The sequence below is a fragment of the Scyliorhinus torazame genome, chromosome 27 (assembly GCF_047496885.1).
Source record: "Scyliorhinus torazame isolate Kashiwa2021f chromosome 27, sScyTor2.1, whole genome shotgun sequence".
Classification (NCBI taxonomy): domain Eukaryota; kingdom Metazoa; phylum Chordata; class Chondrichthyes; order Carcharhiniformes; family Scyliorhinidae; genus Scyliorhinus; species Scyliorhinus torazame.
Window position 1 is genome coordinate 19,799,450 of NC_092733.1, and position 143,853 is coordinate 19,943,302.

The following is a 143,853-nucleotide window of genomic DNA, read 5'->3' on the forward strand; positions in this document are numbered from 1 at the left end:
CAATCAATATTTACCCCCTTTTGGCGGCATGCGGCGCAGTGGTTAGCACTGGGACTGTGGCGCTGAGGACCCAGGGTCAAATCCCAGCCCTGGGTCACTGTCCGTGTGGAGTTTGCACATTCTCCCCGTGTCTGCGTGGGTTTCACCCCCACAACCCAAATGATGTGCAGGGTAGGTGGATGGGCCACGCTAAATTGCCTCTTAATTGGAAAAAATGAATTGGGTACTCTAAATTTTTTTTTTTTTTTAAATAAAATATTTAGCCCCCTTTAGCTATCGCCAAGATTCTGGGTGATTAGAGCTACCGGTAAATAGTTCCTGTGCTCCCAGTGTTCGGGATGTTGATCATTGTGGACTCAAGCTCTCGCTTTGAGATTGAGGGGTGCATCATAGACAAGCTTAGGGGAAGCCAAAAGCCTCTTCACTGACCAGCTTCTTTTTGTATTTTAGACTCTGACAAGGAGTATAGCTCAGGCAGATTTCCCTTTCTAAATAGGAAGAAGGAAAATAGACAGAAAAAAAATTCTCGATTAATGCATAGTTCCCGACCATGTACGGTCAAAAAGAAGCCATTTGGAACGTGGGAGGAAACCGGAGCACCCGGAGGAAACCCACGCAGAAGCGGGGAGAAAGTGCAAACTCCACACAGTCACCCTAGGTCGGGATCGAACCCGCGTCCCGGGCGCTGTGAGACAGCAGTGCTAAACACTATGCCACCCCTCTCACCACTCTCTGGGTAAAAAAGGGGTCTCCGGAAAGTCCTTTTGGATTTATTAATATTTATTGCCTCTTTCCTCCTGTATGGTATACTACCTCGAACCCTTCTGCAATCTTAAGTCTTCTCTATCAGACAATTCTTCTCTTTGAGAGAGAAGTGACCCATTGAACACTGAGCGGGATCTTCCCGTCATTCTCACCAGCGGGCTCTTCCAGCCCCGCTGACGGCGGCCCCCAGCTGCGGGATCCCCGGCGGCAGAGGGTGTGAACACAGGGAAACCCTGTTAACAGCGGCGGATCCAGAAGATCCCACCGCCGACCAATGGTGTGCTGACTCCACTGCCCCAAATCACACCTGAGGTGGTGCATTGTTCTGTGATAGACGAGGTGTGTAATAGCCATAGACTCTCCAGCTAGAGGCTTTATTCAATGTTTCCTGTTGGTAATAACCTCTCCTTTTTAATATTAACCTCCTCCAGTGACTCTACGACCGGGATTCCCCCTTCTGGGGACTAAGTCCCCACGCCGGCGGGAAGACCAAAACCAACCACTCCGGCGTCAACAGCCCCTGAAAGTAAGGAATTCTCCGAACTTTCAGGGGCTAGGTGGACGCCGGTGGGGGTGGCGCCGCTCCAGACGGTGCCGAAGGGATGTGTGAGTTCGTGCATGCGCGGAACGGCCGGCGTGATCTCACGCATGCACGGACCGGTCGCCGTATTTCCACGCATGTGCTGGGGTTCCCTTCTCCACGCCCACCCTGAGCAATATGGCAGAGCCCGACAGGGGCCCAGCGGGGGGGGGGGGGGGAAAGTGCCCCCACGGAACAAGCCTGCCCGCAGATCGGTGGGCCCCGATCGCGGGCCAGGCCACCATGGGGGCCCCCGGGGTCGGATCCCCCCCCGAGGACCGCCCCTGCATACTCACCTATCAGATCCCGCCGTGCATGAGGTGAGTAATTCATGCCGGCCGGATTGGCCAAAACTGGACGGCCACTCGGCCCATCGGGGCCCGGAGAATCGCCGGGGGTGGGGCCACTGTTAGCGGCCCCCGACCGGTATGGCAGGAATTCCGCCGCTGCCCGAAAAACGGCGCTGGAGAATAGGGCAGCCGGCGCTGGGGCAGCGGGGCGGGATTTGCGCCTCCCCACGGGGATTCCCCAACCCGGCGGGGGGGTCGGAGAATCCTGGCCTTCATCTTTTGTATAAGATGGAAATCAAAACTGTGCATTGTGCTCTATATTACTGGTCTAACATACTAGCTGTATTACTTATCTGAAAGAGTTAATCACTTTTTGGCTTATCAATCATGCGTTGGAGATAAGCCGCCTCTCGGATTAAACACATTGGGTGTTTACCAAGGCGTGCTCTGTGAGTATAGGCTGCAGAATTCTATGGAGAGGATTGGAGGATTTATAAACCTGCACGGGAGTGGGGTTTTGTGTGCATTGAACTCGGGGTTGGGCACTTGTCGGTTCTGAGTGGGTCTGCGTGCCTCTGTGGCTCTGGTGTGGAGGTGGTGCAGGTTGCACGACCCTCACTGGTGGGGTGGTGATCAGGAGGTGAATGAGATCCCCCCCCCCCCCCCTCCCTCCCCCACCTCCCCCCAAAAGATGACGATTCACTGAGCGGCGCGTTGGGGGAGAATTGCAGAGGATATCGCGTGCGACCTCTGGGCGGTTCCGAAAAGGCTTCACCCCTGTGATCTGTGGCCCGTCACCCTCCGCAGCAATGAGCCAGAGCGGTTCCTGTGGCAAGATGCTGCAGGAGAGCCCACCGATGAATAATGTCAATGCTCTTAACAGAGTAAGGTCTGATGTTGGGACTGGCTGCAAGGAGGAAATACTTGAGGAACTGTCGAGTGCCACTGACAGCGAATTGGTAAGTGTTTTAATCTGTATCGCTCCTTTCTCAGTTAAGACCATAAGGCCATAAAACACAGGAGCAGAATTAGACCACTCGGCCCATCGAGTTTTCTCCGCCATTCAATCATGGCTGATATTTTCTCATCCCCATTCTACTGCCTTCTCCCCGTAACCCTTGATCCCCTTATTAATCAAGAACCTATCTATCTCTGTCTTAAAGACACTCAGTGATTTGACCTCCACAGCCTTCTGCGGCAAAGAGTTCCACAGATTCACCACCCTCTAGCTGAAGAAATTCCTCCTCGTCCCAGTTTTAAAGGATCGACCCTTCAGTCTGAGGCTGTGCCCTCGGGTTCTAGTTTTTTCTACTAGTGGAAACATCCTCTCCACGTCCACTCCATCCAGGCCTCGCAGTATCCTGTAAGTTTCAATAAGATCCCTTCTGAACCCCAACGAGTACAGACCCAGAGTCCTCAACCGCTTCTCATACGACAAGCTCTTCATTCCAGGGATCATTCTTGTGAACCTCCTCTAGTCCCTTTCCAAGGCCAGCACATCCTTCCTTAGATACGGGGCCCAAAACTGCTCATGATGCTCCAAATGGGGTCTGAAGTACATCCCTGGTCTTATATTCTAGCCCTCTCGACATGAATGCTAACATTCCTAACTGTTCAATCTGCATAACTCGTAATAGCAGGTCAGACGGCCCATCGGGCCTGCTTCAGTAAGAGGCTGATCTTTTGCGTCAACTCCACTTTCCTTCTCTTACCCCATGTGCCTAAAAAATCGATGAATCTTAAGTCTTGGATGTAGTCAGAGAGCATCTACAGACCTCAGGGGCAGATAATTCAAAAGATTCACATCCTTGGAGTGAGAAAACATCTCCTTGTCTCAGTCCTAAATGGTCGGCCCCTAATCCTGAAACTCTGACCCCTTAAATGCCTGCCTCCCCAGCCTTGGGCAACAGCCTCCCAGCATCTATCCTGCCGAAACCCTTACGCGTTTTTTATTACCTCACAATAAGATCGCCTCGTGTTTTTTCTAAACTGCGGGGAATATAGGCCTCTTCTACTCGATCTCTCCTGACAGGAAAATTCCCTAATTCTCAATCTAGTCAACTTTTATTTCATTGCCTCTACAGTAAGTATATCTTGCCTCTGGTAACCAGACCAAATCTGCACAAAGTGCCCCTGCGGTGGTCACCCTGCGTAACAGTTCAATCCACTGTAGTTTCCGGCTGGGAATTTTTTTCCCCCCCTCACACGAGTTTCAATAATTAATATTTTAAAATTCGGCGTCCGCTCCGCTGATTGTGTGCGGTCGAGGAAAGCCGCCCGCGAAGGTTCTTAAAATAAATCTGAATTTTTCTCCCATTTTCTCCTGAAGGTGCAGTAGTGCAGCGTACCCACCTCCTCCCGTTTCCGGTACCTCACCCCACTGTCCTTCAGCCATGGAGTACCCAGCATGCACACTCCCTCACCCCTTTCCTTCCCCAAAATCCCTGCCAGCGGGTCTCTCAATCTTTTCAAAATTCCTTATGGAAACACCAAGTGACTGGCAAACATCGGGATGCAGTCGCTAGTGAGACTCGAGCCCCGGATTTCATAGCGGCCTAATTATATCTGTTTTATATCTGCATTTGTTTTAATCAGGATTAATAACTAAATAACTAAATGCAATTGCTTCATATGGCTGGAAGCTCTTAATGAAGGGACATTTCATTCTTAATATAATAGTCAGTTGGTTGAGGTATCAGGAAAGTGGGGGGGGTGCGGATAATTTGGTTGTCTAAATATCACGAGCAGATCATAAAATGGATGCAAGGACATCAACCCATTTAACATAATTTTATCCATAGAATTCCTGCTGAGGCCATTCAGCCCATCGAGTCGGCACCAACCCTCTGAAAGAGCGCCATACCTAAGCCCACTCCCCCGCACTATCCCCATAGCCCCAGCTAACCTGCACAACTTTGGACACTAAGGGGCAAGTTCTAGCATGGCCAATCCACTTAACTTGGACTGTGGGGTGGGAGGAAACCGGAACACCCAGAGGAAACCCACGCAGACACGGGAGAAAGTGCAAACTCGACAGAGGCAGTCACCCAAGGCCAGAATTGAACCCGGGTCCCTGGCGCCATGAGGCAGCAGTGCTAACCCATTGTACCACTGTGCCGCCATCTCGCTTAAATCTTCCAGACTTGCAACTCACCTCCAGAATCCTGTCTGAACATTTACTACTCTTTGACTAAGAAAGGTCTTCGTAATATCTCTTCAACTACTGGTCAAAGCTCTGGTTTTGGACCTAGCACAACGTCAAATGAAGGGCTATCTGACCCAGGTTCAGGTAGGTGTATACTGGTCCAGACTGCCAACCCTGGTTTCTTGTTCATTTTTTATGAGTGTTGTGGTGTAGCTCCTATAAGGACGTCCTCCGTATCCTCCTCACAGCTCACCCTCCCACCCAAATTTGTATCATCTGCAAATATGGAGCTAACACATTTTGCTCCATCATCCAAATCATTAATATATAATGTGAACAGTTGGGGGCCTAGCACAGATCCCTGTGGTCCCCCACTAGTCACTGCCTGCCAATCAGAAAAAGACCCATTTATTCCACCTGTTATGGGCCAGGGTTTAGAGAACCCCAAAGTGTATCATGGAGGTCACCTGACCCACTTTTAATAGATTGTGGTATGAGGAGCACACGGCCCACTCTACAGGTGTGGTACAGCAGAAATGGAAAAGTATTTTTTAAAGCAAAACAATGTTTATTCTATGAACTCAAGTTAACCTTTTTAAAAGATACAGTGAACATCTTCGCAACCATCAATTCAAATACAACCCCCAAAGACTACAACACTATGTAAACCTTTAAGCTTTCTTTTTTAACATCCATACGACTTAAAAACAAAACCTTTATCAGAAGCACATCAGGTTAAAGTCACTACTGAAAACATTTATAATTCTTAATTCACCAAATGATCAAGAGATAGTCTTTTGATGGCAGAGAGAACAGCAGTACACCTGCTCGGTCTGGCTTCAGCTCCAACACTGAAAACAAAACTAAAACACACCCTGCAGCAAACAGCCTAAAACGAAAGTGAAAAGCTGACAGACAGCCCAGCTCCACCCACACTCTGACATCACTGCAGTAGTAAACACCCATTTCTTAAAGGTACTCTCACTACAGATATTTATATACACACCCATTTAAAAACACCCATTTCTTAAAGGTATTCTCACATGACACACCTTTTTGCTCCCTGTCTGCTAACCAGCTTTCTCTCCATCTCAAGACACTACCAATAATCTCAATGCACTTTAACTTTACATATTAATCTGCTATGTGTGATCTTGTCAAAAGCCTTCTGAAAGTCCACAGACTAACGACCCTCTGAGAGAAGCAATTCCCCTTCAGCTCCGACTTAACAGAGAGACCCCTCATTTGTAAACTCTGCCCCCTCTAGTCCTAAATTCCCAGGAAGGGATTATATCTTATTTTTCATAGAATTTACAGTGCAGAAGGAGGCCATTTGGCCCATTGAGTCTGCACCGGCTCTTGGAAAGAGCACCCTACCCAAGGTCCACACCTCCACCCTATCCCCATAACCCAGTAACCCCACCCAACACTAAGTGCAATTTTGGACACTATGGGCAATTTATCATGGCCAATCCACCTCACCCGCACATCTTTGGACTGTGGGAGGAAACTGGAGCACCCGGAGGAAACCCACGCACACACGGGGAGAACGTGCAGACTCCGTACAGACAGTGACCCAAGCCGGGAATCGAACCTGGGACCCTGTGGGTTAGCCCTGGAGCCTCACGGCGCCGAGGTCCCAGGTTCGATCCCGGCTCTGGGTCACGGTCCGTGTGGAGTTTGCACATTCTCCCTGTGTTTGCGTGGGTTTCGCCCCCACAACCCAAAGATGTGCAGGGTAGGTGGATTGGCCACGCTAAATTGCCCCTTAATTGGAAAAAATGAATTGGGTACTCTAAATTTTACATTTAAAAAAAGATTGGGGATTTTGTCATTTTCTTTCAACATCTCTCTTCACCAGATCAAAAATGTTGGCCAGGATTTTCCTCCTCCGTTTCTCCAGGGGTGGAGAATCCCGCGGGAACCCCAAAACGACTTTTATGCCGGCGGGGTTTCCCCACTCGATAGTCGCCCCCTTCCCCCAACCAATGACATAACGGTTATCCAACACTGAAGGTCAAGATTCCAATTTGAACACATTTAAATGTCATAATCAGGCCCTAGTGCCTAATTTTCCCCCCTCCCCCCAAGTTAAATTGTCCACCCACACTGGCGTGAGGGTGTGGTAATACCAGGTATTGCAGTACCTGAGAGGTGAATGACCATTGGCTAGACCGAGGGGTCTACCATTGGATAATGTACATAGCCCCGCCCTGAGAGGCGGGGTATAAGAACCGATGCCGTCCCAGCAGCCTTCACTTTCTGTATCATCGCTGCTGGGTACAGTTCTAGCTGATTAAAGCCGATTAGATATGACTCCCCTTCGTCTCGAGAGTTATTGATTGTGCATCAGAGGGGACGCGGAGGTGAATCACGATAGGACCGCCTTGACGAGCACCTGCTGAGCAGAATCCATCGGAGGTGCACAGGTGATTGCAGCCACCAAAAGGGAGAGGGTCACGCCTGGGCAGGGCACAGGTTCCTGCCCCAAATCTGATGCTTTAACCGCCCCCAGCACCTGCCGTGCCTTCAGCTGCCTACCGCCCACCCCCTAGAAGACCCTCTCTACACGTCTGCACCCCTCCCCGCCTCACCTCTTCATTTGACCAAGTTTTTGGCCACCTTTTCTAATCACTCATTTCTTGGTTCAACTTGGGTTGAAAGGTCGCCACCTCCAGCAGGCCCGAGCCCAGGACCCACCCAAGACAACCACCAATCCCACCTCTAAGACCAGACACAGAAAATCCCTCAGTCCCAGTCAGATCCCTCCCCTCCCCCCATAAACCTGAAAAAAAGCTTTCCAGAGACACACAAGTCCCCCCCCCCCCCCCCCCCCCCCCCCACCACCAAACAAATAAGTTAGGCTCACTGAACCTTGCCCAAACGGGTCCAACAAGCCGCAACCTCTCCACCCACGCCACTCCCGTGCAGCTGAAACGTTACAGCGCGCAAAGGTAACCCCCCCACCCAGGATGCAAGCTCCAAGAACGGAGAACAAAAAGCGACACCCCCCAACATTTCAACTGCGGAAAAGTTACCAAAGCCCGTCACCCTTGCAATACGTGAAGTCCCCCCAGGGGGCCATATATTCCCCATATTGTTACCCTGACCACTACCCCTCCAACAACAGTAGCCCCCTCAATCCCAAACATACACCAGGTACAAACTACAAAACATCTCAAACCAACCCCTCCCACCCCTCTCATTAAAGTCCCAATCGAACCCATTCAATCAAACCCAAGTCCATGTTCCTTTACAAACACCTCCGCCTCCAACCTATTGAAGAAATGATCTTTCGACCGAAAGGTCACTCTCAGCTTCGTCAGGCACACCACTCCAATCCTGACTCCACACCTGAAAAGCGCTGACTTTGCCTTGTTAAAAGCTGCACGCCGCTTCTCCAACCCCGCTCCGGCACCTTGGTGTCTCCTGATGATGCTTCCTTCCCACCTTGAGTCCCGATTCACTTTGGCCCGTTGCAGAACCCGCTCCTACTCCTGGAAGCTGTGGAATCCAATAATCACCGCCCGTGGCGGCTCATTCGCCCGAGGTGTCCGCTGGAGTACTCGGTGGGCCTGATCCAATTCTGGAGGGGACAATCACCAATCCCCCCTCCCCCACAAAGCTTGACGAACATCTGAGAAAAGTACTGTCGGCTTCGGGCCCTCCACCCCCTCCGGTAACCCCACGGTTCTGAGGTTCTGTCTCCTCGACCTGTTCTCCAAGCCATTCATCTTTGCCCTCAAAGACTTGTTCCTCTCCTCCACCAGCAACATCTCAGCTTCCAACGAGGTGATTCGATCCTCATGCCGCGACAATGCCGCCTCCACACCCTTCTGCGCCTCTCCACGCTCCTTCACTGCCTTCAAAGTTTTTCTTCCAGCTTCTCCCGAACAGGGCCAAGTGTGTCCTCAATTGACCGCTCAAGGGTTTCCATCATCACCCTGCCCTGCTCCTCAAAATGCTTCGCAAACTGTTTTTCAAACTCCTGCGCCATTTCCTCAGTCGGCGTTTCCACGGTGATATGGGCGGCCCCACCCAAGGCCGGGTCCACCACCTTCCCTCCTGCTGGACTTCGCGAGCTCCATGGCTCCATCGAAGGATGGATCTTCTTACCACCAACCTTCTTCATAGAGTTCAACATATTTTCACTGACAAATTCCTTCTCCTGTACGATGGGCCAGTTTTGATGACCAAAATCCTTGGGAACCGGATTAAAAAGCCCAAAAAACAAAGACCATGGTGGAAGCCACCTTATGTGTGACCTTCTCCTTTCTGGCACCACCGGAAGTCACATTTTCTATGTCAATGTGGTTTTTTTTTAACCTAAAAGATGAGTGGAAGAATAAATGATAAAGCTAAATAAGCAACCTTTTTGTAGATAGGTGGAGACTTGGGCAGAGAAATGGCAAATGGAGTTTAATCTGGACAAATGTGAGGTCATGCATTTTGTTAGGTCTAACATTTGGGGAAATGTACAGTAGATGGTAAAACTCTTCGGAATATAGAAGGTCAGAGAGATCTGGGTGCGCAGATCTTTGAAAGTGGCAACACGAGTGGACAAGGTCGTCAAAAAATCATACGGAATGCTTGCCTTCATTGGACGGGGCATCGAGTATAAAAACTGACAAGTCATGCTGCAGTTATATAGAACCTCGGTAAGGCCGCACTTGGAATATTGCGCACAATTCTGGTCGCCACACTACCAGAAGGATGTGGAGGCTTTGGAGAGGCTGCAGAGGAGGTTTACCAGGAAGTTGCCGGGTCCGGAGGGTGTTAGCTACGCGGAGAGGCTGAATAGACTCGGACTGTTTTCATTAGAACGACGGAGGTTGAGGGGGTGACCTGATAGAGGTCGACAAGATTATGAGGAGCATGGATAGAGTGGATGGGCAGGCACTCTTTCCCAGGGTGGAGGGGATTAACCATCGGGGGTTTAAGGTCCATGGGGGAAAGTTTAGAGGAGATGTGTGAAGCAGGTTTTTTACACAGAGGGTGGTGAGTGCCTGGAACGCGTTGCCAGGGGAGGTTGTGGAAGCAGATACATTAACGGCGTTCAAAAGGCATCTTGACAAATACATGGATAGGGTGGGTATCGAGGGATACGGCACAAGGAAGTGCTGAGGGTTTCGTCCAAGGTTGGTATCATGACCGGAACAGGCTTGGAGGGCCGAATGGCCTGTTCCTGTGCTCTATTGTTCTTTGAAATGGCAGCTAAGAGATAGATTTGTCATCAGTTTTTGAAAGGAGAGATCCGGTGAAGAGATGGAGTGGGAGAATGTTTCAAAGAACAAAATGTAAGCACGAAAGAACCAGCCACAGATAGGGAGATCAGAGATCATAAGAAATTAAGAGTAAGAGCGGCAAGTGGCGCAGTGGTTAGCACTGGGACTGCGGCACTGAGGACCCGTGTTTGAATCCCGGCCCTGGGTCACTGTCCGTGTGGAGTTTGCACATTCTCCCTGTGTCTGCGTGGGTTTCGCCCCCACAACCCAAAGATGTGCAGGTTAGGTGGATTGGCCACGCTAAATTGCCCCTTAATTGGAAAAAAGAATAATTGGGTACACTAAGTTTAAAAAAAAAGAAATGAAGAGTAGGCCATTCAGCCCATTGATTCCATCCCGCCATTTGATAAGCGGCTTTAATGCCCCTTTCTTGCCTGCCCCCCACAACCCCTGACTCCCTTGTCGATCAAAATCCTGACAAACGCAGCCTTGAATACAGTCAATGGCCCAGCCAGCACTGCTCTCTGGGGAGAGATTTCGGCTGGAATGGTCAGCTTCAGGAGAAAGGAAGTTTCTTTTAATAATCCGATTACTTATTCCCCCACAAGCACTCTGTAGTATCCCAAATGAGACTCACGGAACTCCCGTTAGGTGTCAGGAAGGAATGCCAAAGGAGACTGCATCCAAACTCAAACCCTGCACCAGAGGCAGCGAGAGTGCTTATTTGGAACCGTAATATACACGCTGGTGAGTTGACCTATTTTGTGCGTGATGAATCCTTGGAGGAAGCACTTTTTTGCTGAGGCCCTGCCGAAACAAGGCATTGATGGGACTTACTTGCAATGTAAGGAGGGGCCGAATGGCGTACTGCTATTCAATTTACAGAATCCCAGGTCTGTCTGGTAAATACTCAGCCTCTGTTATCTTCTCCCACCCCCACAGGGAACTGATAACGCGGAAAATGAAGGGTTCTTCAACATGGTGAGCCACGCTCAGAGAAACCGGATGGACGACCAGCGATGCAACCTTGGACGGAATGAGACACCTTCCAAGAAATCAATCATTGACACAAACAGTAAGTGCACTGCATGCGCCCTACTGGCTCAGCAGCAATGATATTTACTAGAGTTTTGGCATGAAGGGTTGGCACCTGAGGACACTTGTAGTGGTGGGATCGTACAAACATACCAATTAGGAGCAGGAATAGGCCACTCGGCCCTTCGAGCCCTGCTCGCACATTCAATAAGACCACGGTTGATCTGATTGTAACCTCCACCCCCACGTTCCCGCCTGTCCCCGATAACCTTCCGCTCCCTTGTTAATCAAGAATCTATCTTGCTCTGCCTTGAAGTAGTCAAGGACTCTGCTTCCACCGTCTTTTGAGTAAGAGAATTCCAGCCACTCAAGATCCTCCGAGAAAAAAACCATTATCATCTCTGTCCTGAACGGGCAACCCCTTATTTTCAAGCAGTGGCCCCTGGTTCTACATTCTTCCCACAAGAGGAAACATCCTTTCCACATCAAAACACTTGACCTTTGCCCACTTCAAGGACTGTAAATGTACCCAATTCAGATCCAGCGGCCTAGCTCCACCGTCACAGTATGTGAATAGCTCTGATCCATGTTAGCTGAAGCAATCATAGAACACCTACAGTGTAGAAAGAGGCCATTCGGCCTATCGAGCCTGCACCAAAGATCACCCTACCAGGCCCTATCCCTGTAACCTCACCCTAAGAGGCAATTTTAGCTTGTCCAATCCACCTAATCTTTGGACTGTGGGAGGAAACCGGAGCACCCGGAGGAAACCCACGCACACATGGGGAGAACGTGCAGACTCCGCACAGTCAGCCGAGGTGGGAATCGAACCCGGGTCCCAAGCGCTGTGAGGCGGCAACGCTAACCACAGCGCCACCGTGTAGAGGGAGCTGTGTTCTATGTGCGCCTGTGTGTGCTGCCTGTCTGATATGATCTCTAAGCATCTGAGGCGAAATATAGAAGTGCTTCTTCCTCTTACAGTTCATCAGCTCATGCATTTGTGTTCAATTCCTTTCTTTTTAAACAGACTTTTTATTAAGGCATTTATGGTTTTCTAACAACAAAAGATACAAATGCAAATGTAAACATAATTCAGTGCGTAAACCTAATTTCCCCTGCCCCCCTTACTCCCTAACCCCCCCCCCCACACACCTTATTGAATCTGCTGACAGTTTAGTTTTCCCTGAAGAAATCGATAAACGGCTGCCACCTCCGGATGAACACTAACGTTGATCCTCTCAGAGCGAACTTCATTTCCTCAAGTCTGAGAAACCCGGCCATGTCGCTAACCCATACCCCTGATTTCGGGGGCTTCGAGCCCCTCCACGCTAATAAGATCCGTCTCCGGGCTACCAAGGAGGCAAAGGCCAAAACGTCGGCCTCTCTCGCCCCCTGGACTCCCGGATCTTCCGACACTCCAAAAATCGCCACATCTAGACTAGGCGCCACCCTTATTTTTAGTACCGTTGGCATGACATCCGCAAACCCCTGCCAGTATCCACTGAGCTTCGGGCATGCCCAGCACATGTGGGCATGATTAGCTGGCCCCCTTGCACACCTCACACATCTGTCCTCCACCCCAAAAAACCTACTCATCCGGTCCACCGTCATGTGTGCCCGGTGAGCCATGGCTGAGCCTGGCACATGATGAGGACGAGTTGACTCTGCTCAGGGCATCCGCCCACAGACCCGCCTCTAGCTCCTTACCCAGCTCATCTTCCCATTTACGCTTTAGCTCACCTTTCTGACTTTCCTCCAACTCCATAAGTTCTTTATAGATTTCCGATACCTTACCCTCCCCCACTCCCAATCTAGAGACTACCTTGTCCTGTATCCCCTGTGACGGTAGAAGCGGGAAGGTCGAAACCTGCCTTCGGACAAAGTCCCTCACCTGCAGATTGTGGTAATACCAGGTATTGCAGTACCTGAGAGGTGGATTACCATTGGCTAGACCTAGGAGTCTACCATTGGCTAACGTACATAGCTCCGCCCTGAGAGGCGGGGTATAAGAACCAATGCCATCCCAGCAGCCTTCACTTTCTGTATCAAAGCTGCTGGGTACAGTTCTAGCTGATTAAAGCCTATTAGTTATGACTTACCTTGATTGTGCATCAATTTAATCAGCTATTACTTCTGAAAGGATGGATCTCCGTATCAAGCCGGAGTGCCTTCAGCTCAGCCCCCACGCAGACAGCTCCGCTGCTATTTTCAAGCATTGGCTGGCGTGTTTTAAGGGCTACCTCGACACGGCCGCCGACACCCCCACGGAAAGGCAGAAAATGCACCTTCTACGCTCGCGGGTCAGCCCTGCGGTCTACCCTCTGATCGAAGAGGCGGCGAACTATGCTGCAGCTATGGAGCTGCTAGAAGGACATTACATCCGTCCTCTGAACCAGGTCACATGCTGGCAACTAGAAGGCAGAGCCCAGAAGAAACACTGGAAGACTTCTATCAGGCACTACTGGTGCTGGGCCGAAACTGTAGCTGCCCACCAGTTACGGGGAACGAGCACACGGAACTTTTAATTCGGGACGCTTTCGTGGCAGGTATGACTTCCCCCGACATCCGCCGAAGGCTCCTTGAAATGGACACACTGGGCCTCACTGAGGCACGGGCCCTGGCAGGGTCCATGGATGTTGCATACAAAAACGGCCCGCTATCACCGCCAGCCAACGCTGCTTCTTCTGCGGCCAGGCGAATCATCCCCGCGCACGCTACCCGGCTCGCACCGCCACCTGCTAAGGGTGCGGCAAGAAAGGCCACTATGTCGCGGTCTGCCAGGCCCGCGCCATGGCCGCGGTCTCCAGCGACTATCGGCAGCCTTTCATTCAGGTCCCGGCCGTCCAAGGCCCACCGCCGCCCTTCTATACCCAGGCAACGTGCGACCCACGGCCGCGGCCATTTTGCCCCCCGGCCGCCATGCTTGATGGGTGGCCGATGCCATTTTGTCCCTCGCCGCCGCCATCTTCGGCATCCCCGGACTCCATGTGAGACCCACGGCTGACGCCATCTTGGATGGGGACTCAAGCCCCCATCACAGCCGACTACACGCTGCCCGACCAGAACTCCCCCTTGCTGCAGCTGGCCTCCGTTACCCTGGACCAGAGTCGGCCCCGGACGCTAGCGAAAGCCACTACAACAATCGCCATCAACGGCCACGTGACGTCGTGCTTGATCGACTCTGGGAGCACGGAAAGCTTTGTTCACCCCGACACGGTAAGGCGCTGTTCTCTTGACACCCATCCCGTAAACCAACGGATCTCCCTGGTCTCCGGGTCACACGCAGTGGAGATACAGGGGTTCTGCCTGGCGAACCTCACTGTCCAAGGCAGGGAATTCCACAATTTCCGCCTGTACGTCCCGCCGCACCTCTGAGCAGCCACCCTCCTTGGGCTGGACTTCCAGTGCCACCTGCAAAGCCTGACCTTTAAATTTGGCGGCCCTATACCCCCCTTACTGTCTGCGGCCTCGCGACCCTTAAGGCCGACCCGCCTTCCCTGTTTGCAAACCTCACCCCGGATTGCAAACCCGTCGCCACCAGGAGCAGGCGGTACAGCGCCCAGGACCGGACCTTCATCAGGTCAGAGGTCCAAAGGCTGCTGAAGGAAGGGGTCATCGAAGCGAGCAACAGGCCCTGGAGGGCTCAAGTAGTGGTGGTAAAGACCGGGGAGAAACATAGGATGGTCATCGACTATAGCCAGACCATCAACGTGTTTACACAACTGGACGCGTACCCTCTCCCCCGTATAGCCAACCTGGTAAACAGGATTGCGCAATACAAGGTTTTCTCCACAGTGGATCTCAAGTCTGCCTACCACCAGCTACCCCTCCGTAATGGTGACCGCCAGTACACTGCCTTCGAAGCGGATGGGCGGCTCTATCACTTTTTAAGGGTTCCCTTCGGTGTCATGAACGGGGTCTCGATCTTCCAACGTGAGATGGACCGAATGGTTGACTGGTACGGCTTACGCGCAACATTCCCGTATCTGGATAACGTCACCATCTGCGGCCATGACCAGCAGGACCATGACACCAACCTCCGCAAATTTCTCCAGACCGTGAAAATCCTTAATCTGACCTACAATAAGGATAAATGAGTGTTTAGCACCGACCGTCTAGCCTACGTAGGTTACGTAGTGCGAAATGGAGTCATAGGCCCCGACCCTGAACGCATGCGCCCCCTCATGGAGTTCCCCCTCCCTCACTGCCCCAAGGCCCTAAAGCGCTGCCTCGGCTTCTTTAGCTACTATGCACAATTGGTCCCTAATTACGCCGACAAGGCTCGACCCCTGATCCAGTCCACAACCTTCCCCCTGTCAACGGAGGCCCGCCAGGCATTCTGCCGCATCAAAGCGGACATCGCAGAAGCCACGATGCGCGCCATCGACGAGTCCCTCCCCTTCCAGGTCGAGAGCGACGCGTCCGACCTAGCTCTGGCGGCCACCCTCAACCAAGCGGGCAGGCCCGTGGCTTTCTTCTCCCGCACTCTCCATGCTTCTGAAATTCGCCACTCCTCGGTCGAAAAAGAGGCCTAGGTCATAGTAGAAGCTGTGCGACACTGGAGGCATTACCTGGCCGGCAGGAGATTCACTCTCCTCACGGACCGACGGTCGGTGGCCGTCATGTTCGATAACGTACAGCGGGGCAAGATTAAGAACGACAAGATCTTGTGGTGGAGGATAGAACTCTCCACCTACAATTATGAGATCTTGTACCGTCCCGGGAAGCTGAACGAGCCTCCTGATGCCCTGTCCCGCGGCACTTGTGCCACCGCGCAAGTGGACCGCCTCCGAGCCCTCCACGAGGACCTCTGCCACCCGGGGGTCACTCGTTTCTTTCATTTCATTAAGACCCGCAAACTGCCCTACTCCATCGAGGAGGACAGGACAGTCACCAGGGACTGCCAAATCTGCGCGGAGTGCAAACCGCACTTCTACCGGCCAGAGAGAGCGCATCTGATAAAGGCTTCCCGTCCCTTTGAACCCCCCAGCATGGATTTCAAAGGACCCCTCCCCTCCACCGACCGCAACACGTATTTCCTGAACGTGATTGACGAATACTCCCGGTTCCCATTCGCCATCCCCTGCCCGGACATGACCACGACCACCGTCATCAAGGCCCTCCAGGGTATTTTTACACTGTTCGGTTTCCCCGCATGCATACACAGTGATAGGGGGCCCTCCTTTATGAGCGACGAACTGCGTCAATTCCTGCTCAACAAAGGCATCGCCTCGAGCAGGACGACCAGTTACAACCCCCGGGGAAACGGGCAGGTAGAAATGGAGAACGGAACGGTCTGGAAGACCGTCCTGCTGGCCCTTCGGTCCAGGAATCTCCCAGTCTCCCGATGGCAAGAAGTCCTCCCAGTGGTCCTTTACTCCATCCGGTCACTGCTCTGTACTACCACAAGCCAGACACCTCACGAACGTCTCCTTGTTTTCCCCAGGAAGTCCTCCTCCGGGACCTCGCTCCCAACCTGGCTAGCAACACCCGGACCCGTCCTGCTGCGGAAACATGTGAGGGCGCACAAGTTGGACCCGTTGGTCGAGAGGGTCCACCTGCTGCATGCCAACCCCCAGTACGCCTACGTAGCATTCCCCGATGGCCGCCAAGACACTGTCTCCCTTCGGGACCTGGCACCCGCCGGAGCCCCACGCGCACCTGCACCATTGCCCCCACCCCCACCCTCCCCGCAGCACCTGACCAGAGGGTCAGTACTGCCGCCGCCCCTACCCAGCGCCGAACAGGCACCGATGCCCCCTACAGGCGCCCCTGCCCACTTTTCACCCCAACTGCGCCGCCTAGGGGTGATGAAGCTGCCTGGGAGGAAGACACCACGTTCCCGGAGCCGCAACCGCCGGGGCCCCCACCAGGATCATCGCCGAAGCCCAGACGCTCCAGAAGGACGACCAGGCCACCCGACCATCTGATTGCTGCACCATAAACACTTTTTCTGTTACCCTCGACATCACGGTACCGCCATACCTGGTCCTACCATGCAAAAGGCGACAGTAACGCTGGCCATCACCCCGCTGGGTTCTTTTTAACAGGGGGTGAATGTGGTAATACCAGGTATTGCAGTACCTGAGAGGTGGATGACCATTGGGTAGACCTAGGAGTCTACCATTGGCTAACGTACATAGCTCCGCCCTGAGAGGCAGGGTATAAGAACCAATGCCGTCCCAGCAGCCTTCACCTTCTGTATCGAAGCTGCTGGGTACAGGTCTAGCAGATTAAAGCCTATTAGTTATGACTCGCCTTGTCTCGAGAGTAATTGATTGTGCATCACAGATAGCGAAACCCATTCCCACCCGGCAATCCAAACTCCTCTTCCTCCAAACAGGGAAAGCTCCCATCAATAAACAGATCCCCCAGCCTCTCAACCCCTAAACTCTGCCACCTCCGATACCCCCCCCCCCCATCCATCCTCCCTGGGACAAACCGGTGATTACCACAGATTGGAGCCCACACCGACACTCCCTCCACCCCCATATGCTTCCGCCACTGCCCCCACACTCTCAGGGCCGCCACTACCACCGGGCTTGTGGAGTACCGGGCCGGTGAGGACTTGTGCCCTTACATGATGCTGCCTCCACCTGCTCTCATACTGACCCCTCGCCGACTACCCACTTCCTGATCATGGCTATATTTGCCGCCCAGTAGTAGTTCCTAAAGCTCGGCAGTGCCAACCCCCCCCCCCCCCCCCCCCACCCGCCCTCCGCCCCACCCCCTCGGCTCCGCTCCAGCCCGCCCACACAAATCCACGGATCACCGCATTCACCTGTTTATAAAAGGCCTTTGGTATAAAAATAGGGAGGCACTGGAAAACAAACAAAAATCTCGGAGGGACCGTCATCTTTACGGTCTGTACCCTGCCCGCCAGTGACAACAGGAGCATGTCCCACCTCCGGAAGTCCCCCTTCATTTGCTCAACTAACCGGGCCAGATTTAATTGATGTAGCTGCTCCCATCCCCGTGCCACCTGTATTCCCAAGTAGCGAAAACTCCCTCCCACCACTTTAAACGGAAACTCCCCCAGTCTCCTCTCCTGCCCCCTTGCCTGGATCACAAAAACCTCGCTCTTACCCATGTTCAATTTGTACCCTGCGAACCGGCCAAATTCCCCTAAGATCCGCATAATCTCCCCCATCCCCCCTAACGGGTCAGAAATATGCAGGAGTCGTCTGCATATAACGAGACCCTGTGTTCCACCCCCCCCCCCCCCCCACCCCAACCCCCACCTCCCCCGGACTAGCCCCTTCCAGTCCTTTGACACTCTCAGCGCCATCGCCAATGGCTCTATGGCCAAGGCAAACAACAATGGGGAGAGGGGACATCCCTGCCTTGTCCCCCGGTGTAGTCTAAAGTAGTCCGAACTCACCCGGTTCGTCCGCACACTCGCCACCGGTGCCTGGTACAGCAACCGAACCCAGTCAATGAAGCCCCGCCCAAACCGAAACCGTCCCAGGAACTCCCACAGATAATTCCACTCCACCCGGTCAAAGGCCTTCACCACCTCCACCTCCCACCCCTCAGGGGGCATCATGGTCACATTTAGGAGCCCTCGAACATTGGCCGTTAGCTGCCTGCCTTTGACAAACCCCGCCTGGTCCAATTCTTTTCTGTTAACACCCAGTTACAACTTAAGTACTCGGGTTGAAATAAACGTTAACTCTTTTGGAGTTTGTGATGTTCCTTCTATAGTTCTCCAAGATGGCTAAAAGTCGTAGAGTTTACAAAGAACATCAAGCTGTGTATTTAAAACAAAGCTAGTTTATTTTACACTACTTTAAATGGTTCGCACACTCTACTGAGTAATAGCTAATAAAACAAAAGCATTAAATCTTTACTACAGTAATCTATAATGTCTTTCTAATAACTAACACTCTGTGCGGGATTCTCCGACCCCCCTCCGGGTTGGAGAATCGCCGGGGGATTGCCGCCGAATTATCCGGCACCGGAAATTCGGCGGCAGCGGGAATCACGCCGCGCCGGTCGGCTGGCCCCCCCCCCCCCCCCCGGTGATTCTCCGGCCCGCGATGGGCCGAAATCTCGCTGCTGTCATGCCAGTCCCGCCGGCATGAATCAAACCACCTACCTTCCCGGCAGGACTGGCGGCGTGGGCGCGGGCGATCTGGCCCCGGGGGGTTGCCCCCACGGTGGCCTGGCCCACGTTCGGGGCCCACCGATCCGCGGGCAGGCCTGTGCCGTAGGGGGCACTCTTTTCCTTCCGCCTCGGCCACAGTCTCCGCGATGGCCGATGCGGAAGTGACCCCCCCCCCCCTACGCATGCGTGGGGGCTGCTGACGCTCCCGCACATGCGCGGACTTCCGCCGCCCGGCGCAGTCCCTGCGGCCCCGGCTGGCGTGGCGCCAAAGGCCTTTCCCGCCGGCCGGCGGCGCGCAAACCACTCCGGCGCGGGCCTAGCCCCTCAAGGTGAAGGCTTGGCCCCTAAAGGTGCGGAGAAATCCGCACCTTTGGGGCGGCCCGCGCCGGAGTTCCCGGCCTCTATCTCAACCTCTCACTATCCTTCTCCTTAATCTTCTCCCAGAATGCTTAGAGACACAGCCTTTTAGAAGACAACTCAGTGATGCCATCTGGTGTTGAGATACATGAACATCATCTTGTTAACCCTTTACACTCCTTAGATTATGCATATCGTTACAGAGTTAACAGAACAAGCATTGGCTACACTGCAACAGTGCAAATTGCGCAAATTGTGTTAAGGGAAGACACTTTGATGGCCTGATTGTCCAATGTTTTCTTCCTCATCTGTCATTTAAACAATGTAGTCTAATGACACCAAGCCCGTGAGTACAGTCTTCACCCCACATGACTGACAATTAATCTCATTCAATTGCTGGTCTGTACGGCTCACTTTGCACTGCTATCAGGGGAGATTTTTTTCTTCATTCTTGGGATGTGGGTGGCTGGGCCAGCATTTATTGGCCATCCCGAATTGCCCTTGAACTGAGTTACCTGCTGGGCCATTTAAGAGTCAACCACATTGCGGTGGGTCTGGAGTCACGTGTAGGCCAGACCGGGCAAGGGCGGTGGATTTCCTCCCCTAAAAGGCAATGTCATTCGATTTTTAATCGCAGATTTTTATTGAATTCAGATTCCACCCTTCATCTCTGGACCACTAGCTGATTAGACAACAGCACTGCATCTTCACCTCCTCTGTAAGAGCTGCTTGAGTTCCTCTTAAAATGTGTTGTTTCTTGTTCCTGGTATGCCTATCGATGCGTCCTGCACTTAAACGAGTTTCTCCACTTTTACCTGGCAGAGACTAACTGCGAGCGCCCCATCAATGAGCTCCTGGAATTGCTTGCTGACAAACAGGGCCAGCGTCTGGATGATCAACGTGTAACCTGTGACAACTTACCCGGTCTCCAGCTAGCCGAGTGCTGCTTACAGTCCGCTGATGAAGGCAAGAATGAGTTCCCCAATTTCACTTCCAGATATTTCAGTATCCTGTGCTCCAGTCAGCTGTCACAGAATAGTCATAGAATTTACAGTGCAGAAGGAGACCCTTCGGCCCATCGAGTCTACACCGGCCCTTGAAAAAGCATACTACCTAAGCACCACACCACCCTGTCCCCATAACGGTAGCACTATGGTAACACAGTGGTCAGCACTGTTGCTTCACAGCTCCAGGGTCCCAGGTTCGCGTCCCGCTTGGGTCACTGTCTGTGCGGAGTCTGCACATTCTCCCCGTGTGTGCGTGGGTTTTCTCCGGGTGCTACGGTTTCCTCCCACAGTCCAGAGATGTGCAGGTTAGGTGGATTGGCCATGATAAATTGCCCTCAGTGTCCGAAATTGCCCTTAGTGTTGGGTGGGGTTACTGGGTTAAGGGGATAGGGTGGAGGTGTGGGCTTGTGTAGGGTGCTCTTTCAAAGAGCCGGTGCAGACTCGATGGGCCGAATGGCCTTCTGCACTGTAAATTCTATGATTCTATGATTCTATGGCTTCACAGCGCCAGGTTCCCACTTCGATTCCCGGCTTGGGTCACTGTCTGTGCGGAGTCTGCACGTTCTCCCCGTGTCTGCGTGGGTTTCCTCCGGGTGCTCCGGTTTCCTCCCACAAGTCCCGAAAGACGTGCTTGTTAGGTGAATTGGACAATCTGAATTCTCCCTCTGTGTACCCGAACAGGCGCCGGAATGTGGCGACTAGGGGCTTTTCATTGCCCTTAGCAGACACGGGGAGAACGTGCAGACTCTGCACAGACAGTGACCCAAGCCGGGAATCGAACCTGGGACCCTGGCGCTGTGAAGCAACAGTGCTGACCACTGTGTTACCGTGCCGACCAAGCTACCAGCTGTAGCTCAGGAGGAGTTCACGGGTGAATTTGGCAACTGATTCCAGTCACAAAAAGGAGCTGAGTAATTTCAAACAAGATTTTTAAAACAGCCAGCTCGCGTCCTCGAGCCTGATAGGTCGGATGACCGAGAGTAGGTTCGCCCATCGGGTCTGTTACTGGCTCTTTGAAAGGACTATCCAATTAGTCAAACGCTTTCCCCTATTGGTGCCTGCATCTGATAAACACTCATCTGATTATGAATTGGAAATGGACATGTTTAACGAGAAGCTAGATCGAGATATGAGGGAGATAGGGTTCGAAGAACATGTTGATGGGATGAGATGACGTGGGGCGGGAGGAAGTCCATGCAAAGCACAAGCATGGACTCAATCGGGCCACACAACCTATTTCTGTGTTGTAAGTTCCATGGCTGGGATTTCACGCAAGACCAGGTCCCAGCCATTCCCTCCCCTTCAATGTAAGTACAAGGTGCAAACCCACCACCACTCTGCTGGCCTGCCATCATTGAATGGCTGTCGGGCCGTTAATTGGCTTGAGGTGGGTCTTCTGCCCAAATCCAGGGAGGTAGTTCCATCCCCAAGAGCTGCCTGGCGATCGGATGGCTGGCAGCTCTCTTGACTCGGTGCTGTCACCAGGAGCGGTGGCCGCTGCTGGGACTGCAGCCAGTCCCCAATGGCAATTGTGGATGGGGATGGATGGTTGGCAGGGCACTGCCAAGCAGGGCGATAGGATAGGTTGGGGGTGGGAGGGGAGGCAGGAGTGGGGGGGGGGGGGGGGGACCTTGGAGAGGCTTCTCCGATTGGCTCAGGGATCCCATAATGGAGATACACTCGCCCCACACTTGCCCGCCTGAGCACTGACAGCTGTCGAGCTTAACGTTTGGGCCCCAGCCTCCACCGACCCAGGCTTATAATCCGGCAGTGACAGGTAGAGACCCTTGTGGCCAATCGATTCCCATTTAAGGGCAATTAGTCCACAAACAGGTAAGCATCTCGATGCCTTCCCCAGCATGGCTATAACTGTGACGGGGCAAGCGGGTTGGTGTTGGGAAACGTGCCCATAGAATTGTGCTCAATTTTATGCCCTGCTCTGTCTGCCAATACCCAGATGTGAAATTCAGTCCCATCTGTATAATGTTCAATAACATTATAGTGCTGACTGTGCTGTTGGTGCGTGTCCCCATCCAGTGTTTCTTTTACTGACTTATATATTTTTTTAGAAACCCCATGGGGTTGTAAAGCATCGTCAATATATAAAAATTACCCACAATGTAATCACAGAGGCACAAAATGGACTCAAACCGCAGAAGATGTAAACAAAAGGGACAGAAAATTTGACCAAAGTGTTGGGTTTCAAGGAGGGTCTAAGGAAAGAGACGTGAAAGGGTGTAGGGTCTTCGAGAAGGTATTCCAGAGCAGAGGGTCCAGGAGGCTGAAGGCAAGATCTTCAAAATGAAATGACACATTTATACGCCCATTGCTAACTGTGAATGGGATGAGGTAGGATACGAGAGGCATAACCTCTGGCAGTGCCACTGCGGCACCACTACGTTGGCACTGCATGGTGCCTGGGTGACCCTGCAAGGCTGGCAAGAGCATTGCCAGGGTGCAAGGGTGGCAGTGCCAGGGTGCCTGCATGCTCGGTTGGAACTGTCAGGGATTGGGGGGGTGGGGGGGGGGCCTTATCAGGTGGAGGTGGGGTGAGGGGGTGTTCCCGGGGGCCTCCCCGAGGTTGGAGGGGGGGCGTCAAAAATGGACAGCAGGGCTGAAAATGGGAGATGAAGATTGGGGCAGCCAGATAGAATGGTGCCCCGACCTGCGAGGAACCTTCCCTGTTGGGCAACAAGAAACAACAAAGTGCGGCCTCAGCAGAGAGAAAAATCCGGAGGCCAAATTACATGGGAAAGTGCCGCTTTATAGCGAGGTGTCTCTCACCGCTGCAGGCGCCAAGAAACACCTCGCTCAACATGCCCAAAACCAGACACAGATTTCTTTCCAGTATAATCGAGCCCCAGGTTTATGATGCGTTCACGGTGTTGGGAGCACAGCTTTGTAAAAATCAGCACTGTATTTAGCAAACCTTCTTAGCAGGAAGAATTTCCCTAACGCAAAGCCGGATAGGAGAGGCAAGATGTGTTTGGGGGCCAACAAGGTGACGGTGGATGTTATCACGGGAGCGTTAATGTCATGGAGGGCTGAATGTTGTTTGGTTTGCCTCGGCAAGCAGAGGATCAAATGGGCAGCAGAGGCCAGTCGGAATGATTTTCTGGGATCGCCTTGAAAATGAAATGGAATGAAAATCGCTTATTGCCACAAGTCGGCTTCAAATGAAGTTACGGTGAAAAGCCCCTAGTCGCCAACAGCGCTGAATGTGGTTGAAGCTGATAGACCCTGGGTCATTATAAACGGTGTAACCTTTTCAGTCTCGACCGATAATTGCACCGCAGACTCCGCAACTTCCCCATTGAGCCCAATAAGTGAGCTCACCCAACACTGAGTGGAACGGAAGTGGCCATAAGGTTGGGAGTATGGAGTGAGGAAAACGATTCATTAATTTCTTCCACAAACCATGTAGTGAGTCTACAATCACAAACTCCACTTAACTCATTCAATCAGATTACGGAAAGCTGCTTTCCGCCTTCCTAATTTAAATCAAACAGAATTGTAAAATGTTAATCTAGATGCGGCAATCTGAATGATATAGTCAAGATAGACGTTTATATGCTGCCTTTCGATGCCTCAGGGCACCTCAAAGCTCTTCACAACCAGTGAAGCATTTTTGAAGTTGTTATCATAGAATCCCTACAGTGCTGAAGGAGGCCATTCGGCCTATCGAGTCTGCACCGACCCTTCGAAAGACCACCCTACCTAGGCCCAATCCCTATAACCCCACCCAACCTTTGGACACTTGGGGGCAATTTAGCATGGCCAATGCACCTCACCTGCACACCTTTGGACCGTGAGAGGAAACCGGTGCACCCGGAGGAAACCCACGCGGTCACGGGGAGAACGTGCAGAGATGCCACCCGAGGTCAGAATCGAACCCGGGTCCCTGGCGCTGTGAAGCAGCATAGCCAACCACTGTGCCACCGTGCTGCCCGATGTCGTGTAGGAAACACAAGAGCCACTTTAGGCACAGCAAGCTCCGACAAACAACAATGTAATCCTGACCACGCAATTCTTCTTGTGACAAATATTGACCAGCACACAGAGGAGCACTCATTGGCTCTTGTACCGAATAGTGCCACGGAATCGAGAGGGTAGATGGGACTTTTCTTTAATGCCTCATCCAAAATTTGGCACCTAAGGCAGTGCAGCACTCCCCCAACTACTGCATTGGTCTAGAATGTGTTTTGTTATGCTCTTGACGTAGCATAGGCTGTTTCCTTGATGTATACTCTGACAAAGGAAGGTTCAGACTTGGAGATAGCTTTAACACGTTTATTAAACTAGTAACAATTCTCCTACTTGGATTAGATGCTACTGTTAATCCTGCTAAAGCTACTCAGACTGACGAACCAGTCTGCTACAATCCACGTGGTGGGTGTGATGTTCAATCAACCCTGTATCTGTACTCACTGAGTGTCTCCACTAGAAAGAGACTGAGCATGTGTGATGTGTCCTTTTATATGGGTTGGTGTAATGCCCTCCTGTGGTAGTGTCACCTCTGTGTGTATCGTGACTGACCTATTGGTTGACTGCCTGTGTGTCATGTCTCTGGTGTTGCCTCGAATGTCTAGCTAGGTGTAGTGTATGTACATTAACCCTTTGTGTACTTACAGTGATGTTTATCACCACAGGATGGTCTGAGAACTCTGGGACTCAGAGGGGAGTACTAGCCGCTGTGTCACAATGGACACATCACTATCTTTAGCATCTGATCTCATGCTTATCTTATTCATCTCCAAAGCCGTCATTCCTCCTGTTAATCAGTCATTGACCAAAATACTTTTCAAAGTGCATCATTAGCAGGAACACAGATAAAATAATGCTGCAGTTATGAACAACGCTGTGTATTTTTTTGAAAGATCGTGGTGCCTTACCTACGGGATGTATTAACTTTGTCCCGGTTAACCTATTGTGACTTTAGAATCAGTCATTCAATCCTGTGTTGTTTCAGAGATTGAGGCCGAATAAACAAGTCGGGGTCGGACTCCAGTTTGGGCCTGACGAAGATTCCGTTGACCTGACAAATCGAGTATGTGTGAGAAACTACCAGAGGGAAATGGACCGTGATAACTGAATCATTTCCTTTAATTATTAATTTTTGTTTGAGGCAAACATTTCCTTGCTCTCTGTTGTGGTTTTCTGACCCAACTAAACCAAGGCCGACATTTGGCTGCGTTAGTCTGGTCTCTCCTCTTGTTAAAGTGCTCCATCCCAATGTGTTCAAACCTCTTTGAGAATTGTTTCAGGTACGCTTCGACCCATTGTGTGGTAATAGCGCCGGTCATCATATATTAATCGTCTTTGTAGCAGAATGTCTCGTTCTGGCCACGTCTTCATTGAGAATGCTACAAAGTAGTAATAAAGATATCTAAATGTTATGTGTTTGGCTCATTACTGATCTTCATTTGCCTGTCGTCTGTTTAGCCTCTCTTCGCTTCCATTCAACCAGGGGTTGGTTTAGCAGGGGCTGGTTTAGCACAGGGCTACATCGCTGACTTTGAAAGCAGACGAAGGCAGGCCAGCAGCACGGTTCAAATCCCATACCAGCCTCCCCGAACAGGGGCCGGAATGTGGCGACTAGGGGCTTTTCACAGTAACTTCATTTGAAGCCTACTCGTGAAAATGAAAATGAAATGAAAATCGCTTATTGTCACAAGTAGATTTCAAATGAAGTTACTGTGAAAGGCCCCTAGTTGCCACATTCCGGCGCCTGTTCGGGGAGGCTGGTACGGGAATTGAACCGTGCTGCTGGCCTGCCTTGGTCTGCTTTAAAAGCCAGCGATTTAGCCCAGTGTGCTAATCCAGCCCCTAAGCCCAGACAATAAGCGATTTCTTCTTCTTCTTCCATTCCTCTCTCAGCCCCGAGTGAAGTTTAATATAGAGTACACTCCATGTCAAGACAACGGCAATAGTGTGTAGTTACTCTCCATTAGAAATCACTGAGATTGAGGTCAATATTGACACATTCACTTTGTTATGGGCGAGGCTTTTCAGAACCCCAAAATGTATCATGGAGTTCAACCAACCTCTCCCTTTAATGTATTTGTTGCTTTTCCGAGCACACGGCTTTTTCCCTAGGTGTGGGATTGCAATTATGGACTCGTGGGTTTTTAAACACAAAACATCGTTTATTCCATGAACTCAACTTAACATCTTAAATAAACATTGCCTCTCTTAACACCCCTTACTTCAAAGATAACTCAGAAAATATTGCCACAGTAAATAATTCCTTAAAATGTTCCTTCAAACTTCCAAGAGACTTAACACCTTTAAACAGTATCACATCAGGTTAAAGGATATATATATTTTCTGTAGAATGGCAGAGACTGCCGCAAACTGGCTTTCTACTTTTAAACTGCTCTCAGCAAAACCAGCCAGGCACCTTTTAGCTGCTCTCAGCAAAACCAAACTGCAAAACTTGCAGCTCTCTGGAAACACACAGACATTGCTTTTAAACTGAAACTAAAAACCTGCAAAATGGCTGACCTAAAGCCCAGCCCCACCCACTCTCTGACATCACTGTTTTCTTAAAGGTACATTGCTTACACATCCATTTCTTAAAGGCACTCTTGCATGACACCTCCCCCAAGAAAAAAAAATAAACCATCAGCTTCAAGATGGTTTCATTTTTCACTTTTGCACCATCCACTAAGAAATGTACACAGTAAATATACCTTTTTGTTTAAAAAAAAAAACCAACGCATGCAAACAGGTATAATAATATAGTCCATTTTTCTTTGCTCTTCTTCCTCCAACCGAAATCCGAGATTGACAGTCTCTTTGAACAAAGTCTCTGCACGATCCATCCATTCCTCTACTCCTCGGCATTTCTCTTTAGAATCAGATACTTTAGTTCAATCTGACCACAGAGTCCCTTGCAATTCTCCAATACAGGAGCATTGGTGATCACAGCTTTCAGGCAGTCAAATGCCTGTTGAACGTCCGCTGTCCCTTGAAACTTTTGACGTTTCTTTAGCAGGTCCATCAGTGGAGTAACCACGCCACAAAACCTTTGCACAACTGTTCGATCAAATTCATTCATGCTAGGAGATCGCATTATTTCCCTTCGTCTTGTGGATAACGGAAACTCCGCAAGGAAAGTGTTTCGGGCTTCTCCAAATTCATTTTCGGCTAGGTTTATCACCAAACCCGCCTCCTGAAGTCCATACGATGTTTTAAATGTTCTTTCCATGTCTGGAAGTTGGAAATAAAAGCAGATTGTCCCACTTTCTCCATGCAATCCTTCAAACGTGGGATAGGATAAGAGTCCGTTCTTGTAACTGCATTCACCTTTCTATAGTCCACACACAACCGTTGGGTACCATCTGGTTTAGGTACCATCACTATGGGTGAGCTCCATTGGCTGCAACCCACTTCACTTATGCCTTTCTTCAGCATACTCTCAATCTCTCTGTTAACCTGTGCCAATTATAAAGGGTTAAGTCTATATGGATGTTGTTTGATTGGAACAGCATTTCCCACATCTACATCATGTATAGCCATTTTAGTACTTCCCAATTTATCTGTACAAACTTGCCCATGTGATATCAATAACTCGTTCAGGTCAGTTTGTTTTTCCTCTGGAATTCATCCCAATTTTTAAGAACATCCTCATTTTCCAATTTAATTTGAGGTATGTCAAATTCACAGTCATCTGGATTTGGTTCGTCACTTTGAGTTAGAATCATTAAAACCTCCTTTTTCTCTCCTTCCCTTTCAAAGTACCTTTTAAGCATATTCACATTACACACTCGGTGAGTCTTCCTTCTATCTGGTGTTTTTACCACATAATTCACCTCACTTAATTTCCTTTCAATCTGATACAGTCCACAAAACCTAGCTTTTAAAGGCTCCCCTACCACTGGTAACAACACTAAAACTTTATCCCCACTGGCAAAACTACGAACTTTGGATTTCTTGCCCGCTACCCGTTTCATCACATTTTGTGCAACTTTCAAATGTTGTCTAGCCAATTCACCTGCCCTATTTAATCATTCCCTAAGATTTGACACGTAATCCAATAGTGTAATTTCCGATTTCTCACCCACCAATTTTTCCTTAATCAATTTAAGTGGTCCTCTTACCTCATGACCAAAAATTAGTTCAAAACGACTAAATTTGGTTGACTCATTAGGTGCATCCCTAATTGCAAACAATACGAATGGGATTCCTTTATCCCAATCCTCTGGATAATCTTGACAATACGCCCTCAACATTGTCTTTAATGTCTGATGCCACCTTTCTAATGCTCCCTGCGATTCTGGATGGTACGCAGTTGATTTAAATTGTTTTATTCCTACACTATCCATAACTTCTTTGAATAACTTTGAAGTAAAATTTGTTCCTTGATCCGATTGAATTTCTTTTTTTTTAAATCATTTTTATTAAAGGTTTTCATAAAATATCAATAACAAAATGAGAAAGAAAAAATAACCCAACAGGGTTAAGTACAAAACACAATCTAAAAAAGCAACCCCCCAAACCCCTCCCCCCCCCGTGCCTAAATAATAAATTAACATTAACACCCCGACTTAAGACAACAGGTGTATACACCCCCTCAGACCCTTCCAGTGTAAATAACATAAACAAAAATAAAGTAAACCTCCCACCCCCCGAGCTGCTGCTGCCATTGACCAATCTCTATCGTTCTGCCAGGAAGTCTAAGAACGGTTGCCACCGCCTAAAGAACCCTCGTACCGACCCTCTCAAGGCGAATTTCACCCTCTCCAATTTAATGAACTCTGCCATGTCGCTGATCCAGGATTCCATGCTTGGGGGCCTCGTATCTTTCCACTGAAGGAGAATCCTTCGCCGGGCTACCAGGGATGCAAAGGCCAGAATTCCGGCCTCTTTCGCCTCCTGCACTCCCGGCTCCTCTGCCACTCCAAATATTGCGAGCCCCCAGCCCGGTTTAACCCTGGATCCTACCACCCTCGACACTGTCCTCGCTACGCCCTTCCAAAATTCCTCCAGCGCTGGGCATGCCCAGAACATATGGGTGTGATTTGCTGGACTCCCTGAGCACCTAACACACCTGTCCTCACCCCCAAAGAACCTGCTCATCCTTGTCCCGGTCATGTGTGCTCTGTGCAGCACCTTAAACTGTATGAGGCTGAGCCTCGCGCACGAAGAGGAAGAATTCACCCTCCCTAGGGCATCTGCCCACGTCCCCTCTTCGATCTCCTCTCCCAACTCCTCCTCCCACTTACCTTTCAACTCCACCACCGAGGCCTCCTCCTCCTCCTCCACCAGGGCCTCCTCCTCCTCTTCCACCGAGGCCTCCTCCTCCTCCTCCACCGAGGCCTCCTCCTCCTCCTATCCGATTGAATTTCTGTGGGTAGTCCATAGTAAAGAATTTAAGTAACACCTCCACAATCCTTTTAGCTGTAATATTACGTACTGCAATGGCCTCTGGAAACCGAGTAGACACATCCATTACAGTCAAAAGATAATGATTCCCACTTTTTGTTTTAGGAAGCGGTCCTACACAATTGATTAGGACCCTTGCAAAAGGTTCCTCAAATGCTGGAATGGGTATTAAGGGCGCTGGTTTTATCACTGCTTGACATGTGTGACATGATTGACAAAATTTAACTACATCTTTATGTAGTCCAGGCCAATAAAAATGTTTCTGGATTTTAGCTCGCGTTTTCCTTATTCCCAAATGACCTCACACTGTTACCTCATGTGCAACTCGCAACATCCCCTTTCTATACCCTACTGGCAATACTACTTGATGAACTTCTGCCCACTTTTCATCCGCCTGCATAGGTACAGGTCTCCATTTTCTCATCAAGACATCATTTTTACGGTAATAACACTCTGGTATACTCTCAGATTCTTCTTCCGTGTATGCTTTCTGATATATCCGTTTTATTTCAACATCTTTCTGTTGTAACTCTGCCAATTTTCCTGAACTAAAAATATCTGCCTCATCTTCCTCCTGTTCTTGTTCTTTTTCAACCATCTGATCAAAAATCGTTTCTGATAATTGCACTTCAACTTCATCTTCACTCTTTGATTTCTCCTCTTGTCTTAACCTGTGACTTTGCGACCTTGTTACTACACAATCCGGAAAAATCCCAGGATATTCATCCTTCAACACTTCAGTTGTCTGATTTTGCACTGGCTTATCAACCACAGTAGGCATCACTCCCACCTGCGATCCAGCTATATCATTACCCAAGATAAACTGTATTCCTGGACAGGATAGTTTCTCTATTACTCCTACTACCACTTCACCACTCTTCACTGGACTTTCCAACCTTACCTTATATAATGGAACGCTACTCCTCTCACCCTGAATTCCACATATCACCACCTTTTCTGGCAACATTCTTCCCAAACTACATAATTCCTCATCTCTTATCATTAAAGATTGACTAGCCCCTGTATCTCTTAGAATTGTGACTTCTTTACCTGCTCCTCCTGATACACATGAGTAAACTTTACCCACAATCTCTACAAGTAAATTCTTTAATGACATCTGGCACCTTCTTAACAATTACTTCTTGAACAGGCTGTACAATCGTTTGCACCTCCTTCGCTTCCCTTGGGCTTTCCTTTACCACTCTAACAAACCCCACTGTCTTATCCTGTTTTACCACATCAGCTTTCCCAGTGCTTTTCTTCAACCACCAACACTGTGACTTTACATGGCCTAGTTTAGTACAGTGAAAACATCTGAAACTTTTCATTTCTTTTCCACCCTCCTGGATTTCTTTTTTAATCTGAGGTACACTCTCTTTATTGTCTCCCATCAGATCACCTTTACTTTTACCACTTGAGTATTTCTCATGCCCCAGTTTCTATCCCTCACCGGCTGAAACTGATGTTGAAACCAATCTTTGATTTATGAACTAATTCATAATCATCTGCCATTTCTGCTGCTAACTGTGCAGTTTTAACTCTCTGTTCCTCCACATGTGTTCTCACTACATCAGGAGTTGAATTTTTAAACTCCTCCAAAAGTATAATTTCTCTGAGAGCTTCATACGGTTGGTCTATTTTCAAAGCCCTTATCCACCTATCAAAATTACTCTGTTTGAGCCTTTCAAACTCCGTGTATGTTTGACCAAATTCTTTCCTTAAATTTCTAAACCTTTGTCTGTAAGCTTCAGGCACTAGCTCATATGCACTTAAGATGGATTTCTTCACCTCCTCATACATTCCAGATACCTCCGGTAGTGATGCAAACACTTCACTAGCTCTACCTACCAGCTTTGTTTGAATCAGTAACACCCACATGTCCTGTGGCCATTTCATTTGTTTAGCTACCTTCTCAAATGAAATGAAAAAGGCTTCCACTTCCTTCTCGTCAAACCTTGGCAATGCTTGGACATTTTTAAATAGATTCCCACCAAGCCTTCGACTATGACGCTCTTTCTCACTATCCTCATCACTATCATCCAACTGTACGTTTCCCTTTACATCTGCCAATTTTAACTGATTGTCATATTTCATGGCCATTTTCTGAAGTTCAAAATCCCTCTCTTTATCTTTTTGTTCTGCTCGGGCTATTCTTTCTTTTCTCCTTTCTTCTCTCTCCTTTTCTCTTTCCTCTCTCTCTTTTTCTCTTTTTTTCCCCTCTCTCTCTCTTTCTCTTTCCTCTCTCTCACTCTCGTATTCCAGCCACTTGAATTCTTTCTGATGTTCCATTTGTTTAATTTGCAACTGAATTTTTGCCATTTCCAATGAGTCAAACTCTATCTCAGGCAACATAAAATGCTTAACCCACGCCATAATTACCTCATCTTTTCGCATTTTATCAGGTAAGGTTAACTGCAATGTTTTTGCCAAATCTAACAGTCAGCGTTTCGTTTCTGCCCGTAAAGTACTACGTGTGACATTCTCCACCCCCAAAAACTTCTGAGCCTCTGAAAGAGCTATTGTTCACAACACTCTCCCCACTTAAACTAAAATACCACACCGGAAAAGCAACAATCCTTCACTGTCTTTAAGTTCACAAAAGCTAATCCAATAGATAGACTTTTATCCCGAACGAGCCCCCAATTGTAATGGGCGAGGCTTTTCAGAACCCCAAAATGTATCATGGAGTTCAACCAACCTCTCCCTTTAATGGATTTGTTGCTTTTCCGAGCACACGGCTTTTTCTCTAGGTGTGGGATTACAATTATGGACACGTGGGTTTTTAAACACAAAACACTGTTTATTCCATGAACTCAACTTAACATCTTAAATAAACATTGGCTCTCTTAACACCCCTTACTTCAAAGATAACTCAGAAAATATTGCAACAGTAAATAATTCCTTAAAATGTTCCTTCAAACTCCCAAGAAACCTAACACCTTTAAACAGTATCACATCAGGTTAAAGGATATATATATTTTCTGTAGAATGGCAGAGACTGCCGCAAACTGGCTTTCTACTTTTAAACTGCTCTCAGCAAAACCAGCCAGGCACTTTTTAGCTGCTCTCAGCAAAACCAAACTGCAAAACTTGCAGCTCTCTGGAAACACACAGACACTGCCTTTAAATTGAAACTAAAAACCTGCAAAATGTCTGACCTAAAGCCCAGCCCCACCCACTCTCTGACATCACTGTTTTGTTAAAGGTACATTGCTTACACTTCCATTTCTTTTTTTTTTTTATGAATGTTTTATTGAAAATTTTTTCCCAAACAACAATTTTTCCCCTCTTACAAAGCAAACGCAACAATAACAATACAGAAATTTTAAACAATACACAAGTAACAAAACCCCTTTATCTTTGACCTAAACTAAACCCCCCCCCCCTCCCCCCCCCCCCCTCCCCCTGGGTTGCTGCTGCTGGTCATCTGTCTTCCCTCTAACGTTCCCCTAGGTAGTCGAGAAATGGCTGCCACCGCCTGGTGAACCCTTGAGCCGATCCTCTCAGGGCAAACTTTATCTGCTCCAGTTTAATGAACCCCGCCATATCTTTTACCCAGGCCTCCAGTCCGGGGGGTTTCGCCTCCTTCCACATGAGTAGGATCCTGCGCCGGGCTACTAGGGACGCAAAGGCCACAACGTCGGCCTCTTTCGCCTCCTGCACTCCCGGCTCTTCCGCAACTCCAAATAGAGCTAACCCCCAGCCTGGTTTGACCCGGGCCTTCACCACCCGCGAAATCACTCCCGTCACTCCCTTCCAATACCCTTCCAGTGCCGGGCATGCCCAAAACATATGTGCGTGGTTTGCCGGGCTCCCGCCACACCTCCCACATTTGTCCTCCACTCCAAAGAACCTGCTCAATCTTGCTACACATCCATTTCTTAAAGGCGCTCTTGCATGACAACTTATTCATGAGGCAACCGGTGCCATTTTGACAAAATCATTTGACCATAGAATGGCAAATGGCAGAATGCCCTACAATAGTTTTGGTGTATTCATTTATAATTTCTTCTTTGTTCTCGATAAATGAGCATTTTTGGCAACACCAGCATTTATCTCTGTAGTGACCTCTATGTGCATGTACACAAGGGGTTAATGTGTAATCAGTAGCACCACATGATCACTAGAGGGCCGGACCAACAGGGATATAAAAGGCAACCACATTGGGTCTCCCTCTCTCTCTGCTATCGCACTGTGATCAGGGCGATAGCAGACTAGTTCAGATTGCTAGTGGAGTTACGTATAGCTACCGTAGTTAGATCTTGTTAACCTTATCACTAGTATCAAAGTTAAAGTAAAGAACTCTTGCAATTATTGTTATAGTTACTCAATAAACCTTTTGTTACTACTGGACGAGTTTGAGTCTTCCTCATCGAGATTCAGAAGACCTCATCACTAACTAAGGTTTGAGTAGCGCATGTTACCTACCACACAGGTAACAAAACAATCTCCATCTCTAATTGCCCTTGAGAAAGTGGAGGTGAGCAATCTTCTTGACCTGCTGCAGTCCACGTGAGAGGTATACCCATAGTGCTTTTCACATCAGCGGGTTAATACAAGAGAGAATTGCAGAAAAGAGAGACATGGGGCACGATTCTCCCAACTTAGTTAATTTGTGGCGGGTCTTTGAGGGAGTTCCCCACCGCTATTCAATGACACTTAGTCACGTTTTTGGGACTGGGGAGTTCCCCACCGGTTAAACCCACACTGAGAACTTTCTTTAGCACTGGAGAGCTGAACTCAGACATTGGGCCGCCATTTTGAAAGGGTTTCCTGATCCACACACCCCAAGTGAGGACAACTCGCCTGGGGGGGGTCCCCCCTCTTCAGGCCCCCACAGGCCCTCTTACAGCAACCCCTCCCTTCTCGGACCCTCACCCAACCTCCCGGAGGCCCCTACTTACTTGCTCAGCACCCCTACCCATCAAACCACCTCCTCCACCCTCATTTCATGGGCATGGCCATCCTCGGGCCCTGACCCTTAACACTGCCACCCAGTGGATCCCACGCAAGTAGCCGGAAGTAGGTTTACAACAACTTACTTCCACGACCGTCATTTGGTCCTGCCAATTTGGGGTGGGGTGCTGACTCCGATGTCTCGCGGGGCTTCGGAGAATCCCAGGAGGCGCGTAGCCTGTCGGGAGGCTCGCTGCAAGCCTCTCCCGGCATTCATCGGCCGAGTTGTGCTCAAGTGAGAGCACGATGCGGCCCGAGAATCCCGCCCATGCTCATCAGGGCAGGCGCTTGCCAACCACTCAGTGCTCTCTTCCCATGCGGTAAGAATTGTTGTTAGTTTTGAGAAATTGTTATTCTTGCGAATCGACTCTGATAAGTTGCAGACAAAAAAGCTTCAACAGAATGTCTCTATGTTTCAGCAATACTTAGGTTCAGCACTAACAAGAGACTACAACTCTTGTGGCGTTCTATCCCATTTCAGAGGGCAGTTCAGAGTCAACCACATAGGTTGGATCTGGAGTCTCATGTAGGCCAGACCAGGGAAGGATGGCAGATTTCTTTTCCCCCATTTGCCTGGATGAGTGCAGCTCCAACAACACTCAAGAAGCTCCACAACATCCAGCTCAAAGTCCGCTTGATTGCCCCCCCCCCTTCCACAAACATTCAGACCCTCCACCACCGATGAACAATGGCAGCAAGATGCACTGCAGCAACTCACCAAGGTCCCTTAGACAACACCTTCCAAACCCCAAAGAGCCACTACCACCTAGAAGGACAGGAACAGCAGATACCTGGGAACACCACCACCTAGAGGTTCCTCCTGCAAGTCACTCTGACTTGGAAATATATCGCCGTTTCTTCACTGTCGCTGGGGCAACATGCTGGAACTCCCTCCCTAATAGTGGGTGTACCTACACCTCAAGGACTGCAGCGATTCAAGAAGGTAACTCACCAAAAAGGCAACTAGGGATGGGCAATGAATGCTGGCCTAACCAGCGAAGCCCACATCCCGTAAAGGAATTAGAAAGAGATTGAATTTGCGAAACAGTTGGGTTTTCAGGGCAAGATTTCTTGGTACCTTTTTAAAAAAAATTCTCCTCCTTTTTCACATTTTCTCCCACATTTACATCCATCAACAATAAACAATAATCAGCAAGATATGTCAGTCCCCATAATAACAACGATCCCATCCGCCCACCAACCCCCAAACCTCAACCCACATGTTTACATAAACAAATGACACAAAGGAATCAGGGATTACCCGTAGTCACCCTTAATCTTACACCCCCCCCCACCCCCCACCCCCCCCCCCCCCACACCACCACCACCACCACCACCCCAGGTCTCCAGCTCCTCCCGTCCACTGCCTCTTGTAAAACTCCTCCTCCCAACCTCGGTTCCTTCCCCCCAACTTTCCACCCCGGCTAGACCACTCGGACCCTGTTCTGCCAGGCTCCGATGGCCGCAGCCCCTCCCCCCACTCACTCCCATTCACTGGCCGTCTTAAACCGGCCAGCGTGGAGGCCCCCGCCCGGGTCCCTTTCCCCCTTGCCCGGCCCGAGGAAAGCCCAAAGATCCCCTTTTAGCACACAAACCCCGCATATCCCCCTACACCCCAAAGAGCCCTTGTTTTGAGTGAAAGTCCCGTCCCTTCCCTTGTCCAAATATATACAACATTGGCTCCTTTAGTCTCTACACCCGCGCACAGTGATACAAAAAAGAAGAAAATACAGTCATGAGGTTACATCGGCACATGACCATTCCTCAATTTGTCAGTTCTGCCACAGTCCTTCTGCCTTCGCAAACTCCTCCGCTGCTTCCGCCGTTCCAAAATAAAAGTCCCTGAGCTTGTAAGTCACCCTCAGCTTCGCTGGATATACAATGCCGCACCGCACCTTGCTAATGTACAGTGCCCTCTTCACCCGGTTGAAGGCAGCCCGCCTCCTTGCCAGCTCCACCGTAAAGTCCTGGTATACACGTATACCAGCTCCAGCCCACTGCACCACCCGCTTCTGCTTGGCCCAGCTCAGGACCTTCTCCTTCACACTGTACCTACGGAAGCACAGAGTCACTGCCCTTGGCGGCTCACTTGCCTTTGGTACAGGCCTCCACGACCGATGAGCCTGATCCAGTTCATATCGGGAGGGATCCTCCCCCTCCCCCAATAGTTTTGCCAGCATCGCGGCAAAATACTCAGTCGGCTTCGGTCCTTCAACTCCTTCGGGCAGCCCCACAATCCTCAAATTCTGTCACCTGGATCTGTTTTCCAAGTCTTCCATTTTTCCTCACAGATCCTTGTTAGTGTCCATCACCTTCCGCATCTCCTTCCCCATCGAGGCAAGTTGATCACCGTGCTGCAATAACGTCTCCTCCACTTCCTTCAGCGCCTCCCCTTGCTCTCACATCTCCGCCACTGCGCTCGCCACCTCCGTCCTCACCGGGGAAACCGCCTCCTCCACCAGCACACTCAAAACCTCCCTCATCTCCTTCCTCACCATCTCCATGCATTTCGCAATCTGCGCCAACTGCTTTTCAAATTCCGCAGCCATCACCTTAGTTATTTCTTCAGCCGTAAGCAGTGCGGCCTTCCCTGGTGCTCCAGCCTCCATTTTCCTTGGTGACCCCGCGGAACCTTTCCACTCCCCGACGGACCTTCAGCTGTTTTTTTTTCCGGGCGTTTTTTTGCTCACCCTCGGACATTTTTCTTTGTTTTCTTTTCCTCCTGTGTCTTCACTGTTCCTCCTCCGTGCCTTCTCCCTGCTTCTGCCGCCTCCGTGGACCCTGGGACCGGGCTTAAAGCCCCGAAAATGCCGTTCCCGAACGGGAGCCCTCCATTGTGCGTCCGCCTCCCGCCCGCCGTCACCGGAAGTCGATTTCTTGGTACCTGTGTGCACCAGGTATGCCAACTGTTACACCAGAGTTGACATGTCTGGTTTTCCAGTTTCTGAGTGGGCAGTTTTTTTTGTTGCAAAAATATACTTTATTCATAAAATATCTGAAAGAACATTAGAAACATTTCAAAATGCTCATCACACAAATGGCAATAACATTCAGGTTCTCTGCATACATCATGTTGCACTCTGAGGTGCTTCAATCCAGTCAAAGAAACATTACAGCCATATTAAAATGGCCGTCACAAATGGTGTAAAGGTATTTAAGTTGTCTACCTAGAGGTGATTCAACACAATTGTGATATATTTAATATTCACCCCATATATTCAATGTGAGTCGTACGGCCCGAGGGGGTTCTATACAATTCCCCTTCCCTCAGTTCACTATGGCTGAAAGGTCTTAGACAGCGACCTTCCCCCATTGCGTCTCTGTGGCGGCTGCCCCAAGCTTTAGTGCCTCCCTCAGCACGTAGTCCTGGGTTTTGGAATGTGCCAGTCTGCAACACTCGGTCAGGGACACCTCTTTGCACTGGAAGATCAACAGGTTTCGGGCAAACCAAAAAGTGTCTTTCACCGAGTTGATGATCCTCCATCAACAGCCGATGTTTGTCTCGGTCCCCCCCCCCAGGGAACAGCCCGTAGGGCACAGAGTCCTGCGTCACGGAGCTGCTCGGGATGAACCTCAACAAAAAACACCTCATCTCTCCCCAGACCATCTTTGCAAAGGGACGTTCCACAAAGAGGTGGACAACGGTCTCTTCCCCACCACAGTCACCTCGAGGACAACGTGCGAATGGGGTGAGACTCAGGGTGTGTATGAAGGATTTGACAGGGAGGGCCTTTCTCACCATCAGCCAAGCTGGGTCTGGGTGAGTGTTTGAAAGATCTGGCGATGAGGCATTCTGCCAAATGGCCTTGACAGTCTGCTCAGGGAACTATCCAACAGGATTCATCTTCTTTTTCCGAAGCGTCTCTGGACGTTACGTGCAGTCCACTGCCTGATGGACTTGTGGTCAATGATGTTTCTCTGCATAGGTTTTTCACGATGTACAGGCGGTAAGGCATGGTCCAACTACTTGGAACACTCCGCAGTAGTGTGGCCAGACCCATCCTTCGCAATACTGGGGACAGATAGAACCTCAGTACATCGTGACCCTTGGTGTGTGTTTACCGAGGATCTATGCACAACTTGATGGTGCCACACATGATGTGGTCATCAGGATGAGGGCGGTGTTGGACACATTTTCCTCCTTTTATCTAGAGATTGTACATCGCATCCTTTCGAACGTGATCCATTTGTGACCCCCAGATGAAGTGGAAAATGGCTGGAGCAATCGCCACAGTGCCATGAGAGGAATGGGCCAAACCTGCGCCACGTACAGCAACACTGAGAGTGCCTCGCACCTGATGACCGGGTTCTTACCCGCAATGAAGAGGGAGTGTCGCTCCCACATACCCAGTTTTTGGTTCATTATACCTACTCGCTCCTTTCACTTTTCACGCATGTCCTGGTCCCTCCGAACCTTACCCCCAACATCTTCAGGCCGTCTGACCTGACGGTGAAGGGGACATGAGATTGGTCAGCCCAGTTCCTAAGGAACATAGCCTCTTCCTTGCCACGATTTACCTTGGCATCTGGGGCCTGTTCGAACTAGTCACAGATGTTGATCAGTCTGTGCACTGATAGCGGATCCAAGCAGAAGACAATGATGTCGTCCATGTACAGAGAGGCTTTGATTGACTCCGCTGCCTGGGATCTTCCTCCTCTTATTCCCAAATCCTCCCTGATGGACTCTGCAAAGGGTCCTATACAACACACAAACAGGACGGGAGACAGAGAGGGCAGCTCTGCCCAACTCCAGATTTAACTGGAAAGCTTTCCGATTCCCATGCGTTGATTGAAACTGAGTTACTGATGTTTGTGTAGAGCGGTTGGATCCAATTGCAGATTCACCCCCAAAACCACAGTTTAGAAAGCACATCCATCATGTAGGTGTGCAATATTCTGTCAAAGGCCTTCTCCTGGTCCAGGCTGATGAGGCAGGTATCCATATCCCTGTCCTGCAAATAAGCAATCGTGTTCCTGAGGAGCACGTGACTATCAGAGATCTTCCTGCCAGGTACAGCGCAGGTCTGGTCAGGGTGGATCACCCACTCAGGAGGAGACCTGACCCGACCTTGGACAAAATTTTCTAATCCACATTCATCACGGAAATTGGTCGGCAATTTCTAATTTCCTCCTTTCCCCCTTCCACTCGTAGATGAAGGTAATGATGCCTTTCCTCATGGATTCTACCATGCTCCCAGCCAGAAGCATACTCTTGTATACCTCCAGCAGGCCTGGGGCGATCCAGTCCCACAGAGCCGAATACAACTCAGCCAGTAAACCGTCGCTTCTGGGAGTTTTGCTGTTTAGCACAGGGCTAAATCGCTGGCTTTGAAAGCAGACCAAAGCAGGCCAGCAGCACGGTTCGATTCCCGTAACAGCCTCCCCGAACAGGATCCGGAATGTGGCGACTAGGGGCTTTTCGCAGTAACTTCATTTGAAGCCTACTTGTGACAATAAGAGATTTTCATTTCATTTCATTTTACTCTTCTCGAAGGACTTGAGGGCCTCAGTCAACTCATCCAGTTATCAGTATATCCGGGCTCTCCTGTTTGCCATCCTCTAAGACCTCCGAGCTTCACGTCATACAGTCCGGCATAAAAGGATTTGCTGATCCTCAGAATGTCAGACTGCGATGATTTTACTGAACCATCTTCTTCCTTCAGGCTGTAGCCACCTGGGTTGGCCACTTCCCGACTTAAAATGGAGAACCGCAAAGACTACAGGGAAATTCAGCCAACACAGGCAAAAACTAGCAAGTGCAGAAATCCTGTGTATTAGAACTTGCAGAAACCCAGACAGCACTGAAACCAGCAGCTATTTGGATACTAATGAGCGATCCCCAGGAACAATCAAAACATTTAAGGTGAATAAGGCCAAGCCAGACTCCTCGGCGCCAGCAGGAGCCAAGACAAAGAAAGGCCACCGGACACTCAGGGGCCGCCCAGTATTGGAGAAATCGATCCAAGTGATCGGAACGTATCCAATCACTTGGAACCAGGTACGGGGTCCGCCCACAGGGGCGGGAAGCCCCTGGGGCTATAAAATAGAGTCCCCAAGTTCAATTCGTCCTTCTTGGCAGGGTCACTCAGCAACTCGAATCAACCCTTGAGAGTGAATTGCCTAAGCTGCCGCATCAACCAAGTAAGTCTCAAGTCAACGCACGCTACGAGAGAGGCGCTCCTAGCTACCAGTCCATACCAGCTTTTGTATCCTGCAGACTTAGATAGAACGAAAGGCCATTTGTTCCCCTGACCTGGTGGGCCAATTCCGAAGCTAAGTATAGGTCTTTTAGTGATAGAGAATAGTCTAGAAAGTAGAGTTTATGCATGAGTAGTGTTTGACTGTGTATAATAAATGTGTTTTGATTTGAATCTTACTAATTGGTGTGTTGAGTTATTGATCATTACTTGAACTTGAACCTCGTGACGGTATCATAAAGATACCTGGCGAGTCTAGAGCAAAGGTTATAGAAACAGAGCAAACTCAGTAAAGACCCAACGGGCAACGAATTAAGAGCCAACCAAAGTTAGCAACAAGGCTGCTGATCACAGAGCTCTGTGTGTGCACCTTTTGGAAGAAGAAACGGGACCAAGTCTCATCCTGTTCCTGGGAGCATACTCTGGACTGGAAGATGATCTTCGAAGCCTCCATGGCGAAGAGCGAGGGTTACTGGCCCTCCTTGAGATCCTCCTTGACATCAACTCCCATCGAGGGGCAGCACGGTAGCATGGTGGTTAGCACAATTGCTTTACAGCTCCAGGGTCCCAGGTTCGATTCCGGCTTGGGTCACTGTCTGTGCGGAGTTTGCACGTTCTCCCCGTGTGTGCGTGGGTTTCCTCCGGGTTCTCCGGTTTCCTCCCACAGTCCATAGATGTGCGGGTTAGGTGGATTGGCCATGCTAAATTGCCCATAGTGTCCAAAATTGCCCGTAGGGTGGGGTTACTGGGTTATGGGGATTAGGTGGGGTTACTGGGTTATGGGGATAGGGTGGAGGTTTGGACCTTCGGTAGGGTGCTCTTTCCAAGAGCCGGTGCAGACTCGATGGGCCGAATGGCCTCCTTCTGCACTGTAAATTCTATGTCTATGTCTGCAGCAGGAGCAGATTCTGCGTGCCTTTCCGGAGTCCGGAAACTTACCCCCATCTCGCTCAAGCCTTCTGAACACGTTTGAGGATGGAAAACCTCCTTTTGTTCTCTGCTTTGCCTCCCACCAGTGTGTCAGAGACTCAAAAAGGGGTTTCACGGTTCTCCAACCTTTGTTTCGCATTCAGCTTCCATACCACAGACCACCCTCTGGGCCTCCTGTAGGTGACCGTCAGCCAGGAGGAGGGAGTGGTCAGAGAAGAACATCGGCTTGACATCGGTGGATCTGATCGGGAAACAAACAAAAAATCTAAACTTGAGCAGGCAGGCCCATCTGGCTTGACCAGGTGTATCTTTGCTGAGCTCCATCAGCAGGGTCGCTGAAGATGTCTTGCAGCTTGGCATCTTTTACTGTTTCCATCAGGAGTCTGGATGAGGCATCCAATCGGGGCATACACGTTAATGAACCGGAGCGGAGCATTCTTGTACAGTACGTCTGCCACGAGGAGGCACCTGTCCACCCACCGCCTTCTTAACTTTGGAGATGGTGAAGTTACCCTCCTCGCAGTAGAATACCCAGACAGGAGGAATGTGAGTAATTTGCTCTAACACTACGGGCACTAATGGAAGCAATCTTTATCTGCATTTTAACAGGTTTTATCGCTTCCCCAGACCCGTTGTCTTTGACAGTTCCAGTCCTTTGATCAGCTCCTGCATGCACAGGGAGCCCGTAAATTGTCTCACTTTTCACGGGCTGAGGAACATCAAAACACACTGACTGACATTATACCATATCATTGTTAATCAATCAAGTCTGTCAATCATTGAATCTAAACCAACTACGTTTCAGTATTATAGCTCAATTAATCCAAATCCAATCAAGAACTCTTGATTTCTACTGGACAAAGTTGTCGAATTGACACCCAATAATGCACGGTTATTGGAGCATTCGAACTGTCTCTGCCCCTTCGAATGTGGGTGGCATGGTGGCACAGCAGTTAGCACTGTTGCTTCACAGCGCCAGGGTCCCGGGTTCAATTCCAACCTCGGGTCACTGTCTGTGCGCGGAGTCTGCACGTTCTCCCTGTGTCTGCATGGGTTTCCCCGGAGTGCTCCGGTTTCCTCCCATAATTCCAAAGATGTGTGGGTCAGATGGATTGGCCACGTTTAATCGCCCCCTTGGCGTCCAGGGATGTGCAAGGTTTCATAGATTATCATAGAATTTACAGTGCAGAAGGAGGCCTTTCGGCCCATCGAGTCTGCACCGGCTCTTGGAAAGAGCACCCTACCCAAGGTCAACATGCATGTAGAAATGCAAGATGCATGTAGAAATGGTACAGCAGTTATCATGGGGGATTTTAATCTACATGTTGATTGGTTTAACCAGGTCGGTCAAGGCAGCCTTGAGGAGGAGTTTATAGAATGTATCCGCGATAGTTTCCTCGAACAGTATGTAATGGAACCTACGAGGGAACAAGCGGTCCTAGATCTGGTCCTGTGTAATGAGACAGGATTGATTCAGGATCTCATAGTTAGGGATCCTCTTGGAAGGAGCAATCACAATATGGTGGAATTTAAAATACAGATGGAGGGTGAGAAGGTAAAATCAAGCACTAGTGTTTTGTGCTTAAACAAAGGAGATTACAATGGGATGAGAGAAGAACTAGCTAAGGTAGACTGGGAGCAAAGACTTTATGGTGAAACAGTTGAGGAACAGTGGAGAACCTTCCGAGTGATTTTTCACAGTGCCCAGCAAAGGTTTATACCAACAAAAAGGAAGGACGGTAAAAAGAGGGAAAATCGACCGTGGATATCTAAGGAAATAAGGGAGAGTATCAAATTGAAGGAAAAAAACATACAAAGTAGCAAAGATCAGTGGGAGACTAGAGGACTGGGAAATCTTTAGGGGGCAACAGAAAGCTACTAAAAAAGCTATAAAGAAGAGTAAGATAGATTATGAGAGTAAACTTGCTCAGAATATAAAAACAGATAGTAAAAGTTTCTACAAATACATAAAACAAAAAAGAGTGGCTAAGGTAAATATTGGTCCTTTAGAGGATGAGAAGGGAGATTTAATAATGGGAGATGAGGAAATGGCTGAGGAACTGAACAGGTTTTTTGGGTCGGTCTTCACAGTGGAAGCCACAAATAACATGCCAGTGATTGATGGAAATGAGGCTATGACAGGTGAGGACCTTGAGAGGATTGATATCACCAAGGAGGTAGTGATGGGCAAGCTAATGGGGCTAAAGGTAGACAAGTCTCCTGGCCCTGATGGAATCCCAGAGTGCTAAAAGAGATGGCTAGGGAAATTGCAAATGCACTAGTGATAATTTACCAAAATTCACTAGACTCTGGGGTGGTCCCGGCGGATTGGAAATTAGCAAACGTGACACCACTGTTTAAAAAAGGAGGTAGGCAGAAAGTGGGTAATTATAGGCCAGTGAGCTTAACTTCGGTAGTAGGGAAGATGCTGGAATCTATCATCAAGGAAGAAATAGCGAGGCATCTGGATGGAAATTGTCCCATTGGACAGACGCAGCATGGGTTCATAAAGGGCAGCTCATGCCTAACTAATTTAGTGGAATTTTTTGAGGACATTAACAGTGCTGTAGATAACGGGGAGCCAATGGTTGTGTATATCTGGATTTCCAGAAAGCCTTTGACAAGGTGCCACACAAAAGGTTGTTGCATGAGATAAAGATGCATGGCATTAAGGGGAAAGTAGGAGCATGGATAGAGGATTGGTTAATTAATAGAAAGCAAAGAGTGGGGATTAATGGGTGTTTCTCTGGTTGGCAATCAGTAGCTAGTGGTGTCCCTCAGGGATCAGTGTTGGGCCCACAACTGTTCACAATTTACATAGATGATTTGGAGTTGGGGACCAAAGGCAATGTGTCCAAGTTTGCAGACGACACTAAGATAAGTGGTAAAGCAAAAAGTGCAGAGGATACTGGAAGTCTGCAGAGGGATTTGGACAGGCTAGGGTCTGGCAGATGGAATACAATGTTGACAAATGTGAGGTTATCCATTTTGGTAAGAATAACGGCAAAAGGGATTATTATTTAAATGATAAAAAATTAAAACATGCTGCTGTGCAGAGAGATCTAGGTGTGCTAGTGCATGAGTCGCAGAAAGTTGGTTTTCAGGTGCAACAGGTGATTAAGAAGGCAAATGGAATTTTGTCCTTCATTGCCAGAGGGATTGAGTTTAAGACTAGGGAGGTTATGCTGCAGTTGTATAAGGTGTTAGTGAGGCCACACCTGGAGTATTGTGTTCAGTTTTGGTCTCCTTACTTGAGAAAGGACGTACTGGCACTGGAGGGTGTGCAGAGGAGATTCACTAGGTTAATCCCAGAGCTGAAGGGGTTGGATTACGAGGAGAGGTTGAGTAGACTGGGACTGTACTCGTTGGAATTTAGAAGGATGAGGGGGGATCTTATAGAAACATATAAGATTATGAAGGGAATAGATAGGATAGATGCGGGCAGGTTGTTTCCACTGGCGGGTGAAAGCAGAACTAGGGGGCATAGCCTCAAAATAAGGGGAAGTAGATTTAGGACTGAGTTTAGGAGGAACTTCTTCACCCAAAGGGTTGTGAATCTATGGAATTCCTTGCCCAGTGAAGCAGTAGAGGCTCCTTCATTAAATGTTTTAAAGATAAAGACAGATAGTTTTTTGAAGAATAAAGGGATTAAGGGTTATGGTGTTCGGGCCGGAAAGTGGAGCTGAGTCCACAAAAGATCAGCCATGATCTCATTGAATGGCGGAGCAGGCTCGAGGGGCCAGATGGCCTACTCCTGCTCCTAGTTCTTATGTTCTTATGTTCTAACACCTCCACCCTATCCCCACAACTCAGCAACCCCAGCCAACACTAAGGGCAATTTTGGACACTAAGGGCAATTTATCACGGCCAATCCACCTAACCTGCACATCTTTGGACTGTGGGAGGAAACCGGAGCACCCGGAGGAAACCCGCTCAGCCACGGGGAGGACGTGCAGACTCTGCACAGACAGTGACCCAAGCCGGAATCGAACCTGGGACCCTGGAGCTGTGAAGCAATTGTGCTATCCACAATGCTACCGTGCTGCCCCAAGGCTTGGGTTACGGGGTTACAGGGAAGAGGGCGGGCTGGACAGGGAGTGGACCCACGTAGGGCGCTCTCTCTCGGGGGGTCGGCACAGACCCAAAGGGCCGAATGGCCTCCTTCTGCCCGGTGGATCCATACTGGGTGCCAATCAGGCCACTTTGCCCAACAGAGAGAGCCAGAGGGGGGGCGGGTTCCAGGGACAGAACACCACCCAATCATAAGAGGCTTTGGGGTTGTCCAATCACCTTCCGCTGTTGGGTGCCAATCAACGTCGCGTCGTCCAATAGGAGCAATGGTGGGGAGAGGACGCGGTCGATTGACTCGGCGGAACGTCAATCATATTGCGGCCTAATCATCGGCGAGGAGGTGGCACATGATGCGATGACGTTGTCAGACCGGCCGCCAATCAGCGCGGCGCGGGGGCGGGACTAGTCCCAGTCACTCGCCTGGCCACAGTGTGGACGCCGAATAAAATGAGCGGCTCGTCGCAGAAAGCCGATGTTACCTTCGTGAGTAGACCGTCAACAGCCGGCTATCGAGCTCCCTCACCCGCCATTGGCCAAGTCTTGGGGTTGGGTTGGGAGGGGAGGCAGAAAGACTCCGTGGGTAGGCCCCAGCTGAAGCCTCGGGCTCGATTTATAGTCAGCCTGGCTGCAGGCTCTGGGGGCAAGTGGCAGCTTCTTGGATTTACCCCCCCCCCCCCCCCCCACATTTCCTTTTAAAAAAAAATCTTTCGAATTAAACTCGTTCTTTGACTGAATTTAATAAAAATAACTGCAAATAAAATGCTGCCTCAATATCAGCAAACCCATCACAGAGCCAGGAACAACCCAGTGTGAATGGGTCTTTGGTCAGGACCTGCTGGGCCTTGCGAACCCAGTTATAATGTCACCGCAAGGGTGGGCGATCCGAGGTGGGTTTGGTGGGGAAACCCACTTTGGATTGCCCACCCTTGCGGTGAGAGCATTGGGGCGAGGTGAACCTGCGTTTGTATAGCGCCTTTCACAACCTCAGGACATCTCGACGCTCGTGGCAGCCAATGAGGTGCATCATCGAAGCGTGACGTTGGAAGATTCACTGGGTTGATTCCGGAGTTGAGAGGATTGGCTCAAGAGAAGAGACTGAGTGGACTGGGACTGTACTCGTTGGAATTTAGAAGAATTAGTTGGGGAGGGGGTCTTATAGAATCATATAAAATTATGATGGGAATAGATAGGATAGGAGCAGGGAGGTTGTTTCCACTGGCGGGTGAAATTAGAACTAAGGGGCATAGCCTCAAAATAAGGGGGAGCAGATTTAGGACTGAGTTGAGGAGGAACCTCTTCACCCAAAGGGATTCCCTCCCTGCCCAGTGAAGCAGTTGAGGCGACCTCGTTGGATGTTTTAAGGCAAATTGATTTTTGAACAGTAAAGGAATTAAGGGTTATGGTGAGCGGGCAGGAAAGTGGAGCTGAGTCCACAAAAAGATCAGCCATGATCTTATTGAATGGCGGAGCAGGTTGGAGGGGTCAGATGGACGTCTCCTGCACCTAGTTCTTATGTTACATTCTTTAGTGCAGCGGCCAGGTTGCACACAGCAGGTTGCCGCAAGCAGCAATGTTATCACAGCCGGATTGCCTCCGCAGGTCGGGTATCGACCCGGATGCCGGGTCAGAAACTCCGGCTCTTGGAAATAGCGCCATAGGTTCTTTCTTACATCCACCTGGCAGGACCTGTGTTTGACATTGCGTTCGAAAGGCGGCACCAACGACAGCGCAGCACTCCTTCAGTGCCGCACAGGCGTGCCTGCCTTGAATTTTGCCCCAAAGTCCTCAGGCAGGGGCTGCAACCCAAATAACAGCAGTGGTGAATGTGCTTCAAAAAGTGGTTCATTTGATTGCGATGGCTTTGAGACATCCCGAGAGGTGTTAAGCAGATTTCTCTTGTCCATAGCTAATGCTGAATCGCCTTATATTTAACTTGTGTAGAGATTCTGCCAAGAAAGGTACTGTTTTCAAAATGATTCTGCGCTGAATGCTGAGCAATGGCCTATATTCTGTGAGTGTTAGCAATCCAGTTGATAATGATACCAGCGGATGGTTTAGCACGGGGCTAAATCGCTGGCCTTGAAAGCAGACCAAGGCAGGCCAGCAGCACGGTTCAATTCCCATGCCAGCCTCCCCGAACAGGTGCCAGAATGTGATGACTAGGGGCTTTTCACAGTAACTTCATTTGAAGCCTACTTGTGACAATAAGCGATTTTCATTTTTCATGTGAACGTCAAGGGAAAATAGATTAATAAGCAAACCCAAGTTCTGATGGGACTTCGGCTGCCTCGTTGGTCTGTTAAAGTGTATAATCAAGGTAACCCAGCCGAAGGAGGGATGGTGGTGTATTGGTAATATCACTGGATTAGTAACCCAGATACCCAGCCTAATAATCTGAGGGCAGCGTGGGGTGGAATTAAAATGAAAAAGAAAATCATCGATCGTTGTAAAGACCCATCTGGTTCACTCGTGTCCTTTAGGGGAGGAAATCTGCCTCCTTACCTGGTCTAGCTCTTAACTGCCTTCCGAAATGTTCAGTCCAAGGGCAGTTAGGGATGGGCAACACATACCTTGCATGCCCACATCCTCTGAAGGAATAAAAGAAAGTGACCACATCGGGCATCCGAGGCCATCGGCCCCCTTCAGGTCTTCTGTGCTCGGTGGGCACCGTAGGGTCTGGGTTCCCTTAACGATCTGAATCACATTTTGGTTTAATGTATTAAGTTTCCTTCGTGAGTTTTTTTTTTTGTTTAATACAGTACCCCTTTAAGGGGCTGCTCCTTTAATTTGTCCCTCATTTCATTTGATTTAGTTTATTGGTTATTTATTTCAAAATAGGGATATAAGTAGAGATAGTTACAGCAGCTGGGTGTGTGGAACCATAAGGAGGTTGTAACCCTGCTGAGCTGTTGGTGGAATAAGCTTGCTAAAGGGAAAAAAACAGGCTCCTGTATCATTCCTCCACCATATGTTATTATTTAAATTTTACACCAGGAGCTTGATGGACTGATGACTGTTTCTTCCGCCCCCTTGCCTCCACTCAGTTACTTACCTGAATGTCTTTGACAGGAGGAAGATGATCTGCCTTACGAAGAAGAGATTATTCGCAATCCTTACTCTGTTAAATGCTGGATCCGCTACATCGAATATAAACAGTCTGCGCCCAAACATGTGGTGAACATGATCTACGAGAGAGCACTCAAAGAACTTCCTGGCAGGTATTGTGAAAATAGATGAGCAAAAATAATTACAGTTATTATCTGGTATTATTTCAGCCTATTTTGTAGTAAGCCTGTTGTTTCTTAGCTGAATTGATGCCTTAGCTGGAGTGGAGGTCTGGTAAAAACAGAGGATCCTCAGTAAACCACACGGTTTCTTGCCGTTGAATTACCGGGAGGTCCGCTCTCGGGTGAACTTGAAGTTGGAACAGATTGAGGGGAAGATTCCTTCTGCCTCTTTCAAGATGTTGCTGTTTTACCCCGCTGCACTGTCTCTCGGAGGGTAGGTGGCTGTGGAATTTTCTTCTCCGGAGAACAGTGGAGGCTGGATCATTGAATGCATTCAAGGCTAAGTTCAATTTTTGATTGACAAGGGTGCCGAGGGTTGTGAGTGGGATCAGCCGAATGGTGGAGCAGGCTTGAGGAGCTGAATGATCTCCTCGCTCTGGTGTGTGTGAGAACAGTGATGGAATTTACTGGGTCAGAATTTACTTGGAGATCTTTGTTAAAAGAGTTAACCGTCCCAGACCGATGAGGTGTTAACCAGGATGTCAGATCTCACTCCTTCCCATGCGCATTATTTTCTCTCGCTTCAAGTAATCGTCCCTTCCTGGAGATGTCTCGTTCTCCCTGTAAAACACACTGCATTTGCATGGTAGCACAGTGGTTAGCACTGTTGCTTCACAGTGCCAGGTTCCCAGTTCGATTCCCGGCTTGGGTCACTGTCTGTGCGGAGTCTGCACGTTCTCCCCGTGTCTGCGTGGGTTTCCTCCGGGTGCTCCGGTTTCCTCCCACAAGTCCCGAAAGACGTGCTGTTAGGTAATTTGGACATTCTGAATTCTCCCTCAGTGCACCCGAACAGGTGCCGAAATGTGGTGACTAGGGGCTTTTCACAGTAACTTCATTGCAGTGTTCATGTAAACCTACTTGTGACACCAGAAATTATTTATTTATTTCTCTACATTGCATTTCACCTACTATCCATCTTCCCAATTCACAAGTACTTTGAAATGTTCCCGTAGCATATCCTGTATTGAAATCAACCGCTTTCATGGACTTTGTAAATGTAGTCATTGTTCATGTGGACACCACCCTCCCCAGCTCCAGACCATTAGCAAACATGGTAAACATGATCTGTCACCATCCAGAGAACCAAGGAAAGCATGTACAGGAGAGAAGAGAGAAAGTTAGGAGAAACTGTTTCGAACCTAGGATATTCTCCTGGCATTTCCCAAGGACTTTGCAAGTAACGGTAGAGTCTAGCATGATTCTGCTTCTAATTCTTTCCCAGTTACAAGCTGTGGTACAATTACCTGAAACAACGGCGGAAACAGGTGAAAGGGAAGTGTATCACAGACCCTGCATTCGAGGAGGTTAACAACTGCCATGAGCGAGCCCTGGTTTTCATGCACAAGGTATGTATTGATTTTCCCTAACCGAGTGGGTCTGATAGCATAGAGGTGATGTTACACAGCCTGGACAGGTGGTCTGGAGACCAGCTCCTACTTGACAATATGCGTATTTTCCAATTGCGGTCAGGATTGGTCTTCATTAGTTGAATAGTTCTGCCCTTGCCTACGTTTGGCTACCCGGCTGAGATGTTGGTGGAATAGTGGCCCTCCAGAAAGTCAGATGGTGCAGGATGGAGCTAGAACGAAGGAGGTTGAGGGGCGACCTGATAGAGGTCTACAAAGTTCTGAGGGGCATAGACAGAGTGGATAGTCAGAGGCTTTTTCCCAGGGTAGAGGGGTCAATTACTAGGGGGCATAGGTTTAAGGTGCGAGGAGAAAGGTTTAGAAGAGATGTACGAGGCAAGTTTTTTACACAGAGCGCAGTGGGTGCCTGGAACGCTCTGCCGGAGGAGGTGGTGGAAGTACGGACGATAGTGACATTTAAGGGGCACCTTGACAAATATATGAATAGGATGGGAATAGAGGGGATATGGACCCTGGAAGTGTAGAAGATTTTAGTTTAGACGGGCAGCATGGTTGGCGCAGGCTTGGAGGGCCGAAGGGTCTGTTCCTGTGCTGTACTTTTCTTTGTTCTTTGTTTTTGTTTTGTTTACAGGGTTTTACAATAATTTATTTGCAGAAATACACATTACAAGCATGCACCTCCCTAACCCAACACACATAGCTTTAGTCTGCTCATACTTTTAGGCCCCAGTTAACGCCTTTTAAGTACATCAAGTACAATAAACACGGAAGACGGACAATGCTAGCAGGAGTTCAGGACAGGAGGGGAAGGGCAAAATAAACAATCAACACTTTCTTTAAAAATTTTCAGATGCCACGTATCTGGCTGGACTACTGCCAGTTCCAGGTTGATCAGTGTAAGATAACGAGAACTCGCCGCACCTTCGACAGGGCTCTGCGGGCCCTCCCTGTCACCCAGCATTATCGCATTTGGCCCGTGTACCTGAGGTTTGTCCGACTGTTTCCGCTGTCGGAGACTGCAATCCGAGTCTACAGACGCTACCTGAAGGTACGAGAGTAAACGTGGCTGTTTCTATCTGCCTCTGCCTGAGTGTGTTATTGGAACAATCAATTCTTTTCTAATTGATCTCGAGAACCGCTGGTTAAAGCGGTCTGTGGCAGAGTTCTTATCATTTGATCTTTCATTATCTGATTATTTGGACTAGCCATAAAATAGTGTGGCTCCCAAGAGTAGGCCAGAGACTGGGAATTCAACAGAGAGTAACTCACCTTCTGACTCCCCAGTTTCTCCACCACCGACAAAGCGCAAGTCAGGATTGTGATGGAATATTCTCAACTTGCCTGGATGAGTGCAGGTCCAGCAACACTCAAGAAGCTCAACACCATCCGGAAGCCCATTGATTGGCACCACTTCCACAAACATTCACTCCCTCCGCCACCGACGCGCAGTGGCAGCCGTGTGTACCATCTACGAGATGTACTGCAGCAACTCGCCAAGGCTCCTTAGACAGCAGCTTCCAGACCCACGATCACGACCATCCAGAAGTACAAAGGACAGCAGACGGATGGGAACATCGTCACGTGGGGATGCCCCTCCAAATCACACACCATCCTGACTTGGAAATATATCGGCCATTCCTTCACTGTCGCTGGGGCAAAATCCTGGAACTCTCTTCCTAACAGCAGTCTGGGTGTACCTACTGCAGCAGTTCGAGACGCAACTCACCATTTCTTTCTAAAAAAATTTAGAGTACCCGATTCATTTTGTTTTCCCAATTAAGGGGTAATTTAGCGTGGCTAATCCACCTACCCTGCACATCTTTGGGTTGTGGGGGTGAGACCCATACAGACATGGGGAGAATGTGCAAACTCCACACGGACAGTAACCCCGGGCTGGGATCGAATTCGGGTCCTCCGCGCCGTGAGACAGCACTGCTAACCACCGTGCCCTGCACACCATCAACTTCTCAAGGGCTATTCGGGGTTGGGAAATAAAGGCTGGCCTAGTCAGCGATGCCCGCATCCTGTGAATGATTAAAAAACAAATCTTTGAATTGGGGTGACTCCAGCAAGGTCATGTTTATTACCCATCCTGGTTGTTTTTGAGAATGTAGCAGTGGGCTTTCTGGAGCTGCACTGCAGTCCATGTAGTGAAGATGCTGCCACTGTGTTATGGGGGCGTGGGTTGGAGGAAGGGGGGGGTCCAAAACTTTGACCTAGTGACAATGAAGTAACAAGTGATGTCAGACATGGAGGGCAACCTGCAGGTGATGTTATTACCATACACTTGCTGCCCCTGTCCTAGTTGATGGAGACCAGGGATTTGGGAGATGCTGTTAAAATAACCTTGGTGAGTTGTTGCAGTGAAATCTTGTCCTCTGTCTGGTGTGTCAGCAGCGGAGGGCATGAATAGTCAAATGGACCTATATCCTCTGGTGTTTAGAAGAATGAGAGGTAATCTTATTGAAACATGTAAAATTATGAGAGGATTTGATAGGCAGAGAGGCTGTTGCCCTTCTCCGACGTGCCTAGAGCTCGGAATCATCGACTCGTGATGAAGAGTTGGTCATTCTGGACTGAATATTGAGAAGAAATTTCTTCTCTCGAGGGCTGTGAATCTTTGGACTCTCTCCACCAGAGCGCCGTGAATGTTCAGTTCATTCAAGGTTGAGATCATCGGGTTTTTGCACTCTTAAGGAAATCAGGGACTTAAGGATCGGATGGGAAAATGCAGATGAGGTAGAAGATCGGTCGTCAATCTGTTGATTGGCAGAGTAGGCTCGCAGCAGGTGGGTGGCCGGGGGGTGGGGTTGGCGCGTGATGGTGCGGGGGGAGGAGGGGGGAGCGTGTGGCATACTCCTGTTTAGATTTATTATGTTCCCATGCATGAAATGCAGCAAGATTCGGATTTTTACAGGCTCACAAATGGAGAGCTGCAGACATACTTTCTTCAGCTTCCTATAATCTGGGGGCACCTCTATGGAGTTCCACTTGTTCAACAACCCTTAAGCTCCCCGTAGGGAGGAAGGAATAGGTTTGTTTAGCTGTGTTTGTTGCCATGGTAAAGTTGAACCACTGGCAAATGTTGGTACAGTTGCCTTGCTTCAGATTGACTGGTTATTGACCATACAGTTTTTCACTGCCCCATATTGTGAGTACTTAATCTCACTCCTAGGGAATATATGAATGAAAAGGTGACTTCTCAATAAGAGGGTAAATGAACTGCAGTCACTCAGCTGCTACTGTCAGGTTTTGTTGTGTCTTTTTTCTGAAATCCAAGTGTGGATTGGAACCTTTATGCCCCGGGTAAGGAATCTACATATTTCTTTCACCTCCGCTACCCATCTGAATGATGGCGATTCCTTTATGTTATCCTTCAATATTTACAGCTGTCTCCCGAAAACGCTGAGGAATACATCGAGTATCTTCACTCCATCGATCGCCTGGACGAGGCGGCTGTCCGGCTCGCTGCCATCGTCAATGATGAATCGTTTGTCTCAAAAGAAGGGAAATCAAACTACCAAGTAAGCCCGTTTTCAGTCTGCCCAGTGTGAGCAGAAACAGCGATGGATCCCGTGGCTCAGAACTTGCTGAAGAAAAAGAGACGTGCTGTCGAAGCGTTACATTTTGCACTCATTAAAAAAAAAAATATATATATTTATTAAAGTTTTTTAACACAATTTTTCTCCCTTACAAATAATAACCCCCCCCCCCTCGTAAAAAAAAAACCGAGAAATCGCGCAGAGCAAGATATATACATGGCAAAATGATATATTTACACAGCTTTGTACACTGGCCCTCACCCGTACGTGCCAGTTTCCCCAACCCTTCATGTTATCTCTTGTTCATCCACCCTCCCAGGCAGTCCCCCCTTTCCTCCTCCTTCCCCCCCCCCCCCCCCCCCCCCCCCCCCCAAGGTTGCTGCTGCTGCTGACCGACCTTCCTCTAACGCTCCGCGAGATAGTCTAGGAACGGTTGTCACCGCCTGTAGAACCCCTGCGCAGACCCTCTCAAAGCGAACTTAATCCTCTCCAACTTTATGAAGCCAGCCGTATTAGCAAGATCCTTCGCCGGGCTACTAGGGACGCAAAGGCCAGAATGCCGGCCTCTTTCGCCTCCTGCACTCCCGGTTCGTCCACTACTCCAAATATTGCTAGCCCCCAGCTTGGCTTGACCCGGACTTTCACCACCTGAGATATTGCTCCCGCCACTCCTCTCCAGAACCCCTCCAGTGCCGGGCATGACCAAAACATATGGACATGGTTCGCCGGACTCCCCGAGCACCTTCCACATCTGTCCTCCACCCCAAAGAACCTACTCAACCTCGCCCCTGTCAAGTGCGCTCTGTGGACCACCTTAAATTGTATCAGGCTGAGCCTGGCACACGAGGAGGAGGAATTAACCCTACCTAGGGCATCAGCCCACAGACCTTCCTCGAACTCCTCCCCCAGCTCCTCCTCCCATTTACCCTTCAACTCTTCTACCAGCGCTTCCCCCTCTTCTTTCATCTCTTGGTGTATTTCCGACACCTTGCCCTCCCCGACCCATACACCCGAGATCATCTTATCTTGAACTTCTTGTGCCGGGAGCAACGGGAATTCCCTCACCTGTCGCCTCACAAAAGCCCTCACCTGCATATATCTAAAGGCATTTCCCGGGGGTAACCCGAACTTCTCCTCCAGTGCCCCTAGGCTCGCAAACGTCCCGTCGATGAACAGGTCCCCCATTCTTCCAATCATCGCCCGATGCCAGCTCTGGAACCCCCCGTCCATCTTCCCCGGGACAAACCGATGGTTACCCCTGATCGGGGACCACACCGATGCTCCCATTGCACCCCGGTGCCGTCTCCACTGGCCCCAGATCCTTAGCGTTGCCGCCACCACCGGGCTCGTGGTATACTTTGTCGGCGAGAGCGGCAGCGGTGCCGCCGCCAACGCCCCCAGGCTCGTTCCTTTACAGGACGCCATCTTACATTTTGCATTCATCAGGACAAACCCAAGAATGCCAAGTTTCAAAGGAAGCAACAATTTGTACTTATTGAAAAAAAAAACGGTTGGCGAGTGGACTGATTGGTTATGGTATTGCCATGGAGAATGCACCAGGGTCATATTGTCCCGGCATTTTTATATGTTTAATTCAGAAATAGCGCACTCCCTGGGCATGTTCCTTTTGCCTGCAGTGGACAGGCCCACGCCTACGAATATATGCAGCTTCTGGCAATATATAGCATAAATTTCCCTCTGAAATCTGGCATTCTTGCATCTGTCCTGATTAGTGCAAGAGGAAAAGCTTCGACAGCATGCCTTTCTTGGGAGATGCATGTACATTATTGCTCCTTTATAATGTCAGGTACACCAAGAAAACGGTTTGCTACAGTGCTAATATGGGCATTATTCCTTTGTACTGTAGGAATTATTTTTTCCCTCTTTTTAAAAGTCTTTTTCCAATTAATTGGCAATTTAACGTGGCCAATCCACCTGCCCTGCACATTTTTGGGTTGTGGGGGTGATGGACCCAAGCAGAAACGAGGAGAATGTGCAGGCAGGGATCAAACCCGGGTAGTCGGCGCTGTGAGGCAGCAGTGCTAACCACTGCACCACCGTGTCACCCATGTACTGTAGGAATATATCCAAACTTTTTTGTTCAATGTTTATCTGCCACTTCCAGTTTTCTGGGATAAAAGGGCACCTTTGCCTCCATTCTGGCAGGTAATCGGCACTTCACTGCATGACCCAACATTTGATTAAATTCTGTACGCCTCTTCTGAAGGCACTGAATTGGACTCATTCTTTAGGCCCCCGTGGTCCTCCAGTACCCCCATCAATTTGTCATGTGAATTGAGATGGTATATTTTAAAAGGTTGCACTCCAGGCTCACAGCTCAGCCATTAACCTCTTGTTTATTTGTGTACTTTCCGGCGAGGTTCTTTGGGCAGCTGTCAATAATGCAAGCCACGGTGTAGTTCCATACCCTTGACTCCCAACCCACCACCAACATGTTCACTGAATCCAAGAATGCGTATGGTTCACAACGGAAGACTGATTGGTATCTTGTGGGCATTGGCAGAAAGCCCAGCGCGCTTTTTGGAATTGTGGGACAAACAGTTCATCGCAGGATGGGGCCTGCAATTAGAAACCGTGCACTTTCAACTTACAATTAGTTACATATCAAATAAAATACAGTGGAGTGACTTTCTGATTTTGACCCCCCGCCCCTGCACACCTCCGCCTCTTCTCTCTCTCCGCCCCCCCCCCCCCCCCACTCCCTCCCAACTTCTCCCCGCTTGTTTCCGCCCTGAACAGGTTCGAATCCCACCATGGCAAATGGTGGAATTCCATAAAAATCTGGGATTAAGAGGTCTAATGATGACCATGAAACCATTGCCGATTGTTAACCCCATTCGGTTCATCAATGTCGTCGAGGGAAGGAAATCTGCCACCCTTACCTGGTCTGGCCTACATGTGATTCAGATCCACAGCAAATGTGGTTGACTCTTAAATGCCCTTTAAACAAGGGCAATTAGGGATGGGCAGTAAATTTTGGCCTAATCAGCGGTGCCCACATTCCATGAACAAATATTTTTTAAAGCTCTCCCGGCCCCTCTCCTGGTAACCTTGCAGATTATGAAGAGTGCAGTGTCAGGGTGAGGACAGAAGCAGGGTCTTAATTTTCTACATTGAAGAGCAAAGCATTAATACATATTTTTTGTTGTTGTTCCACAGCTGTGGCATGAACTCTGCCGCCTCATTTCTACAAACCCAGACAAGGTGAAGTCCCTGAATGTTGGGGCCATTATCCGGGGGGGCCTGACTCGCTTCACTGACCAACTCGGAAAGCTCTGGTGTTCTTTAGCTGACTATTACATTCGAAGCGGTCATTTTGAAAAGGTATGGGCCTGAAACTGATCAAGAAATGCGCGAAAGACAAAAGGTTGCTGATTCTAACTATTCTCATCAAAATCGCTTTGCAATCGCTTTTTATTCTTCTTTTGTTTTGACTGTTTGCATATATTTGTTTTGTGAATCATTCTGGTGTCAGTGGACACTGATAAGGAGCGACGGTTAAAGAGCTATTTACACAGTAGCAACCAGGCAGGTAGTTGTACACTATGATGACCAGCCCAAGTTACCATTTTAGTTCAATTCTGGAGTGTATTGACTGTCTCACAATTAAAATGGAAATTATACTCCACTAGGCAGCTTGGGAGCCTGTAATACATATTATACAGATTGCAACACCGTCCAGCTGCCCCAACTAATCCGTACTAGTGCTTACGTGCCGCACAAGCCTCCTCCCAGCCTAGTTCATCAAACCCGTCATCATATCCCCTTCAGTACCTTTTTCTCTCTCCTACCTATCTAACTACCCCGTAGAACAGCGGTGGGGTCACATGCGGCCCACCTGGGTTCTGAGTGCGGCCCGCGGACATTGAGTTGACCGTTGCCCAGGTGCAGGTTGCCATATTACGCTGATTTCCGCCCCTGTAATTTTTTACCTACCGGCCTGACTGAAGTTATTCACACGTAAAGCGAGGGTGAGTGAAGTGAGGAGCGAGCTGATTGCTCACAACGTCGACTGAGAGAGCCGTGCGCTCCCGCTGCGTCCAAAGTGTAAATATTTATTTTGTTTTTACCATTTGAAGTTGATGGTTCTATTAATATATAAACGACTAAGGATTTTCTATAACTCGTGAAATATTCAACGTGTATTAAATGTATTTAATCTTAACCATGGGGTCATGGTTAGTGAACGAGCCCCGATTTCAACCTTGCGGCCCACTGGGATGAAGGAGGGTCACTCATGCGGCCCACTCACTGGCCCAGGTTGGCCATAACTGCGTTATACATCAGCTACACCCGTCCAGTAACAAGATCCACATTTAAACCACTCGGTATAAAGAAGTCAAAACACAAAATGCTGAAAATGCTCAGTGGGTCTGAGATCTGTGGAGAAACACAGTTTTTTTTAATTTAAAAAAATATATATTTTATTGAAATTTATTTTCCCTGAGCAACATTTTTCCCGCTTACAAAACAAGCGAAACGATAACAGTAACAAAACAGAAATTTTTAAACTTTTTAACAATAGTAATAATAGTAGTAATAATATACAAGTAACAAAACCTCGTACTCTATTGCCCTATACTCAACTGCCTCCCCCCCCCCTCCCCCCTGGGTTGCTGCTGCTGGTCATCCGTCTTCCCTCTAACGTTCCCCTAGGTAGTCGAGAAATGGCTGCCACCGTCTGGTGAACCCTTGAGCCGATCCTCTCAGGGCAAACTTTATCTGCTCCAGTTTAATAAACCCCGCCATATCGTTTACCCAGGCCTCCAGTCCGGGGGATTTCGCCTCCTTCCACATGAGTAGGATCCTGCGCCGGGCTACGAGGGACGCAAAGGCCACGACATCGGCCTCTTTCGCCTCCTGCACTCCCGGCTCTTCCGCAACTCCAAATAGAGCTAACCCCCAGCCTGGTTTGACCCGGGCCTTCACCACCTGCGAAATCACTCCCGTCACTCCCTTCCAATACCCTTCCAGTGCCGGGCACGCCCAAAACATATGTGCGTGGTTTGCCGGGCTCCCGCCACACCTCCCACATTTGTCCTCCACTCCAAAGAACCTGCTCAATCTTGCCCCCGTTATGTGTGCTCTATGTAGCACCTTAAATTGAATCAGGCTAAGCCTGGCGCATGAGGAAGAGGAATTTACCCTGCTTAGGGCATCAGCCCACATACCCTCCTCTATCTCCTCCCCTAATTCTTCTTCCCACTTTCTTTTTAGTTCGCCCACCGACTCCTCCCCCTCTTCCCTCATCTCTCTATAAATCTCTGACACCTTACCCTCTCCGACCCACACCCCTGAAAGCACCCTGTCCTGTATCCCCTGTGTCGGGAGCCGCGGAAATTCCCTCACCTGTTGTCTAGTAAACGCCCTCACCTGCATATATCTCAAGAAATTCCCCCGGGGTAACTTATACTTTTCCTCCAGTGCTCCCAAGCTCGCAAAAGTCCCATCTATGAATAAATCTCCCACCTTCCTAATTCCCAACTGGTACCAGCTCTGAAATCCTCCATCCATTCTTCCTGGGGCGAACCTATGGTTGTTCCTGATAGGGGACCCCACCAGGGCTCCCCGCACCCCTCTCTGTCGCCTCCACTGTCCCCATATGTTCAGTGTTGCCGCCACCACCGGGTTCGTGGTGTACTTTTTCGGTGAGAACGATAGCGGCGCCGTCACCAGCGCCTCTAGACTCGTCCCTTTACATGACCTTCTCTCCAGCCTTTTCCACGCCGCTCCCTCACCCGCCATCATCCATCTACGTATCATTGCCACATTGGCGGCCCAATAATAATCTCCCAAGTTCGGTAGTGCCAGTCCTCCTCTGTCCCTACTGCGCTGCAGGAACCCCCTCCTTACTCTCGGAACTTTCCCTGCCCACACAAAGCTCGTAATGCTCCTATCTATTTTATTAAAAAAGGTCCTGGTGATTAAAATAGGGAGACATTGAAATACAAATAAGAACCTCGGGAGGACCATCATCTTAATTGCCTGCACCCTGCCCGCCAGCGATAAAGGCTGCATGTCCCACCTCCTAAAGTCCTCCTCCATTTGTTCTACCAGCCGTGTCAGATTAAGTCTGTGCAAGGTTCCCCAGCTCCTAGCGATCTGAATCCCCAAGTATCGAAAGTTTCTTTCCACTTTCCTTAGCGGTAAGCCTTCTATCTCTCTACTCTGGTCCCCTGGATGTATCACATATAACTCACTCTTCCCCATGTTTAACCTATACCCCGAAAATTCCCCGAACCACCTCAAGATTCGCATAACCTCTATCATCCCCCCCGCTGGGTCCGACACGTATAGTAATAGGTCATCCGCGTATAACGAGACTCGGTGTTCTTCTCCCCCTCTAGTCACCCCTCTCCATTTCCTGGAGTCTCTCAGCGCCATGGCCAGAGGTTCAATTGCCAGCGCAAACACCAATGGAGACAGCGGGCATCCCTGTCTTGTTCCCCTATATAATCGGAAATACTCCGATCTATGTCGACCTGTAACTACGCTTGCCGTTGGTGCCCCATAAAGTAGTCTAACCCAGCGAATAAATCCGTTCCCAAACCCAAACCTCCTTAACACTTCCCATAAATACTCCACTCCACCCTATCAAATGCCTTCTCTGCGTCCATTGCCGCCACTATCTCTGCCTCCCCCTCCACTGAGGGCATCATTATCACCCCTAATAGCCGTCGCACGTTAACATTCAATTGTCTCCCTTTTACGAACCCTGTCTGGTCTTCGTGCACCACCCCTGGGACACAGTCCTCTATCCTCGATGCCAGCACCTTTGCTAGCAGTTTGGCGTCCACGTTCAATAGTGAAATAGGTCTATAGGACCCACACTGCATCGGATCTTTGTCCCTCTTCAAAATTAGCGATATCGTCGCCTCCGACATTGTCGGGGGTAGTGTCCCCCCTTCCCTGGCCTCATTGAACGTCCTCGCCAACAACGGGGCCAACAAGTCCACATATTTTCTGTAGAATTCCACCGGGAACCCGTCTGGCCCCGGGGCCTTCCCTGCTTGCATGCTTCCCAGTCCCTTAATAACCTCGTCCACCTCAATCGGCGCCCCCAGGCCTGCCACTGCCTGCTCCTCCACTTTCGGGAACCTCAACTGGTCCAGGAACTGCCGCATCCCCTCCTCTCCCTCTGGGGGCTGAGACCTATACAGTTCTTCATAAAAGGTCTTAAACACCTCATTTATCTTTCCTGCCCTTCGCACGGTGTCTCCCCTTTCATCCCTAATTCCTCCTATCTCCCTCGCTGCTGCCCTCTTTCGCAGTTGGTGCGCCAACAGGCGACTAGCCTTTTCCCCATATTCATACCTCCTCCCCTGTGCCTTCCTCCACAGTACCTCCGCCTTTCTGGTGGTCAGAAGGTCAAACTCGGTCTGGAGTCGTCTCCTCTCCCTGTACAGCTCCTCCTCAGGGGTCTCTGCAAATTCCCTGTCCACCCTTAAAATCTCCCCCAGTAATCTATCCCTTTCCTTGGCCTCTGTTTTCCCTTTGTGGGCCCCAATAGAAATCAGCTCTCCTCTGACCACCGCTTTTAGTGCTTCCCAGACCACTCCCACAGGGAACTCGCCGTCGTCATTGACCTCCAGGTATCTCTCGATACACCCCCTCACTCTTGCACACACTCCCTCATCCGCCACCAGTTCCACATCTAATCGCCAGAGTGTTCTCTGCTCCCTGTCCTCTCCTACTTCCAGGTCCACCCAATGTGGGGCTTGATCCGAAACCGCTATGGCTGAGTATTCAGCTTCTACCACCCTAGAGATCAACGACCTTCCTAGAACAAAAAAATCTATCCGGGAGTACACTTTATGGACGTGGGAGAAGAAGGAATACTCCCTAGCCCTGGGTCTAAGAAATCGCCATGGATCCACTCCCCCCATTTGGTCCATAAACCCCTTAAGTACCTTGGCCGCTGCCGGCCTTCTTCCAGTCCTTGAGCTGGATCTATCTAGCCCCGGGTCCAGCACCGTATTGAAGTCCCCTCCTAAAATCAAATTTCCTGCCTCCAGGTCCGAATACGCCCCAGCATCCGTCTCATGAACCCCGCATCGTCCCAATTTGGGGCATACACATTAACCAACACGACCTCCATTCCCTCCAGCCTACCACTCACCATTACATATCTACCTCCACTATCTGCTACGATGTTCTTTGCTTCAAATGCTACCTGTTTCCCCACCAAAATGGCCACCCCTCTTCTTTGCGTCCAGTCCTGAGTGGAACACCTGTCCCACCCATCCTTTCCTTAGCCTAACTTGGTCCGCCACCTTTAGGTGCGTCTCTTGGAGCATAACCACGTCTGCCCTTAGTCCTTTCAAATGCGCGAGCGCTCGGGCCCTTTTTATCGGCCCATTCAGGCCTCTCACGTTCCACGTGATCAGCCTCACTGGGGGGCTACCTGCCCCCCTCCCGTGTCAACTAGCCATTACCTTCTCCAGGCCAGTCCCATATCCCGCCTCCGTGCTCCCGCTCGCTCCCCCAGCGTCGCATTCCGCCCCCGACCACCTCTTTAGCCATTTCCTTTTGGATTTCCGCAGGAGCAACCCAGTTGTCCCCTTCCCCCCTCCCTATCTAGTTTGATTGCTCCCCCCATATCTCTTCCGTAAGTCAGCTGACTTCAACTGACCCTGGCTACTCCTGCTCGTTCCTCGGCCCCCCCGGTGTGAGGGAACTCCCATCCGCCTTGCGCCTGTTTTCCCGCCTTATTCTTTCTGGCGCGGGAACATCCCTTTACTTAACCCGCCTCTTATGGCGCAGCTCCCTTTCCCCTCCCCCTCTCCTTCCCCATTCTCTGACTATGTCCCGCCTCTCCCCCCCTCACCGGCGCCCACATTTCCCCAGTGTCCCCCCCCTTCCCTGTTTCCTTCTCGCTTAACTTTCACCATCCCATTAACAAAAACAATAATAACAACAATAACAGTTCCCTGCAGCATCAGTCCCTCAGTTCCGGTCCAGTTTCTCTTCATTGATGAAGGACCATGCTTCCTCCGCCGTCTCGACATAATAATGTCTCTCCTGATACGTGACCCATAGTCTTGCCGGCTGCAGCATCCCAAACTTCACCTTCCTTTTGTGCAAAACCTCTTTGGCTCGGTTGAAGCTCGCCCTCCTCGCCACCTCCGCACTCCAATCCTGGTAGATCCTTACCACCGCATTCTCCCATCTGCTACTCCGCACCTTTTTGGCCCATCTCAGGACCTCTTCTCTGTCCTTAAGGCGGTGGAATCGCACGATTATCGCCCTCGGTGGTTCTCCGCTTTTGGCCTTCTCGCCGGGATCCGATTTGCCCACTCCACCTCCATGGGGCCCGCAGGGGCCTCAGCACCCATCAGTGAGCTCAGCATCTTTCTTGCGTACGCTCCACAGTCCACTCCTTCCACACCCTCCGGGAGACCTAGTACCCTAAGGTTCTTCCTTCGCGCTCCATTTTCAAGGGCCTCAATCCTGTCAGCACACTTTTTATGAAGTGCCTCGTGCGTCTGAGTCTTGACCGCCAGGCCCAGGACCTCGTCCTCAATACCTGACACCTTCTGCTCCACCACGCAAAGTTCCGTCTCCTGGGTCTTTAAAGTCTCCTTAAGCCCCTCAATAGCCTGTAACAACGGGGTCATTACCTCCTTCTTCAGCAGGTCCACGCACCGTCTCACCACCTCGTCCTGCTCAGGCCCCCATGTCACCTGTGGTTTCTCCGCCGCCATTTTGTTTCACTCCCTCCCTCCCTCTCTCTGATCTTCTGGCTGCAGATTCTCCGGGCTGCAGCCGCCGGCGCCGGTTTTTCCCTCCGTCTTTCGGGGGGGGCTCCCTTCCCTCGCGCCTCGCACCGGGTTTTACGGCCGACAAGTGCCCGTTGGGGCTCTTAAAAGAGCCCGAAGTTCCATCGGAGCTGGAGCCGCCGAAACGTGCGGCTAGCTCATCCCTGCCGCAACCGGAAGTCCATGGAGAAACACAGTTAATGTTTCAAGATTGTGTTTCTGCCTCCACTGATGCTGCCTGACCTGCTGAGTATTTCCAGTATTTTCTGTTTTTATTTCAGATTTCTAATTGCCCTGGGTAAAGAGATTTCTCCAGTATTCGTTAAGATTTTCTACAGTTTTCTTCCCAAAGGCCGCTCCTAACCACAGCGCCATGATCTTCACTGGAGAAGCAGGTCCTGAATCCACCCCAGCTTGAACGGTGGTCGCACTCCATGGTGTTGGCACCAATCTGATCCACACCAGCCAACTAGCTCCCCTACCCCCAAGGAGGCTGGGTTGCTGTGGCAGCCTGCCCTTCTCCATGCATGTTTCAGTCTGGAGCCACGCTACTCATAGTAGAGGCTCCAATGTTCTTTCCATCACATGAATCTCTCCCAAACTTAACGCCTGCCATTGGCGCGTGTTGGAAGAATTTTACATGTTGTTACTCAACTCTATTTGGCTGCGTTATGAACGCACCTTCCTTGGCGATCAAGTCCTTGAGTGTGACTTGAACCCAGAGCGTCTGACACAGAGGCGGGATCACTTCCCGCTGCGCTGCAGGACCATTCTTAGTCACTAATAAATTCAACATTTTTCTGGCCGGTAGTTTTGCACTCTCCCGCATCTTATTTGTGTTCACTCTATCGACCCCCTTCATAATTTTAAAGACTTTTATTAGGTCATCCCTCAGCCTTTTCTTCTCTGGGGAAAAGAGTCTGTTTGATTGTTCCTGATAGTTTTTAAACTTGGCGGGATGTTTTGCAGCAGTTATGAAATGCATGCGCTTTAAGACAGTACCCGTCATCCTCAGTGTGGTTCGGAGTCCTATCAATGATCCCAGTCCCTGGTTCTACTGTTGTTTCATGCATGGTTGGCAGTGAGGCCCCTAGATCAATGAGCCTTCACATTGTTAGGTTTATTTATTCTCCTTGAGGTTTCCTGGGCAGTGCTTGCATTTCGAACAATATATGAAAACTGACTTTTCAGAATTCAAGCATTTAACGCTTTGAAGGAATATGGAGGCGAGTCTGGCACCGCACATCTTTCTCATATCTTTCATGCCCTACTATCAGTAGTTAGCTAATTATCTCATCAAAGAATGGAATCTGTTTTCTGGCAGAAAATCCTTATTCTAACCGTGCGGCTATTCTAGTTTCCCCATTAATTGTTTTTCTGATGATTTTTTCTGCTATTTGTTACCATCTCACCAACCAGTGGAACCAATGATAACTGTATCATAACCGTAACAGCTGTAGCAAGTCGCGCCTTAAACTTTTTCAGCTTAAATGAATGAAGCCCTTACTTCAGAAGTCTTTCTTCCTACCGATATAGCTTTTCATCTCTGTAACGTTGAGTAAACCATGTCTAGACCTTTCTGTTCCAGTATTTTTGGATAATCAGAGGATTCTTGTGATTTCCAAATTGAGATGAGGTTGGCGTCTTTGCAAGCACCCTGTCAGCGTGCATGTTTCATAGAGCAAAGAATAAAGAAAAGTACAGCAGAGGAACAGGCCCTTCAGTCCTCCAAGCCTGCGCCGACCATGCTGCCAGTCTAAACTAAAATCTTCTACACTTCCGGGGTCCGTATCCCTCTCTTCCATCCTAGTAATGTATTTGTCAAGATGCCCCTTTAACGTCACTATCGTCCCTGCTTCCACCACCTCCTCCGGCAGTGAGCTCCAGGCACCCACTACCCTCTGTGTAAAAACATTTGCCACGTACATCTCCGCTAAACCATGTGCCTAGCATCTTAAACCTATGCCCCCTAGTAATTGACCCCTCTACCCCGGGGAAAAGCCTATGACTATCCACTCTGTCTATATGCCCCTCATAATTTTGTAGACCTCTATCAGGTCGCCCCTCAACCGCCTTCGCTCCAGTAAGAACAAACCGAGTTTATTCAACTGCTCCTCATAGCTAATGCCCTCCATACCAGGCAACATCCTGGTAAATCTCTTCTGCACCCTCTCTAAAGCCTCCATGTCCTTCTGGTAGTTTGGCGACCATAATTGAACACTTTACTCCCAAGTGTGGCCTAACTAAGGTTCTATACAGCTGCAACATGACTTGCCAATTTCAGCCCGTTTTATTTTATTTTTAGTAACCTTTTGCTGAACCTTAAATTTCTCCCAATCCTCCAACTTACCACTAGCTTTGGCAGCATGGTATGCCCTAGATTTTGCCTTTACATCTTGTGCCCATATTTTCACCCTTACCCTGGGCAATTATGTAGCCATCCCTTCACCTTAATCATTGGATATATGCACACATACTGTTTCCTTCACCGCCTTCCTGGGCACATGCACGCACTCAATCCCAGTGTTTACACACTCGCCGCTCTCTTCCTCTCCTCCCCATCCCACTGGTTTGCACATTCTGATTTTCAGCGAGCAAGCAAAAACTCTGCAATCTCTTGTAGGCCAGAGACGTGTATGAAGAGGCGATACAAACAGTGATGACAGTTCGAGATTTCACACAGGTGTTTGATAGCTACGCGCAGTTTGAGGAGAGCATGATTGCAGCGAAGATGGAAACCACAGCAGAAATGGGGCAAGCTGAGGAAGGTAAAGTCACTTTTACGTTGCGGGGTTTTTTTCCCTCGTTTTTATTCAATTTCATTTAATTTTCCCTCTTTGTTACGCTGGACCCAACAAGCTGTCGATCTTCCATCAGTTCAGCCTTTCTAGCTAGGAAGCCCGTAGCGTCCGTGTCGGCAGGTTAATAACGCAGCATCTGCAGTCTTGTCCATACTAGATATTCATGCATGTCGCTTTCTAGCAGGATGCTGTCTCCATCAGCAACCACCACCTCATTGTTCATTTTTTACAATTCAGCTCATTGACGCCAATGAACATCGGACAATACCAAAGCAGGCCATTCTGCCAATCATTCCTGTGTTAGCTCTTTGAAAGAGTGATCCATTTAGTCACACTCCACTGCTCTTTTCCCTATCGCCCTCCCAATATTTCCTTTTCATAAGAACATAAAGGGTAGGCCATTTGGCCTCTCAAACTGACTCCACCATTCCATTACGGATATCTGTAAGGCAGAGGCCTAGGGGAATGCCCTGGGAACTCCCCACCATGGCGGCTGGTGGAATTTAAATTCAGTTAATAAATCTAGAATCGAAAACCAGTCTCAGTAATGGTGATCATGAAACGATCATCGATTGTCGTGAAGACCCATCTGCCTCACTAATGCCCCTTTAGGGAAGGAAATCTGCTGCCTTATCTTGACTGGCCCACACGTAACTCCGGACTGTCGCTGAGTAAAATCCTGGAACTCCCTAACAGCACCCTATGCCTCGGGGACTGCAGTGGCTCAAGAAGATCACCACCACCTTCTGAAGGGCAACTAGGGATGGGCAATAAATGCTGGCCTAGCCAGCAATGCCCACATCCCGGAAATGAATTTTAAAAAAGACCCACAGCAACGGGGTTGACTTTTAACTGCCCTCTGAAATGGCCAAGCCATCCAAGGGCAGTTAGGGATGGGGAACAAATGCTGGCCTTTCCAGTGATGCTTGCATCCTATGAAAGAAAAAATGGGAAATAAAAGTAAGATCATGGCTGATCTGATCGCTTTTTACCCTGTTCCCCCATAACCTTTTAAATCCCACCCAAAAAGTCTTAACTCGGTCTTGAATATTTCCATGACCCAGCCTCTGCTGCTCTCCAGGGCGTCTCAAATGGGAAAGCACTTATTTTGAAACTGTTCTAGATTCCCCCCCCCCCAGGGGAGAAAGGTCCTCTCCGCATCCACGCTGCAAAGCCCCCTCAAGAATCTTGTTCGGTTTAATAAGGTAACATCGCATTCTTCTAAATGTAAGCCAACCTGCTACGCCTCTCCTTGTAAGACAATCCCCTTATCCCAAGAATCAACCGAGTGAACAGTCTCTGAATTGTCTCCAGTGCAAGTATAACCCCACTGTAGCAAGGAGGCCAAAAGTAAAGTTTACTTACGCGCAATCTCACCAATGCCCTGTAGTGTTGTAGTAAATCTTCGCAAGTATATGTATCCAATCCCTTTCTGAAAATTACTGAATATGGTTCCAACACTTTTCTGACAGTGTAACATTGTACAATTCAAAATTCTCTTTTCCTTCCTGGTTCAGCTTTGTATAAACTTGCTCAGATAAGCGATTTTCATTTTCAGATAGACCCGCTATTAATCCCTGTAATCTCCAAGGTCACTACATCTCTTGTTCATTAACAAATTTCGGCTGAGGGAAGTTCATGAATGAATAATTGAATCCCTACCTAATTTGCAAATACTACAGATTTAAATTTTTTTTAGAGCACCCAATTTATTTTCCCAATTAAGATATAATTTAGCGTGGCCAATCCACCTACCCTGCACATCTTTGGGTTCTGGGGATGAGACCCACGCAGACACGGGGAGAATGTGCAAACTCCATACGGACAGTGACCCGGGGCCAGGAACGAACCCGGGTCCTGAGCGCCGTGAGGCAGCAGTGCTAACCACTGCGCCACCGTGCTGCCCCCCAAATACTACAGTTATTGAATATTTTTCTTTCAGTTCATTTATTCATTCGCAGGATGTGGGCGTGACTGACGAGGGTGGAATTTTTTTGCCAGTCCCTAATTGTGCTTGAGAAGGTGGTGGTGAACTGCCTTCTTGAACTGCTGCAGTTCATGTGATGTACGTGCACCTGCGGTGCTGTTAGGGAGGTGCTGCGGGGGGGAGGGAGGGGGGAGGGAAGTGGGTGTTCCACGATTTTGACCCAGCGACCGTGAAATAACGTCGATGTAGTTCCCAGTCAGGGTGGTGAGTGGCTTTGAGGGGAATTTTCAGATGGTGGTGTTCACATGCATCTGCTACCCGTGTCGTCCTAGGCGGTAGAGGTTGTGGATTTGGACGGTGCTGTTGACGCAGCTTGGGTGAGCTGCGGCAGTGCAGTAGATGGTGCATACAGCTGCCCCTGTGTGGAGGGAGTGAATGTTAAAGGACGAGCTCCTGGATGGTGCTGAGCTCCTCGAGTGTTGTTGGAGCTGCGCTCATCCAGGAAAGTGAAGAGCATTCCAACAGACTTCTGACTATGGTTAGCACTGTTGCTTCACAGCACCAGAGTCCCGGGTTCGATTCCCGGCTTGGGGTCACTGTCTGTGCGGAGTCTGCACGTTCTCCCTGTATCTGCGTGGGTTTCCTCCGGGTGCTCTCCGGTTTCCTCCCACAAGTCCGAAAGACGTGCTGTTAGGTAATGTGGACATTCAGAATTCTCCCTCCATGTACCCGAACAGGTGCCGGAGTGTGGCGACTAGGGGCTTTTCACAGTAACTTCATTGCAATGTTAATGTAAGCCTACTTGTGACAATAAAGATTATTAATTCTAGATGGTAGACAGGCTTTTGGGAGTCAGGAGGGTGAGTTACCAGAGGCAGGCTCCTAGCCTTTGACCTGCTCTTGTAGCCACAGTATTTTATATGGTTGGTCAGTTCGGTTTCTGGTCGGTGGTAACCCCCAGGATGTTGATAGTGGGAGGGCTTAGTGATGGTAATGTCATTGAATTAACTTTGCCTTTTCAAGGAATTATATTGGTTTGTTTTTTTAGCATAACAATGAATCTTCTGAATAAAGTTTTTATGCCACAAGGACTTTCCTGCATGTCTGTCATTTAATGAGAGAATATTTTGATCTGTTATCAATAACATGCTCCACATTTCTCACTATATTTGCTCCTAATTATTATTTCACACCTCGGGCTTTTCCAATAGGGCATCTGAGTTATGAAAATCATGCACCGGTTACAAATTCATCCGAATCAACGCAATGTCCTGTTCCTCACATAGAAAATTAGCGTTACTGAGGGTAACCATTTAGCCCATCATGTCTGTATCAGCCATGAAAGAGCTTTCCAGCCTGACTTGCTTTCCAGCTCTGGGACCATGGCCCCTGTCGGCCACTGAAGTGCATGCTTTTTGAAAGAGGGTTCCTGCCTCTACCATCCCATCAGGCAGTGAGTTCCAGAACTCCTCCACCGACTGAGCGAAGGATTTTCTTCTCAATTTCCCCATCTAACTCTTCAATTGCTTTAAATCCATACCCTTTGTTATTAACCTCTCTGCTAAGGGAAGTGGGTCCTCTATATCCATTCCATGCCTGCCCCGTATAATTTTACACACCTCCATTAAATCCCCCCTCAGTCTCTTCCGTTTCAAAGAAGACAACCCCAGCTCATGGTTAAAATTCTCCATTTCTGACAACATCCTCGTAACCTCCTCTGCACACCCTCTGGTGAGATCACATCTTTTTTGTACTGCACTGACCAGAACTGCACTCAGTACTCCAGCTGCAACCTAGCTGGCATTTATGCAGTTATAGCGTTGTCTTGTACAGGTCTGGGGTGGCACAGTGGTTAGCACTGCTACCTCACGGCACCGAGGATCTGGGTTCGATCCTGGGACCCGGGTCACTGTCTGCGTGGAGTTTGCACAAAATAATAATTTTTATTCGTGTCACAAGTACGCTTACATTAACACTGCAATGAAGTTACTGCCTAGTCGCCACATTCCGGCGCCTGTTCAGGTACACAGAGGGAGAATTCAGAATGTCCAATTCACCTAACAGCACGTTTTTCGGGATTTGTGGGAGGAAACCGGAGCACCTGGTGGAAACCCACACAGACACGGGGAGAACGTGCAGACTCCGCACAGACAGTGACCCAAGCCGGGAATCAAACCGGGGTCCCTGGCATTCTCCCTGTGTCTGCGTGCATCTCACTCCCACAACCCAAAGATGTGCAGGGTAGGTGAATTGGCCACGCTAAATTTCCCCTTAATTGGAAAAAAATTGGGTTCTCTAAATTATTAAAAAACGGGGGGGGGGGGGGGGGGGGGGGGATCTTCTAACATCCCCCTGGGCTATCTGTGATTATGGGGTTACCCCTTGACACAAATGTATACGGTGAGGTTTTCACTGGGCCCTGTGTGATGTTGCCAGTGGCAGTAACTCGTGCTTCCGTTTATTAACAGATGATATCGACCTGGAGCTGCGATTGGCTCGGTTTGAGCAGCTGATAAACAGGCGTCCCCTCCTTCTGAACAGCGTGCTGCTTCGCCAGAACCCACACAATGTGCACGAGTGGCATAAGCGCGTCAAACTGTACGAAGGAAAACCGCGAGAGGTGAGGAAGCCTATTCTTGGAGGCATCAGACTTCCCTTCCATATCCCTTTAGAGTAAACCCCAGGACATGAGTCACCGGTAAACGATGCTGCATGAGAAACAGTTAAAAATGCAGAATTTGTTTATGCACATGGTGCACTTGCAATTCTATTGACACATCTACGTTGCTTCCAAGTTGTCACGGGGCTGGTTTCAATTCATGAAACTAGTTGTGAGGTAACTGACCTATTTTACTGTAGCATTCTACAAGCTAGTCCCTCCCTTCTTCCTCAGTCCGATCAAATCACGATCTCCTGCACGGTCCAAATCATTCCATCCCAGTTTTCCAATTCTGATTCCTGTCGATCGCCTTCCTTCCACCTGCAGCATGCAGCCTTCCAAACTTATCGCCACTTCTTCACCGATCTAGCTTTTTCTACCAGGGGATATCCTCCACAGTGGTCCATCTTTGAGATTACTCAGTTTACCGGGAAGTTATCTGAATGTAGACACTGATTGCACCCAATGTCAACAAAGGGTAGTAATTGTTCCGATTCAAAAGGTGCACAGCTAAGTTGATTTGAAAAGGTAGGAAACAAAAAAACTAAAGTATTTAGCTGCTAGTACTGAGATGTGCTGTATTAATAGTGGTGTAATGTTTAATGGCTATTATAACTACACTGTCCCTTTGAACTGGTCTTTTCTTCATGAAGGCTGCTTCACAAGAGAAAAATATACACAAATGCACAGTTTCTAAGCATCTCCAGCTAACATTCACGCAAGAGGCAAGTGGCCCTTTGCTAAGTAGCCCCATGATCTCCATGTCCACGGTTGTCTTCCAAGGCCCCGTTTATAAGCAGCTTGAAGGGGGATTTGGGAAACCCAAGTGTCCATGCAGAAAACAGATGGTCGACGAGGAAAGGCCGGTGATCTCTGTTAATGTCATTTACTGGCCAGCTGCATGAGCTCGGTGGCATCACAGACATATAAGAACAATGGACCATTAGTCCCTCGAGTCTGCTCAACACTCAAGTGAGATCATGGCTGACACTCTTCGTTCTTGCAACTTCCTTCAGGCTTTGATGCTACATTTCCTCTGACATTGGAAGCACCATGGCAGTTGTGACACAGCACTTTGTGATTCCAAACCACTATATTAACACATCTCATCAGGCAACTTCATTTTGCTTTTAATGGGTCCTTCCTGTTTATTTTCTTTGTTCCCATTTGTTTTATTGTATTATTTTGGTCCGTGGACTTGTAATTGGGATGTGCCTTTAAGCAGAAGGCTCACAGTTGAAACAGCCTGCTTGCCAGGACACTGTGTTCCCAGGTTTTGTACTTTGTAAGTGAGAAGTCAGACTCTTCAGTATTGAGTGCAGCTATGGAGGAAGTCGTTTCGATTGGTTAACTGGCAACCATCAGGTTGGCCAGGGGCAATGTTCTGCCTGACAGCGGTCAGTTATTGGTTCCTGCGTGATGCTTTCTGAGTGAACTTAGCAGAAGTGTTTAGACCTTGGAAGTGAAAGGAATCCTCTCGCACTGTCTCACATTCTCTCGCTCGTGCTCTCACTCACACTCTCACAAACTCACACTCTCTCTCTCCCGCCCCTGTTTGCTGAAATGAAAGAACTGCTCTATTGTTCTGAAAGCAGTGAGTGCCTGGCGCATTCTTCGCTGTAAACTTGAAATTATGCCAAGTCTGCAGAGAAAGTAGACAACCTTGACAAACAAAACTATCTCAAGCCAAGAAGGCAGAAGTACCAAAAAGAAATTCTGAACTTCAGAAAGGCATTGACTAGAAGTCATCCCAGTGCATCAAGGATCCTTATCCTTTTAGTTTTATGAATATTTTCTTTCCCTTTCCACCACCTGTTCCCCTCTGTTGTTTGTCTCTGTGTGCATGCGTGTGTGTGTGTGTGCACATGGGCACCTAAGTGCACGTGCGTGTGTGAGATCAGAGAGTGGGGGGGTTGGGAAAGGGGCATTAGATAGTTACAGTTTCTATCGTTTAATTATAATCTAAATAATAAAAGATTACTTGTGTTTTAAAGTTACAAACTTGGTGGCTGTAACTTATTGGGCTCAACCAAGGCCCTCGGGTATTTTAAATAAAATCTAACTTCACCTGTGTTGCGACTCCGGGTCAAGTGGGACTGGAATTGACCGTATACTAGCCCAGGGTGTAGGTGACAGGAGGAAATGAAATGTTTGCTCTTGGATAATCGTTTTTCTCCATTACAGATCATAAGCACATACACAGAATCTGTGCAGACGGTTGACCCCTTAAAAGCGACTGGAAAACCACATTCACTCTGGGTTTCATTTGCAAAGTTTTACGAAGAGAATGGTCAAATTCAGGATGTAAGTTGGACCTTTGTTGTACCTTAAAGCTTTTGAGGAAGGGGATGGTGCAACGGGTTTGATTACTGTCCTTTCATCTTGGACTCGGTGGAAATTGATGAGATGCAAGGCTGGCTGTTAGGAGACATTTGTAAAATACAGTTCCTCGTGAGGGTGAACCCACAAAACTCCCTAATTGGCAGCCTCACTCAGCAGCCTCAGGTGGCTAGTATGGCAAATGGAATGATTTGGAAGATATCTAGTCGCATTTGAGATTTGGAACTGAGCCTCCTTACTAAGGGAAAGTAGAGGGAGCTTTTCTTGACCTTAGATGTGCTTGGTTTTGACCCTGGGTGCTTAATTTGGGAGGTCTTCCATTTCCAAACACTTAATATCCTTATGATGAGCACAGATGGATGGGGGAGACGTAGCAGTTGATAGAAAAAGAGATTCCTACATTCTCACCTTGTAACAAAACCTGTATGTATCAATTGGTACGTAAAAATTAATCAATCAATCAATGTTGTATGTGGTGTTTACTCCAGAAAGACAGCTGGTGAAGGATAGAAATGGACCCCCCCCCCAAGTTAATGCCCACACTTGCATTCAGTTAAACACAATTAATGTACAATTAACAGTACCACTGTGCTGTGACATTTTATTATGTGCTGAGGATTGCAAGATGCTCCTCAACATTTGGCACCTCCCGTTCACTTTTCTCCCTTCATCTCCAGAAGGCATTGAACGCTTGTTGGTGTTTGTTTTGATGGGTAGTGGCAGCTCTGTAGTGGGTGTTGATGATGGTGGAATCAAAGCCAGTTCCCCCCCCCCCCCCCCCCCCCCCCCCCCCACTCATCATCAGAGTCCTTGTGGAGTTTGTACTTTCTCCTCATGTCTGAGTGGGCAGGGCAGGTGGATTGGCCAGACTAAATTGCCCCTTAATTGGAAAAAAATAATTGGGTACTCTAAATTTATTTTTTTAAAATAAGTCGGATTCGTATCTTTTGTCTTCTTGGCCTTCTCGCCGAGCTGCACTAAGACCAATTAAAGCAAACTGTTCATGAGCACCTGAACGGAACCCGGAACCTTCCATGACACGAGCGTTCAAATTAGGAGTAGGCCCCGCGAGCCGACTCCTCCATTGAATAAGATCGTTTTTAATCCAATGTTAACCTCAGCTGCACATTCTGGCCTACCCCGCGATAGCTTCTTCCATATCAAGAACCCATCTACCTCAAGGATATTCAAGGACTCTGCCTCAAATGCCTTTTGAGGAAAGGAATTCCAAAGTGTCTTGAGAGCTTTACTTTTCCCCATCTCCGCTCTAAGTGGGCGACCCCTTCTTTTACAAACGGAGACCCTGAGTTCTAGATTCTCCCACTAGAGGAAACATCCTCTCCACATCCACCCTGTCAAGTCCCCTCAGAATCTTCTGTGTTTCAATCAAGTCCCCTCTTCTGCTATACTCCAGCGGGGTATAAGCCTAGCCTGTCCAACCTTTCCTCATAGGATGATGGTCCTTTTGCAGGCTTGGCTGCTGGGACGAGAAAGGATAAGAATGTTCATCGAACAAACAGAATCTGCTTATGTTTCAGGCTCGGACTATATTCGAAAAAGCCACGAAAGTAAATTTCAAACATGTTGACGACCTTGCCGGCGTTTGGTGTGAATATGGGGAGATGGAACTGCGACATGAAAATTATGACGAGGCACTTCGATTGTTGAGGGTATGCCTTTGAGTGTCCTGCCAATCACTTTCACAAAATTATTTTCCCGTATAGTTTTTAATTTAAGTAATGCGCATGAATTATTTTTTGTTTAAGAATAAACCCTTAGCGCCTTTCCTAAATCTAAAATGGTGGGCAGTGTCGGGAATGGAGATTGCGCCTCACTTTAGAGGGGTATGGTGGAACAGTGGCAATGCCACAGGGCTAGTAACCCAGAGGGCCAGGCTAATGCTCTGGGGGCAATGGTTCAACTCCCACCAACGCAGCTGGTGGAAATTAAATTTGATTAATAAATCCAACCAAAAGGAATCTGGAATGAAAGCTAGTCTCGGTAATGGTGACCTTGAAGCCATCGTCGATTGTCATAAAAACCCACCCGGTTCCCTCATGTCATTCAGGGAAGGGAATCTGCCAACCTTACCCGGTCTGGCCGACATGTGACTCAGACCCACAGCAAAGTGGTCGACTCTTTTTAAAAAATATATATATATTATTAAAGTTTTTTAACAACACAATTTTTTCCCCTTACAAACAATAACCCCCCCCCCGTAACAAAATAACACAAAATCGCACTGAGCAAGATATATACATGGCAAAATGGTATATTTACATAGCTTTATACACTGGCTCTCGTCCGCACGTGCCAGTTTCCCCCACCCTTCATGTTATCTCCTGCTCATCCATCTCCCCAAGCAATCCCCCCCCCCCCCAGGGTTGCTACTGCTGCTGACCGGCCTTCCTCTAACGCTCCGCAAGATAGTCTAGGAACAGTTGCCACCGCCTGTAGAGCCCCTGCGCAGACCCTCTCAAGGCAAACTTAATCCTCTCCAGCTTTATGAACCCAGCCATGTCGTTTATCCAGGCCTCCAGGCTAGGGGGCTTCGCCTCTTTCCACATTAGCAAGATCCTTCGCCGGGCTACTAGGGACGCAAAGGCCAGAATGCCAGCCTCTTTCGCCTCCTGCACTCCCGGCTCGTCCTCTACTCCAAATATTGCTAGCCCCCAGCTTGGCTTGACCCGGACTTTCACCACCTGAGATATTGCTCCCGCCACTCCTCTCCAGAACCCCTCCAGTGCCGGGCATGACCAAAACATATGGACATGGTTCGCCGGACTCCCTGAACACCTTCCACATCTGCCCTCTACCCCAAAGAACCTACTCAACCTCGCCCCCGTCAAGTGCGCTCTGTGATCCACCTTAAATTGTATCAGGCTGAGCCTGGCACATGAGGTGGAGGAATTAACCCTACCCAGGGCATCAGCCCACAAACCTTCCTCGATCTCCTCCCCCAGCTCCTCCTCCCATTTACCCTTTAACTCTTCTGCTAGCGCTTCCCCCTCTTTCATCTCTTGGTGTATTTCCGACACCTTGCCCTCCCCGACCCATACACCCGAGATCACCCTGTCTTGAATTTCTTGTGCCGCGAGCAACGGGAATTCCCTGACCTGTCACCTCACAAAAGCCCTCACCTGCATATATCTAAATGCATTTCCCGGGGGTAACTCAAACTGCTCCTCCAGTGCCCCATGGCTCGCAAATGTGGTCGACTCTTAACTGCAACCTGAAATGTCCCAGCCAGCCACTCCGCTCAAGAGAGCTGTAGAGAGCCCTAGCACGAGAGGTCATAGTCTCAAGATAAGGGGTAGTTAATTTGAAACGGAGATGAGGAAAAACTACTTCACCTAAAGAGTGGTGAATCTGTGGAATTCGCTACTCCAGAGTGTGAGTGGATGCCGGGACAGTGAGGAAACTTAAGGAAGGGTTAGTCAGATTTTTAATTGGAAACGGGTTGAAGGGTTACGGAGAACAGGCAGGCCGGTGGAGTTGAGGCCAGGATGGGATCAGCCATGTTCGTATTGAACGGTGGGGCAGGCTCGAGAGGCTGAAGTGCCTACTCCTAGTTCTGATGTTCTAAGAAGGAACTATTCATCCAGCAGAGGGCAGTAGAGCGGAGATGCTGATTGGATGTTGTGGGGGAAATTTGCATACGCCGTTGTGCTCATCCTAACTTGAAGGTGTACCTGAGCAAGAGAACCTCGCTGTTTAAGTGAAGACAAGCATCCAGCAGAGGGCAGTAGAGCGGAGCTGCTGATTGGTTGTTGCGGGTGAAATTTGCATAACGCCGTTGTGCTCACCCTAACTTGAAGGTGGTTTGTGGAGGAGCTGTTGTCAAGTGACACTTAAACCCGAAACACTTCTTCAGTGTTTCCCTCCCTACCCACTCCTCTAACCAAAAAAAACCCAACCGCTGTAAAGATCAAGAGGACGGCTCGAGGGCAGGTAGAAGTAGAAAGAAGTTGAACCGTGATGTCACGGCCTGCAGGTAAGGGATTGGCTGGTGACTGGTATGTAGTTTTTATTTTATTTTCCCTCAGGTGTTATTGTGTGGGGCGCAGAGGTTGCTGAGTGAGTGCTTGCTGAGAAGGGGAGTGAATAACAGGTAAGCTCTTTTTTTTATGTAGAGGGGATGGCAGGGAAGGTAGTGCAATGTTCCTCCTGCAGAATGTTTGAGGTGAGGGACGCCATCAGTGTCCCTGCTGATTTCATCTGTGGGAGGTGCACCCATCTCCAGTTCCTCAGAAACCGCGTTCGGGAACTGGAGCTGGAGCTGGATGATCTTCGGATCATTCGGAAGGCAGAGGTGGTCATAGATAGAAGCTTCAGGGATGTAGTTACTCCGAAGAATAAAGATAGATGGGTGACGGTGAAAGGGGCTGGGAGGAAGCAGTCAGTACAGGGACCCCCTGTGGTCGTTCCCCTTAATAACAAGTATACCGCTTTGGATACTGTTGGGGGGGGGGGGACTTACCAGGGGTAAGCCATGGGGTACAGGTCTCTGGCACAGAGTCTGTCCCTGTTGCTCAGAAGGGAAGGGGGGGAGGAGTAGAGCATTAGTCATTGAAGACTCCATAGTTAGGGGGATAGATAGGAGATGCTGTGGGAACGAGAGAGACTCGCGGTTGGTGTGTTGCCTCCCAGATGCCAGGGTGCGTGATGTCTCGGATCGTGTTTTCGGGATCCTTAAGGGCGAGGGGGAGCAGCCCCAAGTCGTGGTCCACATAGGTACCAACGACATAGGTAGGAAAAGGGTTAGGGATGTAAGGCAGGAATTCAGGGAGCTAGGGTGGAAACTTAGATCTAGAACAAACAGAGTTATTATCTCTGGGTTGTTACCCATGCCACATGATAGCGAGACGAGGAATAGGGAGAGAGAGCAGTTGAACACGTGGCTACAGGGATGGTGCAGGAGGGAGAGTTTCAGATTTCTGGATAATTGGGGCTCATTCTGGGGTCAGTGGGACCTCTACAAACGGGCTGGTCTACACCTGGACCAGTGGGGTCCAATATCCTGGGGGAGGAATTTGCTAATGCTCTTTGGGAGGGTTTAAACTAGTTCAGGGGCTTGGGAATCTGAATTGTAGCTCCAATATACAGGAGGCTGAGAGTAGTGAGGTCATGAGTAAGGTTTCAAAGTTGCAGGAGTGTACCAGCAGGCAGGAAGGTGGTTTAAAGTGTGTCTTCTTCAATGCCAGGAGCATCCGGAATAAGGTGGGTGAACTTGTGGCATAGGTTGGTACCTGGGATTACGATGTTGTGGCCACTTCGGAGACATGGATAGAGCAGGGACAGGAATGGTTGTTGCAGGTGCCGGGGTTTAGATATTTCAGTAAGCGCAGGGAAGGTGGTAAAAGAGGGGGAGGGGTGGCATTGTTAGTCAAGGACAGTATTACGGTGGCAGAAAGGACGTTTGATGAGGACTCGTCCACTGAGGGCTGAGGTTAGAAACAGGAAAGGAGAGGTCACCCTGTTAGGGGATTTCTATAGGCCTCCGAAAAGTTCCAGAAATGTAGAGGAAAGGATTGCAAAGATGATTCTGGATAGGAGCGAAAGCAACAGGGTAGTTGTTATGGGGGACTTTAACTTTCCATATATTGACTGGAAACGCGATACTTCGAGTACTTTAGATGGGTTCGTTTTTGTCCAATGTGTGCAGGAGGGTTTCCTGATACAGTATGTAGATAGGTCAACGAGAGGCGAGGCCATATTGGATTTGGTACTGGGTAATGAACCAGGACAGGTGTTAGACTTGGAGGCAGGTGAGCACTTTGGTGATAGTGACCACAATTCGATTTCGTTTACTATAGTGATGGAAAGGGATAGCTTTATACCGCAGGGCAAGAGTTATATCTGGGGGAAAGGCAATTATGATGTGATGAGGCAAGACTTAGGATGCATCGGATGGAGAGGAAAACTGCAGGGGATGGGCACAATGGAAATGTGGACCTTGTTCAAGGAACACCTACTGCGTGTGCTTGATAAGTATGTATCTGTCAGGCAGGGAGGAAGTGGTCGAGCAAGGGAACCGTGGTTTACTAAAGCAGTCAAAATACTTGTCAAGAGGAAGAAGGAGGTTTATGTAAAGATGAGACATGAAGGTTCAGTTAGGGCGCTCGAGAGTTACAAGTTAGCTAGGAAGGACCTAAAGAGACAGCTCAGAAGAGCCAGGAGGGGACATGAGATGTCTTTGGCAGGTAGGATCAAGGATAACCCTTAAGCTTTCTATAGCTATGTCAGGAATAAACGAATGACGAGGGTAAGAGTAGGGCCAGTCAAGGACAGTAGTGGGAAGTTGTGCTTGGAGTCCGAGGAGATAGGAGAGGTGCTAAATGAATATTTTTCGTCAGTATTCACACAGTAAAAAGGCAATGTTGTCGAGGAGAATACTGAGATTCAGGCTACTAGACTAGAAGGGCTTGAGTTAAGGAGGACGTGTTAGCAATTCTGGAAAGTGTGAAAATAGACAAGTCCCCTGGGCCGGATGGGATTTATCCTAGGATTCTCTGGGAAGCGAGGGAGGAGATTGCTGAGCCTTTGGCATTGATCTTTAAATCATCTTTGTCTACAGGAATAGTGCCTGAAGACTGGAGGATAGCAAATGTTGTCCCCTTGTTCAAGAAGGGGAGTAGAGACAACCCCGGTAACTATAGACCAGTGAGCCTTACTTCTGTTGTGGGCAAAGTCTTGGAAAGGTTTATAAGCGATAGGATGTATAATCATCTGGAAAAGAATAATTTGATTAGAGATAGTCAACACGGTTTTGTGAAGGGTAGGTCGTGCCTCACAAACCTTATTGAGTTCTTTGAGAAGGTGACCAAACAGGTGGATGAGGGTAAAGCAGTTGATGTGGTGTATACGGATTTCAGTAAACCGTTTGAAAAGGCTCCCCACGGTAGGCTACTGCAGAAAATACGGAGGTATGGGATTCAGGGTGATTTAGCAGTTTGGATCAGAAATTGGTAGCTGGAAGAAGACAAAGGGTGGTGGTTGATGGGAAATGTTCAGACTGGAGTCCAGTGGTGAACCGCAACGATCTGTTTTGGGGCCACTGCTGTTTGTCATTTTTATAAATGACCTGGAGGAAGGCGTAGAAGGATGGGTGAGTACATTTGCAGATGACACTAAAGTCGGTGGAGTTGTGGACAGTGCGGACGGATGTTACAAGTTGCAGAGGGACATAGATAAGCTGCAGCGCTGGGCTGAGGGGTGGCAAATGGAGTTTAATGCAGAAAAGTGTGAGGTGATTCATTTTGGAAGGAATAACAGAAAGACAGATTACTAGGCTAATGGTAAGATTCTTGGCAGTGTGGATGAGAAGAGAGATCTCAGTGTCCATGTACATAGATCCCTGAAAGTTGCCACCCAGGTTGAGAGGGTTGTTAAGAAGGCGTACGGTGTGTTAGCGTTTATTGGTAGAGGGATTGAGTTTCGGAGCCATGAGGTCATGTTGCAGCTGTACAAAACCCTGGTGCAGCCGCATTTGGAATATTGCGTGCAATTCTGGTCGCCGCATTATAGGAAGGATGTGGAAGCATTGGAAAGGGTGCAGAGGAGATTTAGCAGAATGTTGCCTGGTATGGAGGGAAGATCTTATGAGGAAAGGCTGAGGGACTTGAGGCTGTTTTCGTTAGAGAGAAGAAGGTTAAGAGGTGACTTAATTGAGGCATACAAGATGATCAGAGGATTGGATAAGGTGGACAGTGAGAGCCTTCTTCCTCGGATGGTGATATCTAGCACGAGGGGACGTAGCTTTAAATTGAGGGGAGATAGATGTCAGAGGTAGGTTCTTTACTCAGAGTAGTAAGGGCGTGGAATGCCCTGCCTGCAACAGTAGTGGACTTGCCAACACTAAGGCCATTCAAATGGTCATTGGATAGACATATGGGCGATAAGGGAATAGTGTAGATGGGCTTTAGAGTGGTTTCACAGGTCGGTGCAACATCGAGGGCCGAAGGGCCTGTACTGCGCTGTAATGTTCTATGTTCTATTCTGTCTGATGTCACCATCCAGCTCTTGTTCTGATGCCCTGGAGGTAACAGCACCTCAAGCACAAATCTGGTGTTCTTGATCAATAAGGGGATTTTGTAATTAAAAAGGGGTTATGGGGAGAAGGCAGGAGAATGGGGATGAGGGACACATCAACCTGATTGAATGACGGAGCAGACTCAATGGGCTGAATGGCCTAATTCTGCTCATATCTTATGGTCTAAGAGCAATTCAGGACGGACAACAAATGCTGAGCTTTCAAGCAACGCCCACACCCCATGAAAGAATTTTAAAAACTCCCAGCTTTTGATGCGAATTAACTGAAAATCTTCCAAAACTCAACCATAATTCCACATTGCAAGACACAACAGAAATGGGTTTTTAAGTCAAGCAGATTTATTTTTGTTGGGCTTTCGCAGAGTCGAATTAACATTGGTTAGAAGACCTTGGATTCTATGTAGCCCCATCTCCGAGCCCGGGTCGTGGAATTACAAGACCTCCGCTTTGCAATCAGAGAGATTTTCAGTGCACTGAAAAACTGCCTGGTCCAAAAATGGGCAATGCCACCTCAGGTTTGATTTCTGAATAATGGCTGCTTTAATCTCTCTCTCCCACCCCGTCCTTTTGTTCAGTTTAGATGGGCGGTGCTGCAGTTTGCACAGTTCAGTCAGCAGATGGCAATGTCAAACCGGCTCCAAGTGTTGCTTCCTCTGGGGAAATGGCTCTGTCGACTCTCTGGTTTCTGCTGCTGTTTCTTCACCGAGTGACTTTATGACATTCTGTGATAATTTGCCCCCCTGTGCGTCGAGTAAATAAGCCAAGCAAAGCCTGTTTTCACTCAACTTGCAAGTATAGTTTAAAAAGATAATGTGTAACTAAATATAGACCAGTGCAAGTGGTTAACATAAAGAGCTGAGAGTGATTCTGTCTGGGTCATTGCTTGGACAATTAGGACTATTGCTACTTGAAATATTTCACTGCACCCTTTATTTTCCCTTGTATGCAATGAATATCTGTCAGTGTGTCTGTCCCTGACTGTCCATGTCTGCCTGTCTTACCGTCAGTGTGTCTCTCCCTGTCTGTCCCTGTCTGTATGTCTTACTGTCTTGTGTGTCTGTCCTTGATTGTCCATGTCTGCCTGTCTTACTGTCAGTATGTCTGTTCCTGTCTTACTCTCTGTGTGTCTGTCCATGTCTGCCTGTCTTACTGTCTGTGTCCGTCTGTCCATGTCTGCCTGTCTTGCTGTCTGTGTGTCTGCCTGTCCATGTCTGCCTGTCTGTGTCTCTCCCTGTCCATCTCTGCTTGCCTGTCTGTCTTGCTGTCTGTGTGTCTGTCTGTCCATGTCTGCCTGTCTTACTGTCTGTGTGTCTGTCTGTCCATATCTGCCTGTCTGTCTTGCTGTCTGTGTGCCTGTCCATGTCTGCCTGTCTTACTGTCAGTGTGTCTCTCCCTGTGTGTCCCTGTCTGTCCATTCTAACTGTCTTACTAACTGTTTGTCTGTCCCTGGCTCTGTGTCCCTCCTTGTCCATTTGTATCTCTCACTTTGCCTGTCATTGTGGCTGTCCCTGCCTGCCTGCCTTTTCCCATGTCCCCGTCTGCCTCTCCACGTCCCCGTCTGCCTCACTCCCCGTTCCCCGTCTGCCTCACTCCCCGTTCCCCGTCTGCCTCACTCCCCGTTCCCCGTCTGCCTCACTCCCCGTTCCCCTTCTGCCTCACTCCCCGTTTCCCGTCTGCCTCACTCCCCGTTCCCCGTCTGCCTCACTCCCCGTTCCCCATCTGCCTCACTCCCTGTTCCCCGTCTGCCTCACTCCCCGTTCCCCGTCTGCCTCACTCCCCGTTCCCCGTCTGCCTCACTCCCCGTTCCCCGTCTGCCTCACTCCCCGTTCCCTGTCTGGCTCTCTCCCCGTTCCCTGTCTGGCTCTCTCCCCATCCCTGTCTGCCTCTCTCCCCGTTCCCGTCTGGCTCTCTCCCCGTCCCCGTCTGGCTCCCCCCCCCATCCCCGTCTGCCTCTCTCCCCGTTCCCCGTCTGCCTCTCTCCCCATTCCCCGTCTGCCTCTCTCCCCATTCCCCGTCTGCCTCTCTCCCCGTTCCCGGTCTGCCTCTCTCCCCGTCCCCGTCTGGCTCTCTCCCCGTCCCCATCTGCCTCTCTCCCCGTCCCCGTCTGCCTCTTCCCCCCCATCCCCGTCTGCCTCTCTCCCCGTTCCCCGTTGGCCTCTCTCCCCGTTCCCCGTTGGCCTCTCTCCCCGTTCCCCGTCTGCCTCTCTCCCCGTTCCCCATCTGCCTCTCTCCCCGTCTCTCCCCGTCCCCCTCTCTCCCCGTCCCCGTCTGCCTCGCTCCCCGTTCCCCATCTGCCTCACTCCCCGTCTGCCTCTCCCCCCGTCTGCTTCTCTCCCCGTTCCCCTCTCTCCCCGTCCCCATCTGCCCCTCTCCCCGTTCCCCGTCTGCCTCTCTCCCCGTTCCCCGTCTGCCTCTCTCCCCGTTCCCCGTCTGCCTCTCTCCCTGTCCCCGCCTGCCTTTCTCCCCGTCTGCATCTCTCCCCATCCCTGTCTGCCTCTCTCCCCATCTGCCTCTCTCCCCCTCCCCGTCTGCCTCACTCCCCGTCTGCCTCACTCCCCGTCTGCCTCACTCCCCGTCTGCCTCTCTCCCCCTCCCCGTCTGCCTCGCTCCCTGTCCCCGTCTGCCTCTCTCCCCATCTGCCTCTCTCCCCACCTGCCTCTCTCCCCGTCTGCCTCTCTCCCCGTCCCCGTCTGCCTCTCTCCCCGTCCCCGTCAGCCTCTCTCCCCATCTACTTGTCTCCCCCTCCCCGTCTGCCTCTCTCCCCATCCCCGTCTGCCTCTCTCCACGTCCCCGTCTGCCTCTCTCCCCATCTGCCTCTCTCCCCGTCTGCCTCTCTCCCCGTCCCCGTCTGCCTCTCTCCCCGTCCCCGTCAGCCTCTCTCCCCATCTACCTGTCTCCCCCTCCCCGACTGCCTCTCTCCCCATCCCCGTCTGCCTCTCTCCACGTCCCCGTCTGCATCTCTCCCCGTCGGCCTGCATCTTTCTGTCTGTCTCTGAGTGTCCCACTATCCAAATGCGCAGGTGGAAAGAGTAGAGAGGAAATTTAAATCTTTGTTTTATCACATTTGCCTCCGCAGAGAGCCACAGCAGTACCGGCAAGGAAAGCGGAGTACTTTGATTCAACTGAACCCGTCCAGAACAGAGTTTACAAGTCGCTGAAGGTCTGGTCCATGTTAGCAGATCTGGAAGAGAGTCTTGGCACTTTTAAGGTGATTAAATAATTAATTTGCTTATGTTGCCGGCTTTGCACGCCCAAAAAATTTGGCTTAATTGCGTTGTTTATTATTTTTGTGTTAGCACGCTGACAGAGTGGGATCCTGCTTGCTGCCAAACCCAAGGGGGCAGCACAATGTCAGAGGGGCCCCTGCTATAAAAGTTTCCATTGCCAGCTGCAGGCACCCTGGTTCAGGGAAGGTTTGAACATCCTTGACATCACAGGAGCCAGGCTGTTCAAACTTGGCCATACTCCTGTCCGGGTGTACGAGACAGCATCACTCTGCTGCTGAGACGCTTGGGGTCCTCCAGCGGCAGGGATGTGTAATCACAGGCTAAGTATCAAAACTATAATTGAACACAAGTGCGGAAAACCTCATCAAGCAAAACAAAAGCATTTGGATCAAAGCTGATGGGAAGCAGGGTAGCCGTCCCTTTAGAAGCCGATGTGGCAAATGGGGGAAAGAAAGACCCGTTGATCCGTCGTTGGAATCCGAGAATGGTTACGGCACAGAAAGAGGCCATTCAGCCTATCCTGTCGGCGCCGGCTCTCCGCAAGAGCAACTCACCCAACCCCATTCCCCCGCCTTATCCCAGTCGCTCAGCAAATTGCTTTCTCTGCAGATAATTATCCAATTCGCTTCTGAAAGCCTCCATAGGGCAACACGATAGCACAGTGGTTAGCACTGTGGCTTCACAGCTCCAGGGTCCCACGTTCGATTCCCGGCTTGGGTCACTGTCTGTGCGGAGTCTGCACGTTCTCCCCGTGTCTGCGTGGGTTTCCTCCGGGTGCTCCGGTTTCCTCCCATGAGTCCTGAAAGACGTGCTTGTTAGGTGAATTGGACATTCTGATTTCTCCCTCTGTGTACCCGAACAGGCGCCGGAATGTGGCGACTAGGGGCTTTTCACAGTAACTTCATTGCAGTGTTAATGTAAGCCTACTTGTGACAATAAAGATTTATTAGTATTGAACCTGCCTCCACTGCATTCCCAGGCTGAGCACGCCACATCCTAACCACTCGCTGCCCAAAAAAGCTGTTTTGCTCGGTGCGGATTAGCAAAAAAGAAATGTGCGTAATTTTTGTAATTATTGTCTTACCCGTGTTCTTTTTTTAACCGTCTATTTTCAAACCAGTCCACAAAGGCAGTGTACGACAGAATTATAGATCTCCGAATTGCCACACCTCAAATCATCATCAATTACGCCATGTTCCTGGAGGAGCACAACTACTTTGAAGAAAGCTTCAAGGTGCGTCACTGCTTTCCTCTCTGTTTTTGCACCTTTGCCGCGCTGGGCAAGTTTCATTCTGGCAGAAGTGTCAGGCCCGGAATGATTTGTAAAACTATGTGTAGGAGTTTGTTCCTTTGGAGTTTCAAACACGGTTGGCTTGCAGGCCAAGACGGGAGAATGCCCAGGCGATTTCGGAAAGAGTTTGGCTTCGTTCCTGAAAGAAGAGACCCTGGCCATTGTGAGAAGCATGGAATGCTTTTGCGCGGTGTTGACAATAGCCACAGGGCCCGTGGCATGATAGGACCAGCTGGGCTGAGAAGTGGCAGATGGAGTTTAACCCTGAAAAGTGTGAGGTTGTCCATTTTGGCAGGACAAATATGAATGCGGAATACAGGGTTAACGGTAGAGTTCTTGGCATTGTGGAGGAGCAGAGAGATCTTGGGGTCTACGTTCATACATCTTTGAAAGTTGCCACTCAAGTGGATAGAGCTGTGAAGAAGGCCTATGGTGTGCTCGCGTTCATTAACAGAGGGATTGAATTTAAGAGCCGTGAGGTGATGATGCAGCTGTACAAAACTTTGGTAAGGCCACATTTGGAGTACTGTGTACAGTTCTGGTCGCCTCATTTTAGGAAGGATGCGGAAGCTCTGGAAAAGGTGCAAAGAAGATTTACCAGGATGTTGCCTGGAATGGAGAGTAGGTCTTACGAGGAAAGGTTGAGGGTGCTAGGCCTTTTCTCATTAGAGCGGAGAAGGATGAGGGGCGACTTGATAGAGGTTTATAAGATGATCAGGGGAATAGATAGAGTAGACAGTCAGAGACTTTTTCCCCAGGTGGAACACACCATTACAAGGGGACATAAATTTAAGGTGAAAGGTGGAAGATATAGGAGGGATATCAGAGGTAGGTTCTTTACCCAGAGAGTAGTGGGGGCATGGAATGCACGGCCTGTGGAAGTAGTTGAGTCGGAAACATTCGGGACCTTCAAGCAGCTGTTGGATAGGTACATGGATTACAGGAAAATGATATAGTGTAGATTTATTTGTTCTTAAGGGCAGCACGGTAGCATTGTGGATAGCACAATTGCTTCACAGATCCATGGTCCCAGGTTCGATTCCGGCTTGGGTCATTGTCTGTGTGCGGGTTAGGTGAATTGGCTAATGATAAATTGCCCTTAATGTCCAAATTGCCCTTGGTGTTGGGTGGAGGTGTTGAGTTTGGGTAGGGTGCTCTTTCCAAGAGCTGGTGCAGACTCAAAGGGCCGAATGGCCTCCTTCTGCACTGTAAATTCAATGATAATCTATGATTAATCTAGGACAAAGGTTCGGCACAACATCGTGGGCCGAAGGGCCTGTTCTGTGCTGTATTTTCTATGTTCTATGTTCTAAACCAAGACGGTGTTTCCGGGAAAGCTAGAATGGAAAAATCTATCACAGCACATTTAGCACCCAATTCACAGTGGTGGGTTATAGTAACAATCGTGTTGAACCTCGCTGCTTCTGGCTAGTTGGAGTTGATCCCTCTGCTAAAAATACATCACCCCCTCATTACCTCATAGCTTGGAGTCTAAGGACGGTCCGATGCTCAGACAAGCTGCGTCTGGGGCATTGTAACTGCAGCGTTGGAATATAAGCTACCCAGGTTCTGAAGCAAATCGAGGCACAGGAGGATGCAAACGTCATAAATCCACATTCATTACAGATTTACCTAAGCACTTTATAGTCTTTATGATGTTTATGTCAGAGGAAGAAACAGCAATCAGGCACCCAAATTGCATTTTAAATGCCAATACACGTAATCCAGAAAATGACAAAGTAAATTAACTCCGTTTGCCTCCAATATTAAACGTTATGTCTCTTGCCCTCGTGCACGCTTTTATTGCTGTTTCCTAGCAACTCTTCAATTGAAAGCAATAATGGTTTAATGATGCTGAGTTTGTCGTTATGTGCAGTGTCATGCTTGATGTATCCTGCAAAATTGCACTTCCTGCTCCTTGATGTGTTGATGGGTAAATCAAAACAGTTAGAGCCGCACATTTAAACATATTACGTTTGCTTCACCGCCCCCCCCCCAAAAAAAACTGATGGTGCAATGCGGAAATGCGCTGGCCACTGTTAAACTGAATCACAGCAATCAGGAAGGCTACAGTTTTTATCCTTGTGTCTCTGCCACAACAGTGCAGCAGTCCATCAGCCCGGCACTTGAAGTTATCAGTTTAGATTTCCTCCTCGTGCCTTTAGACTGGGGTTCGAGCCAATGACCGTCTAACTAAGAGGTGAGAGTGCTGCCTGCTATCCCACAACTGGTGGGAAAGTGTCATTTCCTCTTATTTCACATTTGTTCAACTAAAATTACCTGAAATTCCAATTAATTTAATCATTAAATTCTCTGACTGCGTTGTGCTTTTGGTTTGCTTGATTCAAATCGTATGATTTAATTTATTTGAGTGAAAAGAAATCTATTTTGAATTCTGAGTACCTGAGAATTTTTCCCTTTCGGCTTCTCCGGATTAGTTTTGTACCCGTCATGTTAGGTGAAGTGCTGTTATTAATCTAAAATATAAAGCTAGTCTCAGTAATTGTGACCATCTAACTATCATTGATTGTTGGAAAAACCCCATCTGGTTCACAAATGTCCTTTAGGGAAGGAAATCTGCCGTCCTTACCCGGTCCTTACACCTACATGTGACTCGAGACCCACAGCAATGTGGTCGACTCATAACTGCCCCTCTGAAAAGTCCTAGCAAGCCACTCAATTCTCGGGCAATTAGGAATGGGGGCATCGAATGCTGACCTTGCCGGCCACATCTGCTTCCCACATATTGTTTGTCATCCTCCAGCCTGATTAGGCTGAGATACAGGGTGTATTCTCCGCTGCTGGTAGCGGAGTTTCCAATGCGGCGGAGAATTGACGTCGGGCACCAATCCCATTCCGATGCTCCGGACCCTGCCAGTGGCGGCAGCGAGCTACTCATCCCACGCCCGTGGGAGGATGCAAATGGGTCATTTGAAGCCCGATTCTCCACGCCTCCGTGATGCACCATTTTCAACGTGGACCTGACGCGGGGGACCCCATAGATGGTTAAGGGGGTAAGTAAGTAACGTAGGCTCCCCCAAAGTCCATCGGAGGATCCACCCCCACAACACAACCCCTGCCCATGCCCCAGCTCCCCCCATCAGATCCCACTGCCCCCATCAGACTGCCCATATCAGAGACCCCTCCCTTCCATATCATAGACCCTTGCCTGGAAGCTAGAGAGCAGTCCAGGCAGAAACCGTGAAAAATATCTGCTTTTTCACTTACCTGTCCCTTGCACCTGCTGCCTCAGACAGAAGTGTAGAAAGCAGGAGCTGTAACTTCATAGAAAGCCAGAACACGCAAGGCTTTAAACCTCCTCCGATCTTTTGATCTACCACGCATCTACACTTTCAAAGAGAAATAAGTAGCTTTTAGCAGGCTGTAATTGACAGGGTAATAGCTTCCAGACTGCCAGGTGTCTGGATTGTTTATTTTCATTCCCCTTCACACTTGAATGTATCTCGAGTACCCTGCTGTATAGCTAGCCATGATATTTATAAACATCTAGGAGGTAAGTGTTTTAACTTCCTCATGAGAAGGTTGTGATGAGCTGCCTTGTTGAACTTCTGTAGTCTGTATGGTATGGGTGTGCTAGCAGTGCTGCTTATAGTTAAGGTTGAGGGTGTAAAATAGTCCAGGGACCCATCTCAAATTCCTATTCAGTGACCCATGTGTGTGTGGACAGATGGGGACAGGACTGGGCTCAGCATTCCACAAGTGCACGGTGGCACAGTAGTTAGCACTGCTGCTTCATAGCTCCAGGGACCCGGATTCAATTCCGGCCTTGGATAACTGTGGAGTTTACACGTTCTCCCCGTGTCTGCTTGGGTTTCCTCCAGGTGTTTTGGTTTTCTTCCACAGTCCAAAGATGTGCAGGTTCGGTCGATTGGCCGTGGTAAATTGCCCCTTAGTGTCTACAAGGTTAGGTGGGGTCTACAAGGTTACGTGGGGCTACCGGGATATATATAAGCATGGGCTTAAAGTAGGGTGCTGTTTCCAAGGGCTGGTGCAGACCCGATGGGCTGAATAGCCTCCTGCATTGTAGGGATTCTATGATTCCATTCTATGATTTTAAGTACTTGGTTCAAATAGTTGACCTGTTGAGCTGGGTATTGAAGTGTGGTTTCCAATCCTACATACCAAGTAAAGGTGCAGCTTTTGGGAGCGAGCTTAATTGTCAGAAAATGGAGCAGCCTAAATAATTGTATCTGAAAACCTTTTCGCAAAGCTCCTCCTTGCCAGTTGGTACAGCTCTGAATTCTACCTGCTGGCCCCTCAGGGTCCATGTTGCTGCCTTCCTTGGTTGGCAGGGCAACAAATTGGGACAGCTGGATAAGGTGGAAGTTCCCATTGTCCATGGGCTATTTGCCCCATCTAACAGCTGTCAACACTGGCTGGATGTAATCTGTGGGTAACTGTACCCCTGGCACTGTGACCCTGCTGTTTGCTCCATTTCCTGGTGTCTGTGAATGTCTATATTTAATCACAAGCTGGAAAAAGCGACCTGTTTTGGTTTTGATCAGGCTTATCAGGGCACAATGGAACAATTCATTTGCTTATTTTACTTCCTGGCCCCGTCTGCCACCCAGTTTTGCATTGAGTGTTGCAAAGAGATTATACTAATAGTGTAGGCAAAAGCCAGGCGTGCAGACAATGGGACAGTTGATTGTTGCTCCATGGTGCTGACTAGCCATTGCTGGCAACACCAAAAATTATGCTCCAAAGATTTGCCCTCTACTCTGACTTCTCTTCCAGATCTTGAACCATGTGGCAAAGCGTTAATTCATTTTGGTTGTGTCCTTTTCTTGACAGTGTCTCTAGAATGTTGCCCCGTTAACAAATTTAGATCAGAATGACCGAGGTCGCAATTTACAGGCTGAGTTTTTCCGCACAGTCTCAGAATGGTTAGGGCGCAGAGGAAGGCCATTCGGCCCATCGTGTCTGCACCGGCTCTCCAAACAAGCATTATGATTTAATGCCGTTCCCTTCCTTTTTCCCTGTACCCTTGCACACCTCGGCTACGTGGTCACTTTCTCACTTATGCAAAAGGTAAGTTGTTGGCTCCTTGAAACAACAGTTATTGAAGCCTGAATTGACACCGTACCAGTAATCGTTTGTGACTGGGTGGATCGGGTTAGGCTGAATAGCCAAAAAGCATTCCCCAACCCACCCACCAACACTGTCAGTTCCTTTTCTCTCAAATGGCCTGTGTTGCAGGAGAGGGACTAACTTAAAAACACTGTAAAGACGCTCTAAAGCTCTCCCCGAAACGCAGCAGTATTGACATTAATAATGGGCCTGGGGAGCTGCCAATCGTTCAAAATGGCGACCACGTTTCCATCAAGCTGCGCGACGCTTTGAGTCACAGCGTCTTAATGATGAGGCGGCAGAGACGGACAGGAAAGGAAGCAGATCCTGTGCTCCGGACCCCACTACCCCGTTGAGACATCCTGCCCCATGTGCTCCCAGGCCTGTCCAGACAAGTGGCAGAGACCTGAGTAGGCGTCATCCTCACTCACATCGAGGGACAGCTGATGTGGAGCGTTGGCCTGTCATGTCGGATAAATCGACATCCTCATGCCTGGCGGAAAACCTGAGCAGTTGTCCACCGGTGAACCGAACATGATTTAGAGCGCTGCAACTTATGCCACCCTCTTCATATGTAAATGCTAACATGCTCGGGGCTAACCAGGTCACTAGCTTAGAGAATGGATCCTGTAACTACACAGGGACATGCCAGTGATCTAATCAGAGAATCAGGTGGTTTGGCTCAAAATGCAAAACTGGAGTAATATCTGACCATCATCACGCCCTGAGGTTAGGCTGCAGCCTGCGCATCACGCCCTGGCATTTGATATTTTACAATCTAACGCGTGGCCTCTTTTGTGGGAGGCTCATTTCTGTTTTTGGTGGATGTTGGTTCTGGCACAAGCTAATTTTCACTCACTCACTCCTGCATCTTGCACTTGGAGGTCCGCAACAGAAGCCAAATGATGTATGATTGGCCAGCCGCGCATAACCAGGGGGAGCATGTAAATCCCAATAGTGGGGGAGCCCAGAACAATGGGGGGAAATAACCTTAAGATTAGAGTTGGGGACGATTCTAGGAAGCAGTTCCGATCTCGAGGTGTATTGGAAGTCAGGAACCCGTTCCCCAAAAGAAGCTGGCCAGTCGAGCTCAACTAAACATTTCGAAGTGAGGTGGATAGCTTTTTGTTCGGCAGGAATACGAAACGTTATAAATCTATGGCGGTTAATTGGAGTTAAGATACGTTCAAACTGTGGTGTAATTAAATGATAGAACAAGCTTAGGGGCTGAATAGCTGCTATCCCTATATTTGCAATGTTGAGGAATGAATTCTAGCAAAAAGGCTTTAAAAGTGTATAATGCAAAGCACTGTGGTCAAGAAATACTTTACTGCATAAGACCATAAGAAATAGGAACAGGATTAAGCCATTCAGCCCCCTCAAGCCTGCTCCGCCATTCAATAGGATCATGGCTGATCCAACATTCCTCATGTCTACTTCTGCCCTTTCTCTGTAACACTTGATTCCCTGACTGATCAAGAATCTATCTCAGCCTTAAATATACACAAGGACCCTGCCCCCACAGCTCTCTGAGGCAAGGAGTTCCAAAGACTCTCAACACTCAGAGAAGAAATTCCTCCTCATCTCAATCTTATATTGCCCCCCCCCCTTTATTCTGAGATCTGCTCTCTAGTCCTAGACTCCCCCATGAGGGGAAACATCCTCTCAGCATTTACCCTATCAAACCCCTTAAGAATCTTATGTGTTTGAATGAGATCACCTCTCATTCTTCTAAATTCCAATGAGTAGAGCTCACAAGACAATCCCTCCAAACCAGGGATCATCCCAGTGAACCTTCTCTGAACCGCCTCCAGTGAGGTGAGGCCAGAATTCACCGGCCGTTGGCATTTTCTTTTCCCGACGGCAGCGGACCCCCGCCCGCGGGTTTCCCGGCGGCGTGGGAGGGGGGGTCTTCAATGGGAAAACCCGTTGACAAGCGGCGGGAAGAGAGAATCCCGCCAGCAGCGAATGCCGCGCCGCCGAGAAACACGGGCTGGGGGAAACCGGAGAATCTTTCCCCAAATAAGGGGACCAAATCTGCTCACCGTACTCCCGATGTGGTCTCACCAGTACCTTGTCCAGTTGCAGCAAGACTTCCCGACTCTTATATTCCAATGTGTCAGTGTGGTCAAGAAATACTTTGCTGCATGTTACTTATGAGTAGAGCTGAGGAGACTGGAACAGACGGTTGGGCACCATCACTAGGCAGGGTCCACCACCCCCACCCCAACTTTTCTGATTACCACCTCAATTAATTTTGCCAAGCCGGTTTAAACCCCAGTTCATTAAGTTAGCCTTCCAGCGGAAACTGGAGGAACAGCAGCTTGTCATCCGATTGGGCCCTTACAGCCTTTTGGACCCAACATCAGGTTCAGCAACTTCAGACTCTGTCCTTCATTTGATGTTGCACCCCCTCCCCAGTCCCAGCCTGTAACTTGTTCTCATCATTTCTGTTTGCAGACTGCACTGAACGTTTATCCTGCTATGAGCCCATTCTGCTATTTTGCTTCCAGACAGTGCTGACCTTTATTCTGCTATTCGCACTCACTCTTTCCCAATCCTTTGTTTCTTTCACATTATCATTACCATCCTCTTTGCCACTCGTCCCGTGGCAACATTGCTATTTAATTTCCCCTGCCCTCTGACTTATCCCTGACTTGTTGTCCTACCCGCCAACAGCATAAAATCCATCACATTTCTAAATCTCTTCCGTTCCGAAGAAGGGACTGGAAACATTAATTATGTTTCTTTCTCCGCCGATGCTGCCAGACCAGTTTTTCCCCAGCACTTTCTGTTTTTATGATTTATATTAATCCTGTGAGCGTGAACATTTGTGGAACTGCAGGCTTGATGCTAGTTTTTGATTCACAACATCCATTATTTGATTAAAATCACAATGCCTGGAAGACTAACATTCTGATTTCTGTTGTGACACTGTTGAGGATAGAACCATACACCACAAAAGCCGGTTTAGCTCACTTGTCTGGACAACTGGTTCAGGATGCCGAGCGAGGCCAGCAGCGCGGGTTCAATCCCCGTACCGGCTGAGGTCATTCACGAAGGCCCCGCCTTCTCAACCTTGCCCCTCGCCTGAGGTGTGGTGACCCTCAGGTTAAATCGCTACCAGTCAGTTCGCCCCCTCAAAGGGGAAGGCAGCCAATGATCATCTGAGTCAATGGCGACTTTACCTTACCGACACCACAAAAGGAGGCCATTCAGCCCATTATTCCTATTCAGGATAAGCCAACCCAATTTGACATTGTTCTGTTATGACCGGCCAATGAATTCTTCGGGTTGTTGTACATAATAGTTCCCTCCCCAATCAGGAACAACCATAGGTTCGCCCCAGGAAGAATGGATGGAGGATTTCAGAGCTGGTTCCAGTTGGGAATTAGGAAGGTGGGAGATTTATTTATAGATGGGACTTTTGCGAGCTTGGGAGCATTGGAGGAAAAGTATAAGTTGCCCCGGGGAAATTTCTTGAGATATATGCAGGTGAGGGCATTTACTAGACAACAGGTGAGGGAATTTCCGTTGCTCCCGACACAGGGGATACAGGACAGGGTGCTTTCAGGGGTGTGGGTCGGAGAGGGCAAGGTGTCAGAGATTTACCGAGAGATGAGGGAAGAGGGGGAGGAGTCGGTGGGCGAACTAAAAGGAAAGTGGGAAGAAGAACTAGGGGAGGAGATAGAGGAGGGTATGTGGGCTGATGCCCTAAGCAGGGTAAATTCCTCTTCCTCATGCGCCAGGCTTAGCCTGATTCAATTTAAGGTGCTACATAGAGCACACATAACGGGAGCAAGATTGAGCAGGTTCTTTGGAGTGGAGGACAAATGTGGGAGGTGTGGCGGGAGCCCGGCAAACCACGCACATATGTTTTGGGCATGCCCGGCACTGGAAGGGTATTGGAAGGGAGTGACGGGAGTGATTTCGCGGGTGGTGAAGGCCCGGGTCAAACCAGGCTGGGGGTTAGCTCTATTTGGAGTTGCGGAAGAGCCGGGAGTGCAGGAGGCGAAAGAGGCCGACGTTGTGGCCTTTGCGTCCCTAGTAGCCCGGCGCAGGATCCTACTCATGTGGAAGGAGGCGAAACCCCCCGGACTGGAGGCCTGGGTAAATGATATGGCGGGGTTCATTAAACTGGAGCAGATAAAGTTTGCCCTGAGAGGATCGGCTCAAGGGTTCACCAGGCGGTGGCAGCCATTTCTCGACTACCTAGGGGAACGTTAGAGGGAAGACAGATGACCAGCAGCAGCAACCCAGGGGGAGGGGGGGGGGTTAGTTTAGGTCAAAGATAAAGGGGTTTTGTTACTTGTGTATTGTTTAAAATTTCTGTATTGTTATTGTTGCGTTTGCTTTGTAAGAGGGGAAAAATTGTTGTTTGGGAAAAAAATTTCAATAAAACATTTATATAAAAAAAAAATAATAGTTCCCTCGCTAAACCGTGAGCCCAGGGGAAATATTTTATGTTGGTTGCAGAAGACTGCCCCTCCAGTTTGCATTGGGGCATTGCAGCAGGCCAAGGGTAGAGCAAAGGGGAGACCATTTAAGGGGAAGCACATGAGGGAGAAAGGAGTAGAAGTAAATGTTGATAGCGTAAGATGAAGAGGGGTGGGAGAAGACCCATGTGGAGAGTAAACACCAGCATGGATCAGTTGGGCTGAATTGCCAGTTTCTATCCCCTACGTTCAATATAAACTGATGTTTTAGCGCGCATGGTGTGTTTGGTCAGGCTTTGAATGAGGCGGCATCAGAGTGGGCCAGTCCTGCTGTTCCATGGATGGACATTTTCTGACGCACGTCAATTGTTAGCTCAACACCTTTAGGGTACCTTGTGTGGCAATTGGATGCAAGAAGACCGGCTTGCCTTTCTTCCTGCAGAGCCCAGTGTGACGCCATTTGCAGTGCCTCCTCCGCTGAGCTCAGTTACCAGCATCCAGAGCGAGGATGGGGCTGGTCTGTGTGGCTCAGTATCTCGCAGTTCATCAACTAATGGCGCGGAAGGGTCTCTTCACCCTGCGTAACCCAACTCTGCTTTGTTTTTGCAGGCTTACGAGAGAGGGATCGCCCTATTTAGGTGGCCCAACGTGTATGACATTTGGAACACTTACCTCACCAAATTCATCGATCGGTACGGTGGGAAGAAACTCGAACGGGCGCGCGACCTCTTTGAACAAGCTCTTGACAGATGTCCACCGAAATTTGCCAAAAGTTAGTCCTTACAAACTTGACCTTTTGACTCTTGTCGTTCAAGATTGCGGTCAGCAACCCGATTGAAGCCCTTTGCAATGAAACACGGCTCCCGTTGAACTCTACCAGCCTCTGCAAAAAGCGTTTCCAGAGAACTCCACAAAAAACGTCAACTATTTTTTCGTTTAGCTTTTGCTCCCAATTTGTGACAAATTCTCTAGATGTGACCATAATCTCGTGGGCTTCAAAAAAAAAACTGACGGGGCATTTTGCTTTTGCATTACAGTGAGACGTTTTGCGGGTATAAAATTGTAGATTAGTTGTAAGATTTGGATGAGCTACACATACGCATTCCATTACTGAGTTCAGGCAGTAAGCCTGGCCCCTGGCAATAGGACTGATTCTGCGTACCCAGGCGTGATTGGAAAGTTCAGAACTATGTTTCAGATTCCCAACACAACTTTTGAAATGTGCTAACAATCTGCATCGTGCCCCTCCTGAACTGTGGTGGGTAACCAGCTTCATCATTGTGCCTTATGTTTGGAGCTGTTCCAGTACCATATCATAAGGGTGACAAAGCTTCTAGTCTTGAGACGGTGACTACATTCTTCAGCCCTTTGTCCCAATCTTGTACCTCCATGTTATCTGCATTCATTACATTGGAACAGAATTAGGCCACTCAGCCCCTTGAACTTATTCCACCATTCGATGAGATCATGGCTGTATCTTAACTCAGTGTGTCTGCCTTGGCTCCATTTCCTTCTATAACCGCATCTAGCAAAACTCTTATCGATCTCTGATTTAGATGTTAATAGATGCTCTAGCACCGTCAGTTTTTTGTGAGAGAGAGATCCACGCTGCCCCTTGCTTGAAGAACTGACCCCGGACTCCTCTCCTGGGTGGCCTCGCTCCCCATTTTTAGGTTTACTTTTTCTTTCCTCCTTCACTTGTAAACTAGCTTCTTCTGCCGTTCTCTGCCTGAAGCCAGGACTGCCCCACAGCACCACGACCTCCACCACGAGCAGGGTGGGGAGACAGACCCCGAGTCCATCTCCGCCAGGACGGCGATCGAGCCCGGTGCTGTTGGCATGGTCTGACCCATCCTGGCCAACCCCCCCAAAGGTGTCCGAAGTTGCTCTGACAACACAAACGTTTTACATGCACGCTGTAGCCTGGAGCAATGGATAGTGAGGGTAGAGGTTCTTTCTATCACATGGCGGCACAGTTGCATAGTGGTTAGCACTATTGCTTCACAGCGCCAGGGGCCTGGGCTCGATTCCCGGCTTGGGTCACTGTGCGGAGTCTGCACGTTCTCCCCGTGTCTGCGTGGGTTTCCTCCGGGTGCTCCGGTTTCCTCCCACAGTCCAAAGATGTGCAGGTTAGGTGGATTGGTCACGATAAATTGCCCTTTAGTGCCCAAAAAGGTTAGGTGGGGTTACTGGGTTATGGGGATATGCTGGAGGTGTGGCCTTAGGCGATGTGCTCTTTTCAGGGGCCGGTGCGGACTCGATGGGCTGAATGGCCTCCTGCACTGTTAATTCCATGATCTATGACCAGGAATCTCTCCCACTTTAACCACCTGCAATTGGCATGTGTTGGAATGAATTTGAAGGTCAATAATCAACCTCTTTGGCCACGTGTAAAAATGCACCTTCCTTGGCCATCAGGTCCTGGGGTGGGGCTCGAACCTGGAGCTTCTGACTTAGCGGCAGGGATGCTAACCCACTGCCCCACAGGACCTCCAACTTGTAAATACAGCTAGCTTTTTCAATAACAAAAACCATGCATTTTATGCTTTGCTCCTGATACCGTTCTATTTCAGCATACATTCTCTTGCTCTCCTCTGCCTTCCTTTATATTTTGTTTTATCTCCCCTCAGATTCTCTTGTCCGTCTGTAACATCCAGAGATGGTTCCCCTTCACACCCTCTTCTGGAACATCAGAAACTTGCAGTTCATCCCCACACTCGACTTCCTACACCCGATTCCATTTCCATTTGTGATTTGGTAGTTGGAAATACACATCCCATTCACAATAATGCAAACCTTTAGATTAATCAGGCAGTACAGTTTTGATTGTAACTACACGATCGGGTGTTTATATTTTAAACCATCCTGCCCCGTGACCGGGTGCACTTTTAGTTAGCTGCTGGATAGGTTGTCACAAAGCTGGGAGTTATCTAATCCAGATCTAGTTACTAGTTAATCAAGCGTTACCTGCTAATTGTGGGGTGTTAAAGTATGCATAAGTCGGTGAGCAATATGTGCCTTAGCCATTAGCATCCCAGTGGAGGTTTTCTCTTCCAGGCCATCCCTAATCCATGGAATCCAACATGGAGCCTGAAGGGTGATTGGAGAGGCAGTGAGTGTTTTCTCTCTCCTTTTGGGCCACCTATTCACCACGACAGATCATCTGGGCATTACCACGTTGCTGATTGTGGGAGCTTGCTGTGCACCCATGGGCTGCCATGTTTGTCGAGTTCAAACAGTGGCTACCCCTCAAGCACTTTGCTGACTGTAAAGGTTAGGTTGTTTAAGGTGCTATATAAATGCAAGTCTTTGTGTTCTTCCCACTCTCAAGCCAGATCCGAGTTCACAGAATCCCTACCATGCAGAATGAGGCCATTCGGCCCACTGGGTCTACACTGACCTTCCGAAAGAGCACCCTACCAGAGGCCCGCTCCCCCGCTCTATCCCCATAACCCCACCTACCTGTTGGACACTTGAGGGGCAATTTTTTAAGCACGGACAATCCATCTAACCTGCACATCATTGGATCGGAGGAAACCCATGCAGACACAGGGAGAACATGCAAACTCCACACAGCCAGTGACCTGAGGCCGGAATCGAACCCGGGACCCTGGCGCTGTGAGGCAGCAGTGCTAACCACTGTGTCACCATGCCGACTTGCTCGATACATATGTCTGATTGCAAATAATTGTAGATCCCCAGCATTTTTATTTCTATATCTTCTGATTGAGCAGGAGAGCGGGCCAAACATGAGCAATACCACGACTGATCGGCCATCCTTATTCACCTGTAATCTTTATTCTTTGCAGCTATCTACCTGCTGTATGCCAAGCTGGAGGAGGAGTACGGTCTAGCCCGACATGCCATGGCTGTGTACGAACGAGCGACAAAGGCGGTCGAACCGTTGGAGCAGTACGAGATGTACAACATCTATATTAAACGGGCTGCTGAAATCTACGGAGTTACCCATACGCGGGGTATCTACGAGAGGGCGATTGAGGTACAGGAAGCTTCTGTTCATTTCTCATCCCCATTCGGTTGTGATGTTCAGGATAGGCCCGGCCCATAGGCCCGGCCCAGCTCGACATTTGTTGTTTTTTGTCATTCAGCCAGAGTGCAGAAGGTGTGGGCAATATTTAGGTTGGAGCGGAGCCGGTGTTCAAATGTCGCGGCAATGGGGAAGCAGAATGCATGACTCCTGGCATTCCAGCTGATTGGAGTACACTGCTGAGAGCCCGCACTGTGGAGGGTATCCCATTGTAACCACAGCAACTAAATTCAAAGATTCTTGATTAATAAGGGGATCAGGGGTTATGGGGAGAAGGCAGGAGAATGGGGATGAGATAAATATCAGCCTTGATTGAATGGCGGAGCAGACTCAATGGGCCGAGTGGCCTAATTCTGCTCCTATGTCTTATGGTCTTATGGAAGCACTTCAGAGGTTTACAGGGCGATTCCCGGGATGATGACTTAACAAAGAAAGGTTGAGCAGATTGGACCTCGACCCATTGGAGTGTAGAAGAATGAGAAGGGATCTTATTGAAACATCTAAAATCATGTGGGGAGTGCTTGACAGAGTGGTTCCTGTGAGGATGTTTCCCGTCTTTGGGGAGTCCAGGATGAAGGGGCACAGTTTAATGATGAGGGATCACCTATAAAGTCGGAGATGAGGAGGAATTTCTTCTCTGAGGGCTGTTGTTAGTCTCTGGAATTCTCTTCCTCACAGAACAGTGGAGTCTGGGGTCGTTGAATGTATTCAAGGCTGAGTATGATTTTTGATTGACAAGGGAGTCGGTCAAAGGGGCAGACGAGGGAATGGAGTTGAGGGCACAGTTAGACCATCCCCGATCTTATTTAAAGGCGGAGCAAGCTCGATGGGCCTACTCCTGCCCCTAATACCCATGTTGTTATGTACCTGGACTGAGCGGGTTGTCTTATGAGGAAGGTTGGGCAGAGAGGGCTTGTTTCCACTAGAAGAGTGAGGGGGTGACTTGATTGACGTATGTAAGATGGCTGAACAGTCTTGACAAGGTGGACGCGGAATGGATGTTTCCTCTGGTGGGTTAATCCAGAACTAGGGGACACTGTTTTAAAATTCAGGGTTGCCCTATTACGACAGAGCTGAGGAGATTCTTTCCTCTGAGGGTGGTGCTACTTTGGAACTCTGCCTCAGAAGGCGGGGGAGGCCGGACTATTAAATATTTTTAAGATGAAGGGAGATGCTCCACTTCCCCCTCCACTATTATATTTGAATGGCAGCTCTGCTTAAATCTTTTTTTTTTAATTAAAAAAAAAATTCCAATTAAGGGGCAATTTAGTGTGGCCAATCCATCTACCCTGCACATCTTTGGGTTGTGGACGGTGAGACCCACACAGACACGGGGAGAATGTGCAAACTCCACACGGACAGTCACCCGGGGCCGGGATTGAACCCGGGTCCTCAGCGCCGTGAGGCAGCAGTGCTAACCGCTGCGCGGCACCATGCCGCCCTCACTCTCTGCTTAAGTCTAATTGTTATGTGTGCTTCCCCCACCAGTCACAAATGCTGTACCTTTTGAAGTGCTTTTCAAGATATCGCTCGGGGGTTCCTGTCGAGCTTTGTGATGAGCAGATTAGCAGTGCTGTGGTGATAGCGTGAGGGGTTGTGTCTTATTAACTGGATGTGACGTGGGAAAGTGTTCAGAGTGCACAGTTCCCTGTGAGGAGGTTTCCACTGTGGTCTCGATGAAGTGATAATTCTGGGTTTGTAGATGTATTGGTAAGATTTTTTTTTTAAATTACAGGTGTTGCCAGATGAACATGCCCGGGATATGTGTCTGCGATTCTCTGATATGGAATGCAAGCTGGGTGAAATCGATCGGGCCCGATCCATTTACTCCTACTGCTCCCAGCTCTGTGATCCCAGGGTAGGTACTCTTACTGCTCCCAGCTCTGTGATCCCAGGGTAGGTACTCGCACTGCTCGCAGCTCTGTGATCCCAGGATAGGTACTCGCACTGCTCCCAGCTCTGTGATCCCAGGGTAGGTACTCGCAATGCTCCCAGCTCTGTGATCCCAGGGTAGGTACTCTTGCTGCTCCCAGCTCTGTGATCCCAGGGTAGGTACTCTTACTGCTCCCAGCTCTGTGATCCCAGGGTAGGTACTCGCACTGCTCGCAGCTCTGTGATCCCAGGATAGGTACTCGCACTGCTCCCAGCTCTGTGATCCCAGGGTAGGTACTCGCAATGCTCCCAGCTCTGTGATCCCAGGGTAGGTACTCTTGCTGCTCCCAGCTCTGTGATCCCAGGGTAGGTACTCGCAATGCTCCCAGCTCTGTGATCCCAGGGTAGGTATTCTTGCTGCTCCCAGCTCTGTGATCCCAGGGTAGGTACTTTTACTGCTCCCAGCTCTGTGATCCCAGGGTAGGTACTCTTACTGCTCCCAGCTCTGTGATCCCAGGGTAAGTACTTTTACTGCTCGCAGCTCTGTGATCCCAGAGTAGGTACTCACATTGCTCCCAGCTCTGTGATCCCAGGGTAGGTACTCTTGCTGCTCCCAGCTCTGTGATCCCAGGGTAGGTACTCTACTCTAAAACAAGCTGCATGTTCACAGAAGTAGATCACCCACAGCCCTCCCAGACTTCTCCCATCCTGCCCTCGAGGAATCCACTCCTCCTGAAAAACAGCCTGTACTGGGTACCATACTTTAGTGACGGTGTGAAAGCATTAGGGAGGGTGCAGAAAGAGCTCACAAGAATTGATTCCAGTGACGAGGAAGTTGTAGATAAATTGGAGAAGCTGGGGCTGTTCTCCTTGAGGAGAGGAGATTTGATGAGAGGTGTTCAAAATTCTGAGGGATCGGTACAGATAGGGAGAAGCTGTTCCGATTGTTGGAAGTAATGAGGAGTGCACGGATTTACATTAATTGACAAAGGGAACAATGGCTACCTGAGGAAAAATCATTTTAGGTGGTGCGTGTTTAGGATCTGGAATGCACTGCCTGAGGATGCGGTGGATGCAGATTCAATCGCCAGTCTTGTGGGAGAATCTAGAACTGAGGAGAGGTCGTTGTTTAAAAATAAGGGGTCACTCATTTTAAATGGAGATGAGGCAAAACCTTTTCGCTCCAAGTGTTATGGGTCAGGGTTTAGAGAACACCAAAGTATATCGTGGAGTTCACCTGACCTACAACTGTTTATAGATTTTGGTTGTGAGGAACACAAGGGCCTACTTTCCAGGTTGTATTCAACAGAAGGCCTTAAGCACTTTAAATCAAAAACAAAGTTTATTCTACAAATTTAGTTAACATTTTATATAAACACAGTAAGCATTTTATCAACTACAAACATAACTATCCCACACAGCTACAGTACTCTATATTTAAGCCTTAATAACTTTCCTTTACTGTTTTTAGCCAAGTAACAACATCCATAAACCAAAACACCCTTTTTTCACAAAACAGTAGGTTTGAATTCCTTACAGAAAACAGGTATTACTTTGAAGTTATCAACTGATCTGGAGACACCTTTTTAACATGCAGAGAGACCAGAGAAGCCTTCTTTTGTCTGAATGTAGCTGCCAACTGTCAAAACTGAAAATAAAACTCAGAGCCACAAACAGCTCCCAGCTCAAAAAGAAAGTAAAAACCAGAGCCACCGCCCAGCTCCACCCACACAATGACATCACTGCAGCCATTTGAGAAGACAAAACCGTTCTTAAAGGGACATTCCCATGACACAAGGGTGGTGAGTCTTTGTCCCTCTCTTCCTGACTAGATGGTGGAAGCGGAGTTGTGAATATTTTGAAGGCAGAGACAGATAGATTCTTGGTAAGCAAGGGGGTGATGGGTTACCAGGGGTCAGGCGGGATGCAAATTTGAGGTTGCTATCAGATCACCCAGGGTCTTATTAAATGGTGGGGCAGGCTTGAGTGGCTGAATGGCCCACTACTGTTTTTTTGTTCGTATGTTTGCTGTAACCATTCTAGTTGAAGTTGTGGGGGCGGGCGATTGATTTTTAAAAATATATCGGAATTGGTTTCTATATTCAGTTGTTTTAAAGGTGGGAATGATTCAATAAATCGAGCGGTTTTCAGATCCCAACAGATTTCCTCTGTTTAACTCTCTCTTTGCTTTCAGATAACGCCATCTTTCTGGCAGATGTGGAAGGAATTTGAGATCCGCCATGGCAACGAGGACACCATTCGGGAGATGCTACGGATTAAGCGTAGCGTGCAGGCCACGTACAACACCCAGGTCAACTTTATGTCCTCACAGATGTTGAAAGCCTCCACCAACGCTACGGGTACAGGTAAGCTAGGGGCACAGATAAGCTAGGGGCACAGGTAAGTTGTCCAGCGACTGCCTGTAAAGTGACCGAGCGATTGAACTACTGGAAGCAAGTGATGATTGTCACCCCTCAGTACGCAGCATAGTCACAAATGACGCAGGGCCCTGTGATCCATTCCAGGCTGAACCTATAGCCGTCCCCTTTGCCATGCCCAATTGGTGTTGGTGTTTTCAGCTCCCGCTCGGCAGTTAGCCTGTTCTTTTTTTTTTATAAAGATATTTTATTCAAGATTTTTGGCCAAACATAACAGTACGTAGTGTTTCTTTTAAACAACAATAGAGCAATATAAATAACAGTGGCCAGTTTTAAACAAATAAATAAATAATATATAAACAAAAACAAAACTGAATGGCAACTGCCTTGTCCAAAATAAATACTCTCCAAAAATACAATCCAACAATCCAATATACAATTACCTATAACAACTACCTATACATATTATACATATACAGTAACATCTCTGAGAGTCCGTTCGATTCCTTCCCCCCCCCCCACCCTCCCCCTGGGTTGCTGCTGTTGTTTTCTTCTTTTCCATTCCCTCTATCTTTCTGTGAGGTAGTCGACGAACGGTTGCCACCGCCTAGTGAACCGTTGAGCCGAACCCCTTAATACGAACTTGATCCGTTCTAACCCTGCCATGTCGTTTATCCAGGTCTCCACATCCGGGGGTTTGGCTTCCTTCCACATTAACAATATCCTGCGCCGGGCTACTAGGGACGCAAAGGCCAAAACATCAGCCTCTCTCGCCTCCTGCATTCCCGGCTCTTCTGCAACCCCGAATATAGCCAACCCCCAGCTTGGTTCGACCCGGACCCCCACCACCTTCGAAAGCACCTTTGCCACCCCCACCCAGAACCCCTGTAGTGCCGGGCATGACCAGAACATGTGGGTGTGATTCGCTGGGCCTCTCGAGCATCTCGCACACCTATCCTCTACTCCAAAAAATTTACTGAGCCGTGCTCCAGTCATATGCGCCCTATGTAACACCTTAAATTGTATCAGGCTTAGCCTGGCACACGAGGACGATGAGTTTACCCTACGTAGGGCATCAGCCCACAGCCCCTCCTCAAGCTCCACCCCCAGCTCTCCTTCCCACTTCCCTTTCAGCTCATCCACCATGATCTCCCCCTCGTCCCTCATTTCCCTGTATATGTCCGACACCTTACCATCCCCCACCCATGTCTCTGAGATCACTCTATCCTGCACCTCCTGCGTCGGGAGCTGCGGGAATTCCCTCACCTGTTGCCTCGCGAAAGCCCTCAATTGCATGTACCGAAATGCATTCCCTTGGGGCAACCCACATTTTTCCGTCAGCGCTCCCAGACTCGCAAACGTCCCATCTACAAACAGATCTCTCAGTTGTACTACCCCAGCTCTTTGCCATGCTCCAAATCCCCCATCCATTCTCCCCGGAACGAACTTATGATTGTTTCTTATCGGGGACCGCACCGATGCTCCCGTCCCTCCCCTATGCCGTCTCCACTGCCCCCAAATTTTCAATGTAGCCACCACCACCGGGCTTGTGGTGTATTTCTTTGGTGAGAACGGCAACGGCGCCGTCACCATTGCTTGTAGGCTAGTCCCCCTACAGGACGCCCTCTCCAATCTCTTCCACGCCGCTCCCTCCCCTTCTCCCATCCACTTACACACCATTGAAACATTGGCGGCCCAGTAGTACTCACTTAGGCTCGGTAGTGCCAGACCCCCCTATCCCTACTACGCTGCAAGAATCCCCTCCTCACTCTCGGGGTCTTCCCAGCCCACACAAAACTCATAATACTCTTCTCGATTCTTTTGAAAAAAGCCTTCGTGATCACCACCGGGAGGCACTGAAACACAAAAAGGAATCTCGGGAGGACCACCATTTTAACCGCCTGCACCCTACCTGCCAATGACAGGGACACCGTGTCCCATCTCTTAAAGTCCTCCTCCATCTGTTCCACCAACCGCGTTAAGTTAAGCCTGTGTAATGTACCCCAATTCTTGGCTATCTGGATCCCCAAGTACCGGAAGTCCCTTGTTACCTTCCTCAACGGTAAATCCTCTATCTCTGCTCTGCTCCCCTGGATGCACCACAAACAACTCACTTTTCCCCATGTTCAGTTTGTACCCTGAAAAATCCCCAAACTCCCCAAGTATCCGCATTATCTCTGGCATCCCCTCCGCCGGGTCCGCCACATATAGCAACAAATCATCCGCATACAGAGATACCCGGTGTTCTTCTCTCCCCCTGCGTACTCCCCTCCACTTCCTGGAACCCCTCAATGCTATGGCCAGGGGTTCAATCGCCAGTGCAAACAATAACGGGGACAGAGGACATCCCTGCCTCGTCCCTCTATGGAGCCGAAAATAGTCAGACCCCCGTCCATTCGTGACCACGCTCGCCATCGGGGCCCTATACAGCAACTGTACCCACCTGATATACCCATCCCCAAAACCAAATCTCCTCAGCACGTCCCACAAATAATCCCACTCCACTCTATCAAATGCTTTCTCGGCATCCATCGCCACCACTATCTCCGCTTCCCCCTCTGGTGGGAACATCATCATTACCCCTAACAGCCTCCGTATATTTGTATTCAGCTGTCTCCCCTTCACAAACCCAGTTTGGTCCTCATGAACCACCCCCGGGACACAATCCTCTATCCTCATTGCCATTACCTTGGCCAGAATCTTAGCGTCCACATTCAGGAGGGAAATGGGCCTGTAGGACCCGCATTGCAGCGGGTCTTTTTCCTTCTTTAGGAGGAGCGATATCGTTGCCTCTGACATAGTCGGGGGCAACTGCCCCCTTTCCCTCGCCTCATTAAAGGTTCTCATCAGTAGCGGGGCCAGCAAGTCCATATATTTCCGATAGAATTCAACTGGGAATCCGTCTGGTCCCGGGGCATTCCCCGCCTGCATACTCCCAATCCCTTTCACCACTTCCTTCGTCTCAATCTGTGCTCCCAGTCCCACCCTCTCCTGCTCCTCCACCTTGGGAAATTCCAGCTGATCCAGAAAGCACATCATTCTCTCCTTCCCATCCGGGGGCTGAGCTTCATATAATCTTTCGTAAAATGTCTTGAACACTCCATTCACTCTCTCCGCTCCCCGCTCCATCTCTCCCTCCTCATCTCTCACCCCCCCTATCTCCCTCGCTGCTCCCCTTTTCCTCAGTTGGTGGGCTAGCAACCTGCTCGCCTTCTCCCCATATTCGTACTGTACACCCTGTGCCTTCCTCCATTGTGCCTCTGCATTACCCGTAGTCAACAAGTCAAATTCTACATGTAGCCTTTGCCTTTCCCTGTACAGTCCCTCCTCCGGTGCCTCCGCATATTGTCTGTCCACCCTCAGAAGTTCTTTCAACAACCGCTCCCTTTCCCTACCCTCCTGCTTTCCTTTATGTGCCCTAATAGATATCAGCTCCCCTCTAACCACTGCCTTCAGCGCCTCCCAGACCACTCCCACCTGTACCTCCCCATTATCATTGAGTTCCAAGTACCTTTCAATACACCCCCTCACCCTTAAGCACACCCCCTCATCTGCCAATAATCCCATGTCCATTCTCCAGGGTGGACGCTGTTGTTTTTCTTCCCCTATCTCCAGGTCCACCCAATGTGGAGCATGATCCGAAATGGCTATAGCCGTGTACTCCGTCCCCGTCACCTTTGGGATCAGTGCCCTTCCCAGAACAAAAAAGTCTATCCGTGAATAAACTTTGTGGACATAGGAGAAAAACAAAAACTCCTTACTCCTAGGTCTACTAAATCTCCCGGGGTCTACTCCTCCCATCTGCTCCATAAAGTCCTTAAGCACCCTAGCTGCAGCCGGCCTCCTTCCGGTCCTGGACCTCGATCTGTCCAGCCCTGGGTCCAGCACCGTATTAAAATCTCCACCCATTATCAACTTCCCCACTTCTAGGTCCGGGATTCGTCCTAACATACGCCTCATAAAGTTGGCATCATCCTAGTTCGGGGCATACACGTTCACTAATACCACCGCCTCCCCTTGCAATTTGCCACTCACCATCACGTATATGCCCCCACTATCCGTCACTATAGTCTTTGCCTCAAACATTACCCGCTTCCCCACTAGTATGGCCACCCCCCTGTTTTTTGCGTCTAGCCCCGAATGAAACACTTGCCCCACCCATCCTTTGCGTAGTTTGACCTGGTCTATCAGCTTCAGATGCGTCTCCTGAAGCATAACCACATCTGCCTTAAGTTTCTTTAGGTGTGCGAGTACCCGTGCCCTCTTAATCGGCCCATTCAGCCCTCTCACATTCCACGTGATCAACCGGGTTGGGGGGCTCTTTACCCCCCCCCCCCCCCCCCCCCCCCCCTTGACAAGTAGCCATCTCCTTTTCCAATCCAGCTCCTCACCCGGTTCCCACGTAGCAGTATCTCCCCCAAGCGGCGCCCCCCCGCCCCGACCACCCCCGCCCCCCCCATACCAGCTCCCCCTTCTCCCCAGCAGCAGCAACCCAGTTAACCCCCCCCCCCCCCGCTAGTTCCCAAACTAGCGTAATTGCACCCCCCCATGTTGCTCCCAGAAGTCAGCAAACTCTGGCCGACCTCGGCTTCCCCCCCCGTGACCTCGGCTCACACTGTGCAGGGCCCCCTCCTTCCTGCTTCCCTGTTCCCGCCGTGATTACCATAGCGCGGGAACAAAGCCCACGCTTCCCTTTTGGCCCCGCGCTTCCCTTTTGGCCCCGCCCCCAATGGCCGGCACCCTCAGCTCCTCATCCTCCCTCCCCCACGACATGGGGAAGAGAGAAAAGTTACAGGGTCGCAGGATTAACAACTTGGGAAGTCATCTCTTCCCTCTTTTCCCCCCCTTCATCCCACATATTCGCCCCCCCACTTTGTCCCAAACGTTCTTTTTATGGCCCGCTCACTCCAGTTTCTCCTCGACAATAAATGTCCACGCCTCATCTGCCGTTTCGAAGTAGTGGTGTTTCCCTTGATGTGTGACCCACAGTCTTGCCGGTTGCAGCATTCCAAATTTAATCTTCCGTTTGTGCAGCACCGCCTTGGCCCGATTAAAGCTCGCCCTCCTTCTCGCCACCTCCGCACTCCAGTCTTGATATACGCGGATCACCGCGTTCTCCCACCTACTGCTCCGAGTTTTCTTTGCCCTTCTGAGGACCATCTCTCTGTCCTTATATCGGAGAAATCTCACCACTATGGCTCGAGGAATTTCTCCAGCCCTCGGTCTTTGCGCCATAACTCGATAGGCTCCCTCCACCTCCAGCGGGCCCGTCGGGGCCTCCGATCCCATTAACGAGTGCAGCATCGTGCTCACATATGCCCCGACGTCCGCCCCTTCTACACCTTTGGGAAGACCAAGAATCCTTAAATTATTCTCCAGCACCTCCAGCCTTTCCACACACCTTTTGTGTTATGCCTCGTGCATCTCCGTTTTCACCACCAGGCCATGTATGTTGTCCTCATTCTCAGCAGCCTTTGCCTTCACGACCCGAAGCTCCTGTTCCTGGGTCTTTTGCTCCTCCTTTAGCCCCTCAATCGCTTGTAATATCGGGGCCAACAGCTCCTTCTTCATCTCCTTTTTGAGTTCTTCCACGCAACGCCGCAGGAACTCTTGTTGGTCAGGGCCCCATATTAAACTGCCTCCTTCCGACGCCATCTTGCTTTGTGCCTGCCTTCCTGGCCGCTGCTCTAGAGGATCCACCGCAATCCGGCCACCTTCCTCTCTTTTTTCCATCCGTGTCCAGGGGGGATTCCCTTCTGGATTACCGCACAGTGTTTTTTGCCGTTCAAATTGCCGTTGGGGCTCCTATCAAGAGCCCAAAAGTCCGTTCCACCGGGAGCTGCCGAAACGTGCGACTTAGCTGGTCATCGCCGCACCCGGAAGTCGGCAGTTAGCCTGTTCCACGTGTTGCTACAAAGCACTTCCTGAGATCAGCCCTGAATTTTCCATTAACTGCCCTTGTCCTCCTCCGAGTGAATTTCCAGATTTGCCATTGCACACCGTTTACAATCTTGTCCATCTTCCGGTCACCACCGTTCAAAGATTAAAAAGGTCCAACTTCCCTTCACAATTTCCTCGGAATACAACTGAGTGGCTCGTTAAAGTATTTCAACCAGATGGGTTTTTACGACATTCCGGTAACGTCACCATTATCAATCGGTGACGATTGATGAAGCTATGTCGTTCAGCTCCTGTGGTGTGATTTGAACTCGTGCCACAGGACCATTCATCACGACCTTTGGATTAATCGGATAAGCACTATGTTACCGTGTCCTGTCAAACCGCTGCAAGGGGCTGGATTTTCTGGCCCTACCTCTGGCAGGGTATTCCGGTTCTGCCAAGGCGGCCCCCAGTCCATTTGGGGGGGGGATTCCCGCCCAAGGTGCTCTGCATGTTGAAGCATGCTCTATAACGTGTCGAAGGCGCAATCTTATGGTGCAACGCATTCTTTCTCATGCCCCACAGCGCCAGCGACCCGCGTTCGATTCTGTTCTCCCCGTGTCTGCATGGGGTTTTCTCCGGGTGCTCCGGTTTCCTCCCACAGTCCAAGATGTGGATTGGGCATGCTAAATTGCTCCTTAGTGTCCAAAGCTGTGCAGGTTAGGTGGGGTTACGGGAATGGGGCAGGGGAGTGGGCCGAGGTAAGATGCTCTTTCGGAGGGTCGTGCAGACCCAATGGGCTGAATGGCCTCCTGCACTGTAGGGATTCTCTGGGATTCCACCTCACAATGCGAAATCCCCCGCCATCCCTCCCTTGCCAATGTTTTGCAAGCTCCCAAACTCTCGGCATCCAATCACTGCTTCTCGAGTCTCTTTATCGCCCCTCTTTCAGACGCCTGCGCTGCGAGCCATGCCCTTTCACCTAGATTGCTCACTGACTACAGTCTAGCCCAGCATTTTCCACACGGACCCTTGTGCGGCTGTGTAGGCCAGAGAGGAAATGTGCAGCACGTCTGGCCAGAGCTCCACCAGAAGTGTTAATGAGCCTGCTATTTTATTTTGAAAGCTGTGATTCATAAGAGGCAATCTCAGAATAAAATAATAGGTTTTGGTGTACATTGTGGCAGTGTTCCCTGCCCTCTACCCTGAATTTCTGGAATTAATTCGCTTTGTGAGATTTTTATTTTAAGTGTAAATATTATTTGTAGTAGCGCACGGGGTGTGGGGGGGGGGAAACAAAATATTCTTCAAGGAATAATAACCCAAGACTTTGCCTTTCAATGGGAACTTGCAGTCCAAATCATTTGCTTGCTCTGTTACCTGCCCTGGTAAGAGTTGTGTGTGAAAAGGAATTAAAAATCCTTTATTTTTAGAGTTTCATAGAGTGTGAGGTTTTAAGTAAACTCGGCTTTTTCCCCGTGCGTTTTGTTACTCAGTGTCTGATCTTGCTCCCGGACAAAGTGGAATGGACGACATGAAACTACTGGAGCAGAAAGCACAACAGTTAGCGGAAGAGGCTGAGCGGGAAAAACCCAAACCCAAAGACAAAATTCTGTTTGTCAGGTATGCTGTGCCTTGGGCAGAATGTGAGGCGGATCGAGTCACTTTGTAGCTAATGCTGGCATCTTTCAGGTCAGCTGGGCATCCCGGAATCTAGCTTTCTCTTATTTTTTCGCGGATGTGGGTGCTGCCCCTTGAGAAGGTGGTGGTGAGCTGCGGTCCATGAGTTGTAGGTACACCCACAGTGCTGTTAGGGAGGGAGTTCCAGGATTCTGACCCAGCGTCAGTGAAGAAACGGCTGATTTATTTCCAAGTCAGGATGGTGAGTGACTTGCAGGGGAACCTCCCGGTGGTGGTGTTCCCAGGTATCTGCTGCCCTTGTCCTTCTAAATGGTGGGGGTTGTGGGTTTGGAAGGTGCTGTCTAGGGAACCTTGCAGAATTACTGCAGTGCGTCTTGTAGATGGTACACACGGCTGCTGCTGTTTGTCGGTGGTGGAGGGAGTGAATGTTTGTGGGAGAGATGCCGATCCATATTCTTGGGTAGACTGAGCAGTTATGCACACACGCTTTCCTCGGTCTGTACCCTCGTTGACCTAATGCAGTTTGACTCAAGTTGGAACCTTTGTGCTCTCCTCCCACCTTCTTTCCCATTTAGCTCAGTGGGCTAGACAGCTGGTTTGTGATGCAGAACAAGGCCAGCAGCACGGGTTCAATTCCTGTACCAGCTTACCCGAACAGGCGCCGGAATGTGGCGACTAGGGGCTTTTCACAGTAACATCATACTTGTGACCATAAAAGATGAATATTATCTATCCAAACCCCTTTGATTCTTCCTAAACAGTTCATTCCTGCAGCCCAATCTAGATTTGATTCTTCCTAAATCAGCTCAGTCCTTATTTCCAGCTACAGGTGGTAATGGGCAGTTTTATTAGAGTGGAATATAATAATAATCTTTATTAGTGTCACAAGTAGGCTTACATTAACACTGCAATGAAGTTACTGTGAAAAGCCCCTAGTCGCCACACTCCGGCACTTGTTAATAATTCTACACAGCTCTGTGACTGAGTGTAAACCTGTTCATAATGTAAATGGATGGAGTTGAATGGCTGCAGAACACGGTACACTCTTCACAAAGGAAACTTTCCATTTGCAACGTTATCGGGGAACTGCAAACCATAGCCAAATACAGTTTGGCCGCAAGTACCAAACTTACAGAGCCACCGTACTTAATTTCAGCCTTGAATAAATTTAACATATTGCTACTTTGTTCTGTTTTTTGCTGCGGAAAGCCGTACCTGGTTATTTCGCCTCAATGTGTGTGAACTATAAAGGGCTCTGAACTTTCCTCCTGTCTTGACTTGCACACTCTCGATTACAGGAGCGACGCGTCTCGTGACGAGCTCGCCGAACTTACAAAGCAGGCCAACCCGGACGAGATTGATATTGACGATGACGATGACGAGGATGAGGATGAACCAGATGGTATGTGTGTGTGTGTGAGGATCGGTGGAGATTGATCACCAAGGGGGTACAGGTGGAGTGAAGAAGCCCTTCCACTTTCCACTTAAGACCTCTTAACAAGCCCTCAAAACCTTTTTTTCCCGCCCACCCCTTTGCAACTCCCTCACTGTCTTCACGAGCGACCTCGAAATCGATCTGTTGCCTTCCCTCGCCATTGCCCTAGCTGCCCCCTCGGTGCCTCTCTCCCCCTCCTTTGCTCTGAAGCACTTTGTTTCAGTCTATTGAAAGCATTGCCTGAGTTTTCATTCCTGCAGCCCAATCTAGATTTTTTTCCCCTTGCTGCAACAGTGGTAGTGGACTCTAAAGCAGCTGATCTACACAATTCTGTGACTGAATGTAAGAATGTGCAGATACCGCTTAAATAGAAGCTCTCCATACCCGTTCTTCAAAACTAACATATAACTTTTGTGATGTTACACTGAAACATGCGGAGAAGCAAGATTCCGGCTTCGATTGCTCCTCTCTGCTGCATTGGCTGCTTCTCAGTGCGATGATAATGTGACCGTTCCCGTTGGCCTCAGTGCCTCAGGAATGGCATCCATTGATCCCAGTTGGGAACGTATGCGGATAGACTGTAATTGCTGAGCTGTGACGGCCAGTAATGCTTCCCTGCGCATAACACCACACAATGCTTGGGGGGGGCTGCCACTCGGGGAGGCCGGGTCAACGTGCACCTTTTACGTGCACGGTGTATTTCGGAGCTGCGGATAGTGAATGGTGGAGGCTCTGACATTCTTTCCATCGCTCTCACCGCCCGCCATTGGCCTGTGTCAGAATTACTTTCGACCTGTTCGACCCGAGTTACGAACCCGCCTTCTTGGACCGTCAAGTCCTGGGGTGGGACCCCAACACGGAGCTCAAGGCTCAGAGGCGGGGGACGTTAACCCACTGCCCCACAAGGTCATCTAAAAATAGCAAGTAGAACCGTGAATCTTTGTTACTTTTAAGTAAGCCTGTGTGGTAGATTCTATTTTAAATCGGGATTAATATCATAATCAAACCACCCCAGATACTGCTGTAGGTTTATAACTGCGATGTTGGTCTTTCCGTCACTTTGAACATTTCCGAAACAGCCCAGCCGGACCCGAGAATTCCCTGGACTTGCCTAGTGAGTTAGGAGCTTATTGTGTCGGAACCTTGTTGAAAATGATTTAAAATAACGTTCAAATAATTTAAACCTCCCAACCTTTTGGTCAGCTTGCTAACTTCTTTTTTTTTTGCTTATGTATTTTCAGAGGTGCCACTTGAACAGAAGGCGGTTCCCTCGGCAGTGTTTGGAGGTCTGAAGGATGACTGAACAGTAACATCATAGAGAATAATCGCTGCCTATCATCCATCGCCTTTGATAAGGGACGCTGCTGTTCGGAATTCCGATGCCCTGTGCGTGCTGTTTGAAGCACACCTTAGCTGGTAAAAGGCTGGACTGCTAGAAAGATTTATTTCTACCACTGCTGTTTTATATTCCGGACCCCCCCCCCGGGCCTTCTCTTCCGTTAAACTGTATGTATATAAATGTCTGGCTTGAGCCAGTTTCTTTAAGGTTTTAAAGCTCATTCCTGTTACACGAATAAAGGAGAATTCTACTACAAACTCTACAAGCACGCAGTACACCGCAAACCCGCAAGTTCATTTGGTTGGGGGGGGGGTAGTTGCAGTTTCTATACTTTGTGCGGGACACAGTCGGCAGTTCAATCTGATGACCCGCATCTCTGTTAACGTTAAAGAAAGACTTGCGATAATAAAGCACCTTCCACCCGCTCGGTCTGCCCCATGCGCTTTGCAGCCAATGAAACACTTTGAATTGGAACCACTGTCGTAGGAAATGCAGCAGCCAGTTTACTGTTGGTAAGTTTCCACAAACAACAGTATGAGAACGACGGTCTAACCTGTTTTCATAAGTTTCCAAATTTATAATCTGCTGCTTTTGCTGCAATGCTGGTGACATCTGCACACCGACTGTCTAGCCCTGTCCGGCCCAGTGTGTTGGAGGATGTTAAGGGAACTCCAGTGAGCTGAAGCTCAGTGGGCTGTACTCTTAACCCCTTTGAGTCGGAAGGTTTTGGCAGCAAGTACCCCTTAGAGACCCGAGCATAGAATCCAGGTCAAAGCACCCAGTGTAGACTGGGAGAGTACTGGAGCTGTGCCCATTAAAAGCAAGGCCCTGTCTGCCTTCTCGAGTAGGCGTACAGGATTCCATGGTGTAATTCATATAGGAGCGGTAAAGTTCACCCTGCGAGCCTGCTCAGCGGTTGTCCCTCAAAAAACGCCACTAACGCATGATCTAATCCTTATCACGTTGCTCTTTGTGTCTACACATTGGCTGCTACTGTAGAATATTTACACTTCAAAATGTCCTTCATTAGGTGTAAAGGACTTTAGACCAACCTAAAATGGGCCGCACAGTGGTTAGCACTGCTGCCTCACAGCACCAGGGACCCGGGTTCAATTCCAGCCTTGGGCAAGTATGGAGTTTGCACGATCTCCCTGTGTCTGCGTGGGTTTCCTCCCACAGTCCAAAGAATTGCAGGCTAGCTGGATTGACCACGCTAAAAGGGGCTGGTTTAGCACACTGGGCTAAATCGCTGGCTTTTAAAGCAGGCCAGCAGCACGGTTCAATTCCCGTACCAGCCTCCCCGAACAGGCGCCGGAATGTGGCGACTAGGGGCTTTTCACAGTAACTTCATTGAAGTCTACTTGTGACAATAAGTGATTTTCATTTCATTTCATTTCAAATTGCCCCTTAGTATCCAAAGGCATGCATGTTGGGCAGGGCTACAGGCATAGGATGGGGGAGTGAGCCCAGAAAGGGCGCTCTTTCAGAGAGTGGGTGCAGACTCAATGGGCTGAATGGCCTCCTTCTGCACAGTCGGGATTCTAGATTCAATTTGAAGGTTGATATATAAATGCGGGGACTTGTTGAAAATGTAAGTTTCAGGCTGTACTGTTAAAACAAAGTGTAGCAGTGAGATGCTATTGGGGTTGTTCCCTAGTCTAACCATTGGAGACCATGAGGAGAGAAAGCAGCCACGAGCTTCTCTCTGCTATCCCCTTGTCAGTGCATCCATTAGATTTTAAAGTCAGCACATTTAGTAGGCACAGTGAAATCTGAACACTTGCAGGACCTTAGCTGACTTAAGCTCTGCAAATCTCTTGTATTTGGTGCCAAGCCTTTAAGATTGCACTCAGCATTTATAAGTAGAACGAACTGCTCACTATTATCTTCTATTTGTCCAAGGTATATACATCTATTCCGTTCCCCTCATTGTATTTTGAAGAACCGCATACATTAATATTTTATTTCAGCCATTTACCCATGGTCAGTACTTAAAAGGGCTTCACCTAAAACCTTCCTATCTTTGAGTGCATCTCTGATACATGCGCATGAAATCACCTTGATAATGGAAATCTGGTACTCGTCTCCCCCCCCAGAAACCATCGAGGTTAGGTCAATAGAAAAATTCAAAATGGAGATGAGGTTTTTTTTCAGATAAGGGCACTGAGGTGTTGTAGAGCAGAGTTACTGAGCGGTCATGCTTTCAGTGAGGAGTAGAACAGGTTTGGGAGGGCTGAATGTGTGTCTCCTGTTCCTGTGTGTCTGATGAGTGAAGGGCAGGGGTGATTGAATGCATTGTGGATAGCACAATTGCTTCACAGCTCCAGGGTCCCATATTCAATTCCGGCTTGGGTCACTGTCTGTGTGGAGTCTGCACATCCTCCCCGTGTGTGCGTGGGTTTCCTCCGGGTGCTCCGGTTTCCTCCCACAGTCCAAAGATGTGCAGGTCAGGTGGATTGGCCATGATAAATTGCCCTTAGAGTCCAAAATTGCCCTTAGTGTTGGGTGGGGTTACTGGGTTATGGGGATAGGGTGGAGGTGTTGACCTTGGGTAGGGTGCTCTTTCCAAGAGCCGGTGCAGACTCGATCGGCCGAATGGCCTCCTTCTGCACTGTAAATTCTATGATAATCTATGAAATGGGACAATGCCACAAGGCAACAGCAGTAATGAGACAAGTAAAGAAACCAGATGTGTCCAACCAAGGTGTAAATGGCTGTGGTTGAATAGCTGAGGGGGAAGGAAGCATGGAAAATGTATTTTTATTCATTCGCAGGATGTGGGCATTGCTGGCTAGACCATCATTTATTGTCCATCCCTAATTGCCCTTGTGGAGGTGGTGGTGAGCTGCCTTGAGCCGCTACTGGCAACGTGATGTAGGTACACCCACCGTTCTGTTAGGGAGGGAGTTTCCAGGATTTAGACCCAGTGACAGTGAAAGAACGGCCAAAATAGTTCCAAGTCAGGGTGGTGAGTGACTTGAAGGGTAACTTCCAGGTGATGGTGTTCCCATGTATATGTTGCCCGTGTCCTAGATGGTAGCGGTTGTCGGTTTGCTGTCTTAAGGCGGCTTAGTGAGTGCATCTTGTAGACGGTACACACTGCTGCTACTGTGTGTTGGTGGTGGCGGCAGTGAATGTTTGTGGAAGGGGTGCCAATCAAGCAGACTGCGTTTAGCGTGGATGGTGGCAAGCTTCTTGAGTGCTGTTGGAGCTGCACTGATCCAGACAAGTGGAGAGTATTCCATCACACTCCTGACTTGTGCCTTGTAGATGGTGGACAGTCTTTGGGGAGTCAGGAGGTGAGTTACTCACCGCAGGATTCCCAGCCTCTGACCTGCTCGTGCACCCACAATATTTATATGGCTAGTCCAGTTCAGTTTCTGATCAATGGTAACCACCCCCAGAATGTTGAAAATGGGGAGATTCGGTGATGGTATGACGCGGAATGTCGAGGAGAGCGATTAGATTCCCTCTTGTTGGAGATGGTCATTGCTTGGAACTTATGTGGTGTGAATGTAACTTTCCATTTGTCAGCCAAAGCCTGGATATTGCAGCATTTGGACATGGACTGCTTCATTATCTGAGGAGTCTCAAATGATGCTGAACATTGTGGAATCATCAACGAACATCGCCACTTCTGATGGAAAGAAGGTCACTGATGAAGCAGCTGAAGATGTTTGGGCCTAGGACACTACTCTTGAGGAACTGCGGTGATATCCTGAAGCTGAGGTGATTGATGTCCCAACAGCCACAGCCATCTTCCTTTGAGCCAAAGCCTGACTTCATGTATGTGATCACTCTTTACCACGTCAGAATGTCCAACATTCGTTGACCATCCCTAAATGCCACTTTGAATACAAATAAAAGGCTTACTGGGTCATTTCTGAGTGGGGCGGGAGCCACAAAGAGGTAAGAATGGTAGATTTCCTTCCCTAAAGGGCATTTGATGACAACCCAGTGGTTTCACGGTCACTATTACAGATCCCAACTATTTTTATTGTGTTAAATTTGCATCATTATGAAGTCTGAATCATGGAATTGTTACGATGCAGAAGGAGGCCCATTGTCTTCGCTGGCTCTCCCAACGAGCCTCATGACTTAGCGCCAGTCCCCTTCCTTTGCCCTACACCCCTGCGCATTGTTGCTATTCAAATAATCATCTAATGCCTCGATTGAACCTGCCTCCACCACACTGCCATGCAGCGCATTCCAGACCCCAACCGCTCGTTGTGTGAAAAAGCTCTTTTTCGCATCACATTTGCTTCTCAGCCTTCTCTCCAAGGAGAACAGTCCCAACCTATTCAATCTTCAAAACTGAAGTTTCTCATCCCTGGAACCATTTTCGTCAACCTCTTCTGCACTCTCCAACGCGTTCACATCCTCCATATAGTGTGGCGCCCAGAACTGTACACAATACTCTAGCTGAGATCTAACTCGTGTCTTGTATAAGTTCAGCATAACCTCCTTACTCTCTGCCCCTGTTAATAAGATCCAGAATACTATATGCTTTATTAACTTCTCTCTACCTGTCCTGCCACCTTCAAGGATATGTACAATGTATACCCAGGTCCCTCTGTCTTGCTCTCACTTAAGAATTTTACCCCTTATTTTATATTGTCTCTCCATGTTCTTCCTCCTAGAATGCATCACCTCACACTTCTCCACATTGAACTTCATCTGCCATTTATCTGCCCACTGCACCAACTTGTCCCAGTCCTTTTGAAGTTCTGCACTGTTTACAATGCTGCCAAGTTTCATATCATTCGCAAACTTTGAAATTGTCCCCTGTACACCAAGATCTAGGTCATTAATATATATCAGGAAAAGCAAGGGTCCCAATACCGACCCCTGAAAAATACCCATTGACCAGCATTACTCTGTTACAGTGTTACCGTGGGCACCACAGCACAAGTGATTAGCACTGTGGCTTCACAGCGCCAGGGTCCCAGATTCGATTCCCTGCTGGGTCACTGCCTGTGCAGAGTCTGCACGTTCTCCCCGTGTCTGCGTGGGTTTCCTCCGGGTGCTCCGGTTTTCTCCCACAGTCCAAAGACGTGCAGGTTAGGTGGATTGGCCATGATAAATTGCCCTCAGTGACCAAAAAAGGTTAGGCGGGGTTATTGGGTTACAGGGGATAGGGTGGAAGTGAGGGTTTAAGTGGGTTGGTGCAGACACGATGGGCCGAATGGCCTCATTCTGCATTGTATGTTTCTTCAGTCAATTTTGTATCCATGTTGTTACTGACTCTTATTCCATGAGCTATAAACATGTCTTTGTGTCTCACTGTATCGGATGCCTTTTGAATGTCCATATACATCACTAACAGCATTACCCTCATCGACCCTATCTATTACCTTTTCAAAAAAGTCCCAAGTTAAACATGATTTCCCCTTTAGGAATCCATGCTGGTTCTTCGTAATCAACGTACCTTTTTCCATGTGACTAGTAAATTTATCTCGAATACCTTTTTCTAGAAGCTTCTGATGTTAAAACTGACTGGTCTGTAATTGCTGGGCTTTTCCTTACAGTTTTTATTGAACAAGGGTGTAATGTTTTCAATTCTGCAGTCCTCTAGCACCTCCACCGAGCCTAGAGTAGGCTGAAAGATTATGGCCAGCCCCCCCTGCAATTTCCATTCTCACTTCCCTCAATAGCCTTGGATGTATCTCACCCGTTCCCAATGCCTTGTCAACTTTAAGTACCGACAGCCTATCCAACACTTCTTCCTCATTAATTTGGAACTCGTCTAGTGAACTCTTTCCTCCTCTGTCACCGTGTCTACCTCCTGTGTAAAGGCGCATGCTACATATTAATACCTGAGCCACGTCCCCTGCCTCCATGTGTAAATTTCCTTTTTGGTCCCTAATCAGTCCTCCTTTTCCCGCCCTTTTACCATTTATATGTCCATGGAAGACTTTGGGATTTACCTTTAGAGAAGCAAAGAGGGAGTATGGGAAAAAACTGGCAGCCAACATAATGAGCTTTTACATCTCCCCTCTGAACCTTCTGTATTCCCCTGGCTTCTTAATTGTATTTTCTTGCTGACACCTGTCATAAACACATTTTTTCTTCTTTATCTTAATTCCTATCTCCTCTTTCAGCCAGGGAGTTTGCTTACTTTCCCCTTTAAGGGAACATAACTGTGCCTTGCCTATTTTTGTTACACCTTCCCCCACCAATCTTTCATCCCAGTCTTTCCAGCCCAGCTCCGTTCTTGCCCTGTTGAAGTTGGCTCCCCCCTAAGTTAATTAGTTTCACTCTGGAATGCCCAATGTCCCTTTTCTACCATCATCCTAAGCACTGCAATACAATGATCACTGTTTCCTAAATGTTTCCCTCTAATTCTTGCTCTGTTTGGCCCACATTATTTCCAGGAACCAGGTCCAACAGTGGCCGTCTTTCTTGTTGGACTGGACACAATGGAAACATTCAAGAAAATTATCCTGAACACAACTTGGGGACATTTACCCCCCTCTGCCCTTATGCACTACCACTGTCCCAGTCTACATTTGGGTAATTAAAGTCCCTCGTTATAACTATTCGATAATGTTTTCATCTCTCTGTAATTTCCCTGCAGATTTGTTCCCCGACATAGAATTATAGAATTCTTTCAGTGCAGAAGGAGGCCATTCTGCCCATCGAGTCTGCACTGACCCGCTGAAAGAGCAGCCTTCCTCGGCCCAGCCGTGGCCTTAACCCTGTAACCCCACCTCAGCTCCACATCTTTGAACATTGAGGCAATTTTATCATGGCCGATCCACCTAACCTTTTTCTCCAGCACGACAGTGCTGTTAACCAATACCACCGCCCCTCCTCCTCCCTTTCCGAACACCTTATACCCAGGAATATTTAACACCCAGTCCTGCCCTTCACTGAACCATGTCTCTGTTATCACCATAACATCAATATTTCCACAACACAATCTGTGCCTCTAACTCCTCAATCTTATTTACTGTACTCCAGGCATTCACATCCACGCACAGCATGCCTGATTTAGACAACTTTAATTTCCCGCTTACGCCAACTCCATCTATCCAACTCCCTCAACGTTACTTAACTTTCTTTCCCTTAAATAATGTTATTTTATTATAATGGCCGATTTTCCCTTACTCCTGGTGTTTTTCTCTTAATTCCAAGTATAGCTACTTCTTTAAAAAATGTGTTTCTAATTTATTGCAATTTAAAGACAATTTTTTTTATAGACCAATAAACTTACGGTTTTCCTGTGATGTCATTATTTGAATACTGAATTATTTAAATGAGCTATTTTGGAAAGCTTTCTTCGCTCAAACTGGCAGCGATGCAGAAATCTAATTCAGCAATTTCATTTCACGCAAAGAAATCGTTCCCACCTACACACAAGATTTTGTGCTGGTCAAAGTAAAGGGATGTTAAGTGTTGAAAGAATCCCATGTCCTAAAGGGTGCAGCCAGAATTAAGCAGATTTAGCAGGAGTTCAAAGGACTTCGAGGTTTGCCCCAACTGATTGGGACATTTTGCCATTTTCTGCACCAGTCCAGTCAAGTTTGAACAAGGTGTCCAAATGATTAAAGTTGGTGTGAAAAGCTCTCACGGCCTTAGGAATGTTAAAGAGATCATCTTTTTTCTATGGCATATGGGCATTGCTGGCTGAGCCAGAATTTACTGCCCATCCCCTAGTTGCTCCTGTCATGACCCCCCCTGGGCTGGTACCCAATTCCAGCCCCACTTGACCCAGAGACACAATCCAAATGAAATTAGATTTTATTTTAAAATACCTGCGGACCTTGGTTAAGCCCAATAAACTAGTCACTAAATTTGAACGTTTCTAATACAATGATTTAATTTATTATTGACCAGTAGCATAATTAATCTGATGAAAAATGTAACTGATAATAATCCTTCCCCCCCCCCCCAAACCCCCTACACTCACACACACACTCACACCGGAAATGGTGGTGGAGATAGAAGAAAATAAAGATAAAATAAAAGACCTCCGATGCACTAATATCTGACTATTGTCAACCAGAACACTGTCCCTGGACAATCCACAGGTTGCCAGCCAGAACACTATACCTGGACAATCCACAGGTTGCTAGGCAGAACACTATACCCGGACAATCCACAGGTTTCTAGGCAGAACACTATCCCTGGACAAGCCACAGATTGGCAGGCAGAACACTATCCCTGGACAATCCACAAGTTGTAGTCAGCAAGCCAGTTGAACCAACTTTCTCCAAAGCTGGTTCTTCAGATTAACCTGGCGCCAAAGAGTCTATTTTCCCCTCTCCAAAAGATCTAGAATTGCGCATCAATCTACAACATAGGGAGGGAAAATGAACTTGAGAAAGATGTGTTAGAGTTCAGTTGCAGTTCTATAATGCTCTGTTCAGCCCCTACTCAACGTTCTATGTGTAATTCTGAGTGTTGAACCTTAGGAAGGACATTCGAGGAGGTGCAGTGCAGATTCATCAAAATGATACTGGGGTAAAAGGGTTAATGTATGAGGACCGAGATGAGGCTTTTTTTGCTCTGGAGTACAGACAATTAAGGGGTGATCTAATTGAGCTGAATAAAGGGACATTAGAGCCAGGGCGTTAGGGGCTATGCCAGGCAACACAAAGGGTTGTGAGATTCTGGCACTCTCTTCCCCCCCCCCCCCACCCCCCGTCTAAATTGCCCCTTGGGTGTTCAGAAATGTTTTGTTTGTTTATTGTCACGTGTACCAAGATACAGTGAAAAGTATTTTTCTGCAAGCAGCTCAACAGATTATTTCGTACATGGGAAGAAAAGAAAATACATAATAGGGCAACACAAGGCGTGCAATGTAACTACATAACACTGGCATCGGGTGGGTGTAGTGTTAATCAAGTCAGTCCATAAGAGGGTCGTTTAGGAGTCTGGTAAGTGTGGGGAAGCTGTTTTTGAGTCTGTTAGTGCGTGTTCTCAGACTTCTGTATCTCCTGCCCGATGGAAGAAGTTGGAAAAGGGAATAACCCGAGTGGGAGGGGCCTTTGATTATGCTGCCCGCTTTCCCCAGGCAGCGGGAGGTGTAGATATTAATTGGATGGGAGGCAGGTTCGTGTGATGTGCAGGTTAGGTTAGATGTTCACGACTCTGATATTCGGGTTAGGGTGGGGGAGTGGACCAGGTTTGGGTGATTCTTTCAGAGGTTCGGTGCAGACTCAATGGGCCGAATGGTCTCCTTATGCACGGTAGGGTTTCTAGTGTCTATGGATTACAGACAGATTGACAGGAGATAGTTGGCAGTGATAATGCCACTGGAATAGAGGGCCAAGCTAATACTTTGAGAGAAATAGGTTCATTTCTCCAGCTGCCACAGTAAGATTGTTCCCAGGTTATTAATCCTGTAGGATAAACATTCTACCACATGCCTCCTTTAAAAAAAATTAAATCTCACCTTAGCTGACGGAATTCAAATTAATTTAATAAAATCTGAATGAAAAGCAATCTCGGGAATAGTGATGCAATAACCAACAGAGCTGCGGGCAAAGAGCTGGAAGGTGGTATTAGATTAGATTGTTCTTTTGGGGGCTGGCACGATCATGATGGGCCGAATGGCCTCTTCAGTACTGAAAATTCTGCCAACATGTCCATACATTATCCAGAATCCCACCATGGATGTTGCACATGAGACCATCCTCCACTGTGCGAATGGGTCAAGTACCGTTGCGATTTGCAGAGGTCGATTTAGAAGGATCAGAATTCAGGCAAAGAAAACTACTCGTAAATTGGTAAACTGTTTTTATTAAACTTTTTCACGTTTCGCCTCCTTACATTACAGATTCCCAGTCCCACATTTGTAGACACATACATCAGAGTCCATTTTGAACCCAGAGGTCGAACCTCAAGTAAGTCACCCTGTACAATGTTACATATTGGGTTAAAAATAAAGAATCAAGAGTTTTAGTCCAGCCCTATTTATGGTCAATTTACTGCTCACCCCTCCGACCCCACAGTTCCCAAAAGGGCTCGTCAACATTGCCACGGTGAGTGGTGTACCCCAATTGGGCAATGCGGAGGCAAAGTTCCTCCCGTTATTTATTTCCCGTAGAGTCTGTAGATATTCCGCCGTTCAGTGTTTGTAAAGCTTCCAATGAAATTGAAGTGAGCCAGCCCAGCAGGAGTGATTCCTGTGTGAATCCACTTCATCATCTGTGAAAGTGACACCCTCATGGGGCCCATCAAAATCAACTCTGGGAAAAGTCTGGTATCGAGCAACATGGTGGGTGGGCACAAATCAGGTGAACATCCAAGTGTCGACATTTCTATTCCTGTCCTGATAATTGGACAACGAAGCCCCCACACACATGGGGAGATAGCAATGGCCGTGGGCAAAAGCCAAATGGGAAGTGCGGATACATCCGCCAATATCTAGTGCTGTCCAAAACGTCTAGTGACATCAAAATGTTCAGCTGCTTTTTGCATTTTTGAGTCAAGTGGTCAACTCCACGCAGCACCCAGTTAACAGCAACGCAATTATTCTCCTCAGTCGGCGTCTCCAATATTTAGGTAGCGGGGTACTTCCACTTCATGGTGTGACTCGTCAAGCCAATGACCCCCCCCCCCAATGCCCCCACCCTCCTGCACCAACTGCCTTGCCCAAGTGGAGATCGCCTCCTCGTTGGCAAGACAATATCAACAGCTCAATCAGTCCGTGATCTATTAACCTGCTCCTCCCGAGCAGAATGTCAGCTTAGGCAAAATGAAACTGGTCCTACTTGATCCAACATGGCAAGCAGAACCAAAATCCAATGATCTGGGTTGGAGATGTAAAACTTTCTAACTGAACAACCCGAGCAAAAACAAAAGGACTAATTCTCAACGTGCTGTTCATATTGTGATACCCACATAGCTCAGTTCACCTTTTACAGTCTTGTGCCAAACAGAAATTTTAACATTAAGAAAAATGTGCATAATTACTTTGGGGACTCTTCATTATCCAAACTATATATACATAGATGTACACACATGCATAAACAGCAATCGCTCACACTCTCCCAACACATTCCAGTTTCTTCCACCAGAGATTGGCATCCAGTTCACGAGATTGTTTAATGAGTCAACATTGCTCCTTTTTTAAAAAAAGGTAAGGAAGCTAGGAATGTTCCAATTGGCAGAGAGGATTGAAAGTAAAGTGGCTGACGGGGTCAGGGGGCAGGTTCCGGAGTCTTTATCCACACCGCAGATGTGTCATGCTTGACTACAGAGACTGCAGGTGGAGTGGGGCACCTCGCCTGCTAGGAGGCTGCGAGTTCAAATTCTCAATCCGAACTCCGCTTTCTCTGGCACGAGAATCTGTGGCCTTGACCACTCGGGCAAGGTTTCAGCAGAATGCTACACAGTAGCAAGAGCACCTAATTTAATTTGGTGCGGGAAGAGGGGAGGGGTGAAAGAGATGAGTGGTGTACAGAAATCCCACGCAAGCTCACACCTCTAACCATAACAATTCGAGCAGTTTGCGAGGGTGGCCTCAATGGCCAAGGGCTGTCTCCCAGTTCCACAGCTGGGCCAGGAAGATCAGGAATGAATCTGGAGTGGGCAGGGGGGTAAAGTAACAGAATTCAGAGATGAGATTAAGGTATAAATTGTAGACCTGTCAAATGCTGCATTCAGCCAGGTTCAAATTCAGGTCTGGGCCTACATGCGAGAGTTTATCAGATTGTTAAGCAGATTGAGATGCACTGGACATGGGCTCCACAATCTTCCTAATTTCAGACTGGCTGTCATTCAATGTGAATCTGAGTTTCGTACAGAGCACACAAACATATCTGAGTTTCCTAAATGGTGCAGTAACTCCAATGTTCTTCTGAGGCGCAAGCCTGCAAATTGCAAACCTAACAGATGGACGAGAATCATTGGGGGGGAAATAAAATAATAAAAGATCGCGAAATACATTTCTGTCTGCCATAGATCCCCACCTTTTTTCCCCCCAACAGCAAGAAGCTGAGCGACTGAATGGGTCGGCATCGAGAAGTCATGGAGTCATGAATGAGTCAGGAGGAGTCAGGAGAGGGAATTCACCAAACCGGGGGCCCCCAAACCGCCTCGGATTGACATCATTCAGCTTCCCACTCGGCGCCGACCCGAGACGAGAGCGGAAGATACCTGTCCAGGTGCAAATCTAGACAGGCACAAACCTTCCCCAACAGTTGGAGGGCCAAGGGTTCACCCGGTTCTAAAATGAGACTCAACTCAGGCAAATTAAAACTGGACCAAAACGCAAGGTAGCGGAGGGGCGGTGTGTAACGAGCACAGCTATAACCGGATCTGCAACCCAATCCCACTGCAGCATTCTCTTTACCATGGAGATAGTTTTGGTGCGAGAGCACACAGCTTATTAAACTATTGATTCAAGATGCATATCCCATCCTTTCAACGGGAGCAGGCAGGTAGGAATGGATTCGTTGATCTAAATAGTTAATAAAATTTCAACTCAGATAGCACTCAAACACCAAATATCTAGTCATTTGCGAAAGTAATTTCCAATTCCGACAATCATTCTTTCCAATAAGCGACAGAGTACCATAAATATTTCATCTATACAAACAGCTAGGTCATTTAAATAGCTCCAATATATACAGACACACATTTTCGATCAGTATCAACCTTCAGGAATTTTGCCTCAACAAAAAATTTATACATCTAGTTTATTTTTTATTTTTTAAAAAAAAGTTCTGACCCTTAAAGTCTTTGCCAAGTGCATTTTATCTTTAGTGCTTTGAATTTCAGATAACCGGTCTCTTTCTTCCCCCCCCCCCACCCAAAGCTTCTAATCCATCGGCGCAACACCACAGGCCTCGGCCAGGTGATGCACTTGCTTGCATGGTATCGGGCAAAGGATGGCAGCATGCAGAAATGGCGAGGGAACTCTGGCGGTGGCTCAACCATCATGAGGAACGGTAGAAGAGAAAGAGAGAGAGAAAGGGGAAGAAAAACAAAAACAAATGGCAGGTTTGCAAACCAGGGCCCAAAGCTCTGGACTCGTTTGTCTGTACAGGGCAGGGGTGAAGGGCAGTGGAGCAGAGCCCATCATTTAGACGGTCCTGGTTTCTTGGGGGTACCCGGTCTCTTTGTCTGCCACAAGTGGCCTTGGATGGTGACTGCGTCGACACTGGCGGACAGGGTCTTGCTGGGGATCTGGGTGAACTGCTTGCGGTCAGAGTTGTACTTGTAGATGGTCTCGATCATGTTCTTGGTGATGACCCTGGGCCCAACCCCGGCCACACGATGCATATCCTCGGAGTCTGGGGAAAAGGCGTACACGGCCCGGAATTGGCAGCTGTTGTCACGAAACAGGATCAGGTAGTGATTCGATTTGCTCTTCTCGACTTCCTGTGAACAGACAGTGACAATAGTAATCGAGGGCAACTCCTTTTGAAACACCCATCAAATTGGGGCACATTCAGTTATATAAAATAATCGGAATACGGAGTATGGGAACTTGGGGAGGCCTCAAGCCGGTTTGCAATTTAAGGAGGTCAAGGTTCGTCCATGACCCATATCCCTCAACACCTTTAGCTAAAAACCTATCAAAGCAGCTTCTCTCTCCATCTACTCTCTCTGCTCTCATTAAAATCTTGAACATTTGGATCAAATTGCCCCCTAACGTGTAAATTTTAATTTAATCTCTTCTCTTAATTTTGACCTTGGAGACCTAATAGGATTCTGATAAATCTACGCTGCACTCTCCCTTCAAGGGCAATGTATCCTTTCTAAAGGTTAAAGTGGCCTCATGTTCAACCAGAGATAGAGAGTGAGAGCGAATCACTTAGACAGTCCTGATTTTTTAGGGAGTACGTGGGCCATAAGCAGCCTTGGATGGTGACAGAATTAGCTGATTAAAATTCGCAGATTCGAATTCCTGTTAGTTTGGATACCCAGAGGTAAAACGATGGATAATTATTGTTCGGAGGAAAGCTCGTTTTAAAAGTCTCCCACCTTGTGACAGACCGAGTTAGCTTAAAAAGAAAATGCTGCATTTCAACAGCTGAAAACACGGTAGCCAAAAAAATCGTGGGGCAAAGGAGTTTGGGGATGTACAAGATGCCTGAATTGGAGGGACACACATTTCTGGGAGGACTGGAGGAGATTACAGAGATAGAGAGGGGCAAAGCTATGCAGTAAGGTTGTGTAGTGATATCATGGTTGTGTTGCAATTTACCGACTGACCATTAGGGGTCTCACTAGTATATAAGTAAATATTAGAGTCAGCTGACCTCAGACTGGCTGGAGGAAGCTGAAGAGAGGTTGCTTGTGCAAGATTATACTGTGATGTGGAGATGCCGGTGTTGGACTGGGGTGAGCACAGTAAGAAGTCTTACAACACCAGGTTAAAGTCCAACAGGTTTGTTTCGATATCACTAGCTTTCGGAGCGCTGCTCACAGCACCTTCCCTCCCTGGTCTGAGGAGGGGATCTCAAGAGTATTCCCAGCTATCCATTCCTTACCTTGGCTACCTACCTTCCTTTCACTCTCCCACATCCTGTCCTTTTCAAAATGATGGGGGTGACCGAAACAAGGTTTAAATTTAAGGATCAGCTCATAATGATAAGCCATTATTGCTGCTTGTCTAGTGGTCTTCACCCTTTGGTCTTCAACATGGATGGTGCAGGCGGGAGGGATTCAGATTTCTGGATAACTGGGGCTCTTTCTGGGGAAGGTGGGACCTCTACAGACAGGATGGTCTACATCTGAACCTGAGGGGCACAAATATCCTGGGGGGGAGATTTGTTGGTGCTCTTTGGGGGGGTTTAAACTAATGCAGCAGGGGCATGGGAACCTGGATTGTAGTTTTAGGGTAAGGGAGAATGAGAGTATAGAGGTCAGGAGCACAGATTTGACGTCGCAGGAGGGGGCCAGTGTTCAGGTAGGTGGTTTGAAGTGTGTCTACTTCAATGCCAGGAGTATACAAAATAAGGAAGGGGAACTGGCAGCATGGGTTGGTACCTGGGACTTCGATGTTGTGGCCATTTCGGAGACATGGATAGAGCAGGGACAGGAATGGATGTTGCAGGTTCCGAGGTTTAGGTGTGTTAGTAAGCTCAGAGATGGAGGCAAAAGAGGGGGAGGTGTGGCGCTGCTAGTCAAGAGCAGTATTACGGTGGTGGAGAGGATGCTAGATGGGGACTCATCTTCCGAGGTAGTATGGGCTGAGGTTAGAAACAGGAAAGGAGAGGTCATCCTGTTGGGAGTTTTCTATAGGCCTCCAAATAGTTCTAGGGATATAGAGGAAAGGATGGCGAGGATGATCCTGGATAAGAGCGAAAGTAACAGGGTAGTTATTATGGGAGACTTTAACTTTCCAAATATTGACTGGAAAAGATATAGTTCGAGTACATTAGATGGGTCGTTTTTTGTACAGTGTGTGCAGGAGGGTTTCCTGACACAATATGTTGACAGGCCAACAAGAAGAGAGGCCACGTTGGATTTAGTTTTGGGTAATGAACCAGGCTAGGTGTTGGATTTGGAGGTAGGAGAGCACTTTGGGGACAGTGACCACAATTCGGTGACGTTTACGTTAATGATGGAAAGGGATAAGTATACACCTCAGGGCAAGAGTTAAAGCTGGGGGAAGGGCAATTATGATGCCATTAGACGTGACTTGGGGGAGGGAATAAGGTGGAGAAGTAGGCTGCAAGTGTTGGACACACTGGATAAGTGGAGCTTGTTCAAGGATCAGCTACTGCGTGTTCTTGCTAAGTATGTACCGGTCAGGCAGGGAGGAAGGCGTAGAGCGAGGGAACCAATGTTTACCAAAGAAGTGGAATCTCTTGTTAAGAGGAAGAAGGAGGCCTATGTGAAGATGAGGTGTGAAGTTTCAGTTGGGGCGATGGATAATTACAAGGTAGCGAGGAAGGATCTAAAGAGAGAGCTAAGACGAGCAAGGAGGGGACATGAGAAGTATTTGGCAGGTAGGATCAAGGAAAACCCAAAAGCTTTCTATAGGTATGTCAGGAACAAGCGAATGACTAGGGAAAGAGTAGGACCAGTCAAGGACAGGGATGGGAAGTTGTGTGTGGAGTCTGAAGAGATAGGCGAGATACTAAATGAATATTTTTCGTCAGTATTCACTCAGGAAAAAGATAATGTTGTGGAGGAGAATGCTGAGACCCAGGCTATTAGAATAGATGGCATTGAGGTACGTAGGGAAGAGGTGTTGGCAATTCTGGACAGGCTGAAAATAGATAAGTCCCTGGGGCCTAATGGGATTTATCGTAGGATTCTCTGGGAGGCCAGGGAAGAGATTGCTGGACCTTTGGCTTTGATTTTTATGTCATCATTGGCTACAGGAATAGTGCCAGAGGACTGGAGGATAGCAAATGTGGTCCCTTTGTTCAAAAAAGGGGAGCAGAGACAACCCCGGCAACTATAGACCGGTGAGCTTCACGTCTGTAGTGGGTAAAGTCTTGGAGGGGATTATAAGAGACAAGATTTATAATCATCTAGATAGGAATAATATGATCAGGGATAGTCAGCATGGCTTTGTGAAGGGTAGGTCATGCCTCACAAACCTTATCGAGTTCTTTGAGAAGGTGACTGAACAGGTAGACGAGGGTAGAGCAGTTGATGTGTATATGGATTTCAGCAAAGCGTTTGATAAGGTTCCCCACGGTAGGCTATTGCAGAAAATACGGAGGCTGGGGATTGAGGGTGATTTAGAGATGTGGATCAGAAATTGGCTAGCTGAAAGAAGACAGAGGGTGGTGGTTGATGGGAAATGTTCAGAATGGAGTTCTGTCACAAGTGGAGTACCACAAGCATCTGTTCTGGGGCCGTTGCTCTTTGTCATTTTTATCAATGACCTAGAGGAAGGCGCAGAAGGGTGGGTGAGTAAATTTGCAGACGACACTAAAGTCGGTGGTGTTGTCGATAGTGTGGAAGGATGAAGCAGGTTACAGAGGGATATAGATAAGCTGCAGAGCTGGGCTGAGAGGTGGCAAATGGAGTTTAATGTAGAGAAGTGTGAGGTGATTCACTTTGGAAGGAATAACAGGAATGCGGAATATTTGGCTAATGGAAAAGTTCTTGGAAGTGTGGATGAGCAGAGGGATCTAGGTGTCCATGTACATAGATCCCTGAAAGTTGCCACCCAGGTTGATAGGGTTGTGAAGAAGGCCTATGGAGTGTTGGCCTTTATTGGTAGAGGGGTTGAGTTCCGGAGTCAGGAGGTCATGTTGCAGCTGTACAGAACTCTGGTACGGCTGCATTTGGAGTATTGCGTACAGTTCTGGTCACCGCATTATAGGAAGGACGTGGAGGCTTTGGAGCGGGTGCAGAGATTTACCAGGATGTTGCCTGGTATGGAGGGAAAATCTTATGAGGAAAGGCTGATGGACTTGAGGTTGTTTTTGTTGGAGAGAAGAAGGTTAAGAGGAGACTTAATAGAGGCATACAAGATGCTCAGGGGGTTAGATAGGGTGGACAGTGAGAGCCTTCTCCCACGGATGGAAATGGCTGGCACGAGGGGACATAGCTTTAAACTGAGGGGTAATAGATATAGGACAGAGGTCAGAGGTAGGTTCTTTACGCAAAGAGTAGTGAGGCCGTGGAATGCCCTACCTGCAACAGTAGTGAACTCGCCAACATTGAGGGCATTTAAAAGTTTATTGGATAAACATATGGATGATAATGGCATAGTGTAGGTTAGATGGCTTTTGTTTCGGTGCAACATCGTGGGCCGAAGGGCCTGTACTGCGCTGTATCGTTCTATGTTCTATGTTCTATGGGTTCTTATGAACTCTTTATGGCAGAAGGCGGTGGAGGCCAAATCACTGAGTGTTTTTAAGACAGAGATAAGATAGGATCTTTATTAATAAGGGGGATCAGGGGTTATGGGGAGAAGGCAGGAGAATGAGGATTAGAAACATATCAGCCATGATTGAATGACGGAGCAGACTCGATGGGCCGAATGGCCTAATTCTGCTCCTATGTCTTATGGTGTGTCCGTGCTCATTTTGGGCCTTTACGCATGGACCAGCAGGATCCCCACAGAGGACAGCTATTCAAACATTATGTAAATGTGTTTCGAATCCCCGTACATTTTCCCTGACATGACTTCAAGTCATTTGCGTTTTGTAGTTTTAGTCGATGGTTCAAATCGAGATGAAGGGAAACAGGTATACAAAGCTTGGTCAGACCCGAATGCAAAGCAGTGCTTTGCATGGAGATTACACATCGACCAATTGTCTACTTTATGTTGAGGATTATCGGTGAAAAATTCCCCATGCCAGTGCAGCCGTGTATGCCTGCATTCTCCATACGCCTGGCTCAGCCACCGCTTCTGACGTGAAAAATCAGAGAGGCGGGTTAAATCGCAGAATCTTGCACCCGCCCAGTTTACACTCCAGAAAGTTTTATGCTATCCTCTCTCAAACACAGGACTCGGGAATCAAACACAAGTTCGTCCAGCCCAATCACCCTCACTGCCAGAACAAAGGCAGCTGAATGTGCCTCGAGTGAGCAAAGCTCTTACAGCTCCTCTGCCTTTACTGATAGTTCATAGAAAGTGGAGTGGAGGCAGATCGTAATTGTATTAAATGGCAGAGAAAGCGCCAGCCCCCCCCCCCCCCCCCTCCCCGTGTGCACAAAGAGGAGGCTGTCTTATCCGTTGTGCTTTCACTGGCTCTTTCAACGAAGAGCCACCCAATTAACCCCACTCTGTCTGAAAATTTATCTTCCAAGTATATCATTCTAATTCCTTTAGTTATTGTTGAACCCGCTTCCGTCACTCTGTAAAGGCAGCTCTTTCCAAACCGTCATAACTAACTGCATAAACCACCCCCCCCCCCACACACAAAATCCTCATCTTTTGCATTGATCCCCCCACAAAATCCTCATCTTTTGCATTGATCCCCCCACAAAATCCTCATCTTTTGCCTTGATCGGTGTGTCTGCACTGTGCCTGGAGGTGTGAACGGAAACCAGACCAGCCTTACCTCCAATATCTTATTCTTCTGTGGCTCATTCACCCTTCCTGCCAGGCAGCAGCGAGTGATTGCGTTCTGTATAATATATTTATTCGACTTGGCGCTGGGTTCCTTGTACAGTTTGGGACCTGCGGAGGGAAAGATCATTTATTGCTTTGTCAAATTCGGTACAAGTCGAGCTGAGGTGGGGAAGGGCAGAGGTTCGATGGATGGCCTACGCCAACTCCTAGATGGAAAGGGCGCAAGCGGCCTTTTGCTAGATCTCCAAATTATCTCCTGACCCTATAACAGCAATGGTGGGACAAAGTTAGCCTCAAGTGTCGCAGAGCTAGGAAATGTGGGCCTGATCACCGAGAGAATAATCAGTCAGGTCTATTAGTGACATGACCATCCGTGCCATGGGGTTACCCACAGACAATGAAGGAGCGTTCATGGTATGGTGCGACACACGAGAAAGCCATTCAGCCCATATTGCCTGTACTAGAAAAAACTCTCTCCCCGACGACTCTAGCCCAACTCCTCATTTTGTAAGCCTAATCTTCATTGCTCTATGGGGAACAATCTCTTCTCTCACCGACATGACTCCTTGCTACTCCAAGACTGCTGGCACCCAAGGGGCTAAACACCAAAACTCCCTCGAGCTGGAGTCTCGAGCTGGAGGTCCTAATGCCCTATCTAAGGATTGGGATAATTTGTGTCATGCACGATCAACATCACAGGATCACACAGTGCAGAAGAGGTCCTTCGGCCCAATCGAGTCTGCACCAATGCATGAAAAACATCTGACCCATTCCCATGATCCTTCCCTTCCTGCACCCTCACTGAAGCTGTGTCGGGCCCATGGACTCTGGTGCCCCGCGGTTGGAGAGCCAGCGGACCTCCTTGCAACAGGGCGCCGTACCCACTCACCCGTGTACTCCGGGATCGACGCTGGCGACGAGGCAGTTGAAGCATTCTCCCAGTCCTTCTCGCCATTCTGGTTACCCACCAGTCGGTTCGGAGACGGGAGCCCCGAAGGAGAACCTGCCCTGTGTGGGGAGTAGGAATAGATTCAAAACGTTAGAAGGTGACAAGAAGATCAACGCGTTGACGGTTCTGCCGCCAATATTTCCGGAGTTGCCGGAATCTCTGGTGGCCTCAACTGTCACGGGGAAAATTGGTTTTGCTCCAGACAAACAAAATCGATTGCCGTCATATACTTAGGAAAGTGGAACTTGCTACCACAGGGAAGAGTTGTAGCAAACAGCAGCATTACATTTGCAAGAAGGCTGGATAAAGAACAGGCAGATAGCCTAATTGAGGGAGGAGACTCCATAAACAATGGACTTGGTGGGCAAAATGGACTTTCTTGTGCTCTACTTCCTGTGTACTCCTTTGTAGAAAGAAAAGGTCGATTACTATCGTCTTGTTTGGGGAACCTCGCTACACTCTCATTGGTTGGTTCACCGTTTGCTCCAAGGCCACAGGTTCAGAACCCGAAATTTCGATAGCCCCCGATTGGAGAGAGCACAAACCCACACCCTCCATCTCCAAGCCATCTTCCAGAAGGCTCCGCGAATGTGCCACCAGCAATTCGTAAATCTCGGTCCTGCTTCCCGTGGAAGGGGTTTTGCATTTATATAGTGCCCGCCAAAGCCTCCAGGACACCCCAAAGCACTTTACGGCCAATGAAGGGCTGCCGTTGCTCTTGCAATGCAGGAAATACGGCAGCCGATTAATGCAGAGCAAGATCCCATAAACAGCAACGCGGTGATGCTCAGCGACATTTATTGACAGATAAATAATGTCTCCTTCAAAATGGCAGCACTCCCTCAGTGCCACATTGGAGTGTCAGTCTAGATAGTGCACTTAGAAACATACATAGAAAATACGAGCAGGAGGAGGCCATTCATTATGTTCATTGCATATCATCCACATTCAATACCCTGATCCCACCTTCTGCTCTATATCCCTTGATCCCTTTAGTCCCAAGAGCTGTATCAAATTTCTTCTTGAAATTAAACGTTTGGCCTCAACTACTTTCTGTAGTTGTGAATTCCACAGATTCGCCACTCTCTGGGTGAAGATATTTCTCCTCAACTCAGACCTAAAAGGTTTACCCCTTATCCTCAAACTATGACCCCTAGTTCTGGACTCCTACACCATCGGGAACATTCTTTCGGAATCCATCCCGTCTAATCCTGTTAGAATTTTATAAGTTTCTGAGATCCACTCTCATTCTTCTAAACTCCAATGAATACAATCCTAACCAACTCAAGTCTCTCATCATATGACAGTCCCGCCATCCCAGGAATAAGCCTGGTAAACGATAACTGCACTCCCTCCATAGTAAGTACGTCCTTCCTCAGATAAGGACACCAAAACTGCCCACAATACTCCAGGTGTGGCTACCCAATGCCCTATAAAACTGCAGTAAAACATCCCTATTCCGATACTCAAATCGCTATTGTTACGGGCGAGGCTTTTCAGAACCCCAAAATGTATCATGGAGTTCAACCAACCTCCCCCTTTAATGTATTGTTGCTTTTCCGAGCACACGGCTTTTTCCCTAGGTGTGGGATTACAATTATGGACTCGTGGGTTTTTAAACACAAAACATTGTTTATTCCATGAAATCAACTTAACATCTTAAATAAACATTGGATCTCTTAACACCCCTTACTTCAAAGATAACTCAGAAAATATTGCAACAGTAAATAATTCCTCAAAATGTTCCTTCAAACTTCCAAGAGACTTAACACCTTTAAACAGAATCACATCAGGTTAAAGGATATATATATATATTTCTGTAGAATGGCAGTAGATATATTAGCTTGGTTGACTTCAGCTCCAGCACCTTGCTTTCTTCCTGCAAACTCTCTGGAAACACACAGACACACCCAAGCTGCTTTCTCAAACCTGGCTTTCTCCCTTCAAGCAGATCACAGCAAAACAAAACTTCTCAAGCTGCTGTCTCAAACTGGCTTTCTACTTTTAAACTGCTCTCAGCAAAACCAGCCAGGCACTTTTTAAACTGCAAAACCAAACTGCAAAAATGGCTGAACTGAGCTGAGCTCCACCCACTCTATGACATCACTGTTTTCTTAAAGGTACATTGCTTAAACATCCATGTCTTAAAGGTACCCTCACATGATACTATGAAGGCCAACAGACCATTTTTCTTCTTTACTGAAGTGGGACTTGATAACACAACTATAGCAGATTAGGAAAATAAAGTAGTTTTAAGGTACTTATATTGGTAAACATTAGAAATACGTAAGAAAAACATTTACTAACATAAAAAAGGATTGTATTACAATACGCTTTTACGCACCCCCCCTCTCCCAGATTGACAATTACACGGAGTTTAAGGGGGTTTAATTTAATGTTTCTGTCTGGAGGGGGAAAACCTATAGTTAGATTCATGCAGGCATTTGTATGTGTGGGGGTTGGTCAAGTTCTAACTGTGACTCTAGTGCCTGTAGAGGGTTGCAGCATGAAGAATAAATAAACGCCGAGAGAAGGATAAGTTGTTGCTCATTAACTGGGGCTTTGTACAGTAGAGAAGCTTCTAAGTTCGAATTTAGCTAATTTGATTGCATTTGGAGAAATCTAGTGAGGGAGGAGAATGCAGTTCTCAGCTTGGTTAGAAGGCTAGAGAGGGAACACCTCTCTCAGCTTTGCTAGAAGAAAACCCATACCATGGAGTAATGGTTAAGAAAACAGATGCCGGAAATCTAAAGTCCAGTTAGTTAAGTAAACTAGAGAAATGAAGAGAAGCTTCCAAGATGTCTATAGTTCATGCAACAGAGGAAACTGAGAACCAGAATAGATTACTGTTCAGCAAAGTCACAGAATTGGAAAGGCATTGGACCTTGAGAGGCAGATATCTACTAGCGCTAAGGTTTGTGAGAAATTAATGCAGCTTGGGATACATTATTTGAAATAATTGTGGAAATTAGTGGCCTAACCTCAGTTTGTGCAAACGGATTAGAGAAAGAAAACCTGGAGGGATTGCTATAAGATCCTGGACTGGATTCGCTGATAAAAAGTGAAGCAGAAGCTTTGTTTAAAAAGTGTCATTTGGAAAACCTGGACTGGATTTCAGAACGCAAACTACAAAAGGAAAGAGTAATGAGAGAAGATTTTAAAGTGCGTTCTCGTGAGTGGAGTTCGGAAATTCTCACGTGACAATCACCTGGGGACATTCCGAGGAGGCATGCACAGACATTCACTTGGGGTTCAGAGTGGAGAGCATATCTGCCCACAGTACTCGTGTTCTTAAAAGGGTTGGTGTATGACTTCCGGTTGCGGCTATGCCTAGGTAGGTCGCATATTCAGCAGCTCCCGCTGGGAACGGACTTTTGGGCTCTTCAGATGGGCCCCAACGGCAATTGTTCGACGGCTTCCAGTGTAGGAAGGCGACAGCAAGGTCTCCTATGGATTGGACCAGGAATGGAGCGGTTAGAAAAGTGATCCTGGTGCAGCGGAAAGTGCGAGGGAGGAAAAGCAAGATGGCGGTGGGTGGAGACCAAGCAGCGTGGGCGCAGTGGGCGCAGGAGCAGCAGGAGTTTCTTAAACGCTGCTTTGAGGAGCTGAGGACAGGAATGCTGGCGCCAATGAAGGCGGCGATTGAGAAGCTGGTGGAGACCCAGAAGGCCCAAGGGGCGGCAATCCGGGAGGTGCGGCAAAAAGTCTCGGAGAACGAGGACGAGATCTTGGGCCTGGCGGTGAAGGTGGAGGCACACGAGGTGGGCGGAAAAATTTGAGGACCTGGAGAATAGGTCGAGGACGAAGAATCTTCGGATTCTGGGTCTCCCTGAAGGAGTGGAGGGGCCCGATGCCGGGGCATATATGAGCACGATGCTCAATTCGCTGATGGGCGCGGGAGCTTTCCCGAGGACCCTGGAGCGGGATGGGGCTCATCGGGTCCTGGCAAGGAGACCCAAAGCCAACGAGCCGCCAAGGGCTGTAGTGGTGAGGTTCCACCGCTTTATGGACAGAGAGGGTGTCCTGAGATGGGCCAAAAAAGAGCAGAGCAGCAAGTGGGAGAACACGGAGATCCGAATTTACCTGGACTGGAGTGCGGAGGTGGCTAAGAAGAGGGCTGGTTTTAACCGGGCTAAGGCGGTTCTCCATCGGAAGGGGGTGAAGTTCGGGATGCTGCAGCCAGCGCGATTGTGGGTCACGTTCCAAGATCGGCACCACTATTTTGAAACAGCTGATGAGGCATGGAACCTTATACAGACTGAAAAGTTGGGCTCAAATTGAGGGTTTGTCGTGGGGGGATGTTTACTGCGTTTGGGGAATGTTCTTTTTGTTTTGGTGCTGGGTGGGGATGGGTGAATGGATTTGATGTGGGGGCTGTGGGAGAATGTGGGTGTCACTGTTGGAGGGGCAGAGCCCCGCGGAGGAAGAGGGGGGGGGGGTGCAGGCCCGGGGATGGGGAGTTGGGGTAAGGCCGCAAAAAGGAGCTGCGCCAGAGGGGGCGGGGCGAGCTCAGGAAAGCGCGGGCTTTTTTCCCGCGTCAGGGAAGGATGGGGCCGGGGCCCGGGGGGGGGGGAAGGACGGTGCTGGAGAGGAGCGCACATTGACTGCCAAGGGGTGGGGGGGGATTCTCACACTGGGGGGTCGATGGAATGGCGGGAGAGGCCGGGGTCAGGAGTCAGCTGACTTACGGGAGTGTCATGGGGGGAGCAAAATGGCGAGATGAGGATCTAGCGGGGGGGGGGGGGGGGGGGGGGGGGCTGGGTTGCTGCTGCATTGGCCAAAGGGGAGCTGGAAGTAGGAGAGGTAATTGGGGCGGGGGTCCGCCGCCTGGGGGACTGGAGGGTGCGGGCGGCGTGGGCGCGTGGCTGGCCTAGAAAAGGAGATGGCTAGTCGGCGGGGTTGGGGGGGCGCGGTGCGTGAGTAGCCCCCCGATCCGGCTGATAACTTGGAATGTGAGGGACCTGAACGGGCTGGTCAAGAGGGCCCGGGTGTTCGCACACTTAAAGGGACTGAAGGCAGACGTGGTTATGCTCCAGGAGATGCAGAGGTGGCAGATCAGGTTAGGCTGAGAAAGGGATGGGTAGGGCAGGTCTTTCATTCAGGGCTGGATGCGAAGAACAGAGGGGTTGCAATACTGGTGGGGAAGCGGGTGTCGTTCGAGGCACTGAATATTGTAGTGGATAATGGAGGTCAATATGTGATGGTGAGTGGTAGGTTGCAGGAGGTGCGGGTGGTACTGGTGAACGTATATGCCCCGAACTGGGATGATGCCGGATTTATGAAACGCATGCTGGGTCGGATTCCGGATCTGGAGGTAGGAAGCTTGATAATGGGGGGGGGGGGGGGGGACGGACGACTTCAACACGGTGCTGGACCCAGCACTGGACCGTTCTAGGTCCAGGACGGGTAAGAGGCCGGCTGCGGCCAAGGTGCTCAGGGGGTTTATGGACCAGATGGGGGGAGTGGATCCATGGAGGTTTGACAGGCCGCTGGCCACGGAATTTTCCTTCTTTTCCCACGGCCATAGAGCCTACTCAGGGATAGATTTTTTCATTTTGAGTAGAGCGCTCATCCCGAAAGTGGAGGGAACGGAATATTCGGCCATAGCCATCTCGGACCACGCCCCGCATTGGGTGGAGCTGGAGTTGGGGGAGGAGAGGAACCAGAGCCCACTGTGGCGCCTCGATGTGGGACTGTTGGCGGATGAGCAGGTGTACGGGCGGGTGCGGGGGTGCATTGAAAGATACTTGGAGGCCAACGACAACGGGGAGGTGCAGGTGGGGGTAGTCTGGGAGGCGTTGAAGGCGGTGGTCAGGGGAGAGCTAATCTCCATTAGGGCCCACAGGGAGAAGAGAGAGAGGAGGGAGAGGGAGAGGTAGGTGGGGGAGATTTTAAGGGTGGACAGGAGGTATGCAGAGACCCCCGAGGAGGGGCTACTTAGGGAGCGACGGAACCTCCAGACGGAATTCGACCTGTTGACCATGGGGAAAGCAGAGGCAGTGGAGGAAAGTGCAGGGGGTGACGTATGAGTACGGGGAGAAGGCGAGTCGGATGCTGGCACATCAGCTTCGTAAGAGGGAGGCAGCGAGGGAGATTGGTGGAGTTAAGGATAGAGGGGGGAATACGGGTGCGGAGAGAATAAACGAGGTATTTAGGGACTTCTATGGGGAGCTGTACAGGTCTGAGCCCCCAGCTGGGAAGGAGGGGATGCGACGATTCCTAGATCAGCTGAGGTTCCCGAGGGTGGAGGAGGAGGAGGTGGCTGGTTTGGGGGTGCCGATTGGGCTGGAGGAGCTGATTAAAGGATTGGGGAGCATGCAGGCGGGGAAGGGCCCGGAGCCGGATGGGCTCCCGGTTGAATTTTACAGGAAATATGTGGACCTGCTGGGCCCGTTGCTGGTGAGGACTTTTAATAAGGCGAGGAAGGGGGGGGGAGCCTTGCCTCCGACAATGTCCAGGGCGCTGATTTCTTTGATTTTGAAGCGGGACAAGGATCCATTGCAATGTGGGTTGTATAGACCGATCTCGCTCCTCAATGCTGACGCTAAGTTGCTGGCGAAGGTGCTGGCTACGAGAATTGAGGACTGTGTCCCGGGGGTGATTCATGAGGACCAGACGGGATTTGTGAAGGGTAGGCAGCGAAACACAAATGTGCGGAGGCTCCTCAATGTGATTCTGATGCCCTCGGTGGAGGGGGAAGCGGAGGTAGTGGCAGCTATGGACGCGGAGAAGGCCTTTGATCGGGTGGAGTGGGAGTATCTTTGGGAAGTGTTGCGGAGGTTTGGGTTCGGGGAGGGGTTCATCAGTTGGGTCAGGCTGCTATATAGAGCCCCAGTGGCGAGTGTGGCTACGAACCGGCAGAGGTCGGAGTACTTTCGGCTGTACCGGGGGACGAGGCAGGGGTGCCCCCTGTCCCCCTTGTTGTTTGCACTGGCAATTGAGCCGCTGGCCATGGCACTGAGGGAGTCCAGGAAATGGAGGGGCTGGTCCGGGGGGGGGGGGGGGTTGGAACACCGAGTGTCGTTGTATGTTGCGGATCCAGTGGAGGGGATGGCGGAGGTCATGCGGATCCTTAGGGAGTTTGGGGACTTTTCGGGGTATAAACTCAACGTAGGGAAGAGTGAGCTCTGTGTGGTGCATTCAGGGGATCAGGGAAGGGGGATAGACGAGCTACCGCTGAAGTGGGCGGAAAGGAGCTTTCTGTACCTAGGGATCCAAGTAGCTAGGAGTTGGGGGGGCCCTGCACAAGCTCAACTTGACGCGGCTGGTGGAGCAGATGGAGGAGGATTTTAAAAGATGGGATATGCTGCCACTCTCACTAGCGGGTAGGGTGCAGTCGGTCAAAATGACGGTCCTCCCGAGGTTTCTCTTTGTGTTCCAGTGCCGTCCCATTATGATCCCCAAGACCTTTTTCAAACGGGTAAGCAGGAGCATCATGGGATTTGTGTGGGCGAATAAGACCCCGAGGGTGAAGAGGGTGTTTCTGGAGCGTAGCAGGGACAGGGGGGGGGGGGGCTGGCGCTGCCGAATCTATGTGGCTATTATTGGGCAGCCAATGTGGCGATGATCCATAAGTGGGTAATGGAGGGAGAGGGGGCGGCGTGGAAGAGGCTAGAGATGGCGTCCTGTGTGGGCACAAGCCTGAGGGCGCTGGTGACGGCACCGCTGCCGCTCTCGCCGACAAGGTACACCACGAGTCCGGTGGTGGCGGCGACGCTGAAGATCTGGGGGCAATGGAGGCGACATAGGGGCGAGGTGGGAACCTCGGTTTGGTCCCCGATTCGGGAGAATCATCGATCTGTCCCGGGAAGGATGGATGGGGTGTTTCGGAGCTGGCATCGGGTAGGGATTAGAAGAATGGGGGACCTGTTCATCGATGGAACGTTTGTGAGCCTAGGGGCGCTGGAGGAGAAGTTTGGGCTACGCCCGGGAAACGTTTTCAGGTACATGCAAGTGAGGGCGTTTTGTGAGGCGGCAGGTGAGGGAATTCCCGCTGCTTCCGGCACGTGGGATTCAGGACAGGGTGATTTCGGGTGTATGGGTTGGAGAAGGCAAGGTTTTGGCGATTTACCAGGGGCTGAAGGAAGAGGAGGCAGCCTCGGTGGAGGAGTTAAAGGGCAAGTGGGAGGAGGAGCTTGGGGAGGAGATAGATGAGGGTCTGTGGGCTGATGCCCTGAGTAGGGTTAATTCTTCCTCCTCTTGCGCCAGGCTCAGCCTAATACAGTTCAAAGTTACTCACAGAGTTATGACAGGGGCGAGGTTGAGTAGGTTCTTTGGGTGGGGGACAGCTGTGGGAGGTGCTCGGGGAGCCCAGCAAATCACCGTCCATATGGTCTGGTCGTGCCCGGCGCAGGATGGGTTTTGCGAGGACTATGTCCAAGGTGGTGAACGCCCGGGTCAAGCCGAGCTGGGGATTAGCATTATTTGGGGTATCGGATGAGCCGGGAGTGCAGGAGGCGAAAGAGGCCGGTATTCTGGCCTTTGCGTCCCTGGTAGCACGGCGGAGGATTTTGTTACTGTGGAGGGATGTGAAGCCCCCTAGTGTGGAAGCTTGGATCAATGACATGGCAGGGTTCATCAAGCTGGAGAGGATAAAGTTTGCCTTGCGAGCGTCTGTGCAAGGGTTCTCCAGGTGGTGGCAACCGTTTCTAGACTATCTCGCGGAGCGTTAGGAGGAGGTCAGCAGCAGCCCAGGGGCGGGCGGGGGGGGGGGGGGGGTCTTTTGGGGTGGCGTTTGGGTGAAGGTGGGGGGTTTAACAATTTGTGTCTTTAAATGTTACATCGGGGGTTATTGTATATGGGGGAAATCCAATGTATAATTTCTGCTTGTTGTGTTCTTGTTTCTTGTTGGGGGGGGGGGGTTTGTTGAAAATTTTGAATAAATATATTTTTTTTAAAAAAGGGCTGGTGTATTAATGACACCCTCGTAGATTGATGTACTTTATTAATCTGTATTAGTTCTAAAACCGGTGTGTAATTGTTAATCTGAGAGGAGGGGGGGGGGGGGTGCGTAAAAGCGTATTGTAATACAATCCTTATCATGTTTAGTAAATGTTTTTCTTACTGCTAAAACTAATCAGCTGTCCCGTGATTCTGTTCCTCTGCATTTTATTTAGAAAAAGTAACATTTACGTCTTTAGTGCCAGGGTTCCATTCTGGAATCTTCCTGTCCAATTATAATTATAGTAAGAAGTTTTACAACACCAGGTTAAAGTCCAACAGGTTTGTTTCGATGTCACTAGCTTTCGGAGCGCTGCTCCTTCCTCAGGTGAATGAAGAGGTATGTTCCAGAGACATATATATTATAGAGACAGATTCAAAGATGCCAGACAATGCTTGGAATGCGATAATTATAATTATAACACTAACGGGGATCGTAACAAGCATCCTACCCAGAACAAGGTCGCACATTGAAGGCATGATCGAATAGGTGGTGATAGTGTAAAGAGAGATTGCACAGAAGACAGGCTTTTATAATGAAATGCAATAATGGCTTAAATGAAACCACAAC

At 49.0% G+C, this 143,853-nt stretch overlaps 3 protein-coding genes across 4 annotated transcripts in view; 2 read left to right on the forward strand and 1 right to left on the reverse strand.

Annotated features, from left to right (window-relative positions):
* Window positions 1-2,116: 2,116 nt before the first annotated feature.
* On the forward strand, window positions 2,117-25,329 carry LOC140403204 (G-protein-signaling modulator 2-like). Its single transcript, XM_072490956.1, has 4 exons — window positions 2,117-2,594; window positions 10,948-11,080; window positions 20,327-20,470; window positions 25,271-25,329. Exons 1-4 carry the CDS (start codon window positions 2,445-2,447, stop codon window positions 25,327-25,329), a joined length of 486 nt encoding a protein of 161 aa, XP_072347057.1. The 5' UTR covers window positions 2,117-2,444.
* Window positions 25,330-46,432: 21,103 nt separating this feature from the next.
* xab2 (XPA binding protein 2) lies at window positions 46,433-114,709 on the forward strand. 2 transcript variants are annotated; one of them, XM_072491071.1, is made up of 19 exons: window positions 46,433-46,535; window positions 49,122-49,270; window positions 50,562-50,685; window positions 51,557-51,754; window positions 54,096-54,230; window positions 57,429-57,593; window positions 66,651-66,795; window positions 71,224-71,375; window positions 73,599-73,718; window positions 75,293-75,424; window positions 84,883-85,014; window positions 86,154-86,267; window positions 96,461-96,623; window positions 99,661-99,851; window positions 101,635-101,757; window positions 103,966-104,137; window positions 111,526-111,652; window positions 112,969-113,072; window positions 114,347-114,709. In XM_072491071.1, the coding sequence occupies exons 1-19, from the start codon at window positions 46,500-46,502 to the stop codon at window positions 114,406-114,408; spliced, it is 2,544 nt and encodes an 847-aa protein (XP_072347172.1). In that variant the 5' UTR covers window positions 46,433-46,499; the 3' UTR covers window positions 114,409-114,709. The 2 variants fall into 2 exon arrangements, with proteins under 2 accessions (XP_072347172.1, XP_072347173.1); XM_072491072.1 differs by lacking the exon at window positions 51,557-51,754.
* A 9,462-nt stretch (window positions 114,710-124,171) lies between these two features.
* Window positions 124,172-143,853, reverse strand: part of camsap3 (calmodulin regulated spectrin-associated protein family, member 3) — a 233,762-nt gene continuing 214,080 nt past the window's right edge. The window contains 3 exon segments of the mRNA XM_072491073.1: window positions 124,172-127,779; window positions 133,383-133,501; window positions 134,283-134,401. Of these exon segments, the coding sequence (XP_072347174.1) occupies window positions 127,477-127,779; window positions 133,383-133,501; window positions 134,283-134,401 (541 nt within the window). The 3' untranslated portion in view covers window positions 124,172-127,476.

Bases quoted from the DNA above. Each gene is read 5' to 3' on its own strand.
- LOC140403204 (XM_072490956.1), top strand. From the start codon at position 2,445: ATGAGCCAGAGCGGTTCCTGTGGCAAGATGCTGCAGGAGAGCCCACCG. The intron at 2,595-10,947 runs GTAAGTGTTTTA...CCACCCCCACAG, and splicing joins GTGCCACTGACAGCGAATTG to GGAACTGATAACGCGGAAAA. The intron at 20,471-25,270 runs GCAAGAATGAGT...TCATCTCCAAAG, and splicing joins CTTACAGTCCGCTGATGAAG to CCGTCATTCCTCCTGTTAAT.
- xab2 (XM_072491071.1), top strand. From the start codon at position 46,500: ATGAGCGGCTCGTCGCAGAAAGCCGATGTTACCTTC. The intron at 54,231-57,428 runs GTAAGCCCGTTT...GTTGTTCCACAG, and splicing joins AAGGGAAATCAAACTACCAA to CTGTGGCATGAACTCTGCCG. The intron at 101,758-103,965 runs GTAGGTACTCTT...CTTTGCTTTCAG, and splicing joins CCCAGCTCTGTGATCCCAGG to ATAACGCCATCTTTCTGGCA.